The sequence below is a fragment of the Nycticebus coucang genome, chromosome 6 (genome assembly GCF_027406575.1).
Source record: "Nycticebus coucang isolate mNycCou1 chromosome 6, mNycCou1.pri, whole genome shotgun sequence".
In the NCBI taxonomy this organism is placed as follows: domain Eukaryota; kingdom Metazoa; phylum Chordata; class Mammalia; order Primates; family Lorisidae; genus Nycticebus; species Nycticebus coucang.
Window position 1 is genome coordinate 91072940 of NC_069785.1, and position 144179 is coordinate 91217118.

At 43.0% G+C, this 144179-nt stretch overlaps 2 protein-coding genes, 2 non-coding genes and 1 pseudogene across 4 annotated transcripts; 3 read left to right on the forward strand and 2 right to left on the reverse strand.

Moving 5' to 3' along the window:
- Nucleotides 1–13302: 13302 nt before the first annotated feature.
- On the reverse strand, nt 13303–14643 carry LOC128588795 (mitochondrial Rho GTPase 1-like; annotated as a pseudogene).
- Nucleotides 14644–29815: 15172 nt separating this feature from the next.
- On the forward strand, nt 29816–91269 carry LOC128588796 (POTE ankyrin domain family member A-like). Its single transcript, XM_053595596.1, has 4 exons — nt 29816–29987; nt 30159–30332; nt 70062–70168; nt 91131–91269. The coding sequence occupies exons 1-4, from the start codon at nt 29952–29954 to the stop codon at nt 91267–91269; spliced, it is 456 nt and encodes a 151-aa protein (XP_053451571.1). The 5' UTR covers nt 29816–29951.
- A 1942-nt stretch (nt 91270–93211) lies between these two features.
- Nucleotides 93212–93348, reverse strand: LOC128589486 (small nucleolar RNA SNORA2/SNORA34 family). The gene has a single exon (XR_008381053.1). It is a non-coding gene; the product is annotated as a small nucleolar RNA SNORA2/SNORA34 family (small nucleolar RNA).
- An 8956-nt stretch (nt 93349–102304) lies between these two features.
- Nucleotides 102305–103727, forward strand: TRIM60 (tripartite motif containing 60). Its single transcript, XM_053593196.1, has one exon. The coding sequence runs from the start codon at nt 102307–102309 to the stop codon at nt 103720–103722; it is 1416 nt and encodes a 471-aa protein (XP_053449171.1). The 5' UTR covers nt 102305–102306; the 3' UTR covers nt 103723–103727.
- A 16930-nt stretch (nt 103728–120657) lies between these two features.
- On the forward strand, nt 120658–120777 carry LOC128589497 (small nucleolar RNA SNORA32). Its single transcript, XR_008381063.1, has one exon. It is a non-coding gene; the product is annotated as a small nucleolar RNA SNORA32 (small nucleolar RNA).
- The last annotated feature ends 23402 nt before the right edge of the window (nt 120778–144179 follow it).

Here is a 144179-nt window from a genome sequence, read left to right on the forward strand (position 1 = left end):
GCAGGAATAAAAATATGAATTGTGCAATATGAATTTAAAATGCCAATCACAAAAGGAAAAGTAGGTCCATAAGCATAAACGTCATCTTTCATTGTTCTTAAAATTTTTTCTTCTGTAGGAGCATGTTGAGCAGCTCCTAACTGACCATTCTCTCGAATTTCCTAGAAAACAGAATATGCTTGTATAACAGGTTCTTTATTGTTACCCAGTTCTGAAATTTGAACTGAATTCTCATTAGATATAGCCAATTCAGAAACATTTAAAGGAAAGTGATACCATGCAGTGAAGTGAGTATCTGGGGGATTAGGCTACACAGGATAGATTCCTGGTGGAGCATTATGATGTAAGGGACCTTCCCCCAGACCATAGGACCTGTTGGTGCAGAAGGAGTTAAAGGCTTGTAAGGTGGAAGTACATCTTTACAAGAACCTGCTTTAGAGCTTGCTCTACAGGAGAGTATTTCAGCTCCCTTCTTTTCATTTTTTTTTTTTTGTGTGTGTGTGTGTGTGTGTGATTTTTGGCCGGGGCTGGGTTTGAACCCACCACCCCGGCATATGGGACCAGCATCCTACTCCTTGAGCCACAGGCATTGCCCTCAGCTCCCTTCTTTTCTAAGAAGGCAATTCTTTGATTCATTGTTTGAAAATTTTCAGCCATAACATTTTTAAGATGTTCAAACTCAGACTCTTCTTGAGCTGATTCATCAGCCATTTCCACTAATTCCGGACAGCTCTCTGCATCACTCTCTAGACTAATTAAGTCACCCACATATTTCTTTGTAGGCTTACTAGGCTTGGGTTCAGAATAGGACTGTGGCATATCATATTCATGCTCTGATTCTCTGGGACTTTCTGCAGCCTGCTTTGGCTGGTCTAACTGACCCAGCTTGGGAAAAGGAGGCAGGGGTGGCAATAGTCAGCGCCAATATCCTTGGTCTCAGAGGTTTGCTCAGAACATGTTTGAAATGGTTCCAATGCAATATGAACCAGCTGATATGTTGCCCATATTTCTCTGCATATAAAATTGCCTTTTTGGTGGGTACAATGTAGAGCCTGACCCACTTTATTCCAGACTTTCATATTAACCTGGAGTTTCTGGTCAGGCATGAACCAGTGGCAATGCTTAACAACCACATGGAAAAGTTCCCACGGATTACTGGTTTTTACTGGAATTTTAGTGGCAGAAATCAGAGTTTTTAAAATGGCAATATACTGGTCCTCCAAAGAGGAAGAGAGCTGAAGACTCATATTATTTCTTCCCATGTTTCTTGCTATGCTGGAGATGTCCCACATACTCTGCATGGCAATTGCACCATCCCAGTTACAGGGTTCTCAAGCTTACCTCAAGAGGCTTCAGCAAATATCTCTCCGAGGTGTCCTGGTGAAGATGGCCATCCTCCAGCCCAGTGTCCAGAAAGGCTTTCTGCTCCTTTGCAATCCCCTTATCCTGCCAAGTACACCAATATGTTGCATGACGAAGATGTGAACAAACAGCAGCTTTGCTGTGGGTATAAACTCGCTCCTGTAATTATTAAGTCAAGAAAAAGACTGCATAGTATGGGACGGCGTGTAGCAAAGTTCTTTCTTCAGGGTTTTGATTTTATACCTTTCTAGTCATGTACACACTTAATCTATCATCTGTTAGTTTTACCATTACCTCATTTTACCTATCTGAAATTAACTTGTAAGGAAATATCCTGTTACCATATCAACACAATCACTTCTGAAGAATTAAATGAAATGGAAAGCAAAAGACTTATTCAGAAGATCAGTGAAACAAAAAGTTGGTTCTTTGAAAAGATAAATAAAATTGATAAAGCCTTGGCTAGACTAACCAGCAATAGAAAAACAAGATCTTTAATAACTACAATCAGAAATGATGAAGGGGAAATAACAACAGATGCCACAGAAATATAAATAATTCTCAACAATTATTATTAAAAACAAACCCTATTTCCAGCAATATGAAAATGTGGAGGAGATGGAACAAATCTGGAAGCACCATACCTTCCAAAACTCAGCCAGAAAGATTTAGAAATCTTGAATAGACCAATATCGAGGAATGAAATAGCATCAGTTGTACAAAGCCTTCCAAAAAACAAAAACCCCTAGACCAGATGGTTTCACACAAGAATTCTATTAAACCTTCACAAAGGAACTAATTCCTATAATGCATAAACTTTTCCAAAATATAGAGAAAGAAGGAATCCTCCACCAACACATTCTATGAAGCAAATATCACCCTGATCCCAAAATCAGAAAAGGACCCCCCAAAAATTAAAGGTATAGACCAATATCATTAATAAATATCAATGCAAAAATATCCAACAAGACATTAGCAAACAGAATACAATACATTAAAAAGGTTATTTGGGCAGCACCTGTGGCTGAGTGAGTAGGGCGCCGGCCCCATATGCTGAGGGTGGCAGGTTCAAACCCAGCCCCGGCCAAACTACAACAAAAAAATAGCCAGGCGCTGTGGCGGGAGCCTGTAGTCCCAGCTGCTCGGGAGGCTGAAGCAAGAGAATTGCATAAGCCCAAGAGTTAGAGGTTGCTGTGAGCCGTGTGACGCCATGGCACTCTACCCAAGGGTGGTACAGTGAGACTCTGTCTCTACAAAAAAAAAAAAAAAAAAGTTATACACCATGATCAACTGGGTTTTATTCCAGAGACAGAAGGTTTGTTCAACATACACAGATCTATAAATATAATATCATACAGCACATAAATAGAATCAAAAGCAAAGACCATATGATCCTTTCAATGGATGCAGAAAAGGCTTTTGACAATGTCCAACATCTTTTCATGATAAAAATGCTCAAGAAAATAGGCTTAGAAGGAACATTCCTTAAGCTGATGGAGGATATCTACAGCAAACCCACACAGCCAGTATCATAGTGAATGGAGTAAAACTGAATGCATTCCTACTCAAGTCTGGAACCAGACAAAGATGCCCACTGTCTCCATTGCTATTTAACATAGTGTTGGAAGTCCTAGCCATTGCAATTAGGCAAGAGAAGGAGATCAAAGGAATCCAAATAGAGGCAGAAGAGGTCAAACTCTCCCTCTTTGCAGATGACATGATCTTATATCTGGAAAACCCCAGGAACTCAACTACAAAGCTCTTAGAAGTGATCAATGCCAGGGTGCTCCCCTGGGGTAGGGTTTGTCAAGACCTGTGGATCTGGTGGCAACTGACTGAAGAAATATAAAGTTACCAAAAAAAAAAAAGAGAAAGAAAGAAACAAGACACACAGAATAGAATTTTCAGAGGTGGGAACTGAGTGTACCACCACCCTCGTGTGGGGTTCTGATGGTGGTCCAAAATGTCAGTTCCAGCTTTTATTGAAGGCTATTTGCTCATTAGCCTAAAGGGTAAGCTGAAGAAGGGAACAAAGATGTCCGCAGTTTCTTTGAGTGAACACATTAGCTCCTATTGTTTGAATAATCATTAACTTTAAGGGTTTGAGTAGTCTTGAGAAATCTGGAACCTGAGTCTTGTGTGAGAACAGCCTCTTGTCTGAAGTGACACATGCATATTTTAGGGAGGTGTTAATAAAACTAGTTCACTGTGGAGTAAAATGCCACTGGTGTCAATCTCCTCTGAAGAATCGGAAGGAGAGAAGAATTATCCTCTCATCACCACCACAGAGAGTCTTCCTCTGCAATAAGGGATATAAGCCCTCCTACCTATATTTCAGGGCTCGAGATGTTATCTTGATCTCTGCCTCAATCTAATACAAATCTCCACAATGGGTATTTGCTTTGACTGTTTATTGGGTCTAAATGGCCTAGTTAATGTATCTTGCTACAGCATCTTCTGTGGCCATTATTTTCTCCAGTGTTTACAGATCCAGCAAGGGTGTTTGAAAGCTGTATCCTTAATAGGCCAAAGTTGTAGGAAAGGTAGGAAACTAGTTCAGATAAAATGTTTAGGCTCAATGCCTGTGGCTCAAGCGGCTAGGGCACCAGCCACATACACCTCAGCTGGCGGATTTGAACCCAGCCTGCTCAGCACAAACAACAATGCCAGCTGTACCCAAAAAATAGCCCAGTGTTGTGGTGGGCACCTGTAGTCCCAGCTACTTGGCCAGTGGAGGCAGGAGAATTTCTTGAGCTCAGGAGTTGGAGGTTGCTGTGAGCTGTGATGCCACGGCACGCTACCCAGGGTAAAAGCTTGAGGCTCTGTCTCCAAAAAAATAAATAAATAAATAACAATAGCTGGTTTAAAGGCAAATTAACTGACTTTTCTTTGCTCTGATTCACTAATCTTACTTTTTTTTTTTTTTTTAGAGACAGAGTCTCACTTTATCACCCTTGGTAGAGTGCCATAGCATCACAGCTCACAGCAATCTCCAGCTGTTGGGCTTAGGCAATTCCCTTGCCTCAGCCTCCCCAGTAGCTGGGACTACAGGCACCCACCACAACACCTGGCTATTTTTTTGTTGCAGTTTGGCCAGGGCTGGGTTTGAACCCTTCACTCTCAGTATATGGGGCCAGCAACCTACTCACTGAGCCAAAGGCACTGCCCTCACTAAGTTTACTTTTTAATTTTTCCCTTTCTCTGGGGGTGTTTTCTCTTGCCAAGAATGAGGTCTTCAGTCCCCATTCTTCCAACAGATCGAGGAATATAGCAGCATCTCAGGTTGCAAAATCAATACCCACAAATCAGTAGCCTTCATATATGCCAACAATGTCAAGCCAAGAACTAAATCAAAGACTCTATTCCTTTTATAATGGCACCAAAGAAGATGAAATATCTGAGAATATACCTTTAAAAAGACGTGAAAGATCTCTATAAAGAGAATTATTAAACTATGAGGCAGGAAATAGCAGAAAATTTCAACAAATGGAAGAACATACCATGCTCATGGCTGGGAAGAAGTAACATCACTAAAATGTCCATACTACCCTAAATTTAATGTAATCCCCATCAAAGCAACACTGTCATAAAGATCTTGAAAAAAGAGTACTTTTATTTATTTATACAGAACTAGAAAAAAAACTGAATAGAAAATACAGTTCTTAGAAATAAAAACGAATCTGTAGGTATCATGTTGCCAGACTTTAGGCTATATGACAAAGGTATTGTGATCAAAACTGCATAGTACGGGCACAAAAATAAAGATACAGGTCTATGGAATATAGAAACTAGAGATAAATCCAGCCACATATCATCATTTAATCTTTGATAAGCCTAACAGAAATGTGCAATGGGGAAAAGAATCCTTATTTAATAAATGGTGCTGGGACAACAGGTTATCCACATGCAGAAGACTGCAACTGGACCCACACCTCTCACCACTGATAAAAATTGATTTTTGTTGGATAAAAGATTTTTTAAGGGTGACTATTTAAACTAAAAACAATAATATACAAATTGTCTTACTCATTTGATTGAAAGGGCTATAAAATTCAACATACTGACAAAGGAAGCAACATAATCACATAGATAATACCTCTGCTAATTGCTTTTAACCTTACTTCTTCCTTAAAAGACCTGCATATTTAGCTATTCAATTTTCTAGACTGCATGATGGCTTTGAGGCTGGCCTACCATAAGTGACTGAAAGAAAGTCACGTTGGTAAGCTGACACTGGCTTGTGTATTTTTAAAAACGGAGAGAAAGTGGCAAATTGTGCCACATGGAGGAGGGTGGAGACAAGATGGCTGAATGAAGCCAGCTTTCAACAGAGGCTCCCATACAGAAGGAGAGTTAAAGGACAGAAATTTAGCAAGTAACCTGGTGGATTAGAGCTGCAAGAAGAGAGGTTGAAGAACACACCTCAACACCGCTGAGGTGAGCTGCGACCCCAAGGATACAAACGAAAGGTACAAAATCCATCACCAAGTGGATGGGAGTCCCCTCCATGAGAACAGCTGGGAGTGCCCCACAAACAAATGAGCAGAGTTCAAAGGTCGTCTCACTACACTCCACGGGACAGACCCTCTAAAAACAGGACCTACCTCCTCTACTAGGGTGGCACGGCATTCTCCTGCCAGGCATAAAACTGTATAAAACTGTATATATTCTCTACCCGCAATTCTGACCTCCCAGCACTCCCTGAGGTCTGGAGGCCTGTCCCCCAGGAGTCCAGCTTCTTGGTGATTTCTCGAGGGGTGTGGACAGGGCCTAGACTGCAGCTAGTCAGTGCTGATTCTGTGGCATGGGAGTGAGGCGAGGAAAGTCGGCTGAGAGGAAATCACACCGGAAATGCAGTGCCCCGAGGCTCACTCCCAGATATTCTGAAGCCACACCCCCTGTCTCCCTGGGCAACCAGTGTAGGCTGGGCATCTTATCAGGTGGCAACCACCACGGAACAGATCTGGGATGGAAACTCATGTCCATGAGTAAAGGGTTTGTCTGAGGTGGGACCAGCCTGGGTGGATCCCGGGGACAAGAAAACGGACGTGCACAGCCAGGAAATTCCCAGGGCGGGGCTGACTCAGAGGACTGCTTTACTGAGCCTAAGATGCACCTGGCCCTCCAAGGATCGTCAGCCTATAGACAAAGGAAGGCAGGAGGCTAGAACTGACAGCTAACTGAATACAAACCTGCAAGAGCAAAACAGGGCCCTAGGCGCAGGCTCTGGGAACTCATAACACCTTCTCTTCTGCAGTGGAATTTAGCAGCGACAGAAACAAGTTCCCACAAAGTTGTTCTGTTCTGTCAGTAATATCAATCAGGGGTGGGGCTGGAACTGAGTGAACATCCCCCAGCCTCCATCAAGTGCCCAAGGTTGTCGGCCTGACCTCCCCCTGCTGGACAGAGGCAGACTGCAGTGGCCTGGCTGAGCAGATATAGATTTCCTTGTGATTCAGGCAGGTTCAAACCCCTGGAGTATCTGTTCACTAGAGGCAACTGGGTCACAGCCCTCTGGAGCTACAGTGACTGGGTGTGACAGAGGTGCAAGGTGGGGAAGGAGGCATCAACCTTCCCAGACTAATCTATTTGCTGGGTGGATCCTCCTGAATTTGTAGAGCACTGGAGCAAGTCATATCCAAGTTGTCACCAGAACCCTGTGATGCAGTTGCCACAGACCTTTTAAACTCTCCCACCTGAGACAGGTACTGACTGAGACAAATGATTTGGACATTTTGAACTGAGCCAGTCACCTGAGGACTATTCAAGTGGTGCCCTGGGTGTGCGGTTTTAGGACGGTTTGATTTTCCTTTTCCAATTGTTGCCTGTGGGGAGCGGTGTGACTAAATTGCTGGTATTTCTCCATAGCGGAGACTTCAACCCAGAGTAACTCCTTCACTAGGGTTCAACAGAGACCAGCTAAAAACCAGACAGAACCACTTAGGTCCCCAGTTTCTCAGGCCATAGCACTGTACAGGTCATCGACAAAGCTCCAGGGGAAAAATCAAATGGTGTACAATAATCAAAGGGTGGAATCAGCAGAAAAATTCTGGTAGCAAGAATAACCAGAATAGATCAACCATCCCAAGAACAGATATGGCAGATGTAACTGAAGATCCCATTCATAAACAGCTGGCTGAGATATCAGAAATCAAATTCAGAATTTGGATTGAAAACAAGATTAATAGAATGGTGGAAAATTTGGAATTAGAAATTTGAGGAGCAATTCAAAAGTTGGAATTAGAAATTCGAGGAGAAATTCAAAAGTTGTCTCAAAAATTTAACGAATTTAAAGACAAAACCACAAAAGATTTTGACATACTGAAGCAAGAAGTTGCAGCCCTCAACCATCTGAAAAATACAGTAGAATCCCTCAGTAATAGAGTGGAGCAAGGAGAAGAAAGGATTTCTGATATTGAAGACTCCCAAACACTCAAAGAGGAAGAGAAATGGAGAGCAAAAATGGATCATTCTCTCCAAGTGCTCTGGGATAATTCAAAGAAGGCTAATAGCCACCTCATTGGAATCCCTGAAGTGATGAAGTGGCCTCGCAAGAGAATTTTCCAGACACGCCAAGAGATTCTGAAATTCAGATAGCAGAAAGTTTCAGAACCCCAGAATGGCTCAATCTGAATAAACATCCCCCAGGCATATCATAATTAACTTCACTAAAGTTAATATGAAGGAGAAAATTCTCAAAGCAGCCAGACGCAAGAAATCCATCACCTACAAAGGGAAGAATATTAGAATGACTGCAGATCTCTCTGCTGAAACTTTTCAAGCCAGAAGAGGGTGGTCATCGATGTTTAATCTCCTAAAGCAAAATAACTTTCAACCCCAGACCCTGTATCCAGCTAAACTGAGTTTCATTTTTGATGGAGAAATTAAATACTTTAATGACATTCATATGTTGTAGAAATTTGCCATAACCAAACCAGCTCTTCAGAATATTCTCAGACACATCCTTCACAACGACCAGCCCAATCCTCTACCACAAAACAAAACTCACTCAGAAACTTTTGATCAAATTCCAACTTCCACAGTGGCAAAAGGATTAAAAATGTCCACTGGACTTTTGAAAAACTCGATACTCAAAATTTTACCAGACTTATCAGTATTATTCATTAATGTGAACGGCTTAAACTGTCCTCTAAGGAGGCACAGATTAGGTAACTGGATACAAAAACTCAGGAGATATTTGCTGCCTACAAGAGTCACGTCTTACCTTAAAAGATAATATAGACTCAGGGTGAAAGGATGGTCATCCATATTTCAGGCAAATGGTAATCAGAAAAAAAGCAAGTGTTGCAAACTATTTCCAGACAGTAGGCTTTAAACCAACAAAAGTAAGGAAGGATAAGAATGGTCACTTCATATTTGTTAACGGTAATACTCAATTCTGATGAGATTTCAATTATTAATGTTTATGCACTCAACCAGAATGCACCTCAATTTATAAGAGAAATTCTTTTTTTTTTTTTTTTTTTGTAGAGACAGAGTCTCACTTTATGGCCCTCGGTAGTGTGCCGTGGCGTCACACGGCTCACAGCAACCTCCAACTCCTGGGCTTAAGCGATTCTCCTGCCTCAGCCTCCCGAGTACCTGGGACCACAGGCGCCCGCCACAACGCCCGGCTATTTTTTGGTTGCAGTTCAGCCGGGGCCAGGTTTGAACCCGCCACTCTCGGTATATGGGGCCGACGCCTTACCGACTGAGCCACAGGCGCCGCCCTATAAGAGAAATTCTAACAGACATGAGCAACTTTATTTCCTCCAGCTCCATAATAGTCGGAGATTTCGACACTCCTTTGGCAGTGTTGGATAGATCCTCCAATAAGAAGCTGAGCAAAGAAATTTTAGATATATACCTAACCATCCAACGTTTGGATTTAGCAGACATCTACAGAACATTTCATCCCAAGAAAACTGAATACACATACTTCTCATCAGCCCATGGAACATATTCCAAAATTGATCACATCTTAGGTCACAAGTCTAACCTCAGTAAATTAAAAGGAATAGAAATTATTCCTTGCATCTTCTCGGACCACCATGGAATAAAAGTTGAACTCAGTAACAACAGGAATCTGCATATTCATACAAAAACATTGAAGTTAAATAACCTTGTGCTGAATGACAGCTGGGTCAGAGATGAGATTAAGAAGGAAATTGCCAAATTTTTGGAACAAAACCACAATGAAGACACAAATTATAAGAACCTCAGGGATACCGCAAAGGCAGTCCTAAGAGGGAACTTTATAGCACTACAAGCCTTCCTCAAGAGAACAGAAAGAGACAAAGTTAATAACTTAATGGAACATCTAAAGCAACTGGAAAAGGGAAAACATTCCAACCCAAAACCCAGTAGAAGAAAAAAAAAAACAAAATTGGAGCAGAATTAAATGAAATTGAAAACAAAAGAATTATACAGCAGATCAATAAATCAAAAAGTTGGTTTTTTGAAAAGGTCAATAAAATAGGTAAAACTTTGGCTAACCTAACCAGGAAAAAAAAAAGTAAAATCTCTAATCTCATCAATCAGAAATGACAAATATGAAATAACAGACTCCTCAGAAATTCAAAAAATCCTTAATGAATATTACAAGAAACTTTGTTCTCAGAAATATGAAGATCTGAAGGAAATCTACCAATACTTGGAAGCACGTAACCTTCCAAGACTTAGCCAGAATCAAGTGGAAATTTTAATCAGGCCAATATCAAGTTCTAAAATAGCATCAACCATACAAAATCTCCCTAAAAAGAAAAGCCCGGAACCAGATAGCTTCACATCAGAATTCTACCAAACCTTTAAAGAGCAACTAGTACCTATATTACTCAACCTGTTCCAAAATGTAGAAAAAGAAGGAAGACTACCAAAAACGTTCTATGAAGCAAACACCACCCTGATCCCCAAACCACGAAAAGCCCCAACAAATAAAGAAAATTATAGACCAATATCACTAATGAATATAGATGCAAAAATATTCAACAAGATCCTAACAAACAGAATCAGCAACACATCAAACAAATTATACATCATGACCTAGTGGGTTTTATCCCAGGATCTCAAGGCTGGTTCAATATACGTAAATCCAGAAGTATAATTCAGCACATAAACAAATTAAAAACAAAGACCATATGATTCTCTCAATTGATGCAGAAAAAGCTTTTGATAATATCCAGTATTCCTTCATGATCAGAACACTTAAGAAAATTGGTATAGAAGGGACATTTCTTAAAACTGATAGAGGCCATCTACAGTAAACCCACAGCCAATATCATATGGAATAGAGTTAAATTGAAATCATTTCCACTCAGATCAGGAACCAGACAAGGCTGCCCATTGTCTCCACTGCTCTTTCACATTGTAATGGAAGTTTTAGCCACCGCAATGAGGGAAGAAAAGGTGATCAAGGGTATCCATATAGGGTTAGAGATCAAACTTTTGCTCTTCGCAGATGATATGATTGTATATCTGGAAAACACCAGGGATTCTACTACAAAACTCTTAGAAGTGAACAAGGAATACAGAAGCACCTCAGGTGACAAAATCAACATTCATAAATCGGTAGCCTTTATAAATATCAACAATAGTAAGCTGGAAAAACAGTTAAGGACTCTATTCCATTCATAGTAGTGCCAAAGAAGATGAAATATTTGGGAGTTTATCTAACAAAGGATGTGAAAGATCTCTATAAAGAGAACTATGAAACTATAAGACAAAAATAGCTGAAAATGTTAACAAATGGAAAAACATACCTTGCTCGTGGCTGGGAAGAATCAACATTGTTAAAATGTGCATACTACCCAAAGCAATATACAATTTTAATGCAATCCCTATTAAAGCTCCACTGTCATACTTTGAAGATCTTGAAAAAATAATACTTCGCGTTATATGGAATCAGAAAAAACCTCGAATAACAAAGACATTACTCAGAAATAAAAACAAAGCAGGAGAAACCACGCTACCAGACCTCAGACTATACTATAAATCGATAGTGATCAAAACAGCATGGTACTGGCACAAAAACAGAAAAGTAGATATCTGGAACAAAATAGAGAACCAAGAGATGAATCCAGCTACTTACCATTATTTGATCTTTGACAAGCCAAGTAAAAACATTCAGTGTGGAAAAGATTCCCTATTTAACAAATGGTGCTGGGTGAACTGGCTGGCAACCTGTAGAAGACTGAAACTGGACCCACACCTTTCACCATTAACTAAGATAGACTCTCACTGGATAAAAGATTTAAACTTAAGACATGAAACTTTAGTTTCATGAGTGCAGGGAAAAACCTTGAATAAATCCATCTGGGTGAGTATTTTATGAGGAGGACCCCCCAGGCAATTGAAGCAGCTTCCAATATACATCAAACTAAAAAGCTTCTGCACAGCCAAGAACACAGTAAGTAAAGCAAGCAAACAGCCCTCAGAATGGGAGGAGATATTTGCAGGTTATGTCTCCAACAAAGGTTTAATAACCAGAATCCACAGAGAACTCAAACGTACAAGCAAGAAAAGAACAAGTGATCCCATCACAGGCTGGGCAAGGGACTTGAAGAGAAACTTCTCTGAAGAAGACAGGCTCACGGCCTACAGACATATGAAAAAATGCTCATCATCTTTAATCATCCGAGAAATGCAAATCAAAACTACTTTGAGATATCATCTAACTCCAGTAAGATTAGCCCATATCACAAAATCCCAAGACCAGAGATGTTGGCGTGGATGTGGAGAAAAGGGAACACTTCTACACTGCTGATGGGAATGCAAATTAATACATTCCTTTTGGAAAGATGTTTGGAGAACACTTAGAGATCTAAAAATAGATCTGCCATTCAATCCTATAATTCCTCTACTAGGTATATACCCAGAAGACCAAAAATCACATTATAACAAAGATATTTGTACCAGAATGTTTATTGCAGCCCAATTCATAATTGGTAAGCCATGGAAAAAGCCCAAGTCCCCATCGATCCATGAATGGATTAATAAATTGTAGTATATGTACACCATGGAATATTATGCAGTCTTAACAAAAGATGGAGACTTTACCTCTTTCATGTTTACATGGATGGAGCTAGAACATATTCTTCTTTGTAAAGTATCTCAAGAATGGAAGAAAAAGTATCCAATGTACTCAGCCCTATTATGAAACTAATTTATGGCTTTCACATGAAAGCTATAACCCAGATATAACCTAAGAATAGGGGAAAGGAGGAGAGGGCGGGGAGGGAGGAGGGAGAATGGGCAGAGGGAGGGTGATTGGTGGGATTACACCTGTGGTGCATCTTATAAGGGTACATGTGAAACTTTGTAAGTGTGGAGTATAGATGTCTTAACACATAACTAGGAGGGTGCCAGGAGGACTGTGTTGACCAGTGTGATGAAAATGTGTCAAACGGTCTATAGAACCAGTGTATGGTACCGCATGATCTCATTAATGTACACAGCTATGATTTAATAATTAAAAAAAAAGAAAAAAATTGTGCCGCATGTACTTACAGAATCCAAAGGATCATTCTGAGTAAATGTGAAAGAAATAACTGATCCTTGAGTAAATACAATCTCTTGGCTGACTTAAAACTAGGAGAGTGAGTCTGTGAGCACTAACAATGCCACATAGAAATGCCTAGAAACGTCATTTTTTAGTACTCAGTTTAGTAGACCATATCTTCCCTGAATATGTTCATTATTTACAAAATATTCCCTTTTGGCCTCTGAAATTTAGCCATTTTAGTTTGGCTGTTAGCTGTTTCTTTCCATATGCTAGCCAATACTGCAGTTATATCTAATATTAAAATACTCTTACACATGAATTACAAATATTAATAATGTAACTCTGCATGTATAAATATCTCAATATTTCTAGTAGAAATAAAGCATTCAGAATGTACATAAAAGTGGGGGTTTTTTGGTAGGGATGGTATTTTGTTTTAATTAACGTTGTTTCAAAAGTGCTCTGTACATAGCAAAGCCCCAAACTGCAAAAACAGTAGCACCAAAACTTGCTCAAAGCCTAAATGTAGAGCTCTTGAGGTCAGCTTGTGTCAGGTGCAGGTACATGGCCATTGTTGTCAATTTAACAAAGATATCCTTACTGGATGCATCAGCTGTATTGCAAGTGAAGGCTTGTGGTGGAGGCATTTTGTGTTTCCTGCAGAAATCAGTAGGTGAAATACTATATTCTTGCTTAACTTCATGTAGGTCTGACTTTGCAGCTACGATTAAGCAGGGTATTCTGCTGTCCATAAAGTGTTGCTTAAAAAACCTGGCACAGTATTCAAAGGATTTGGGATTACTGACATCATATACCAGGCACACAACATCACAAATGATCTCAGCCTCAGTTAGAAATTCCAATTATGAGATATCATGCAACAACAAGTATTTCTCTTGTCCATATACATAAACAGTGTTAATTGCATAGTAGGATTTATGATCATCATGAATTTTCTTCTGCCTCATTAAGTTTCTTCCAAGAAGAGCCTGAAGAACTCCACTTTTCCCACAGTTTTTCATTCCAATTAAGTTACATCTGAACACACTTCTTTTTTTTTATTAGTATTAGATCATAGCTGTGTACATTAATGCGATCATGGGGCACCATGCACTGGTTTTATAAACAGTTTGGCACATTTTCATCACACTGGTTAACATAGCATTTCTGGCATTTTCTTAGTAACTGTGTTAAGACAATCATATTCTGCATTCACTAAGTTTCACATGTACCCTTGTAAAGAGGAGGGGTCCTGTAGGAAGAAGAACAGCTTTCTGTGCATGATAAAAGAGCTCTGATATGTTCTTCAGGTTTTTTGCTGAACACTCCACACAGGTTTCTATTTCTGTATACTGGATCATAATAGGAAGGATGGTCTCCGTACTACTATATTCCACCAGATCAGATTTGTTCCCAACTAACATTAAAGGCAGCCTGCTGCTATCTTTGTCTATTCTCTCATTTATGAGAGGAATTCATCAACTCGATACCTTATCAATAGAATGCTTATTGTTAACAGCATACACTATGCAAATGACATTAGCCTGTGATATTTCTTGATGAAGTTGTTCATGACTTTGTTCTGCTTCTGAGTAATCTACAATATGTGTTGGAACTCTCTCAGCGGTGACATCAGCTGGAATGGTGATTTCTTCAGCTCAAGGAGGAACCTCTTCTGGGAATTCTTCACTGACCAGAGACATAATCAGTGATGTCTTCCCAACTCTAGGTTCTGGCACCAGCAGGATCCGCAGGTCTTTCTTCATGTCTGCTGCCTGCACGCTTGGAGTGGACTCCTTTCACCGGGTGCACCCACTCCACAGTGCTGGTCTCCCCACACTACTGGCGCCACCTGCCAGCCTCTTCAGCTGCCCAGGCCCACCACACGGCCTCCTCAGTTACTTCAGAGCACCTGAGCCGGGACAGCCCAGCGGGAATGGATAAAAGATTTAAATTTAATACACAAATAAAAATTCTAGAAGAGAGTGTGGGGAAAACACTTGAAGATGTTGGCCTGGGGAAAAACTTTATGAAGAAGACCACCTACCCACCCACCCACCCACCCACCCCCAGCAATTGCAGCAACACCAAAAATAAATAACTGGTGCTTGATCAAGCTAAAGAGCTTTTGCACAGCTAAGAGTACCACAGAGCAAACAGATAGCCCTCAGAATGGGAGAAGATTTTTACATGCTACGAATCTGACTAAGGCCTGATAACTAGAATCTACAGAGAACTCAAAATGAACAATAAGAAAAGTGCAAACAACCAGCTCTATAAGCAGGCAAGAGATGTGAATAGAAACCTCTCTGAGCATAACAGACAAATAACCAACAAACACATGAAAAAATGCTCATTGTCTTTAATCATCAGAGAAATGCTAATCAAAACCACTCTATTATATCACCTAACCCCAGCGAGATTAGCCCACGTCACAAAGTCACAAAACACCAGATGCTGGTGTAGATGTGGAAAGAAGGGAATACTGCTCATGGGACTGCAAACTAATACAGCCCCTTTGGAGAGAGGTATGGAGAATCCTCAAAGATCTAAAAGTAGACCTTCCATTTGACCCTACAATCCCAGTACTAGGTATCTACCCAGAAGAACAAAAATCATTTTACCACAAAGACATTTACACTAGCATGTTTATTGCAGCTCAATTCATAATTGCCGAGTTGTGGAAGCAACCTAAGTGCCCATCAACCCATGAATGATCAACAAACTGTGGTATATGTACACCATGGAATGTTATTGAGCCATGAGAAAATATGGACACTTTACATCTTTTACATTTACCTGGATGGAGTTGAAATACATTCTTCTTAGTACAGTATCGCAAGAATAGAAAAATAAATATCCAATGTATTCCATACTAATATGAAATCAATATATAAACAATTGCATGTTCCTAAGAACAATAAAACACTATTATAGTCCAGTTCAGGGGTAGAGGGAAGTGGGAGGGGGGAGGATGTATGGCGGAAGGAAGGAGGGCATCTGGTGGGATCTCACCTAATGTGCACATTGTGAGGGTACATAACACGTGTACCACCTCGGTGATGGGCTCTTCTACAAATGGAACTTTATCCTGGAAGTGACAACAATGTAACCTAAATATTGTACTCTCATATTAATTTGAATAAAGTTAAAAAAAAATAAAAAAGAAATCTTAACAAAACATCAATACACCAAAGTTAGCAACCCAATAAATGTTGCCATAACCATGCAACATTCATCCTTAGGAGCCAAAGATGGTTCAAAAAATACAAATCATTAGATTTGATATCACCTATTAACAGATGGGAAAAAAATGAGGATTCACCTCAATAGATGTGGGAAAAGCAACAGAAGAAATGCAATTCTTTTCATGATAAAAATGTTCAACAGACTAGGTACAGGAGGAATTTACCTTGACACAGCAATGGCCATAAATGAAAAGCTCAGCACTAATGTCAGTCAGTCTTGAAATACTGAAAGTATTAAATCTAAAATCAGGAGCACGGTGATGTAGTCCACGCTTCCAAATTCTACTCAAGATAGTTACGGAAGTCCTAACCAGAACAATTAAACAAGAAAGAAAAAAGTCACCTAGCTTGGAAAGTAAAAGTTAAGATCAAACTAATTGCAGATTGATAAACATGCAAAACACAAGACTACACTTGAAACTATTTCAAAATTCAGTTGTTCACATACCCAGAACAGGATCTCAGGAGACAGGACCCCCATGGAGGTTTCAGAGCCCACTTAGGCAAACAGGGCCATGGGCCCAGGAGGACCATGGGGCTTGTATCTGATGACCCAGCTCCTTACTTAACTCCCTCTCCGCAGGGACCCGGGCTCACAGGGAGCGAGGCCGGGTCTCCTCTCACCTCCTTCGGGGGCAGCTCTCCCAGTCTCAGTGGCCTCCCTGCTCTTTCCGTTGGACTTCCCTGGGGGGTGTGGCTCCAAGAACCTGCCTCACCTCCTGGCCTCCCAGGACTGCTGTCAGTACAATCCCAGCTGGCACCTGCATCCACTGGGCATCTCTCGGCCCTGGGCAGAGAGAGAAGGGGTGAGCCTTCGCAAGTGAACAACCTGAGCCCGCGGAAACAGGCTCACGCCTGTGGGGGTTGTGAAGCGGTGTCCAGGCACTCGGGGACAGCGGCCCTCACAGGCCTCCCCGTGCCCACTGTAGCTGCACTCGGGCTCCGGACAGGGGCTGAGTGGGCTACCCCAGCGCCTATGCGCCCACCGCCAGCCTCAGCGGAGGCCGTGGGAGGCTCCAGGGCCCATAGCGTGGGAAGACCAGAGCGTAGGGCGGCGTCCTCCGCAGCTGGGAGCTGCCTGGGCCGCCTTGGCCTGGTCCAGGAACCGCCTGGTCTCCACATCCCCTAGGGGCCCCCAGCCCCTAGGACACACACCCTTCTCCACGTGCAGAGGATCGGAGTCAGGACTGCTCCCTGATACCGGCTGACCTTGAGGCAGGACACTGCCTCCCGCAGACTCCTGCAGTCGAGATCATCTCCCCTCTCCCCGCCTCAGCCCACGGCTGACCCGGAGGTCGGCAGAGGCGGCTCTGGGGGGAGCAGAGGGTCTGGGCTGGCGGCTGGGGCAGCACCTCCACCAGTTCTGAGGGGTTGGAGCTAGTGTAAGAGGGAAGGTACCGGGGGCGGTGCAGGCACCACGGGGGGCACAGAGGACACAGGGACTGCCAGGGGAGCAGACCAGGGATGCCCAGCGCCTGGCTCAGAGCTACTGAGGGCTCAGAAGCAGCGGGGCCAGGACCCTGGTGGACAGAAGGTGGCAAAACGGTGCTCACCTCCAAGGCCGTGCACGGAGGGTACACTGAGAGGTGGTCCAGGCGCCTATGCCCCTGTCGCAGAAGGTGTTGGGGGCGAGGGGGGTCGCAGCTAGTATCCTGCATGTGCTGGCGGACTACCTGAGGCTCACAGCATAGGAAGTCGCGCTCCCCACACAGGGCAAGAAAAAGAAGCTCACCAGCACCTGCCGTAGTTGGGTCTCAGGTGGAAGTGACCAGGAACTGCAGGTCAGGGGCTTGAGGGGCAGGGCTGCCCATGGCACTGCGTGCCCAAGACTTCCCGCGCTGGACGTACCCAGCACTGGCTCCAGCCGTCCAGGGATCACCCGGCCTCTGAGCTGGGCTCCTGGGAACAAGACAGCCGCCCAGGTGCATTGGTGGCGGGGGTGCGTATGGGGCAGCTCCAGGAATGCCCTGAAAGAGGGAAGGGGGGGCATGGCAGTGCCTTTGAAGCAGGTGGTGAAATACATGTCAGCATCAGCCAGGAAAAGGTGCAGACCCGGGGCAGGCGATGGCGCATTACTCTCAGTGGGCAGGTCGGGGTAGGGAAGCTTGGTTGGTCTCCAGCCCTGGCCCTGTTTAAATCCAGTCAGTGCACACAGTCTGGAGAGGGGTGCGTGGGAGACAAATGTGAGGCCTCTGTCTGCCAGCGGCCAGCAGCCAAAGAGGAGCCGGCGGGAGAAGCGCTGGCCCCGGGAGAGCCCGACTGCGCCCACCTGCAAGCGCAGCGCCTGGACTGGCTGGGAGAGCAGCGGCCATTATGCGCACGGGCGGAGACGCTGTCTGGGGCGTGTGCACTGGAACCCAACGGGTTTGCTCGGCCTGTACAGTATGGGACCTTGGAGGGCACGGAGTGTAGATGCTGGTGATTGCGATTGCGGATAAAGCGAGCTGGCTGGGCTCTGGGGGTTGGAGGGGAGGTGAAGCCCAGCGGGAGTCGAGGTGTGTGTGAGCACATAGCCCCCTCCATGAAGATCTTCAGCCCCTGGAGTAAGCAGCGGCAGTCGGCCCCAGGCTTTGTCACCAGCCTGCGGAAGATCAGGGGCAGCGTCGCCTGTGACACTGGCAGCATTGATGAGACCTTCACGCAGCCCAGGTACCACATCCGAGCCCAAGATCTGGGCAAGATCCACAAAGCTGCCAGCCGGGGTCAAGGGGGCAAAGTCCAGCAGCTCCTCTTCCTCGGGAAAAGCGACGTGAACGAGAGAGACAAGAAGAGAAGGTGATGGGACAGTGCCCAGAGGTGGGGCGGGCTGGGAGCTGTGGCAGGGGAGCCACCGCCTGGGCAGGCCAGGGGACCCCCAACCCTCCTGTCACTGAGGGCTCCCGGCTTTCTTCCCTCCACAGGCCCCCAGCTCCTGGCAGTGAAAACGTTGGTGAGGAGCCCCCAGGCCACCTCTGAGCAGCCATGCACATCTCTAGCTGGCTTTCCATCCAGGTACAATTCCTCTTACAGAGCACTTTGGTGACAATTTTCAAGTGATTTAAGTAACAAAATTGAATATATACAGCTTTTTTTTTTTATTTCAATAGCTCTAGGGATACAAGTGTTTTCTGGTACGTGGATGAATTGTATAATGCTGAAGACAAAACTTTCACTGTACCTGTGGCCAGAATGTGTACACTGTACCTGTAGGTAGAGGTTTGGCTATCACCCCCACCACATTCTGTGATTGTAGTGTCCATTACACCACTTTATGACCATATGTACCCCCTGTTTAACTCCCTCCTGCAAGATGAGGTGGTGTTTGTTTTTCCCTTCCTGAGATACTTCACCCAGGATAATAGTCTTGAGTTCCATTTAAGATGCTGAAAAAAACATTATTTCCCTTCTGTATAAGGCTGAGTAGATGCCATCATTATACAGAGGATGCAAAAAATGTGTACACATTTTAAGAAAGGAAAAATCTGTATTAAATTGTAATACTCAAGTCACATTAGACTTCTGCAATTACAAGAAGGCCTCAAATGTGATTTTTATTCATCTTTTGTTATCAGTACATATTGGGTATTGCAATTTTAATACAGTTTTTTCCTTTCTTAAAATGCATAAACATTTTTGGGCACCCTTTGTATATAAGATCTGACAACTAATTTCACGAGCTTGCCCTAGAAAAAGTGCTATATACCTCATTGCTGAATATCACTCTGTTCACCTTCAAAGTACTCCTCTTGAGAAGCTATGCAGCGACACCACCACACTTCAAAAGAATTGTGGAGCTCTTCTTCTGGAATCACCATCAGAGATGTCCTCATACAAGAGTCTGACAATTAAGTTCACAAACTTGCCACCATGCACTTACATTGGCAGCACCATCCAAACAACTCATCAAGATTTCATAACTTTGGTATATCAGTGTGTCCCAGCTGTGTTCATGTCTATGTGTGGCAGTGTCTTGCTGAGTGGCATTCATTCTTGTGGGTGCATGTTTTTATATGCCATACAAAAAACAGCTTTAATTTAATGAAGTCTTCTTTATTCGTTTTTGTTGCTGTCATTACTGTCTTTGGGGTGTTGGTCATAAATTATTTCCCTAGACCAACATTTAAAGGAGCCTTTTCCTACATTTGATGTAGTTGATGCTATTTCAGAACTTGATATAGGCCTGTTCAACATTTCCACTTCGTTCTGGCTAAGTCTTGGTAGGTGGGTACTTCCAAGTATTGGTCGATTTCTTTCAGATTTTCATATTTCTGAGAGTAAAGTTTCTTGTAATATTCGTTAAGGATTTTTTGAATTTCTGAGGGGTCTGTTGTTATTTCATCGTTACCATTTCTGATTGATGAAATTAGAGATTTTACTCTTTTGTTCTTATATACCTTAGGTTGACCAAAGGTTTATCTATTTTATTGACCTTTTCAAAAAACCAACTTTTGGATTTATTGATCTGTTGTATAATTCTTTTATTTTCAATTGCATTTAATTGTGCTCTGATTTGGGTTATTTCTTTTCTTCTGCTGGGTTTGGGGTTGGAATGTTCTTCCTTCTCCAGTTCCTTGAGATGTCTCATTAAGTTATTAACTTCCTCTCTTTCTCTTTTCTTGAGGAATGCTTGCAGTGCTATAAATTTCCCTTGTAGGACTGCCTTTGCAGTATCCAAGGGGTTCTGATAATTCGTGTCTTGATTGTTGTTTTGTTCCTAAAATTTGGTGATTTCCTTCTTAATCTTGTCTATAATACATCTATCCTTCAGCATAAGAGATTTAGCCTCCATGTTCTTGTATGGGTATGCAGATTCCTGTTGTCATTGAGTTCAACTTTTATTCCATGGTGGTCCAAGAAGATGCAAGGGATAATTTCTGTTTTTTTTAATTTGCTGAGGTTAAACTTGTGGCCCAGGATGTGGTCGATTTTGGAGTATTTTCTGTGGGCTGATGAGAAGAATGCATATTCAGTTTTGTTGGGATGAAATGTTCTGTACAGAACATTGTCTTTTAAGTCCAGATGTTGAATGGTTAAGTTTAAATCTAAAATTTCTTTGCTTAGCTTCTTTTTGGAGGATCTATCCAGCACTGCTAAAGGGGTGTTAAAATCTCCAACCACTATGGAACTGGAGGAAATCAAGTTGCTCATGTCTGTTAGAATTTCTCTTAGAAATTGAGGTATGTTCTGGTTGGGTGCATAAATATTAATAATTGAAATCTCATCATATTGAGTATTACCTTTAACAAATATGAAGTGTCCATCCTTATCCTTCCTTATTTTAGTTGGTTTAAAGCCTATTGCATCTGCAAATAGGATTGCAACACCTGCTTTTTTCTGCTTTCCATTTGCCTTGAGTATAGATGACCACCCCTTCACCTTGAGTCTATATTTGTCTTTTAATGTAAGATGAGATTGTTGTATGCAGCAGATGTCTGGCTTGAGTTTTTGTATCCAGTCATCCAACCCGTGCCTCTTTAGAGGACAATTTAAACCATTCACATTACTTGAGAATATTGATAAGCCTTTTGAGAGTCCGGTGGACTTTTTTTTTTTTTTTTTTTTTATAGAGACAGAGTCTCACTTTATGGCCCTCGGTAGAGTGCTGTGGCCTCACACAGCTCACAGCAACCTCCAACTCCTGGGCTTAGGCGATTCTCCTGCCTCAGCCTCCCGAGTAGCTGGGACTACAGGCACCCGCCACAACGCCCGGCTATTTTTTGGTTGCAGTTTGGCCGGGGCCGGGTTTGAACCCGTCACCCTCGGTATATGGGGCTGGTGCCTTCCCGACTGAGCCACAGGCGCCGCCCACGGTGGACATTTTTAATACTTTTGCAACTGTGGAAGCTGGAATTTGATCAAAATTTTCTGGGTGGGTTTACTTTTGTGAGGATTGCACTGGTCTTTATGGAGGATAGGTCTGAGAATATCCTCCAGAGCTTGTTTAGTGTGGCAAATTTCTTCAACATGTGAATGTTGTTAAAGTATTTAATTTCTCCATCATAAATGAAACTCATTTTAGCTGGGTGCAGGATCCTGGGTTGAAAGTTATTTTGTTTTAGAAGATTAAAAGTCGATGGCCATCCTTTTCTAGCTTGAAAGGTTGCAGCAGAGAGATCTACAGTTATTCTAATATTCTTCCCCTTGTAGGTGATGGTTTTCTTTCATCTGGCTGCTTTCAAAATTTTCTCCTTCATATTAACTTTAGTGAAATTGATTATGATGTGTCTGGGAGACGTCTTATTTGGGTTGAGTTGTGCTGGATTTCTGAAACTGTCTGCTATCTGAATTTCAGAATCTCTTGGCATGTCTGGAAAGTTCTCATTCATAATCTCATGGAGAAGAGACTCTGTGCCATGTGAAGCCACATCATCACTTTTGTGGATCCCTATAAGACGAATATTATTTTTTTTTTTAATTATCCCAGAGCTCTCTGAGAGAGTGATCTGTTTTTGCCCTCCATTTCTCTAACTCTCTGAGAGTTTGGAAGCATTCGAAAGATTTGTCTTCAATGTCAGGAATCCTTTCTTCTGCTTGCTCCATTCTGTTACTGAGGAATTCGACTGTGTTTCTCAGATCTCTGAGGGCTGCAACTTCTTGTCTCAATGTGTCAAAATCTTTGGTCATTTGGTCTTTGAATTTGTTCAATCCTTGAGACATCTTTTGGGTTACTGCTTGGAATTCTAATTTGATCTTATTTGCTATCCAGATTCTGAATTCGATTTCTGACATCTCAGCTATTTGTTTGTGCGTGGGATCTTGTGCTGTATCTGCCCCATTGATCCTTGGGGGAGTTGATCTACTCTGATTATTCATATTGCCAGAGTATTTCCTTTGATTTCATCTGATGATTGTTTTTCACTGTTGCCTCTGGCCGTGCTCAGAGTTGGGGTGGTGTCTCTCCGACATTAGACGTGGAGATCACTCTATTGTTGCTGGATCTTTGTAGGGAGTGACCCTGTGTAGCTCTTCTGGGGCTGCCCCAGCCAGGGAGTTCTGGTTGTTGGAGCAGCTCCAGAGTGTGACACCCCCGGATCCAGCAACAGGGCAGGAGGTGATGCACACGGTTCTGGGAGTTTCTGGCGCCCAGTGACTTTGGCACAGAGTGCCCAAGGCTCCAGCAGTCTCTGGCCAGGAGAAGGGCTCCATGCAGAGGCAGGGAGGGCTCTGGAGGGCACATGGCTACCAGAGTCCCTGGCCAGATGAGTGGGAGGTGTGGAGGCAGGGAAGGAACAAGAGGGAAGATGGGTTTGTGCGGCTCCTGGACTTCCTGGTCAGGACGTGGGGAGGCCTGGCGGGTAGGGTAGCAAGTCCCTGTGCAGCTCTTACCAGGGTCTGGGAGCGTGCCGGCACAGCTCTTACTGGGGTCCGGGAGGGTGCTGATTGTGGGTCCTGGCACAGCTCTTCCAGAGGTCCAAGAGTGTCTCTTTCCTGGCTTTGACATCAAGATGATATTGGCTTCATAGAATGAGTTAGTGACAAGTCCCTCCTTCTTGATGTTATGGAATAATTTCTGCAGTATGGGTGACAGCTCCTCTTGGTAGGTTGGGTATAGTTTGGCTGTGAATCCATCTTGTCTGTGGTTGTTAGTTTTGTGAGATACTCTCCATGGAGGATGGCACTGTGGGGATTGCTCTCCCTGGCTCTCCCCACAGAGTTGGCAGTCTCACCTAGGAAGGGCTATTTATATTTAGGCAGAGGTCATGAGTTCCCAGAGTGTGGGTATTTGCTCAAACTGGGTCCTGGTGTATTGGTGGCTCAAGTCTAGGGTTCCCTGTGAGGGGCTATACCTTGAAGGATGCACCAGCTGAACAGCAGTGGTGGAGACTCATGGGTGGGTCATGGGCCCAGGTGCAGTACTAGAATCTCAGTGGTGATGTCCTGTGCCCAGAAGGAGCTCTGGAGCCAGAGGGGCAGAGGCTCTGTCTCTGGCATGAAAGCCTCAGAACCAGAATGGGGATAACCATTTTTCTCAAAATGTGAAGTCTTCCTATGTTTATTGATTTTACATAAACCAAATAAACATTAACAATTTTCCAATTTTAAAGTTGTATATACTGTCTCTTACTACTGTGATAATATTAAATTAAGAAAATATTTGTAATGGAGTGAAAAAAGATTTTCCCTTCTAAATATCAACATGTGGTATTAATTTTTACAAATTCATCATTTATTAATAGCTGAAAAAAGATGTATGAATGGAACAGAATAGAAAATCCATACATTCAAATATATGTAAGAATTTTGAATAATGGCAACACTTTGTATTAGTTGGAAAAGATAAACTATTATACTTTGTAGAAAACTACCTCGATTTTTATGTCACAAAACAAGGTCCTAATTGAATATAGATTAAAATTTTTAAGTATACAAAATGAGAAACGTATTAGAAATACACACGTGGACGGCGCCTGTGGCTCAAAGGGGTAGGGCGTCAGTCCCATATGCCGGAGGTGGCGGGTTCAAACCCAGCCCCGGCCAAAAACCACAAAAAAATAAATAAATAAATAAATAAATAAATAAAAAAGGGGGGGCGCCGGCCCCATATACCAAGGGTGGTGGGTTCAAACCCAGCCCCGGCCAAACTGCAACAAAAAAAAATAGCCGGGCATTGTGGCAGGTGCCTGTAGTCCCAGCTGCTCGGGAGGCTGAGGCAAGAGAATCATGTAAGCCCAAGAGCTGGAGGTTGCTGTGAGCCGTGTGACGCCACGGCACTCTACCAAGGACAGTAAAGTGAGACTCTGTCTCTACAAAAAAAAAAAAAAAAGGTAGAAAGTTCAATTTAATTTCTATATACTAACAGTGAACACGCCAGAGGGTGACACAGTGAGACTCTGTCTCAAAAAACAAACAAACAAAAAAAAAAAAAAGAAATACACACAAATGCCTATTTATACAGACACATTTTTATGGTGACAAAGACCTTCCTTAGAATGACCTCACAAGCAAGCATTCTCCTGGTTGATTTAGCAAAATTAAAATTAAAGCCTACTGTAAAAGTGTTCCCTTCTCTCCATATCCACGCCAGCATCTGCAGTTTTGAGATTTTGTGATGTGGGTCGTTCTCACTGGGGTTAGATGATATCTCAAAGTGGTTTTGATTTGCATTTCTCTAAAACTTGTATAACATTTTTGGAAGGAACCCTCAAAGAACTCAAACAAGACCTCTCATTTGATTCTGCAATCCCATTACCCAGAAGAAAAAAAAAATCCTTTTACCATAGGACACTTGCACTAGACTGTTTATCATGGCTCAATTTATAACTGCCAAAATGTGGAAACAGCCTAGATGCTACCAACCTAGGAATGGATTAACAAGCTGTGGTAGGTGTATACTATGGAATACTATTCAGCTGTCGAAAAAGATGGAGATTTTACATCTTTTGTATTAACCTAGATGGAAGTGGAACACATTGTTCTTAGTAAAGCATCACAAGAATCCTATGTACTCAGTTCTGATATGAGGACAATTAATGACCTAGTACACAGTAGAGTGTGGGGAAAGGGGAGAGCAGAGAGAGGGAAGGAGGTAGGTGAATGGGGGTCACAGTGTGTGACACGCCTTTTGGGGGCAGGACACAATTATAAAAGGGGCTTCACTAACAAAGACAATCAATGTAACCTGGTTCTTTGTACCCTCAAAGAATCCCCAACTATGAAAATAAATAAATTAAAATTAAAAAATTAAAATCCACAATTTATTAGAAAAAAATTAACAAAGTAAAAGAGACCATAATTGCAAAATATTTATAAATGTATGTATAGATGAAAAATGTGTCTTCATTCTACAGAGAATTCTTTCAAATAAAAACAAATACTAAATTCTAATTTTAAATTATGCAAAGTACCTTTTTTAACATCCACAAGTGACCTATGCCCATAAGAAAAAGTATTTAGTGTTCTCAGTAAGAGAATTTAAATAAAAAGAGGAATGAAATACTGTTTTTTATCCACAAAACTTGTGAGGATTCACAGTAATGGTCCTTATAGAGCTGCTAAAAATTTATGACTTTAGACATAAAAAGCTTGGTCGTAAGTACCATATTTTAAAAATGTGTTTGCTTTTTACCCATCAATTCCATGACACTAAAGTGTCTTTAGAAAATAATTGGAGATATATGCAATTTATTTTTCTCAGCATTGCTTAAAACAGCAACTTATAAAGAAATACTCACCAGGCACGGTGGCTCACACCAGTAATCCCAGCACTTGGGAGGCTGAGGTGGGTGGATTGGCTGAGCTCACAGGTTAGAGACTAGCCTGAGCAAGAATGAGACTCCATCTCTAAAATATACCCAGGCATTATGGTGGGTGCCTGTACTTCCTGCTACTTGGGAGGCTGAGGCAAGGGAATCACTTGACCTAAGAGTTTGAGGTTCCTGTGAGCTAAGACACCATGGCCTCTACCAAGGGTGACCAAGTGAAACTCTATCTCCAAAAAAAAAAAAGAGATACCCATACAATGGATTTGAGAAAAAAAATTCAGTACATCCATAGGAGAGAATTGTATGTTACTGTTAAAGGTGGTCTTACTTACAGAAGTTTATTAATATGCAAAGAAGTAATTTGGCATCTCAAGTGAGAATAAAAGTCTATATTATTATGCATACACACAAAGACTATGGTCTTGTGTTAGCAAAAAAAAAAAATGCACAAAATGTGATGACATTTGTTATTTCCAAGCATTCATATTTTCTATTATAATAGAAAAATGAAATTTTTTCTATTTCTTATCTGTGATTTTTCCAATGGGTGTATATAAAAACTTGAACGAGGTAAAGTCTCCATCTTTCTTTAAGGCTGCATGATACTCCATGGTGTACATGGATGGAGCTGGAACATATTCTTCTTAGTAAAGTGTCTCAAGAATGGAAGAAAAAGTATCCAATGTACTCACCCTTATTATGAAACTAATGTAGGACCTTCACATGAAAGCTATAACCCAGTTACAACCTAAGAATAGGCAGAAAGGGGAAAGGGAGGGGAGGGGAGGGAGGGGGGAGAGAGGGGGAAGGAGGGGGATTAATGGGATTACACCTGCGGTGCATCTTACAAGGGTATATGTGAATCCTAGTAAATGTGGAATGTAAAGATCTTAGCAAAATAACTAAGAAAATGCTACAAAAGCTATCTTAACTAATGTGATGAAAATGTGTCAAACGATCTATGAACCAAGTGTATGGTGCTCCACGATCATACTAATGTACACAGCTATAGTTTAATAAAAAAATAAATAAAATTAAAAAAATAAAAAAAATAACTTGAACGAAAGGTTTATTACTAATGAAATCATACTTGGGAAGAGGAGGAATGTGAATTCTGTAAAAATTAAAATAAATTTTTACTTTCTTTAAATATTTCTATTACTTTTTTTTTTTTGAGACAATCTCAGTTTGTCATTCTTGGTAGAGTGCTGTAGTGTCATAGCTCACAGCAACCTCAAAATTTTGGGCTCAAGCCATCCTCTTGCCTCAGCCTCTCAAGTAGCTGGTACTATAGGAGCCTGCCACAATACCTGGATATTTTTAGGGACAGGGTTTCACTCTTGTCCAGGCTGGTCTGCATAAGACCAGTTCCATTTTAGTCTTTTAAAAATGGAACTCCTGGGTGGCGGTTGTGGCTCAGTGAGTAGGGCGCCAGTCCCATATGCCAGAGGTGGCAGGTTCAAACCCAGCCCCGGCCAAAAAAAAAAAAATTGGAACTCCTAAGGGCAGGCAATCCACCTTCCTCAATCTCCCAGACTGCTAGGATTACAGGCATGAGTTGCTGTGCCTGCCACTGTTATCTTTAATATGGATGGTACCTTCTTTCAACTTTTAGCCTCTTCAGAAGTAAAGGGAATCTTTTATCTGTGCTTGTATATTTTAATATATATACATTTTACTTTATATGTGTTTTTCTTTTATAGATTTAGTATGATGTGCTTTTATAGATTAATCATTTAATTTTCATTCACTGTGTCCATATTAAAATAAAAATAGGAAATATAAATTATTTTTGCCATTGTAAAAGTATTGCTTTTCTTTATGTGTTTTAAGAATATTGAACTTGCCAACTATATTTGTCCATTCTTTTAATCTGTTTATACATTGAGCTTCCCTGAATACCTATCATATAGCAGACATATTTTATTTTTTTAGTGATCCTTTCATCCTTAAAAAGTTCATGTTTCCTTGACCAGCTAGAGAAAATTCAGAGATTTAAAAGTGGAATATTAGACTCAGCACCTATAGCTCAGAGGCTAGGGCACCAGCCATATACACCAGAGCTGGCGGGTTCAAACCCGGCCCAGGCCTGCCAAACTACAACAACAACAAGGCAAAATAGCCAGGCATTGTGGCGGGTGCCTGTAGTCCCAGCTACTTGGGAGGCTGAGGCAAGAGAATCACTTAAGCCCAAGAGTTTGAGGTTGCTGTGAGCTGTGATGCCATGGCACTCTACTGAGGGCAACATAGTGAAAATGTCTCAAAAAAACGTGGAATAGTAGGAGTTAATCTCAAATGAAACTTTTGCTCCCTCTTGTCAAACTAAAATATGTCTGAAGCTAGAAAATTGTAAAAGATTATCTTGAACTCCCCTTTGAAAGATGTAACAGTCAAATATTAATCATTCAAAATATTTGATTTGTTTACATTTGATAAATCAATATATTGAATAGATGAGCCACACTTCTTCATTTGAATCATGAGTTTCTTTTGACTTAAAGTAAGAATTAGTTTGTTTTAAAACTTTTTTTTTTTTTTTTTTGTAGAGACAGAGTCTCACTTTACTGCCCTTGGTAGAGTGCTGTGGCATCACATGGCTCACAGCAACCTCCAGCTCTTGGGCTTACGTGATTCTCTTGCCTCAGCCTCCTGAGCAGCTGGGACTACAGGCGCCCACCACAACGCCCAGCTATTTTTTTGTTGCAGTTTGGCAGGGGCTGGGTTTGAACCTGCCACCCTCGGTATATGGGGCCGGCGCCCTACTCACTGAGCCACAGGTGCGACCCTGTTTTAAAACTTTTTATTACTTCCTCCCTCTTTCCTCATAGTACTGTTAAGAACTAAAGTTTGTTTAAATGTGAATCATACAGCTAGACTGCCATAGACCTATTTTACATACTGTATTCCACTGAACGGAAGGCACAATGGATTGTGTGATGCTCCATTATATTAAGTATTGATAAGAGATTTTTTAAAATACTGCTTATAGTTGTAATAATTTGTGAATTACAAGTGGAATTCCACTATCAGACATGTTAAAATGTGAGAAAATAAGCATCTCAGAATTATTGATATACAATGCTATCTCTGATTATTCAAACATACCACAGGTAGGTATAATTGTATCATTTTATTTGATTTAAATGTTGTCTTTGTTACATAGTAGTAGCTAATAATTACGATATCTAATATTATCAATATGTTATCTGTGTTAGGAATACTTTGCATAGATTCTCATTGGAGCATCAGAGTGGTGACCTGTGAGACAGCTACTACTTTTATGCCTATTTTACTGATAAGGAAATTGAGGTCTAAGCAATAGCTAATAAGGGATAGAGTTTAAAGTAGGATCTAAACCCAAGTTGAACTGAATCCAAGGCCATACGCACTCTATTCAAATAGGCTGCTCTTTTATTAATGGGAGGGGGTGATACGTGCTAATCAATACTGTACTTTACAGGAAAATGAAATATGCATTCAAAAGCAGAGGAATAACTTACTATGTAATATGTACAATTAAATAAGTGTATGTTTTGAGATAGTGCACCACAATTTCCTCAAAAATCCTCTTCCTTCCACAGGACTGCTCTGCATTTGGCCTGTGCCAATGGCCATATAGAAGTGGTAAAGTTCCTGCTGAGCAGAAAATGTGAAGTTGACATGGGTGATAATGAAGACAGGACACCTTTGATGAAGGTATATAGTAGCCAACTAGTTCAGCATGAGCTGGATCTGACTTAAATGCATAAAATACATAGAATAAAATTGAAGTTATCTCCTTTAAATATAATGACTTGGTGAAACCTGTGGAATACTTACTTTGAATTCTTAAAAGCTACCATCTATTTCTTGATCTAATACTTACAGGCTATACAACACCAGGAAACGGAATGTGCATTTAATCTGCTAGACTATGGAGCAGATCCAAATGTAACGGATGACTACAGCAACACTGCTCTCCACTATGCTGTGTACAGTGGGAATATAGTTTTAATAACAAAACTGCTTTCATGTGGTGCAAATATCGAAACCAAAAACAAGGTATAGCTCAACTGCCTTTATTTTCAAAATCTGTTGATATGTAAAGGCATTTGTTTTAATATTGTCATATGTAACGGTCAGTTTTCCATAATTGGAAGTTCAGGCATTCCCTGAATGAAAATAAAGAAGGTATCCCAAAAATGGATATGTATTTTAAGAAAGGAAAATACTGTATTAAAATTGTAATGCTCAGGTGAGGTAAAATGACTAACTGGAGCCAGCTTTCAACAGAAGCTCCAATCCAGAGGGAGAGATAACAGCCAAAATAAACCTAATAAAGCTGAAGGTCAGGAACTGAGCTGAGAGAGATTTTTGTCTTGTTTTGTTTGTTTTGTTTTGTTTTGTTTTTGTGAAACAGAGTCTCAAGCTGTTGCCCTGGTTAGAGTGTCATGGTATCACAGCTCACAGCAACCTCAAACTCTTGCACCCAAGTGATTCTCCTGCCTCAGCCTCCCAAGTAGCTGGGACTACAGGTGCTCACCACAATGCCCAGCTATTTTTTTAATGCAGTTGTCATTGTTGTTTAGCAGGCCCTGGGCCGGGCTGGAACCTGCCAGCCTCAGTGTATGTGGACGGCACCCTACCCACTGAGGTATGGGCACCACCCATGAGAGAGAAGATTGTTAAGTGCATGTCATCCCTCCTGAGGCAAGCTGCAACCCCAAGGAAGCAAATTTCAGGTACAAAACCATCCCAAAGAGGACAAAAGTCTGTCTCTTCCCCCAAGAGAGTGGCTTGCTGTGTGCTCTGTACAAGCGAGCAGTGAGCAGAAGACCTCGTATTTCATCACAGGGGAGACAGCTGCTGAAGGCCAGGACTCCTTCTCCAGAGACATCTTGTTGTGAGCCGTGGCATTCTCTTGTCGAGCATAATAGTTGAAAAAATATTTTCCCTGCCTTTCTGAACTCCTATTCCACCCTTCCCCCCCTCTCCTGGCAGTTGGAAGTTTACCCCCTGCAGAGCCCAGAGTATCTGGCAGTTCCTTGCTAGGGCTGGGCATTGTATGGGCCACAGGACAGCTGTGCTCAAACTATGACTCAAGTAGAAGCAGAGAGACACAAGGGGAGGGGGACTGGCCTGGAGCTATGAAATTCATAGTGGGGATACATGAGGTAGCACCTCCAACCAGGGAGGAACCCCCAACTATGGAGGCACCCCCATCCATGGAGTCTCTGGTGGCATCTCCAACATGGTGGTGCACTCCTGCTGGGGTCAAATTTGGGACAGACACCTCCCCAATTCTGTGGACCACTGGAGGGAGCCAGACCTTGCCCTGCAGGGGTACCAGAGGATGAGTGCCTCCAGGGCAGAGGAGCAGTCTCTGAGGGAAAGAATCATGAGCAGCAACATTCACCCCCAACTTGGAACAGACTCAGGTGGAACACTCACCAGTTTCCAAAGAGCAGTGGAAGGAGTCAGGCTTCAGCTCCACCTGCCTGCTGGTGGAAGAGTGCAGTGGCCTGGCCAAAGAAGAATTGACTCCCCTTTGACTCTGGCAGGCACAAATTCCTGATGCATTTCATCATTGGAGGGAACTGGGCCACAGCCCCATGGAGTTATCAGTGACTGGGCATGGTGGAGGTGCAAGGTGGGGAAGAAGGTGCCAATCCTCCTGGACTAACTCTTTTGCTGGAGCAAGTCACACTTCAGCTGCCAGTGGACCCCTACTGTCTCATTGCTGGAGACCTTTTGTACTCTTCCACTTGAACAGCAATTATGCTGCCAAGGACAATGGGTTTGGCACTCTTGACCTGGGCTGGCCACCTACAAGGTGGACCCCACAAGGTTGAGCCTTGGTTGTGTTGTAGTGATAGAGACTGATCCTCCTCTTCCAGTTGTTGCCAATGGCGAGCAGGGTGTTTTAGTTGCTTGTATCTCTCCCCAGCTGAGATTTCAGCCCTAAGCCACTGATTCACTAGGATTGGACAGAGGCTGGCTGAATACAAGATGGAATCACCTAGCTCCATCACACCAAACAGGTCGCCAGAGTCTCAGGCTGCAGGATTGAAAGGTATCTTTGTAAAGTGGTAGGAGAAAAGCCACAGTCACCAGTCTCAGCTCTTTGGTAAAGTGCTGATTGACTACAACTCTGGGAGTCCTCAATACAATTTTACCTTACCAGCTTCTCTAGCCAAAGGGTGGAACCAAAGAAAAACTATGGCAACATGAATAATCAGAGTAGATCAACTCCCCAAGGAATGACAAAGAAGACACAACAGAAGATGCTATTCATTAAAAAAATGGCTGAAATGTCAGAAATAGAGTTCAGATATGGATGTCAAATAAGATTAATACAATGGAAATAAAGTTTGAATTAGAAATTCAAGGAGTAGTTCAAAAGTTGTCTCAAAAAAATCAATGAATTCACAGACCTTGCCCTGCAGGGGTACCAGAGGATGAGTGCCTCCAGGGCAGAGGAGCAGTCTCTGAGGGATTTAGACAAATGTGAAAATAAATCTCCAAAGATTTAGACAAATGCGAAAATAAATTGCAGACCTCAAAGAATTGAGAAATAGAGTAGAATCCCTCAGGAATAGAATCAAGCAGGTAGAAGAGAGGATCTCTTGACGTCGAAGACAAAACTTTTTTTTTTTTTTTGAGACAAGAGTCTCACTTTGCACACTTGGTAGAGGGCCATGGCATCATAGCTCACAGCAACCTCAAACTCTTGGGCTCAAGCGATTCTCTTGCCTCAGCCTCCCAAGTAGCAGAGACTACAAACGTCTGCCACAACACCAGCTATATTTTTTTAGAGACAGGGTCTCGCTGTGGCTAAGGCTGATCTCGAACCCGTGATCTCAGGAAATCCATTTGCCTCGGCCTTCCAGAGTGCTAGGATTACAGGCATGAGCCACCTTGCCCAGTATGAAGACAAAACTTTTGGACGCTCCCAAATGCTCAAAGAGGCAGAGAAGTGGAAAGCAAAAATGGATCACTCCCTGTAAGAGTTATGGGGCAACTCCAAAATAGTAAACATTCACCTTTTGGGAATTCATGAAGGACAAGAGGATGGTCCTAATGGCACAATACTCTACTCCAAAATACAATGGAGGAGAATCTCCCAAGCACGGCAAGAGATACAGAAATTCAGATAGAGGACAGTTTCAGAACCACAGCATGACTCAATCCAAATAAAACATTTCCTAGACACATGTAATTAATTTTGCCAAAGTTAATATGAAGGAGAAAATTCTGCGAGCAGCCAGACAGAAGAAAATCATAACCTGCAAGAGGAAGAATATTAGAATGATTGCAGATCTCTCAGCTGAAACTTTTCAAGCCAGAAGAGGATAGTCATCAACCTTCAAGCTCCTATAACAAAAAAACTTCCAGCCCAGGATCCTGTATCCAGCTAAGCTGAGTTTCATTTGTAATGAAGAAATCAAATACTTTATGAATTACGCATGTTGAAGAAATTTGCCATAACTAAACCAGCTTTCCAGAATACTCTCAGACCCATCCTCCATAATGACCAGCTTAATGGTCTACCACCAAAGTAAACTCACCCAGAAACCCGTGAACAAAACCTAACATCTATAATGGTGAAAGGATTAAAAATATCCCCTGGAAACTTGAAAAACATGACAACCAAAACACTACCAGGCTTATCAATACTCTAAATTAATGTGAACGGCTTAAATTGTCCCCTAAAGAGGCACAGGTTGGCTGACTGGATACAAAAACTCAGGCCGGATACTCATTGTTGCATACAAAAATCTCATCTTACCTTAAAGAATAAAAATAGACTGAGGGTGAAGGGATGGACATCTGTAATTCAGGCAAGTAGAAATCAGAAAATAGCAGATATAATAGGCTTTAAACCAATAAAGGTAAGGAACGACAAGGATGGTCACTTCATATCTGTCAAGGGAAACATTCAAAATGAATAGATTTCAATTATAAACATGTGCCCAACCAGAAGGCTCCTCAATTTATAAAAGAAACCGTGATAGACGTGAACAATTCATTTTTTATTTATTTAGTTATTTATTTTATATATAATACATACATTATTTTTTTTTTTTTTAGAGACAGAGTCTCACTTTATCACACTTGATAGGATGCCATGGTGTCACAGCTCACAGCAACCTCCAATTCCTGAGCCTAGGTGATTCTCTTGCCTCAGCCTCCTAAGTAGCTGGGACTACAGGCACTTGCCACAGTGTCTGGCTATTTTTGTTGTTGTTGTTCTTGCAGTTGGCCAGAGCCAAGTTTGAACCTGCTACCCTCAGTATATGGGGCTGGCGCCTTACCAACTGAGCCACAGGCACTGGCCCAGACATAAACAATTTGATATCTTCCTGTACTGTAATAGTTGGAGATTTTATCACCAAGTTGGCAGTGTTGGATAGATCCTACAAGAAGAAACTAAACAAAAAAAATATTGGACTTAAACTTGACCCTACAACAATGGACTTAACAGATATCAACAGAACGTTTCATCCTAATAAAACTGAATGCACATTCTTTGCATCAGCTCATGGAACATCCTCCAGAATTGATCACATCTTAGGTTACAAGTCTAACCTCACCAAATTTAAAAGAATAGAAATTGTTCTTTGTATTTTCTCGAACCACCATGGAATAAAAGTTGAACTCAACAACAACAGGAATCTTCATACTCAAAAAAAGTCATGGAAACTTAATAACCTTATGCTGAATGATAGCTGGGTCATAGATGAGATTAAGAAGGAAATTACCAAATTTTTGGAAGAAAATGATAATGAAGACACAAATTATCAAAACCTGTGGCATACAGCAAAGACAGTCCTAAGAGGAAAATTTATAGCATTGCAAGCCTTCCTCAAAAGAATGCAAAGAGAAGAAGTCAAGAACTTTTTTTTTTTATTGAATCATAACTGTATCCATTGATATGATCGTGGGGCATCATACACTCACTTTATAGAACATTTGACACATTTTTATCACAATGGTTAACATAGCCTTTCCGGCGTTATCTCAGTTACTGTGCCAAAACATTTACATTCTACATTTACCAAGTTTTGACTTAATGGGACATCTCAAGCAACTGGAAAAAGAAGAACATTCCAACCCCAAACCCAGAAGAAGAAAAGAAATAACCAAAATTAGAGCAGAATTAAATGAAATTAAAAACAAAAGAACCATTCAGAAGATTGAAAAATCAAAAACTTGATTTTTTGAAAAGATTAATAAAATTGACAAAACTTTAGCTAACCTAACCAGAAAAAGAAAAGTAAAATCCCTAATTCATCAATCAAAAATGATAAAGGTGAAACAACAACAGACATGTCAGAAAATCAAAAAATCCTTAATGAACACTATCAAAACCTCTATTCTGAGAAATATGAAAATCTGGAGGAAATAGACCAATACCTGCTAGCATGCCACCTTGCTAGACTCAGCCACAAAGAATTAGAAATGTTGAAGAGACCTATATAAAGCACTGAAATAGCATCAACCATAAGAAATCTCCCCAAAAACAAAAGTCCAGGACTTTTGGCTTCACATCAGAATTCTACCAAACCTTTAAAGAGGAACTAGGGGAGGGTGGAGCAAGATGACGGTCGAGTAACATCGTCCCTGCAACTGGGCACGGTTGGGGAGATAAGACTCCAGGCATCTCTGGCTGGTGGGATCTGCCTATAATAATCCCCTGAGGATATAGGAAGTCAGCAAGGGACTTCTGGATCACAAGAGGAGGACAAAAACAATGGAAAACTGGCAAGTGATTGCGTGTGTTCGATCGACCTAATCCCGCCAGCAACCGTAAGTACAGGCAGCATTGAGACTACAAACCAGAAAGGCCTTACCTGTGAACTGTTTTGGTGTTTTGGGGACCTGGCACTCAGTTGAGCTGCCTTGGGGAGAGCTTGAGCAGGAGTGCGGAGAACTTTGGCCATTGTCTAGGGCCCCACACTGAGCCAATGAGCTGGGCCACAGGGAGCCATTGTGAGAGAACTGCCCCAGCAAGCTCCGCCCTCGGGGTCCCAGAGCAAGGATCGGGTGGAAGGTAGTAACCTAGTGACTGAGCAGCCTAATGGAGGGGACTGAGCTGCCTTACAGCCTTAAGCCTTGGGGCAGGCTGAGACTGGTTTTGGCACACTAGAGCCTCGGGCTGCTGCCCTGGGTAGAGTGCCATGGCGTCACAGCTCATAGCACCCTCAAACTCCTGGGCTAGGTGCCGCCTGGACCTCCATAAAAGCTGTACCACGACCCCTGACCTGCAATGCATGCCGCCGGGCTTCCGCATACCTGACCGTGCAACCCCACGTCCTCCCTCCTTTATCCTCCCTGCCACCACACTGGCCCGCTTGTCTGGCCAGGGATACTGGCAGCCACGTACCCTCTGGAGCCCTCCCTGCCTCTGCGCAGAGCCCTTCTCCTGGCCAGAGACTGCTGGAGCCTTGGGCACTCTGTGCCAAAGTCAATGAGTGCCAGGTACTCCCAGAACCATGCTCATCACCTCCCGCTCTGTTGCTGAATCCAGGTGTGTCACGCGCCAGAGGTGCTTCCACAAACAGAACTCCCTAGCAGGGTCAGCCCCAGAGGAACTACACAGGGTCACTCACTACACAGATCCAGCAAAAATAGAGTGATCCCACTGGGGTCTAATCTTGGAGAGACACCTCCCCAACTTAGAAACGCCGGAGGCAACAGTGAAAAACAATCATGAGGCGAAATCAACAGAAAAGCTCTGGCAATATTAATAATAAGAGTAGATCAACTACTCCAAGGATCAATGGGGCAGACACAGCACAAGATCCCATGCACAAACAAATAGCTGAGCTGTCAGAAATCGAATTCAGAATCTGGATAGCAAATAAGATCAAATTAGAATTCCAAGCAGTAACCCAAAAGATATCTCAAGAATTCAACAAATTCAAAGACCAAATGACCAAAGATTTTGACACATTGAGACAAGAAGTTGCAGCCCTCAGAGATCTGAGAAACACAGTAGAATCCCTCAGTAACAGAATGGACCAAGCAGAAGAAAGGATTTTTGATATTAAAGACAAAGCTTTCGAATGCTCCTAAACTCTCAAAGAGGAAGAGAAATGGAGGGCAAAAACAGATCACTCTCTCAGAGAGCTCTGGTATAATTCGAGGAAAATCAATATTTGTCTTATAGGAATCCCCGAAAGTGACAAAGTGGCTTCACAAGGCAGAGTCTCTTCTCCATGAGATTATGAAGGAGAACTTTCAAGACCTGCCAAGAGATTCTGAAATACAGATAGCAGACAGTTTCAGAACTCCAGCACGACTCAACAGAAATAAGACATCCCCCAGACACATCATAATCAATTTCACTAAAATTAATATGAAGGACAAAATTCTGAAAGCTGCCAGACGAAAGAAAACCATTACCTACAAGGGGAAGAATAATAGAATAACTGCAGATCTCTGTGCTGAAACCTTTCAAACTAGAAGAGGATGGTCATTGACTTTTAATCTCCTAAAACAAAATAACTTTCAACTCAAGATCCTGTACCTGGCCAAAATGAGTTTCATTTTTGATGGAGAAATTAAATACTTCAATGACATTAACATGTTGAAGAAATTTGTCATAACTAAACAGGCTCTCCAGGATATTCTCAGACCTATCCTCCATAAAGACCAGTGTAATCCTCCACCACAAAACTAGAACCACCCAAAAATTTTGATCAAATTCCAACTTCCACAGTTGCAAAAGGATTAAAAATGTCCACCGGACTCTCAAAAGGCTTATCAATATTCTCAAGTAATGTGAATGGTGTAAATTGTCCTCTAAAGAGGCACGGGTTGGCTGACTAGATACAAAATCTCAAGCCAGATATCTGCTGCATACAACAATCTCATCTTACATTAAAAGACAAATATAGACTCAAGGTGAAGGGGTGGTCATCTATACTCAAGGCAAATGGAAAGCAGAAAAAAGCAGGTGTTGCAATCCTATTTGCAGATGCAATAGGCTTTAAACCAACTAAAATAAGGAAGGATAAGGATGGACACTTCATATTTGTTAAAGGTAATACTCAATATGATGAGATTTCAATTATTAATATTTATGTACCCAACCAGAATGCACCTCAATTTCTAAGAGAAATTCTAACAGACATGAGCAACTTGATTTCCTCCAGTTCCATAGTGGTTGGAGATTTTAACACCCCTTTAGCAGTGCTGGATAGATCCTCCAAAAAGAAGCTAAGCAAAGAAATTGTAGATTTAAACTTAACCATTCAACATCTGGACTTAAAAGACATCTACAGAACATTTCATCCCAACAAAACTGAATACACATTCTTCTCATCAGCCCACAGAACATACTCCAAAATCAAACACTTCCTGGGCACAAATCTAACCTCAGCAAATTTAAAATATAGAAATTATACCTTGCATCTTCTCAGACCATCATGGAATAAAAGTTGAACTCAATAACAATAGGAACCTGCATACCCATTCAAATACATGGAAGCTAAACAACCTTATGCTGAAGGAGAGATGGGTTACAGACGAGATTAAGAAGGTAATCACCAAATTTTTGGAACAAAACAACAATCAAGACACGAATTACCAGAACCTCTGGGATACTGCAAAGGCAGTCCTAAGAGGGAAATTTATAGCACTGCAAGCCTTCCTCAAGAAAATAGAAAGAGAGGAAGTTAATAACTTAATGGGACATCTCAAGCAACTGGACAAGGAAGAACACTCCAACCCCAAACCCAGTAGAGGAAAAGAAATAACCAAAACCAGAGCAGAACTAAACGAAATTGAAAACAAAAGATTATATAACAGATCAATAAATCCAAAAGTTGGTTTTTTGAAATGATCAATAAAATAGATAAACCTTTGGCCAACCTAACCAGGAAAAATGAATATAGAGGCAAAAATATTCAATAAGATCCTAGCAAACAGAATTCAGCAACACATCAAACAAATTATACACTGTGACAAAGTTCATTTTATTCCAGGGTCTCAAGGTTGGTTCAACATATGTAAATCTATGAATATAATACATCACATAAACAAAATAAAAAAGGCCATATTATTCTCTCAATTTATGCAGAAAAATCTTTTGATAATATCTAACATCCTTTCTTCATCAGAGCAAATAAGAAAATTGGCTTAGGTCATTTCTTGGACTGATAGAGGCAATCTACAGCAAGTCCACAGACAATATCATATTGAATGTAATAAAATAGAAAACATTTCCACTCAGATCTGTACTAGACAAGGATGCCCATCATCTCCACTGCTATTCAACATAGTAATGGAAGTCTTAGCCATCACAATCAGGCAAGAGAAGGTGATCAGGGTATCCAATAGGGTCACAGGCGATCAAAGTCTCACTCTTCACAGATGATATGATTTTATACCTGGAAAACCCCAGGGACTCCACTACAAAACTCTTAGAAGTAATCAAGGAATATAGCAGCATCTCAAGATAAAAAATGAATATTTACATATCAGTAGCTTTTATATATACCAACAATAGTCAAGCTGGAAAAAATAGTCTGGGACTCTATTCTTTTACAATTGCACCAAAGAAGATGAAATGCCTCAGAATATATCTAAAAGGAGACATGAAATATCTCTATAAAGGGAATTACAAAACTTTGAGAAAGGAATTGGCAGAAGATAACATATGGAAGAACATACCATGCTCACAGCTGGGAAGAATCAACATTGTTAAAATGTCCATACTACCCAGAGCAATATACAAAATTAATGCAATCCCTATTGAAGCACCATTGTCATACTTTAAAGATCTGGAAAAAACAGTACTTCATTTTATACGGAATCAGAAAAAAACTCAAATACCCAAGACATTACTCAGAAATAAAAACAAATCAGAAGGAATCATGCTACCAGACTTGAGGCTATAATATAAATCTATAGTGATCAAAATAGCATGGTACTGGCATAATAATATAGAGGTAGATGTATGGAACAGAATTGGGAACGAAGAGATGAACCCAGCCTCTTGTCATTTGATCTTTGATAAGACTATCAAAAACATAAATGGGAGAAAGATTCCCTATGTAACAAAAGGTGCTGTGTGAATTGGCTGGTGACTTGTAGAAGACAAACTGGACCCACACCTTTTACCCTTAACAAAAATTGATTCCCACTGGATAAAAGATTTAAACTTAAGACATGAAACTATAAACATACTTAGAGAGAGTGCAGGAGAAACACTTGAAGAAATTGTCCTCAGAGAATATTTTATGAAGAGGACCACAACCACCCCCGGCAAGTGAAGCATCACCAAAAATATATTACTGGGATCTAATCAAACTAAAAAGCTTCTGTTCAGCCAAGAACACAGTAAGTAAAAAAAGCATACAGCCCTCAGAATGGAAGATTGCTCAGTGCTCATATCTAAGTGGATAGGATGCCAGCCACATACATCAAGGCTGGTGGTTCAAACCCAGCCCAGGCCTGCCAAACAACAATGATAACTACAGAAAAAAAAAGAAAAAAAGATAGCTGGACATTGTGGTGGCACCTGTAGTTCCAGCTACTTGGGAGACTGAGGGAAGAGAATCACTTAAGCCCAAGAATTTGAAGTTGCTGTGAGCTGTGACACCATGGCACTCTACTGAGGGTGACATGCTGAGACTTTGTCTTAAAAAAAAAAAAAGTAGAAGAATAGGAGAAGTTATTTGCAGGGTATGTTTCTGACAAAGGTTTGATAACTAGAAACCACAGAGAACTCAAACTAATTAACAAGAAAAGAACAAGTGATCCCATTTCATTGTGGGCAAGAGACTTGAACAGAAGCTTCTCTGAAGAAGACAATTGCATGGCTTACAGACACATGAAAAAATGCTCATCATCTTTAATCATCAGAGAAATGCAAATCAAAACCACTTTGAGATATCATCTAACTCCAGTAAGTGTAGCCCACATAACAAAATCCCAAAACTACAGATGTTGGTGTGGGTGTGGAGAAAAGGGAACACTTCTGCACTACTGGTGGAAACACAAGTTAACATGTTCCTTTTGGAATGAAGTTTGAAGAATACTTTGGAAACTAAAAGTAGACCTACCATGCGATCCTGCAATTCCTCTACTAGGTATGTGTCCAGAAGACCAAAAATCATTTTACAATGAAGATATCTGCATCAGAATGTTTATTGCAGCCCAATTCATAATTGCCAAGTCATGGAAGAAGCCCAAGTACCCATTGACCCATGAATGGATTAATAAACTGTGGTATGTGTATACCATGGAATATTAGACAGCCTTAAAGAAGATGGAGACTTTACCTCTTTTTTTTTTTTTTTTAATTGTTGGGGATTCATTGGACTTTACCTCTTTTATGTTTTCATGGATGGAGCTGGAACATATTCTTCTTAGTAAAGTGTCTCAAGAATGGAAGAAAAAGTATCCTATGTACTCAGTACTATTACGAAACCAATAACTAATCACCCATACTACCATACGAAAGATAAAACACAACTATAGCCCAGAATGAAGGAGGGAAGAGGAAAGTTGAGGGGAGGGGAGGGGGGATGCCAGGTGGAGGAAGGGCAATCAGGGGACCTCACCTATGGTGCCTATTGCAAAGGTACACGTCTAATCTATTAAGGGTAGAGTATAAATGTCTTAGCACAATAATTAAGTAAATGAAGTAAAGGCTATGTCAACCAGTTTGATGTAAGTATTCCAAATTGTATATAAAATCAGCACATTGTACCCTATAAATGCATTAATGTACACAGTTATGATTTAATTTAAAAAATGTTAAGAGAGATGAGAGATTAAAGATGGCAGCCGAGTAACAGCTTCCCTGCAACTGGGAACAGCGAGTCTGGGGAGACAAGACTCCAGGCATCTCTGGCCGATGGGATCTGCCTATAATCATCCCTTTGAGGATACAAGGAGCCAGCAAGGGACTTCTGGACCCCAAGAGGAGGACAAAAACAGTGGAAAACGGGCAAGTGGTTGCATGTGTTCGATCGACCTAATCACGCCTGCAAACATAAGTACAAGCAGCAGTGAGACTGCAAACCAGAAAGGCCTTACCTGTGAACTGTTTTGGTGTTCTTAGACTTGGCATTCAGTTGAACTGCCTTGGGAAGAACTTGAGCAGGAGTGTGGAGAACTTTGGGCAATGTCTGGGGCCCCAGACTGAGCAACTGAGCTGAGCTCAGGAAACCATTCTGAAAGAACTGCCCCGGCAAGCTCCACCCTCAGGGTCTCAGAGCAAGGATTGGGTGGGTCAAAGTAACCTACTGACTGAGCAGCCTAAAGGCGGGAACTGAGCTGCCTTACAACCTTAATTCTTAGGGGCAGAGTGAGACGGTTTTGACACACTGTAGCCTTGGGCTGTTGCCCTGGGTGGAGTGCCGTGACATCACAGCTCATAGCAACCTCAAACTCCTGGGCCTGGTGCCACCCAGACCTCCATAAGAGCTGTGCAGTGACCCCCCAACTGGTGACCCGCCCCAAATAGGCCTCCACATACCCTGACCAGGAAATGCGGGAGCCACACAACCCTGTGTCCTCCCTCCTGTGTCCTCCCAGCTTCCACACTAGCCCGTTCATCTGGACAGGGACTCTGGTAGCTGCGTGCCCTTTGGAGCCCTCCCTGCCTCTGCTCAGAGCCCTTCTCCTGGCCAGAGACTGCTGGAGCCTTGGGGTCTCTGTGCCAAAGTCACTGGGCACCTGGCACTCCCAGAACCATGTGCACCACCCCCAGCCCTGTTGCTGGATACAGGTGTGTCACAAACTGGAGCTTCTTCCAGAGCCAGAACACCCTAGCTAGAGCAGCCCCAGAGGAACTACACAGGGTCACTCCCTACAAAGATCCAGCAACAATAGAGTGACCCGCTGGGATCTAATCTTGGAGAGACACCTCCCCAACTCTGAGGACAGCCAGAGGCAACAGTGAAAAACAATCATGAGGCGAAATCAACAGAAAAACTCTGGCAATATGAATAATCAGAGTAGATCAACTCCCCCAAGGATCAATTGGACAGAAACAGCACAAGACCCCATGCACAAACAAATAGCTGAGATGTCAGAAATTGAATTCAGGATCTGGATAGCAAATAAGATCGAATTAGAATTCCAAAAGTTATCTCAAGATTTCAACGGATTCAAAGACCAAATGACCAAAGATATTGACACATTGAGAGAAGAAGTTGCATCCCTCAAAGATATGAGAAACACAGTAGAATCCTTCAGTAACAGAATGGAGCAAGCAGAAGAAAGGATTTCTGACATTGAAGACAAAGCTTTCAAACACTCCCAAACCCTCAAAGAAGAAGAAAAATGGAGAGCAAAAACAGACCACTCAGAGAGCTCTCGGATAATTTGAAGAAAACCAATATTCATCTTATAGGGATCCCCAAAAGTGATGAAGTGGCCTCACAATGCACAGAGTCTCTTCTCCATGAGATTATGAAGGAGAACTTTCCAGACATGCCAAGAGGTTCCGAAATTTAGATAGCAGACAGTTTCAGAACTCCAGCATGACTCAACCCAAATAAGACATCCCCCAGACACATCATAATCAATTTCACTAAAGTTAATATGAAGGAGAAAATTCTGAAAGCTGCCAGATGAAAGAAAACCATTACCTACAAGGGGAATAATATCAGAATAACTGCAGATCTCTCTGCTGAAACCTTTCAAGCTAGAAGAGGATGGTCATTGAGTTCTAATCTCCTAAAACAAAATAACTTTCAACCCAGGATGCTGTACCCAGCTAAACTGAGCTTCATTTATGACGGAGAAATTAAATACTTCAACGACGAAGAAATTTGCCACAATTAAACCAGCTCTCCGGGACATTCTTAGACCTATCCTCCATAAAGACCAGCGTAATTCTCCACCACAAAAGTAAACTCACCCAAAAATTTTTTGATCGAATTCCAACTTCCACAGTCGGAAAAGGATTAAAAATGCCCACCGGTCTATCAAAAGGCTTATCAATACTCTCAATTAATGTGAATGGTTTAAATTGTCCTCTAAAGAGGCATAGGTTGGCGGACTGGATACAAAAACTCAAGCCAGATAACTGCTGCATACAAGAATCGCATCTTACATTAAAAGACAGATATAGAATCAAGGTGAAGGGATGGTCATCTATATTCCAGGCAAATGGAAAGCAGAAAAAAGCAGGCATTGCAATCCTGTTCACAGACGCAATAGGCTTTAAACCAACCAAAATAAGGAAGGATAAGGATGGACACTTCATATTTGTTAAAGGTAATACTCAATATGATGAGATCTCAATTATTAATATTTATGCACCCAACCAGAATGCACCTCAATTTATAAGAGAAACTCTAACAGACATGAGCAACTCAATTTCCTCCACTTACATAGTAGTTGGAGATTTCAACACCCCTTTAGCAGTCCTGGATAGATCCTCCAAAAAGAAGCTAAGCAAAGAAATTTTAGATTTAAACTCAACCATTCAACATCTGGACTTAACAGACATCTACAGAACATTTCATTCCCCAAAAAACTGAATACACATTCTTCTCATCAGCCCACGGAACATACTCCAAAATAGACCACATCCAAGGCCACAAATCTAACTTCAGCAAATTTTAAAAAATAGAAATTATTCCTTGCATCTTCTCAGACCATCATGGAATAAAAGTTGAACTAAATAACAACAGGAACCTGCATACCCATACAAAAACATGGAAGCTAAACAACCTTATGCTGAAGGATACATGGGTTATAGATGAGATTAAGAAGGAAATCACCGTATTTCTGGAACAAAACAACAATCAAGACACGAATTACCAGAACCTCTGGGATACTGCAAAGGCAATCCTAAGAGGGAAATTTATAGCACTGTAAGCCTTCCTCAAGAAAACAGAAAGAGAGGACATCAATAACTTAATGGAACATCTCAAGCAACTGGAGAAAGAAGAACACTTCAGCCCCAAATGCAGCAGAAGAAAAGAAATTGCCAATATCAGAGCAGAATTAAATGAAATTGAAAACAAAAGAATTATACAACAGATCAATAAATCCAAAAGCTGGTTTTTTGAAAAGATCAATATAATAGATAAACCTTTGGCCAACCTAACCAGGAAAAAAAGACTAAAATCTCTAATTTCATCAATCAGAATGAAATGGTAATGATGAAATAACAACAGACCCCACAGAAATTCAAAAAATCCTCAATGAATACTACAAGAAACTATACTCTCACAAATATGAAAATCTGAAAGAAATCGACCAATACCTGGAAGCATGACACCTACCAAGACTTAGCCAGAATGAAGTGGAAATGTTGAACAGGCCTATATCAAGTTCGGAAATAGCATCAACTATACAAAATCTCCATAAAAAGAAAAGCCCAGGACCAGATGGCTTTATGTCAGAATTCTAAAAAACATTTAAAGAAGAACTAGTTCCTATACTACTAAACCTCTTCCCAAATATAGAAAAAGAAGGAACATTACCCAGCACATTCTACGAAGCAATCATCACCTTGATCCCCAAACCAGGGAAAGACCCAACAAGAAAAGAAAATTATAGACCAATATCACTAATGAATATAGATGCTAAAATACTCAATAAGATCCTAACAAACAGAATCCAACAACACATCAAAAAAATTATACACCATGACCAAGTCGGATTTATCCCAGGGTCTCAAGGCTGGTTCAATATACGTAAATCTATAAATGTAATTCAACACATAAACAAACTTAAAAATAAAGACCATATGATTCTTTCAATTGATGCAGAAAAAGCTTTTGATAATATCTAGCATCCCTTCATGATCAGAGCACTTAAGAAAATTGGTATAGAAGGGACATTTCTTAAACTAATAGAGGCCATCTACAGCAAACCCGCAGCCAATATCGTATTGAATGGAGTTAAATTGAAACCATTTCCACTTAGATCAGGAACCAGGAAAGGTTGCCCATTGTCCCCATTGCTCTTTAACATTGTAATGGAAGTTTTAACCATTGCAATTAGGGAAGAAAAGGTGATCAAGGGTATCCAATAGGGTCAGAAGAGATCAAACTTTCACTCTTCACAGATGATATGATCGTATATCTGGAAAACACTAGGGATTCTAATACAAAACTTTTAGAAGTGATCAAGGAATATAGCAATGTCTCAAGCTACAAAATCAACACCAATAAATCTGTAACCTTTATATATACCAACAATAACCAAGCCGAACAAACAGTCAAGGACTCTATTCCTTTCACAGTAGTGCCAAATAAGATGAAATATTTGGGAGTATACCTAACAAAGGATGTGAAAGATCTCTACAAAGAGAACTATGAAACTCTAAGAAAAGAAATAGCCGAAGATGTTAACAGATGGAAAAACATACCATGCTCATGGCTGGGTAGAATCAATATTGTTAAAATGTCCATACTGCCCAAAGCAATATATAACTTTAATGCAATTCCTATTAAAGCTCCATTGTCATACTTTAAAGATCTTGAAAAAATAATACTTCATTTTATATGGAATCAGAAAAAACCTCGAATAGCCAAAACATTACTGAGCAATAAAAACACAGCAGGAGGAATCACGCTACCAGACCTGAGACTGTACTATAAATCAATAGTGATCAAAACAGCATGGTACTGGCACAAAAGCAGAGAAGTAGATGTCTGGAACAGAATGGAGAACTAAGAGATGGATCCAGCTACTTACCATTATTTGATGTTTGACAAGCCAAGTAAAAACATTCAGTGGGGAAATGATTCCCTATTTAACAAATGGTGCTGGGTAAACTGGCTGGCAACCTGTAGAAGATTGAAACTGGACCCATACTTTTCACCATTAATTAAGATAGACCCTCACTGGATAAAATATTTAAATTTATGACATGAAACTATAAAAATACTTGAAGAAAGTGCAGGGAAAACTCTTGAAGGAATCGGCCTGGGTGAATATTTTATGAGGAGGACTCCCCAGGCAATTGAAGAAGTATCAAAAATACACTACTGGGACCTGATCAAACTAAAAAGCTTCTGCACAGCCAAGAACATAGTAAGTAAAGCAAGCAGACAGCCCTCAGAATGGGAGAAAATATTTGCAGGTTATATCTCCGATAAAGGTCTAATAACCAGAATCCACAGAGAACTCAAATGTATTAACAAGAAAAGAACATGTGACCCCATCTCAGGGTGGGCAAGGGACTCAAAGAGAAAATTCTCTAAAGAAGACTGATGCAAGATCTACAAACACATGAAAAAAAGCTCATCATCCTTAATCATCAGAGAAATGCAAATCAAAACTACTCTGAGATATCACCTAACCCCAGTAAGAGTAGCCCACATAACAAAATCCCAAAACGAGAAATGTTGGCGTGGATGTGGAGGAAAGTGCACACTTTTACACTGCTGGTGGGAATGCCCACTAATACGTTCCTTCTGGAAGGATGTTTGGAGAATACTTAGAGACCTAAAAATAGACCTGCCATTCGATCCTGTAATTCCTTTACTAGGTTTATACCCAGAAGACCAAAAGTCACAATATAACAAAGACATCTGTACCAGAATGTTTATTGCAGCCCAATTCATAATTGCTAAGTCATGGAAGAAGCCCAAGTGCCCATCGACCCACAAATGGACTAATAAATTGTGTTACATGTATACCATGGAATACTATGCAGCCTTAAAGGAAGATGGAGACTTTACCTCTTTCAAGTTTACAAGGATGGAGCTGGAACATATTCTTCTTAGTAAAGTATCTCAGGAATGGAAGAAAAAGTATCCAGTGTACTCAGCCCTACTATGAAGCTAAATTACAGCTCCCACATGAAGACTATAACCCAACTATAGCACAAGACTATGGGGAAAGTGCCAAGGAAGGGGAAGGGAGTGGGGAGGTTTTGGTGGAGGGAGGGTAATGGGTGGGCCACATCTATGGGGAATCTTAGAATGGGTACAGGCGATTGCACTAATGTACACAGCTATGATTTAACAATAAAAAAATAAAAATAAATAAAAATGTTAAGAGAAAAAATAAAATATACATAGGTAGAAAAGTTTAATACTCGGAGGCTGGAAAATGTAATACTCGGGACCTCCAGCACTCTTGTCACGACGCTCGTGGTGGTGTTGCGCGTCCTGGGGACCTTGTGAGTTAAGAATCTGTGTACAGCTTGGAGGAAGAGGGAGGCGGAGCAAGATGGCAGCAGAGTAACAGCTTCCTTTCATCTGGGCACCGTGAGTCTGGGGAGATAGGACTCCAAGCATCTCTGGCTGGTGGGATCTGACTATCATCACCCCTGAGAGGATACAGGGAGTCAGCAAGAGACTTCTGGACCCCAAGAGGAGGACTAAAACAGTGGAAAACCGACAAGTGGTTGTGTGTGTTCAACCCATCTAAACCCGCCCACAACTGTAAGTTCAGTAGCAGCGAGACTGCAAACCACAAAGGCCTTACCTGTGAACTGTTTTGGTGTCTTTGGACTTGGCACTCAGCTGAACTGCCTTGGGGAGAGCCTGAGCGGGAGTGCGGAGAACATTGGCCTTTGTCTAAGGCCCCAGTCTGAGCCGCTGAGCCAGACGGATCTAATAGTGTTTGGTTCTGGGTCACAGGCAGCCATTGTGAGGGATCTGCCCCGGCAAGCTCCACGCTCAGGGTCGCAGAGCTAGAATTGGGTGGGAGCTGGTAACCCAGCGAACAAGTAGCCTAAGGGCGGGGTCTGAGCTGCCTTGCAGCCCTGACCCTCGGGGGCAGAGGGAGACCAGTTTTGGCACACAGGGTAAGTGGATAGCCACTTCAGCAGTGATTCCAGCGACAAGCACTTCCCTGGGAAATCTTCTGCTCAGCAAATTTACAAGTTCAAAGTGCCTTTTAAGTGGGCTGAAGAGAGATTTAGTGTGTCTACCTGTTGGGGTTTGAGAAACTAGCAGCCTCCAGTCGTATCAGAACTGTGATTAACATCTCATACCCCAGAAGACCACGTGTTGCCCAGACAATATTCAATACCATATACATACTGCTTTGTTTTTGGTTGTGTTTTTTTTTTTTTTTTGGATTGGTTTTTTTTTTGTTTATTTTGATGTTGTTGATTGTGTTTTGTTTTTTAAGTTCAACCTTTTCCATACAGATCCTTTTTCTTTTTCAATTTTTCTAGTTTAATTATAATTTCCCATTGCTGCCTATTTCAATAATTAGAACTTCATTTTTGTTAGTGTTTCTACCGCTATTATTTGGTTTTTCCAGCCAATTTTATCCCGTAAAGTTTTCTGTTTGCTTGTTTTGGTTTGATTTATAGCATTTTTGTCTTTCCTCTCTACTTGGTGGAGGTGGGGTAGTGTGTCTGATCAGGTTAGCAAAGAGCTGCTGACCTCAAGGGAACCACCCAACTGGGCACTCCCAGAAGGTGGTTTTTTTTTTAAGGTTGTATCAAAGTACCCTACTGTACACCTATATTGCTCTGTCTCCCTCTTTCTGTGCCTCTCTTCTTTTTGTCAATATTCCTTTTACCCACCCCCTCTCCTTTCTCTATTTTTCTTTGTTTTTTTTCTTATCACTCGGTCCTCCTTTCTTTCATCCCCTTTTTTCTCTTCAACCTTCTCACCCTTCTGGTCCTGTAACCCTTAGTCCACAGGCACGAGAACTTAAAGAGCAAGAGGAAGTGAAAGGAAAATTAGGGCAAGGAAAGAGATAAAAGAAATCACTCATGAGGAAGAATCAGCAGAAAACTCCAGGCATCATGAAGAACCAGTCCAGAACAACCCTGCCAAGGGACCATGATGCAGCTACTGCAGAGGATTCCACCTATACAGAAATGTTAGTAATGACAGAAAGGGAATTTAGAATACACATGTTGAAAACAATGAAAGAAATGATGGAAACAATGAAGGAAACTGCTAATAAAGTGAAAATTAACCAAAAGGAAATTCAAAAACAGAATCAAATAAGAGATGAACGATATGAAGAATATAAAAAGGATACAGCAGAGCTGAAGGAAATGAAACAGTCAATCAGGGAACTTAAAGATGCAATGGAAAGTATCAGCAACAGGTTAGACCATGCAGAAGAAAGAATTTCAGAGGTAGAAGACAAAGTTTTTGAGATAAATCAGATTGTAAAAGAGGCAGAAAAGAAGAGAGAGAAAGCAGAACGTTCACTGTCAGAATTATGGGACTTTATGAAGCGTTCCAACATACGAGTTATAGGAATTCCAGAAGGGGAAGAAGAATGCCCCAGAGGAATGGAAGCCATACTAGAGAATATTATAAAAGAAAATTTCCCAAATATCACCAAAGATTCTGACACACTGCTTTCAGAGGGCTATCGGACCCCAGGTCGCCTCAACTCTAACCGAGCTTCTCCAAGACACATTGTGATGAACCTGTCCAAAGTCAAGACAAAAGAAAAGATTCTGCAAGCTGCCAGGAGTAAGCCCACTTGACCTACAGGGGCAAATCCATCAGAGCGACCACAGACTTCTCTAATGAAACTTTCCAAGCAAGAAGACAATGGTCATCTACCTTTAATCTACTTAAACAGAACAATTTCCAGCCCAGAATTCTGTACCCTGCTAAGCTTAGCTTCAAAATTGACGGAGAAATAAAATCATTTACGGATGTACAAACATTGAGGAAATTCGCCACAACAAGACCAGCTCTACAGGAAATACTTCAACCTGTTCTGCACACTGACCACCACAATGGATCAGCAGCGAAGTAAGAACTCAGAAATTAAAGGACAGAACCTAACCTCCACACTGATGCAAAAGATAAAACTAAGCAATGGACTCTCACCAAATAAGACGAATAGAATACTACCACACTTATCAATTATCTCCATAAATGTTAATGGCTTGAATTCCCCACTGAAGAGACATAGATTGGTTGACTGGATTAAAAAACACAAGCCATCCATTTGCTGTCTGCAAGAAACACACCTGGCTTCAAAAGACAAATTAAAGCTCTGAGTCAAGGGTTGGAAGACAATTTTTCAGGCAAATGGAATTCAGAAGAAAAGAGGAGTTGCAATCTTATTTTCAGATACATGTGGATTTAAAGCAACTAAAGTCAAAAAAGACAAAGATGGTCACTTTATATTGTCAAGGGAAAAATACAACAAGAAGACATTTCAATTCTAAATATCTATGCACCTAATTTAAATGCTCCCAGATTCTTGAAACAGACCTTACTCAGTCTGAGCAATATGATATCTGATAATACCATAATAACGGGGGACCTTAATACTCCTCTTACAGAGCTGGACAGATCCTCTAAACAGAAATTAAACAAGGATATAAGAGATTTAAATGAGACCCTAGAACAACTGTGCTTGATAGACGCATATAGAACACTCCATCCCAAAGATAAAGAATATACATTCTTCTCATCACCCCATGGAACATTCTCCAAAATTGATCATATCCTGGGACACAAAACAAATATCAACAGAATCAAAAGAATTGAAAATTTTCCTTGTATCTTCTCAGACCATAAGGCACTAAAGGTGGAACTCAACTCTAACAAAAATGCTCGACCCCACCCAAAGGCATGGAAATTAAACAATCTTCTGTTGAATAACAGATGGGTGAAGGAAGAAATAAAACAGGAAATCATTAACTTCCTTGAGTACAACAACAATGAAGACACAAGCTACCAAACCCTGTGGGATACTGCAAAAGCAGTTTTGAGAGGAAGATTTATAGCTTTAGATGCCTACATTCGAAAAACAGAAAGAGAGCACATCAACAATCTCACAAGAGATCTTATGGAATTGGAAAAAGAAGAACAATCTAAGCCTAAACTCAGTAGAAAAAAAGAAATATCCAAAATCAAATCAGAGATCAATGAAATTGAAAACAAAAGAATCATTCAGAAAATTAATGAAACAAGGAGTTGGTTTTTTGAAAAAATAAATAAAATAGATAAACCATTGGCGAGACTAACAAGGAATAGAAAAGTAAAATCTCTAGTAACCTCAATCAGAAATGATAAAGGGGAAATAACAACTGATCCCACAGAGATACAAGAGATCATCTCTGAATACTACCAGAAACTCTATGCCCAGAAATTTGACAATGTGAAAGAAATGGATCAATATTTGGAATCACACCCTCTCCCTAGACTCAGCCAGGAAGAAATAGAGCTCCTGAACAGACCAATTTCAAGCACTGAGATCAAAGAAACAATAAATCTTCCAACCAAAAAATGCCCTGGTCCAGATGGCTTCACTCCAGAATTCTATCAAACCTTTAAGGAAGAGCTTATTCCTGTACTGCAGAAATTATTCCAAAAAATTGAGGAAGAAGGAATCTTCCCCAACACATTCTATGAAGCAAAGATCACCCTGATACCAAAACCAGGAAAAGACCCAACCAAAAAGGAGAATTTCAGACCAATCTCACTCATCAATATAGAAGCAAAAATTCTGAACAAAATCCTAGCCAATAGATTACAGCTTATCATCAAAAAAGTCATTCATCATGATCAAGTAGGCTTCATCCCAGGGATGCAAGGCTGGTTTAACATACGCAACTCTATAAACGTTATCCACCATATTAACAGAGGCAAAAATAAAAATCACATGATCCTCTCAATAGATGCAGAAAAAGCATTTGATAAAATCCAGCATCCTTTTCTAATTAGAACACTGAAGAGTATAGGCATAGGTGGCACATTTCTAAAACTGATTGAAGCTCTATCTATGACAAACCCACAGCCAATATTTTACTGAATGGAGTAAAACTGAAAGCTTTTCCTCTGACAACTGGAACCAGACAAGGTTGTCCTCTGTCACTTTTACTATTCAACATAGTGCTGGATGTTCTAGCCAATACAATTAGGCAAGACAAGGAAATAAAGGGAATCCAAGTGGGAGCATTGGAGGTCAAACACTCCCTCTTTCCTGACGACATGATCTTATACTTAGAGAACCCCAAAGACTCAACCACAAGATTCCTAGAAGTCATCAAAAAATACAGTAATGTTTCAGGATATAAAATCAATGTCCACAAGTCAGTAGCCTTTGTGTACACCAAAAACAGTCAAGATGAGAAGCTAATTAAGGACACAACTCCCTTCACCATAGTTTCAAAGAAAATGAAATACCTAGGAGTATACCTAACGAAGGAGGTGAAGGACCTCTACAAAGAAAACTATGAAATCCTCAGAAAGGAAACAGCAGAGAATATTAACAAATGGAAGAACACACCATGCTCATGGATGGGAAGAATCAACATTGTAAAAATGTCTATACTTCCCAAAGCAATCTACCTATTCAATGCCATTCCTATCAAAATACGAACATCATACTTTCAAGATTTGGAAAAAAATGATTCTGCGTTTTGTATGGAAACAGAAAAAAACCCGTATAGCTAAGGCAGTTCTCTGTAACAAAAATAAAGCTGGGGGCATCAGCATACCAGATTTTAGTCTGTACTACAAAGCCATAGTGCTTAAGACAGCATGGTACTGGCACAAAAACAGAGACATAGACACTTGGAATCAAATTGAAAACCAAGAAATGAAACTAACATCTTACAACCACCTAATCTTTGATAAACCAAACAAGAACATACCTTGGGGGAAAGACTCCCTATTCAATAAATGGTGTTGGGAGAACTGGATGTCTACATGTAAAAGACTGAAACTGGACCCACACCTTTCCCCACTCACAAAAATTGATACAAGATGGATAAAGGACTTAAATTTAAGGCATGAAACAATAAAAATCCACCAAGAAAGCATAGGACAAACACTGGAAGATATTGGCCTGGGGAAAGACTTCATGAAGAAGACTGCCATGGCAATTGCAACAACAACAAAAATAAACAAATGGGACTTCATTAAACTGAAAAGCTTCTGTACAGCTAAGGAGACAATAACCAAAGCAAAGAGACAACCTACACAATGGGAAAGGATATTTGCATATTTTCAATCAGACAAAAGCTTGATAACCAGGATCTATAGAGAACTCAAATTAATCCACATGAAAAAAGCCAACAATCCCTTATATCAATGGGCAAGAGACATGAATAGAACTTTCTCTAAAGATGACAGACGAATGGCTAACAAACACGTGAAAAAATGTTCATCATCTCTATATATTAGAGAAATGCAAATCAAAACAACCCTGAGATATCATCTAACCCCAGTGAGAATGGCCCACATCACAAAATCTCAAAACTGCAGATGCTGGTGTGGATGTGGAGAGAAGGGAACACTTTTACACTGCTGGTGGGACTGCAAACTAGTACAACCTTTCTGGAAGGAAGTATGGAGAAAACCTCAAAGCACTCAAGCTAGACCTCCCATTTGATCCTGCAATCCCATTACTGGGCATCTACACAGAAGGAAAGAAATCCTTTTACCATAAGGACACTTGTACTAGACTGTTTATTGCAGCTCAATTTACAATCGCCAAAATGTGGAAACAGCCTAAATGCCCACCAACCCAGGAATGGATTAACAAGCTGTGGTATATGTATACCATGGAATACTATTCAGCCATTTAAAAAAATGGAGACTTTACATCCTTCGTATTAACCTGGATGGAAGTGGAAGACATTATTCTTAGTAAAGCATCACAAGAATGGAGAAGCATGAATCCTATGTACTCAATTTTGATATGAGGACAATTAATGACAATTATGGTTATGGGGGGGAAACAGAAAGAGGGAAGGAGGGAGGGGAGTGGGGCCTTGGTGTGTGTCACACTTTATGGGGGCAAGACATGAATGCAAGAGGGACATTTGCATACCATTGCATAACAATTGCAATCAGTGTAACCTGGCTTATTGTACCCTCAATGAATCCCCAACAATAAAAAAAAAAAAGTGTAATACTCAAGTCACATTTGACTTCTGGAATTATAAGATACACAAGATACAAAATACAGGGTGTCCATAAAGTTTGTGTACAGCTATTGTAAATTGCACATGAACTTTGTGGTCACCCTGTATAAGATAACAAATATTATCAGTATATGTGTGTACATTGACTATTACAATTTTAATACAGTTTTTCCCTTTCTTTCTTTTTTTTTTGAGACAGCGTCTCAAGCTGTCGTCCTGGGTAGAGTACCATGGCGTCATAGCTCATAGCAACCTCCAACTCTTGGGATTAAGCAATTCTCTTGCTTCATCCTCCCAACTAACTGGGACAACAGGCCCCCACCACAATACCTGGCTATTTTCTGGTTGTAGTTGTCATGGTTGTTTGCAGGCCTGGGCTGGATTCGAACCCGCCAGCTCCGTTGTATGTGGCTGGCCACCTAGCCACTTGAGCAATAAGTACTGAGCCAGTATTTCTTTCTTAAAATGTGTGCATACATTTTGGGGTACATTCTACATTTTTAAATAATTACCTATCATTAAACTTTAACTATTGATACTTTTATTTTTTTTTTTAATTTTTTTATTAAATCATAACTGTATACAATGATATGATTATGGGGCATCATACACTCACTTCATAAACCATTTGACACATTTTTATCACAGTGGTTAACATAGCCTTTCCGGCGTTATCTCAGTTACTGCGCCAAAACATTTATATTCTACATTTACCAAGTTTCGCAAATACCCCTGTAATATGCACCACAGGTGTGAACCCACCGATTCCCCTCCCTCTACCCACCCCCCCCTTTCCCACTTCCCCCTATTGTTAAGTTGTAGCTGGGTTATAGCTTTCATGTGAAAGTCCCAAATTAGTTTCATAGTAGGGCTGTGTACATTGGGTATTTTTTCTTCCATTCTTGGGATACTTTACTAAGAAGAATATGTTCCAGCTCCATCCATGTAAACATGAAAGAGGTAAAGTCTCCATCTTTCTTTAAGGCTGCATAGTATTCCATGGTATACATATACCACAATTTATTAATCCATTCGTGGATCGATGGGCACTTGGGCTTTTTCCATGACTTAGCAATTATGAATTGGGCTGCAATAAACATTCTGGTACAAATATCTTTGTTATGTTGTGATTTTTGGTCTTCTGGGTATATGCCCAGCAGAGGAATTACAGGATTGAATGGCAGATCTATTTTTAGATCTCTGAGTGTTCTCCATATATCTTTCCAAAAGGAATGTATTAATTTGCATTCCCACCAGCAGTGCAGAAGTGTTCCCTTTTCTCCGCATCCACGCCAACATCTCTGGTCTTGAGATTTTGTGATATAGGCTAGTCTCATTGGAGTTAGATGATATCTCAAAGTAGTTTCGATTTGCATTTCTCTGATGATTAAAGATGATGAGCATTTTTTCATATGTCTGAAGGCCGTGCGCCTGTCTTCTTCAGAGAAGTTTCTCTTCAAATCCCTTGCCCAGCCTGCGATGGGATCCCTTGTTTTTTTCTTGCTGATGCGTTTGAGTTCTCTGTGGATTCTGGTTATTAAACCTTTGTCAGAGATATACCCTGCAAATATCTTCTCCCATTCTGAGGGCTGTCTGCTTGCTCTGCTTACTGTGTTCTTAGCTGTGCAGAAGCTTTTTAGTTTGATCAAGTCCCAGTAGTGTATTTTTGAAGCTGCTTCAATTGCCCGGGGGGTTCTCCTCATGAAATACTCACCCAGACCAATTTCTTCAAGGGTTTTCCCTGCATTCTCCTCTAGTATTTTTATAGTTTCATGTCTTAAGTTTAAATCTTTAATCCAATGAGAGTCTATCTTAGTTAATGGTGAAAGGTGTGGGTCCAATTTCAGTCTTCTGCAGGTTGCCAGCCAGTTCACCCAGCACCATTTGTTAAATAGGGAATCTTTTCCCCACTGAATGTTTTTAATTGGCTTGTCAAAAATCAAATAGCGGTAAGTAGCTGGATTCATCTCTTGGTTCTCTATTCTATTCCAGATATCTACTTCTCTGTTTTTGTGCCAATACCATGCTGTTTTGATCACTATCGATTTGTAGTAAAGTCTGAGGTCTGGTAGCGTGATTCCTCCTGTTTTGTTTTTATTTCTGAGTAATGTCTTGGCTATTCGAGGTTTTTTCTGATTCCATATAAAACGAAGTAATGTTTTTTCAAGATCTTTAAAATATGACAGTGGAGCTTTAATAGGGAGTGCGTTGAAATTATATATTGCTTTGGGTAGTATGGACATTTTGATAATGTTGATTCTTCCTAGCCATGAGCATGGTATGTTTTTCCATTTGTTAACATTTTCAGCTATTTCTTTTCTTAGAGTTTCATAGTTCTCTTTATAGAGATCTTTCACGTCTTTTGTTAGGTAAATTCCCAAATATTTCATCTTCTTTGGCACTACTGTGAATGGGATAGAGTCCTTAACTGCTTTTTCAATTTGACTGTTGTTGGTGTATATAAAGGCTACTGATTTATGAATGTTGATTTTGTAACCTGAGACGCTGCTGTATTCCTTGATCACTTCTAGGAGTTTTGTAGTAGAGTCCCTAGTGTTTTCCAGATACACAATCATATCATCTGCGAAGAGCGAGAGTTTGATCTCTTCTGACCCTATATGGATACCCTTGATCGCCTTTTCTTCCCTAATTGCGGTGGCTAAAACTTCCATTACAATGTTGAAAAGCAATGGAGACAATGGGCAGCCTTGTCTGGTTCCTGATCTGAGTGGAAATGATTCCAATTTAACTCCATTCAATATGATATTGGCTGTGGGTTTGCTGTAGATAGCCTCTATCAGTTTAAGAAAAGTCCCTTCTAGACCAATTTTCTTGAGTGTTCTGATCATGAAGGGATGCTGGATATTATCAAAAGCTTTTTCTGCATCAATTGAGAGAATCATATGGTCTTTGTTTTTTAATTTGTTTATGTGCTGAATTACATTTATAGATTTACGTATATTGAACCAGCCTTGAGACCCTGGGATAAAACCAACTTGGTCATGATGTATAATTTGTTCGATGTGTTGTTGGATTCTGTTTGTTAGGATCTTGTTGAATATTTTTGCATCTATATTCATTAGTGATATTGGTCTATAATTTTCTTTTCTTGTTGGGTCTTTTCCTGGTTTGGGGATCAGGGTGATATTTGCTTCATAGAACGTGTTGGGTAGTCTTCCTTCTTTTTCTACATTTTGGAACAGGTTGAGTAATATAGGTACTAATTCCTCTTTAAAGGTTTGGTAGAATTCTGACGTGAAACCATCTGGTCCCGGGCTTTTCTTTTTAGGGAGGTTTTGTATAGTTGATGCTATTTCTGAACTTGATATGGGTCTGTTCAACATTTCCACTTGATTCTGGTTAAGTCTTGGAAGGTGGCGTGCTTCCAAGTATCGGTCTATTTCCTTCAGATTTTCATATTTCTGAGAATAAAGTTTCTTGTAATATTCATTAAGGATTTTTTGGATTTCTGATGAGTCTGTGGTTATTTTGTCTTTGTTGTTTCTGATTGATAATATTAGAGATTTTACTCTTTTTTTCCTGATTAGGTTGGCCAGAGGTTTATCTATTTTATTGACCTTTTCAAAAAACCAGCTTTTTGATTTATTGATCTGTTGTATTATTCTTTTGTTTTCAATTTCATTTAATTCTGCTCTAATTTTGGTTATTTCTTTTCTTCTACTGGGTTTGGGGTTGGAATGTTCTTCCTTTTCCAGTTGCGTGAGATGTCCCATTAAGTTGTTAACTTCCTCTCTTTCCGTTCTCTTGAAGAAGGCTTGCAGTGCTATAAATTTCCCTCTTAGAACTGCCTTTGCAGTGTCCCAGAGGTTCTGATAGCTTGTGTCTTCATTGTCATTTTGTTCCAAAAAATTGGTGATTTCTTTCTTAATCTCATCTCTGACCCAGCTATCATTCAGCATAAGGTTATTTAACTTCCATGTTTTTGTATGGGTATGCAGATTCCTGTTGTTACTCAATTCAAGTTTTATTCCATGATGGTCCGAGAAGATGCATGGAATAATTTCTATTCCTTTAAATTTACTGAGGTTAGACTTGTGACCTAAAATGTGATCAATTTTGGAGTAAGTTCCGTGGGCTGATGAGAAGTATGTGTATTCAGTTTTGTTGGGATGAAATGTTCTGTAGATGTCTGCTAAATCTAAATATTGGATGGTTAGGTTTAAATCTAAGATTTCTTTGCTCAGCTTCTTTCTGGAGGATCGATCCAACACTGCCAAGGGAGTGTTGAAATCTCCAACGATTATGGAGCTAGAGGAAATCAAGTTACTCATGTCTGTTAGAGTTTCTCTTATAAATTGAGGTGCATTCTGGTTGGGTGCATAGATATTAATAATTGAGATCTCGTCATATTGAGTATTACCCTTAACAAATATGAAGTGACCATTCTTGTCCTTCCTTACTTTTGATGGTTTAAAGCCTATTGTATCTGCAAATAAAATTGCAACACCTGCTTTTTTCTGATTACCATTTGCCTGAAATATGGATGACCATCCTTTCACCCTGAGTCTGTATTTGTCTTTTAAGTTGAGATGTGACTCTTGTATGCAACAAATATCTGGCTTAAGTTTTTGTATCCAGTCAGCTAACCTATGCCTCTTTAGAGGACAGTTTAAGCCATTCACATTGATGGAGAGTAAGGATAAGTCTGGTGGAATTTTGGGTATTGAGTTTTTCAAAGGTCCAGTGGACATTTTTAATCCTTTCGCCAGTGTGGAAGTTGGAGTTTGATCCGAAGTTTCTGAGTGAGTTTACTTTTGTGGTATAGGATTGGGTTGGTCATTGTGGAGGATAGGTCTGAGAACATCCTGAAGAGCTGGTTTACTTATGGCAAATTTTTTCAACATATGAATGTCATTGAAGTATTTAATTTCTCCATCATAGATGAAACTCAGTTTAGCTGGATACAAGATCCTGGGTTGAAAGTTTTTTTGCTTTAGGAGATTAAAAGTTGATGACCAGCCTCTTCTTGCTTGAAAAGTTTCAGCAGAGAGATCTGCAGTTATTCTAATATTCTTACCTTTGTACGTTATAGTTTTCTTTCGCCGGGCTGCTTTGAGAATCTTCTCTTTCATGTTAACTTTAGTGAAGCTAATTATGATATGTCTGGGAGATGGCTTATTGGGGTTGAATCGTACTGGGGTTCTGAAGCTGTCTGCTATCTGAATTTCAGATTCTCTAGGCATGTCTGGAAAATTTTCTTTCATAATTTCATGTAGAAGGGCCTCTGTGCCCTTGGCTGCAACTTCATCAGTCTCCGAAATTCCTATAACCCTTATGTTATTTTTTTTCGAATTATCTGAGAGCTCTCTGAGTGAGTGATCCGTTTTTGCTCTCCATTTCTCTTCCTCTTTGAGAGATTGGGAGCATTCGAAGACTTTATCTTCAATGTCAGAAATCCTTTCTTCTGCTTGCTCCATTCTGTTACTGAGGGATTCTACTGTATTTTTCATATCTTTGAGGGCTGTAAGTTCTCGTTTCAGTGTGTCTAAGTCTTTGGTGGTTTTGTCTTTAAATTCGTTAAATTCTTGAGACAGTTTTTGAATTTCTCCTCGAATTCCTAATTCCATTTTATTAATCTTGTCTGCAAACCAAATTCTGAATTCGACTTCTGACATCTCAGCCAGTTGTTTATGAATGGGATCTTCAATCATATCTGCCGTATCTTTTCTTGGGGGGGTTGATCTATTCTGGTTATTCATGTTACCAGAGTTTTTCCGCTGATTCCGCCCCATGGTTTACTCCCTTTGGTTTTTCCCCTGGGGTTTTATCGAGGGCCCGTACCGTGTTGTGGCCTGAGAAACTGGGGCCCTGTCTGGTGTGGTGGAGCAAAGTGGTTCTGTCTTGTTTTCAGCTGGTTTCTGTTCGATCCTATTGCAACTTCTACTCTGGCTTGAAGTCTCAGCTGTGTGGAAAAATCAGCAATTAAGTCACCCCGCCTGCCCACCTCTGGCCCCAGTTGGAAAAGGAGAATCAAACCTTCCTACAATCGCACACCCAGGGCACCACCTGAAAAGTCCTCAGTCTATTAGCCCAGTTCAAAAGGTCCGAATCAACTGTCTCAATCGGCACTTGTCTCAGGTGGAAGGGTTCAAGAGGTCTCTGGGAACTGGATCACAGGGGCCTGGTGACTCCTCTGAGACAGCTCACCCCAGTGCAGCGTGGAGTCAGGAGGAGCCACCCTGCAAACAGAGCAGTCTGGGAAGGTTGACGTCTCCTTCCCCACTTTGCCCCTCCGTCGGACCCAGTCACTGGTATCTCTGCAGATGGCTAACCCAGTTGCCTGCAGTGAACAGACACTCCAGGGGTTTGCACCTGCCTGAATCGCGAGGAAGTCTGCCAGGCCCCCGCAGACTGCCGCTATGTAGCAGGAGGAGATGGGGCCTGACATCTTTGAGTGTTTGATGCAGGTGATGGGAAGGAGGTGTTCACTCAGGCTTAGCCCCGTCCCTGATGGATGCTGCTAACAGAACAGAACAGAACAGACAACTTTGTGAGGTTCTGTCTCTGTTCCTGTCGTCGCCTACAGGAGACGGGCTGTTTTGAGTTCAAACGTCTTTGCTGCTGGAGAATTGCGTCTGAACACCTCTCTGGGTCGGCCCCGCCCTGGAGGCTTCTGGGTTTGTGAGCCGTGTCACCGGTGGCCTCCTCTGGTTGCCCAGGGAGACAGGTAGTGTGGCCTCAGAGTATCCAGAAGTGAGCGTTCTTCCGTTAAAGAAAAAACGGCTGTTGATCTACCTCCAGGGAACTGCTGCTCTGGTGTGGGCACTCAGGCGACCCTTTTCTCCTCTGTCCCGCGCCCCAGAGTCAGCACTGAGCGGCCGCAGTTTGTGCTGGGTCCACACCCCTTAAGAGATCCCCCAAGAATCAGAACTCTTGGGGGATGGGCCCCCAGACCCGGATTGGGAGTGGGGCGGGGGGAAGCTAGAGTTTCATTCAGTTTCACGCAATACTACGGTCCGGGGAGGGCTCCTGCACTGCACCGCAGGGAAGTGCCGCCAAGGCTTGATTTCCCCTCAGCGGAGTGCCCTCTCCTCGCTCACGTGTCCCAGAGTCAGCGCTGACCTGACGCAGCTCAGGCACTGTGCACTCCCCTCGAGAAATCACCCAAGGAGCCGAACTCCTGGGGGATAGGCCCTCAGACCCCGAGTGAGAGTAGGGGCTCTCAGCTCTCAGCGGGGAAGCTAGAGTCTTATTCAGTCTTGGGCCCCGTATGCCCGGGGAGGGTTGGTGCACTGCACCGCAGGGAAGTGTCGCCAAGGCTTGATTTCCCCTCAGCAGAGTGCCCTCTCCTCGCTCACGTGTCCCAGAGTCAGCGCTGACCTGACGCAGCTAAGGCACTGTGCACTCCCCTCGAGAAATCACCCAAGGAGCCGAACTCCTGGGGGATAGGCCCTCAGACCCCGAGTGAGAGTAGGGGTTCTCAGCTCTCAGCGGGGAGGCCCGAGTCTGATTCAGTCTTGGGCCCCCTATGCCCGGGGAGGGTTGGTGCACTGCACCGCAGGGAAGTGCCGCGAGGCGTGACTCCCCCTCAGCCCGGTGCCCTCTCCTCACTCGGCGCCTCAGAGTCAATGCTGACCAGTCGCAACTTGGGGACTGTCCACTCCCCTTGAGAAATCACCCAAGGATCTGAAGTCCTGGGGGACAGGCCTCCAGACCTCAGTGGGCGGGAGGGGAGCGCCGGGGATTCAGGGTTGCCGGCAAAGGATTCCCAAAGTTTTATTCAGCCCTATGTCCGGCAGGAGAACGCCACGGCACCCCAGTAGGGGAGGTAGGTCCAGTTTTTAGAAGGTCTCTCCCGTGGAGTGTAGTGGGAGGGGCTTTAATTTCTGCCCGCTTGTTCAATTGTGGGTCTCCAGAGCCGGTCTCATGGGGGAGGGGGACTCCCGTCCGCTTGGTGGTGGATTTTGTACCTTTTGTTTGCGTCCTTGTGATCACAACTTGCCTCAGCGGTGTTGATGTGCGTTCTTCAGCCTTCTCTCTTGGTGAGGCTCAAGTCCACCAGGATACTTACTAAATTCCTGTCCCTTAACTCTCCTTCTGGACGGGAGCCTTTGTTGAAAGCTGGCTTCAGTCCGCCATCTTGTCTCCCCATCGATACTTTTAAAGAAGCAGTAGGGGATACCCCTTTGTTATAAGGATTTATGGTAAACTAAATTTGTTAAATTTAAAACTTTTTCCTTATCAAATATTTTTCTCACCCAAGGTGTTTTTTTTTTAATTAGTGTAAAACACCACAAGAAAGCAAAATTTACTCTCTAAATAGGCTTTATCATAAAACTTTTCTGAAACAAATTTATTCTATTAATACAATAATTGGAAATCTTACTGTTCACAATTCCTAAAACATAAATCTCTCTGAGAAAGAGACTTATCTCAGTGGCAAGGCTTAAGAGGGAAAAATGGAAAGAAAAAGCAAAGTGATTAGAAATATGCAGGTCGGATGGCGCCTGTTGCTCAGTGGGTAGGGCACCTACCCCATATACTGAGGGTGGCATGTTCAAACTCAGCCCAGCCGAACTGCAACAAAAAAATAGCCAGGCAAAATGCTGGCCCCATATACTGAGGGTGGTGGATTCAAACCCCGCCCTGGCCAAACTGCAACAAAAAAAATAGCCAGGCGTTGTGGCCAGCCCCTGTAGTCCCAGCTACTTGGGAGGCTGAGGCAAGAGAATCGCCTAACCCCAGAAGTTGGAGGTTGCTGTGAGCAGTGTGATGCCCCGGCACTCTACTGAGGGCCATAAAGTGAAACTCTGTCTCTACAAAAAAAAAAAAAGAAGAAGAAGAAGAAAAGAAAAAAGAAATATGCAAGTCATTTGGAAATTAGGTAATTGAGGAAAAATACCAAGATGTCATTTATTGTCTATATTATTTTTTCCTTCTATTGTTTTTCCAGCTTATACGTTTAAACCAGGTTCTCTTCAGTTTGGGGGATGATCATTCTCTAGTTTGGAAAGAGAGTTAATGAGTACTAAACTTGCCTAGAGATCAGTTGTAAGAGGACTCTGATGAACCTAGATTGGCAGCAAGTCAGTGGTGATCAATTAGGAAGCAAGAGAGAAGAAGAAATACTTAAACAACTTCTCTTATCCCGGCAGAAACAGCTACACACATAAGTCTGGACACTGCTTTCAAATCTGAAATGTCTGGGTAGGAAGATGGGAGAAAAGGAGCTTATAAAAAGGAAAATCAGATTGCATTTTGAGTTTGCTAATCACTGCTCTCTGCCTATCTGGAAAATTAAATGTAATTTTCAGTAAATTACTCCACCTCTTATTCTTTCTGGCCAGATTCCCCAATAATAAAGGGAATCGTCTATATGGATGAGAGATGAGACTGAAGTGATGGTCAGCTCCACTAGATTGCTTAAGCATAGGAATCTGAACTCAATCTGGGGCTGAGTGACAAGCAAGACCTGCCTCTAACAACAATAATAAAAAAACTTCCTTGAGATTCTGCTACACCCCGGTTAATAACCAATAAATACATAAATGCACTATATGAATTCCCATATCTCAAAAACTTAAGACTCTAGAAGAGTTGGAGTTTAATAGGTGGCACTTGCTTAAAATCTCTCCTTTCCAATAATATTAGCCTGCCTTTTCTTTTCTTTTTTTTTTTTTTTTTTGTTAGAGACAGAGTCTCACTTTATCACCCTTAGTAGAGTGTCGAGGCAGCACACAGCTCACAGCAACCTCCAACTCCTGGGCTTAGGCGATTCTCTTGCCTCAGCCTCCCAAGAAGCTAGGACTACAGGTGCCCATCACAATGCCCAGCTAATTTTTTTTTTTTTTTGTACTTATCGTTGTTGTTTGGCAGGCCCGGGCTGGATTCAAACCTGCCAGCTCCAGTGTATGTGGTGGCACCGTGGCCACTGAGTTACAGGTGCTGAGCCATTAGCCTGTCTTTTATCTGTCTTTCTCTACCTCTGTGGTTGAGAAGCTAAAAGGAATATTATTGATAATATCTGTCAGTTTACAGATAACACTGTGTTCCTTCCAACTACCAATCATTCACTACCATGAAGTGCTTGATTTGAAATTAGATTATGTTCAGTCTTTCAGTAGTAGAGGTTGCATTTTTAAGGGTCTTCTCTCTGTTATTCAGGTACTTAGGTTAACAAATGTTTATTACAAGTAGGGTTACCTCAACTGGAATAAGTAGCAAATATTGAACAAGTTTGTTAGTCAAAGCTGAATTATGGACTAACTTAGTATGTTACGTTCATACAGCTTTGGCACAATCAGGATGGCAATTTTAAGCATTGAAAACTATGAATTTAGTAAGAATACAGATAGGAATTTCAAGAACAACTTAGTTCCAGCAGTACTATGAACTAACCATCAATTTGGTTAACAACGAGGGAAAATTCAATACCAATAGCTTATAAATGAAAGTTGGAATAATTCTTGAAGTGTTTATTATGAGTTTTAATAGCAATATTTATTACATGTTGGGGCTTGATTTTTTTTTGTTTTAGTAAAACATATGATACCAAAGAAAGGAAAGATTTTACATAGAAATAAATACTTGCTTCACACATAGTGACCAATTGGAAATCATGGTACATCCATAGCAAATAGGAAAACGCAAGGGCTAAGTGTGGCCCATAGGTAGGTTTAGTCTGTGTCCATAAAGTGAGCTAACATGTGACCTTGGGAGACTCATGCAGAAGTCTTGAATTCAGGCTTCTCTTCAGAATGAAACCTGCTATCCCTGAGCCCATAATACTGTTGGGCGTGCTGTGCAGAGATTGCCCCTTTATGTGAAGCACAGGTTCCCCACTTTAATGCTGTGCGTACCTGGGTATGTACCAGATCACCTACTTTGTCTCTGTAAGTATTTTAGTTTACAACTCCTACTTTAGGGTGTATTTTGATAAAGATTTGAAAGTTTCAGGACAGTTTACATTTCTTTACAATGGATTATCTATATTTTATATAAATCCTTTATTAATAGAGTTGTAGAATTTAAAATTTATTTTTTAACAATTCTTTCTTTCTCTCCTTTCTTCCTTTCTTTCTTCCCTTCTTTCTTTCTTTCTCCTTCCTTTCCCACCCTTCTCTCCTCTCCCTCCCTTCTTTCCATTCTTTTCTTTTTTTCTTTTCTCCTTCACTCCCTCCCTTCCTTCCTTCCTTCCTTTCTTTTTTTCTTCTTTTTTTTGGGGGGGGAGAAAGTGTCACTCTGTCACCCCAGCTCTAGAGCATGGTGGCATCATTGTAGCTCACTGTAACCTCAAACTCCTGGGCTCAAGCAATCCTCTTGCCCCAGCTTGCTCAGTAACTGGGACTACAGGCATGTGCCCCCAAGCCTGGGTAAATTTTTTCTAATTTTGGTAAAGATGGGATCTGCCTCTTCTTTGGGCTTGTCTCAAACTCCTGATCTCAAGCAATCCTCTTCTCTCAGCCTCCAGGGTGCTGGGATTACAGGTGTGAGCCACTGCACCTGCCCTCGTTTTCTTTACATATGCCAGAAATAGTTACCTTCACATTAGAATGTCTTTTTAGGTCCCTTATGGTTATAGTTGCATAGGTTATGCATACTGTAGACAACACTAGATCTTTCTCCTTAGAGAAATACCAGTCATATGTAGTGGCTTTCATTATGCTGAAAAGAAATCCCTATGGATCTGTACTAGAATTTTTGTTGATAAGGCATTTTATTTTTATTTCTAATTTTTATTTTACCTAAAATAAAAAGCAGATTGTAAATGAATTTTAAAAAGGAAATATATATATCAGGGTCCCAGGATTATCATTACAATTGCAAATAAAATTTCATCCCAAGCTTTCTAACAGCTAAGATAAACTATCATTTATAACAAGAGAAACCCCATAGACCATTTAATAATTGGCTAGTAATCATTAATGCAAGCGCTACTTTAATTGGCAATTAAAGTTTGTTTCAGCCGGGCGCGGTGGCTCACGCCTGTAATCCCAGCACTGTGGGAGGCTGAGGAGGGAGAATCGCTTGAGCTCAGGAGTTCGAGACTCGCCTGAGCGACAGTGAGACCCCGACTCGTGGAAAAAAAAAAAAAATGGAAAAATCCAGCCGGGCGCCGTTGCGAGCGCCTGTAATCTCAGCGGCTTCCGGAGGCTGAGGCAGCCGGGTGCCCGCAACCCGAGTCTAAGGTTGTGGTGAGCTACCACGCCCACTGCACTCTGCTCAGGGGCATAGGGTGGGACCCTGTCTCAACAAAAAAAAAAAAAAAAAAAAGTAAAGACATAAAAAATAAGCAACGTGGGGCGGCACCTGTGGCTCAGTGAGTAGGGCGCCGGCCCCATATGCCGAGGGTGGTGGGTTCAAACCCAGCCCCGGCCAAACTGCAACAGAAAAATAGCCGGGCGTTGTGGCGGACGCCTGTAGTCCCAGCTGCTCGGGAGGCTGAGGCAGGAGAATCGCGTAAGCCCAAGAGTTAGAGGTTGCTGTGAGCCGTGTGACGCCACGGCACTCTACCCGAGGGCGGTACCGTGAGACTCTGTCTCTACAAAAAAAAAAAAATAAGCAACGAAATAAAATTAAAAAGCCAAAAAAAAAATAATAAAATAAAAAGTTTGTTTCAAGCCCAGCTCTTCTAATTCAGAGCCCATTTCCTTAGTCATCCGTCTGGAGCAGGAGTGCCTGACTTTGGGATCTAGGATCCTGATGCCACTGACAGAAGAAATCCAAGCAAGTTAGTGAAACCAGGAAGAAAGCTCCCCCTTTGTTGGAAAGCTCTCAGAACTTTATTTCTCAAACTTGAATTCCTCACATGCTAATATCTGTTATAAAAAGGTGTTGTAAAACAGGGATCAGGCAAAGTTTAAGAGATTTCTTGATGCTGGATATATATTGCACAGTTTTGTAATCTTTCTCAAACATGGATTATCCAATCTTTCTCATGGGGTATTCGCGGGTACCGGCCCCAACACGCTATGGGTTCCCTTCCGGTGAAGGCTTGGTGGGGCAGAAGGCCATCGCAAAATTGGAAAATAGGAAGAAATAGACAAGCAAGAGATAAATAAATAGTTTTTAAAGCAGCGGGGATTCGGGAGATCGCATACCTATTTTCGTGAGGCTTCCAGTATGCCACCCCGAATACCAGGCTAGTTCTGTACTTACTTCCTACACAAGTGTTTGAAATTATAATGATGTTTCAATCATAAATTTCATGAAAGCAAGACAAACAATCCCGTCATGGTTCTTGCTGCACTTGCATTTCTTTAACTATACTATTTCTTGAACTATGTTAATTGTATGGATTTACTTGTTATTTTTATTGTTTTAAGGTATTTATAATCCTAATACAGAGTTTGGATAGTGAAACAGTCCAGGAGCAGATGTCATAGAAATACCCTAATTATACCAAGCTTGCAAATCACAAAAGTGATTTTTTAATACCCCCAAATCCTTATGTCCAAACAGACAGACTCCTCTAGCCAAACCAAGGTGACAGAAAAAAAGAGATATTTCATATCCATCTCTGCTCCAGAGCAATTCTTGCTGTGTTCAACAAAGTTTAAACATCCTACATTCCCAACTCCCTAAAATCACTCTCCCAGAGTGAGCAGCTCTGCCCTGGCAGAAAACCTCTGCAGCGGCTTGCAGTGCAGTGCTGTAGGGGTAGGGGGAAGTTCCAGCAAGACAGCCTTCAGAATCTTTGGTTGTTGTTTTTGTTTGTTTGTTGGTTTGTTTGTTTGTTTTTGAGACAAGAGTGTCACTTTGTCACCCGTGGCAGATTACTGTGACATCACAGCTCACAGTAACCTCCAACTCTTGTGCTTAGGTGATTCTCTTGCCTCAGCGTCCAGAGTAGCTGGGGCTACAGGCTCCCACCACAACGCCCAGCTATTTTTGTTGTTGTTGCATTTTGGCAGGGGCGGGTTCGAACACACCGCCCTCGATATATGGGGCTGGCGCCCTACTCACTGAGCCACAAGAGCCACCCCAGCCTTCAGAATTTTAAAGGGTCAGGTCTCTACAGTGCTTTGTACTGAAATCAAGGTTCCTCTCCAATCACTTACCTCCTTTTTCTGTTTTCCTTTTGTCCATCCTCTGTAATCATATTCCTAACTTAATTCCTAATCTACTTACATCTAATAACTGAATGTTGGTTTTAAACTTATAAAATCATTATTACTAGTAATGCAAGCACATCAAGATATGACTCTTCCCTTAAGTATTCCCACATGCACCCTGCATCTTATAATCTTCAACTTATGGTGGTGTAAATATTCCTTGGGATAGAGTTTATAAACACTACTCTAGAGAAAATGATTTAGATCATTAATTCAATAAAAATATTTAAAGCATTTACTACTGTGTCTTACTGTTTCAGAATATAGGGATGAAAGAGACAGACCCCGGCTCAGTGCTGGTAGCACAGTGGTTATGGCATTATGGCACCAGCCACATGCACCAAGGCTGCCCCATTTGAACCCTGCCTAGGCCAGCTAAACAACAATGACAATTGCAACAACAATAACAACAACAAATAGCTGGGCATTGTGGCAGGTGCCTGTAGTCCCAGCTACTTGGGAGGCTGAGGCAAGGGAATCGCTTAAGCCCAAGAGTTTGAGGTTGTTGTGAGCTGTGATGCTACAGCACTCTACTGAGGGCAACATAGTGAGAGACTCTGTCTCAAAAAAAGAGAGAGAGACAGCCCTTGCCCTCAAGGAGCTCCTGATTTCAATGGGAGACAATAAAGTAATTATACTACACCATGATAAATTCCATGATAGAAGCAGAGTCTTCAAAGTGGTAAATGTGTTAAGTGAGCTTTAGAGATGGCCAAAGTTAATGTGGTGAGGCAGAGGAGGGGTGATTCAAGGTGAAGGAGCAGTGCCTGGAAAGCACAGAAGGAAGGAAGTGCTTTCTATTACTTTCTACATTACATGTGTACGTTCATGAAATCTTATGTGAGGTTTTCACTTGAGTTGAGGAATATGTGATTTTGTGAATTATAAATTGTTTTTTCTGTTTTACAGAAGCAACTTACACCACTGTTACTTGCCATAAATGGACAAAATCTTAAAATGGTGGAATTTTTGGTAAAGAATAAAGCAGATATAAATGCAGTTGATAAATATGAAAGGTACAGTAGGTTTTTTTATTCCAGAATATAACAAGGGTACATACGATTTGGTTACATAGTTTGCTTTTATACATTTTAAGTCAAAGTTATATGTGTACCCTTCACCCAGAAAATGTGCAATGTACCCCTGGGGTACAATGTACCCACGGGGTGGGAATCTACACATCTCTTTCTCCCCCCCCCACTTAAGTTTGTTGATTTTTGCTTTCATATGAGCACATAGATGTTGATCTAGTTCCAGTTTGGTACTGAGTACATGTGGTATTTGTTTTTCCATTCTTGTGATACTCACTTAGAATAATCTCCAATTCCATCCATGTTGTTACAAAAGATGTTCGACCACCATCATTTTGTGGCTGAATAGTATCCAATGGTGTATATATGTATGTTTAGGTACACACACATGAAATATATATCACATTTTATTAATCCATCCATGTGTTGATGGTCACTGGGTTGTTTCCACGTCTTTGCAATTGTGAATTGTGCTGCTATCAAGACTCAAGTGAAAGTGTCTTTGTTATAAAATGTCTTTTCTTTTCCTTTGGGTAAATTCCTAGTAGAGGGATTGTAAGATCAGATGGCAGGTCTACTTTAAGTTTTCTAAGTAATATCTGTATTTTTCATAGAGGTTGGACTAGTCTGCTGTCCCACCAAGAGTATAGGACTATTCCTTTCTCTCCACATGCATGCCAGCATCTGCTGCTTTGGGATTTTATGATGTCAGCCATTCTCCCTAAGGGCTAGTTGATATTTTCAATATGATTTTGATTTGCATTTCCCTGATGATTAGGGATGTTCAGCATTTTTTCATGTGTTTGTTAGCCATTAGTCTATCTTCATGAGAAAAGTTTCTGTTCATATGTCTTTCCCAACTTTCAATGATATTGTTTGATCTTTTCTTGTTAATGTACTTGAGTTCTTTGTAGATTCTCATTATCAGTGCTTTATTAGATGTGTAGTATGCAAATGTCTTCTTCAAATCTGTGGGTTATCCATTTACTTTGTGGATTATGTCCTTGGCTGTGCAGAAACTGTTAAACTTGATCAGGTTCCATTTACTTATTTTTGCCATAGGGGTCTTATTTCCCTAGGCTGATATCTATAAGAGTTTTTCCAACACTTTCTTATAGATTACTTGTAGTTGAGAAATTAAGTTTAAATATTTTATCTATCGTGAGTTAATTATTTTTTATTTAGGGATCTAAAATAAAATTTAAATCTTTCATCTATCATGAGTTAAATTTTTTATTAAATCATAGCTGTGTACATTAATGTAATTATGGGGTACAATGTGCTGGTTTTATGTACAATTTGAAATACTTTAATCAAACTGGTTAACATAGCCTTCACCACATTTTTTTAGTTATTGTGTTAAGACATTTATATTCTACACTTAGTAGATTTAATGTGTACCCTTGTAAAATGCACCATAGGTGTGGTCCTACCAATTACCTTCCCTCCACTCATCCTCCCCCCTAGCCTTCCCTCCCCATCCTCTTCCCCCTTCATCTTGGGCTGTAGTTGGGTTATAGCTTTCATATGGAAATGTGGGTATTTATAAATTGGTTTCATAGTAGAGCTGAGTACATTGGATACTTTTTCTTCTTTTCTTGAGATACTTTACTAAGAAGAATATGTTCCAGGACCATCCATGTAAACATAAAAGAGGTAAAGACTCTGTCCTTTTTTTTTTTTAAATGCAATTAGGGGGTACAATGTGCTGGTTTTATATACCATTGGAATTATTTTCATTAAACTGGTTAATATAGCTTTCACTGAATTTTCTTAGTTATTGTGTTAAGACATTTATATTCTACAATTAGTAAATTTAACATGTACCCTTGTAAAATGCACTGTAGTTGTGTTCCAACCAATTACCCTCCCTCCACTAGCCTTCCCCCCTCCACTCCCACTCCTCTTTCCCTTTCTTCTTGGGCTATAGTTGGATTATAGCTGGCTATATATAAATTGGTTTCATAGCAGGGCTGACAACATTGGATACTTTTTCTTCCATTCTTGAGATACTTTGCTAAGAAGAATATGTTCCAGCTCCATCCATGTAATCATGAAAGAGGTAAAGTCTCCATCTTTTTTAAGGCTGCATAATATTCCATGGTGTACATATACCACAATTTATTGATCCATTCATGTGTCAGTGGGCACTTGGCCTTCTTCCATGACTTAGCAATTATGAACTGGGCTGCAATAAACATTCTGGTACAAAGGTCTTTCTTATAAAGTTATTTTTGGTCTTCTGGATGTATACCTAATAGAAGAATTGTAGGATAGAATAGCAGGTCTATTTTTAGATCCCTAAGTGATCTCCCAACATCTTTCCAAAAGGAATATAGTTTGCATTCCCACCAGCAGTGCAGAAGTGTTCCCTTTTCTCCACATCCACGCCAACATCTCTGGTCTTGGGATTTTGTGATGTGGGCTAATCTTACTGGGCTTAGATGATATCTCAGAGTACTTTTGATTTGCATTTCTCTGAGGATTAAAGATGATGAGCATTTTTTCATGTGTCTGTAGGCTTTGTGTCTGTCTTCTACAGAGAAGTTTCTCTTCAAGTCCCTTGCTCACCCTGAAATGGGATCACTTGTTCTTTTCTTGCTAATACTTTTGAGTTCTCTATGGATTTTGGTTATTAAACCTTTGTTGGAGACATATCCTGCAAATATCTTCTCCCATTCTGAGAGCTGGCTGCTTGCTTTACTTACTGTGTTTTTGGCTGTGCAGAAGTTTTTAGTTTGATCAGATCCCAGTAATGTATTTTTGGTGTTGCTTCAATTGCCCAGGGGGTCTTCCTCATAAAATATTCACCCAGGCTGATTTATTCTAGTGTTTTCCCTGCACTTACTTCTAGTATTTTTATAGTTTCATGTCTTAAGATTAAATCTCTAATCCAGTGAGAGTCTATCTTACTTAATGGTGAAAGGTGTGGGTCCAGTTTCAGTCTTCTACAGGTTGCCAGCCATTTGCCAGCACCATTTGTTAAATAGGGACTCTTTTCCCCACTGAATGTTTTTAATTTGCTTATCAGAGATCAAATAACATAAGTAGCTGGGTTCATCTCGTGGTTCTGTATTCTGTTCCCCACATCTACCTTTCTGTTTTTGTGCCAGTACCAGGCAGTTTTGATCACTATTGATTTATAGTATAATCTGACGTCAGGTCTGGTAGCGTGACTCCTCCTGCTTTGTTTTTATTTCTGAGTAATGTCTTGTCTATTTGAGGTTTTTTATGATTACATATAAAACGAAGTATTTTTCTTTTCTTGAGATCTTTAAAGTATGACAGTGGAGCTTTAATAGGGATTGCATTAAAATTGTATATTGCTTTGTTAATATGGACATTTTAACAATGTTGATTCTTCCCGGCCATGAGCTTGGTATGTTTTTCCAATTGTTAACATCTTCAGCTATGTCTTTTCTTAGAGTTTTATAGTTCTCTTTATAGAGATCTTTCACATCCTTTGTTAGGTAAACTCCAAAATATTTCATCTTCTTTGGCACTACTGTGAAAGCTGTTTTTTTCAGCTTGACTATTGTTGGTATACATAAAGACTACAGAATTATGACTGTTGATTTTATAACCTGAGATGCTGCTGTATTCCTTGATCACTTCTAAGAGTTTTGTAGTAGAATCCCTGGTGTTTGCAGATACACAAACGTATCAACTGCAAAGAGTGAAAGTTTGATCTCTCTGTCCCTATATGGATACCCTTGATCACCTTTTCTTCCCTAATTGCAATGACTAAGACTTCCATTACAAAGTTGAAAAGCAGTGGAGACAATGGGGAAACTTGCCTGGTTCCTGATCTGAGTGGATGAGTTCAATTTAACGCCATTCAATATGATTTTGGCTGTGGGTTTGCTGTACATGGCCTCTATCAGTTTAAGAAATGTTCCTTCTATGCCAATTTTCTTAAGTGTTCTGATCATGAAAGGATGCTGGATATTATCAAAAGCTTTTTCTGCATCAATTGAGAGAATCATATGGTCTTTGTTTTTTATTTTGTTTATGTAATGAATTATATTTATAGATTTATGTATATTGAACCAGCCTTGAGATCCTGGGATAAAACCCACTTAGTCATGGTGTATAATTTGTTTGATGTGTTGCTGGTTTCTGTTTGCTAGGATCTTGTTGAATATTTTTGCATCAATATTCATTAGTGATATTGGTCTATAATGTTCTTTTCTTGTTGGGTCTTTTCCTGGTTTGGGGATCAAGGTGATGTTTGCTTCATAGAATGTGTTGGGTAGTATTCCTACTTTTTCTATATTTTGGAAAAGATTAAGTAATATAGGTCATAGTACCTCTTTAAAGGTTTGGTAGAATTCTGATGTGAGTCCATCTGGTCCCAGGCTTTTGTTTTTAGGGAGATTTTGTATGGTTGGTGCTATTTCAGAACTTGATATAGGCCTGTTCAACATTTCCACTTCTTTCTGGATAAGTCTAGGAAGATGGCATGCTTCCAAGTATTGGTCTATTTCCTTCAAATTGCCATATTTCTGAGAATAGAGTTTTTTGTAATATTCATTAAGGATTTTTTGAATTTCTGAGGAGTCTGTTGTTATTTCATCTTTGCCATTTCTGATTCATGAAATTAGAGATTTTAATTTTCTTTTTCTGGTTAGGCTAGCCAAACGTTTAACTATTTTATTGACATTTTCAAAAAACAAACTTTTTGATTCATTGATTTGTTGTATGATTCTTTTGTTTTAAATTTCATTTAATTCTGCTCTAATTTTGATTATCTCTTTTCTTCTTCTGGGTTTGGGGTTGGAATGTTCTTCCTTTTCCAGTTGCTTGAGATGTCCCATTAAGTTGTTAACTTCCTCTCTTTCCATTCTCTTGAGGAAGGCTTGCAGTGCTATAAAATTCCCTCATAGGATTGTCTTTGTGATATCCCAGAGGTTCTGGTAATTCATGTCTTCATTATCATTTTTTTCCAAAAATTTTGTAATTTTCTTCTTAATCTTGTCTATGACCCAGCTATTGTTCAGCATAAGGTTATTTAATTTCCATGTTTTTGTATGAGTATGCAGATTCCTGTTGTTACTGAGTTCAACTTTTATTCCATGATGGTCTGAGAAGATGCAAGGAATAGTTTCTATTCTTTTAAATTTGCTGAGGTTAGGCTTGTGACCTAAGATGTGATCAATTTTGGAGGATGTTCCATGGGCTGATGAGAAGAATGTGTATTCAATTTTGTTAAGATGAAATGTTCTATTAATGTCTGTTAAATCCGATTGTTGAATCATTAAGTTTAAATCTAAAATTTCTCTGCTTAGTTTCTTATTGGAGGATCTATTCAACACTGCCAGAGAAGTGTTAAAATCTCCAACTATAATGGTGCTGAAGGAAATCAAGTTGCTCGTGTCTGCTAGAGTCTCTCTTATAAATTGAGGCACATTCTGGTTGGGTGCATAAATGTTAATAATTGAAATGTCATCATGTTGAGTGTTACCCTTAACAAATATGGGTATCTTTCCTTACTTGTGTTGGTTTAAAGCTTGTTGTACCTGAAAAAAGAAAAAAAAAAAAAAAGCTTATTGTACCTGCAAATAAAATTGCAACACCTGCTTTTTCTGATTTCCATTTGCCTGAAATATAGATGACCATCCCTTCACCCTGAGTCTATATTTATCTTTTAAGGTAAGATGAGATTCTTGTATGCAGCAGACATCTGGCCTGAGTTTTTGTATCCAGTCAGCCAACCTCTGCCTCTTTAGAGGACAATTTAAACCATTCACATTAATTGAGAATATTGATAAGCCTGGTAGAATTTTGCAGATTGAGTTTTACAAAAGTCCAGTGGATATTTTTAATCTTTTCACCACTGTGGAAGTTGAAATTTGATCAAAAATCTCTGAGGGAGTTTCCTTTGGTGGTAAAGGATTGCACTGTTCATTATGGGGGATAGGTCTGAGAATATCCTGAAGAGCAAGTTTAGCTATGGCAAATTTCTTCACCGTGTGTATGTCATTAAAGTATTTAATTTCTCCATCATAAATGAAACTCAGTTTAGCTGGATACAGAATCCTGGGTTGAAAATTATTTTGTTTTAGGAGATTAAAGGTTGATGACCACCTTCTTCTAGCTTGAAAGATTTCAGCAGAGAGACCTGTAGTCATTCTAATATTCTTCCCTTTGTAGGTTATGGTTTTCTTACATCTGGCTGCTTGCAGAATTTTCTCCTTCATATTAACTTTAGCGAAGTAATTATAATGTGTCTAGGAGATGTCTTACTCAGATTGAGTTGTGCTGGGGTTCTGAAACTGTCTGCTATCTGAATTTCAGAGTCTCTTGGTGTTTCTGGAAAGTTCTCTTTGATTATTCCATGGAGTAGAGCATCTGAGCCTTTCGAAGCCACCTTGTCTCCTTCAGGAATTGCTCTAAGGCAAATATCAGTTTTCTTCTAATTATCCCAGAGCTCTCTGAGAGAATGATCTGTTTTTGCTCTCCACATCTCTTCCTCTTTGAGCATTTGGGAACCTTCAAAAGCTTTGTCTTCAATGTCAGAAATCCTTTCTTCTGCCTGCTCCATTCTATTACTGAGGGATTCTACTGTATTTCTCAGATATTTGAGGGCTTCAAATTCTTGTCTCAATGTGTCAAAATCTTTGATGATTTTGTCTTTGAATTTATTGAATTCTTGAGACAACTTTTGAATTGTTCCTTGAATTTCTAATTCCAACTTTACCTCCATTCTATTAATCTTATTTGCAATCCAAATTATGAATTCAATCTGACATCTCAGCCATTTTTTTATGAATGGTATCTTCTGTGTATCCACCATGTTGTTCCTTCTGGGAGTTGATCTACTCTGATTATTCATGTTGCCAGAGTTTTTCCGCTGATTCTGCCCCATGATTATTTTACACCATTGGCTAGATGAGTAGAAGGTGAAGTTGTGTTGGGTGCTCTTGGAGTAGGTATTAACCAGCCTTTTGCCCAAGAGCTGGGACTGGTGTCTGTACATTTTCCCCTAGAGCTTTTTAAAGGACCCATATAGTGCTATGGCCTGAGACACTGGGGACCTGCTTGATGTGGTGGGGCTAAGTGGCTCTGTCTTGTTTTCAGCTGGTCTCTATCCACTCCTAGTGAATCAGTAACTCTGGGTTGAATCTCAGCTGTGGAGAAATACCAGCAATTAAGTCCCCGCAGCCCCCATGGGCAACAATTAGAAAAGGAAAATCAAACCTTCCCACAACCACACACCTAGGGTATCACTTTGGATAGTCCTTGGGTGATTGGCCAAGGTCAAGAATTCCAAATCAATTGTCCCAGTCAGCACCCAGTCTCAAGTGGGAGAGTTCAAAAGGTCTCCAGCAATTGGAAAGCAGGAATCTGCTGGCAACTTGAGTATGACTCACTCCAGTGTTCCATGGAGTCAGAAGGACCCACCCATTAAATGAATTAGTCCAGGAAGGTTGATGCCTCCTTTCCCACCTTACATCTCTGTCGCACCCAGTCACTGGTAACCCCTCATGGCTGTAACCCAGTTCCCGCCAATGAGCAGATGCTCGAGGGGTTTGTGCCTGCCTGAGTCACAGGGAAATCTATGTCTCCTCAGCCAGACCACCACACTCTACCACCAGCCAGCAGGCGGAGCTGAAACCTGACAAACTCGGGTGCTTAATTGAAGCTGGGGTGGTTCACTCAGTTCCAGTCTCACCCCAGATTGATGTTGCTGCCACTTATATTCTGCCAGAATTAGCAATTCTGTCCCAGCTATATTCCCCTGTGGGCCAGGCTCTGTTTGAGTTCACAGAAACTGTGGCTCAGCCCCATCTTGTGCTGGTGCCATTGTGCCAATTCTCACGGAGCTGGCATCTCTGTGTTGGCTGCACTCTGTGTTGGGGCAGGTGTGATTAGAGCTCACACTCAACTCTCAATTCTTGCCTCTCCCTGGACTTGTGAAGTTGCCCCACCTACTTTTGTCTCAGCTATATTCCCCTGGGGCTGGGTGCTTTTTAGGGTCACTAAAGCAGCACTTCTGACTCAGCTCCACCCTGGGAGTATGCCATCTCTGCACATGCATATTCTAGTCTCCATCCATGCCATGCCCAACCTGGGCAGGTACCTCCTCAGGCATACCCTTTACTTATGGGGCCTGTGTTCCCATCTTAGATCTGTTCTACCAGTGGCTGCCACTGGTTGCCAAGAAAGGCAGGGAGTGTCTCTCCAAAATGTCCCCAGGGGTACTGTTCCTGCAGCTGCCACTGCTGCTCTGTGCCACAGGGCACCACTTGTCCCTCTCCCTCTCAGTGCATAGTCCTCAATTTACCCCCATGTCACGGAATCAGCACAGACCTGCAACAGCCCATGCCTCGTCCACACCTCTTGAGAAAATGCCCCAGAATCTGGACTCCATGGGGGACAGACTTCCAGACCTTGGGGGTGGTGAGAGTAGAGGGGAATGCTGGGAGTTCAGAACTGCAGATAGAGAATTTATACAGTTTTATGCCTGGTGGGAGAGTGCCACTAGTGTTAGTGGGTCCTCTCTGGGGTAGGAGTTCTGGTTTTTAGAGGGTCTCTCCCATGGGATAAAATAGGAGGATATCAGAACTCTGCTTACTTGTTTGTAGAAAGTATACTGTGAGCCATTTTCATGGGGGAGGGGACCCCCATCTGCTTGGTGATGGATTTTGTACCTATTGTTTGTTTGTTTCCTTGGGGTTGCAGCTCACCTCAGCAGAGTTGATGTGCATTCTTCAACCTTCTCTCTTGGCTCAGCTCCAAACCATCAGCTTACTTGCTAAACTTCTGTCCTTGAACTCTCCTTCTGGATGGGAGCCTCTGTGGAAAGCTGGCTCCAATCAGCCATCTTGCCTCCACCCTCCAAGTCTCCATCTTTCTTAAGGCTGCATAATAGTCCATGGTGTACATATACCACAATTTATTAATCTATTCATGGGTTGATGGGTACTTGGGCTTCTTCCATGACTTAGCAATTATAAATTGGGCTGCAATAAACATTCTGGTGCAAATATCTTTGTTATAAAGTTATTTTTTAGGAGATTGGTGGGATTACACCAGCGGTGCATCTTACAAGGGTATATGTGAAACTTGGTAAACGGTCTGTGAAGCTAGTGAATGATGCCCCATGAATATATCAATGTACACAGCTATGATTTAATAGAAAAAAAATTAAAAAAATAAAATAAAATAAAGTCATTTTTTGTCTTCTAGATATATACCTAGAAGAGGAATTGAAGGGTGGAATGGCAGGTCTATTTTTTAGATCCCTAAGTGATCTCCCAACATTTTTTCCAAAAGGAACGTATTAGTTTGTATTCCTACCAGCAGTGCAGAAGTATTTCCTTTTCTCCACATCCATGCCAACATCTCTGGTTTGGGGATTTTGTGATGTGGGCTAATCTTATTGGGCTTAGATGTTATCTCAAAGTGGTCTTGATTTGCATTTCTCTGATGATTAAGGATGATGAGCAATGTTTCATGTGTCTGTAGGCCTTGCACTTGTCTTCTTCAGAGAAGTTTCTCTTCAAGTCCCTTGTCCACCCTGATGGGATCGCTTGTTCTTTTCTTGCTAATACTTTTTAGTTTTCTATGATTTTGGTTATTAAACCTTTGTTGGAGACATAACCTGCAAATATCTTCTCCCATTCTGAGAGCTGTTTGCTTGCTTTACTTACTGTGTTCCTGGCTGTGCAGAAGCTTTTTTAGTTTTATCAGAGCTAATTTTTGAGGAAGGTGAGAGGTGTGGGTCCTGTTTCCATCTCTTACATGTGTCTATACACTTCTCCCAGTACCATGTATTGAATAGAGATTCTTTTCCCCAGTGTATACTTTTGTTTGCTGTTCAAAGATCAGGTGGAAATATAAGGATGGTTTCACAGCTGGATCCTTTGTTCTGATCCATAGGTCTATATCTTTATATTCTTATGATAATACCATGATGTTTTGATTATTATAACCTTATAATATTGCCTGAGTTCTGATAAAATGATGCTTCCATATTTGCTCTTATTACATAAGATTGCATTGGCTAGTCATATATTTTCTGACTTCCATATGAAGTGTAGAACTATTATTTTAGTACTTCAAAATATGGCATTGGTATTTTTAATGGGAATTGCATTGAGTCCATAAATCACTTTGGGTACTATAGACATTTTAACAATGTTGATTCTGCCAATCCACGAACATAAAGTGCTTTTCTATCTCTTTAAATCCTCTGTGATGGCTTGGTGCCTGTGGCTCAAATGGCTAAGGTGCCAGCCACATACACCTGAGCTGGCGGGTTCAAATCCAGCCCGGCCCACCAAACAACAATGATGGCTGCAACAAAAAAATAGCTGGGCATTGTGGCAGGTGCCTGTAGTCCCAGCTACTTGGGAGGCGGAGGCAGGAGAATTGCTTGAGCCCAGGAGTTTGAGGTTGCTGTGAGCTGTGATGCCATGGCACTCTACTGAGGGTGACAACTTGAGGCTCTGCCTCAAAATAAATAAGTAAATAAATCCTCTGTGATTTCTTTTCTCGGTGTTTCATAGTTCTCACTATAGAGAAACTTCACCTTTTTAAAAAAATATATTCTAAAGTATTTCATTTTATTTGATACTATTGTGTCTTTGATTTGATTCAATGTTTCACTCTCATTGGCATATATGAAAGCAACTGTTTTGTGTACATTGATTTTTTTACCTGAGATAGTGCTGTGTTTATTTAATTCCAGAAGTCTCTTGGTTGAGTCTTTGGGAGGTTCTAGGTATAAGATCATATCATCAGCAAAGAGCAATAGTTTGACTTCTTTTTCTTTTCCATTTGGATACCCTTGATCTTCTGTCTGATTGGTCTGGCCAGGACTTTTAGCACTATGTTGAATAGTAGTGGCAATAGTGGGTATCCATGTCTGGTTCCAGTTCTAAGCAGGAATGCTTCCATTTTGTTTTCCATTTAATATGATGTTAGCAGTGATATTGTCATAGACAGACTCTACTATTTTGAGTAATGTCCCATCTATGCCAATTTTCTTAATGTTCTTATTTTTAAAGGGTGTTGAACTTTGCCAGATATCTTTTCTACATCTATTGCAATGATCATAGGGTCTTTGTTTTTACTTCCATGTGGTAAAATCATTTATATATTTGCATATTTGAACCAACCTTGCATCCCTGGGATGAGGCCTACTGAGTTGTGATGATTTTTGTTTGTTTTGATCTGCAGATGAATTCTGTTTGCTAAAATTTTGAGAGGGCCATGTGCAGTGGCTGATGCCTATAATCCCAGCACTCTGGGAGGCTGAGGTGGGTGAATTGCTTGAGCTCAGGCATTTGAGACTAGCCTGAGCAAGAGGGAGACCCCATCTCAAAAAATAGCTGAACATCATGGCAGATACCTATAGTTCCTACTACAGCTACTTGGGAGGCTGAAGCAAGAGGATTGCTTGAGCCCAAGACTTTGAGGTTTCTATGAGCTATGACACCACAGCACTCTACATAGGATGACAAAGTGAGACTCTGTCTCAAAAATAAATAAATAAATAAAATTTTATTGAGAACTTTTGCCTCTATATTCATTAGAGATAGTAGTGTACAATTTTCTATTTTTGTTATGTCTTTTTCTAGCTTTGGTACCAGGTGTTAGCCTTTATTCATACAATGAGTTGAGGGGGATTCCTTTCTTCTCAATGTTGGAATAATTTCTGCAATATAGGTACTAGTTCTTCCTTGAAGATTTGGTAGAATTCTGATATTAAACCCTATGGTCTGGGACATTTTTTGTTGCTTCAATTTCAGTGCTTGATATTGGTCAGCTGAGAAGTTGTGTTTCTTTCTGGTTAAGTCTAAGAAAGTAGTGTGATTCTAAGAATTTGTCCATTTTCTTCACATTTTCAAATTTATAGGCATAGAGATGTTTATAGTACTCAATGATGATGTTTTGTATTTTTGTAAAAATCTGTTTTTCATCTTTTTCATTTTTGATTGAGATTATTAGACACCTTACTTTTTTGTGCCTGATTAATCTGGCCAAAGCCTTGTCAGATAAAGAACCAACTTTTTGGTTCATTGCACCAACTGTATAGTGGTTCCTTTGTTCTTGTTTTCATTTAGTTCTGGTCTGATCTGGGTTATTTCTTCTGCTGTGTTTGGGATTGGTTTCATCGTAATTTTCACGTTCCTTGAGATGTTCTATTAGATGTTTTAATTTATTATCTTTCTGATTTTTGGATGTGCGTGTTTAATTCAATGAGTTTCCCTCTCAAGACTGTTGCACGAATCAGTGCCGCAGAGGAAAAGTCTGCACTGAAATGTCTGTAAGAGGGGAGACTGCCGCTTGCCCAGGCAGACAGCCCCTAACTTTATTTCTTGCAGGCTTATATACTCTTAACAACACTAAGTTCTGCACGTACACATTCTAATAATAAAACAAATTGGCAGCCAATGGTTTACATTATAAGAGTACAAAGAAACCATACAGAGCAACCACAAAAACTTATTCAGCTGTTTGTCTGAGAAAGCAGGTGCAACATGTAACTGAGATGTACATTAACTTATCTTGTTTTCCACTTCTAAGGTCCCTTCCAGGACATTCCACAGACAGCCAGACTCTGCCTGCAGAGTCTGCCTCCCCATATGACTAGCTTGCTAATCAGTTCTGAGGGTCTTAAAGGAACATCCCTTCATATGGACTCTTAGAAAGCTTCTTCAAACATAAGTCAATGGCACTTGAAGTTACATTGAGGCTACACAAGACTGCTTTTGCAGTATCCCCTGGATTTTGATAGCCTTTGGCCCCATAGCCATTTAGTTCAAAGAATCTTCTGATTTTTCTATATATATATATTCCTTGACCTAATGATCACTCAGCAAATATTGTTTCAGTTTCCATGACGTTTTGTGGGGATGAGTGTTTCTGTTAGAATTGATTTATAATGTTATTCCACAATAGTGTGTGAAGATACATACTACAATTTCTGGATGCAGCCCTGGAGATTTGGGGGTGTTGTCCCAGGTTTGGGGGAGTGTTGGGGAGAGGGCTGAATACCTAGGGGGTGGCACAAGTTCTACAGTGAAAGCTTTGGGGCCTGGGCTGTGAAGGGGACTGAGACACAGTGACTAAACAGAACCTATAATCCAGAATTAGATCCATGTGCATGGGTGGGTGGGCCTCTGATCTGGAGCACTGAGCCGGGAACCAGCTTGGAGGTGGCTGTTAAGGCCTAGAGGGCAGACTTTTAGCTGGCCACATATTGGGATGTACTGTACGATTTTAGGGATGCTGGGAAGCCATGTCGAGTGAGGCTGACCTGGGTACTTGTAGCTCCAGTGTCATGAAGGCATCTGCACAGTCCCACTGAATTGGAGCGGTGGCTTTTTGTCTCTCCAAACATTGGTAGCCCACTAGGCCCCACCCCCATCAGTTCACATGCCCAGATTCTTTTGAGCTCCGTGGGGGAAGCTCTTAATTTTAAGTCATGGTCTATGGCTTGGAGGATCCATGAGACAATTTTCTCCCTCCCCATCCCACTGCAGGCTTGATGTAGTGCATCCAAAACCACCGGATGGCCTCAGCTGCTGCCTGTTCCTCTCTGTGCCCTAGTGAGATAGCTCTGGACAGAATCCAGGTTGGGTTCCAGTAGGAGGCTGGGGGATGGTACTGGCCACCTGGCAGCTCCAATCACACAGTGATGCCTGCACACAATCTTTACTTTTGTAACTGTATCTCCCTGTCACCTGTTTCTTTTTTTACATTTTTTTCTTTGCTGCTTCTGGTGTCCCACGTTGTCTCTCTGTGATTTCACAATTCTGTTTCTGAGCAAAGAGTCAGAATGGTGTCTTCTGCCTGCACTTCTCCCTGCTTTTCCTTGGAGAGGCTGTCAGGAGCCTGCTTCTTGCCTGTCATATTCCCCCTTCTCCTTTTGGTGGGGGAGGGTTTAAACATGAGTGTTATTCAAGAGTGGTAACAGTCATTGAAATAAAAAGTATTACATTAATAAGAAGATTAACTTATAATATTAGGGATATAATGAAAATATCAACACTAAGGATCAGATAGATTTGAAAAAGTCACAAACAGCAGTATAAGTCATCTTTCCTTATAACATTGACCCATGTTTACTTTTTGTAATCTGATGTTTTTGGTCATAGGACCTTGTGTTAGCTAAAGGTTGGGTTCATATTCATTTTGTTAGCTTTGTAATGTGTGGACTTAAACTTTTAGTTGACTTTTGACTCAATATTGCATTTCTTAACCATTCTGTAATAGTGTTTTGTCTAACCTCTGCCTACATTATGGTTTTTCTTTTCTTTTTTTTATTTTTTTGAAACAGAGTCTCACTCTGTAGCCCTGGGTAGTGTCAGAGCATCATAGCTCACAGCAAAATCAAACTCCTGGGCTCAAGTGATCCTCTTCCTCAGCCTCTCAAGCAGCTGGGGCTATAGACGCCCACTACCAAACCCCGCTGCTTTTTCCACTTTTGCTGGAGACAGGGTCTCTCTTGCTCCTGCTGGTCTCGAACTTTTGAACTCAAGTGATCTACCCACTTCAGCCTCTCAGAGTGCTACAATTACAGGCATGATCCACTGCACCCACCCTGGTTTTTCTTTTAAAATAATATATCAAACACACCAAGAGTAGAATATCATTTTGACTTTTGAATGACTCTTTGCTTTCAGCTGCTTTCTTTAAAGAATATTAATATTAGTTTACTTCTGAGTACTTTTTAATTGCTATTACCAGATACCATAGGTTAATCAGGTTATTTTCCTGTTTCATTTCTACTGTATTTTGATATTTTAATTTTTATTTGGTGTGGGCAGAGCAAAGAAAGATAGCTTTAATGATATTAATGTTTCCTTTATTTAAGACAAGCCACAGATGGGTAATAAAGAGAAAAAGGAATAACATTAGATGCTTGCAAGACTGTTGAATTCAGAGCTTCCCCGCTTGGTAGGTGTGTGACTTGGGGAACACTCCTTGCCACCAAGTATGTGTTCTGACATGAAAAGTAGGATAACAATAGGTCCTTTAAGGATCATTTTGTGTAAGTAAGATTATGTTTGTAACATTTAATTTCTTATCACATGATCATCAGCATCATTAACTGAAACTGCTATGACTATTGTTATTACTATTTTTGTTATTATTGTTTTAAGCCTATGGATAGCGCTTACTTATCTGACCTATAGCTGAATTGGAATTTACAACATATATGATATTAGGGAAGAAGTAGAGAATTCCTCACTTAAATCTTTGTGTACTTTAGATAAGTGACCTTAGCATAGTTTCTTGCCAATCAAAGAACTTTAAATTAGCAACTGGTACTTTGTAATACCCCAGTGGGATGGGAGGCTTCCTTCTGAGGCTCCTTCCTTATAGCTGTGGTAGCAATTTGCAAAGATGAACACTTGAGTATACACGAAGCTTATGGTTGTTAGTACAGGATGTGGTTAATTCCACACAGAGAAAATGTTATGTTGGTAAAGTATATCAAATTAATTGTTTAAATAAATTTTTTAAAGTTCATAATACTGAGGTTATCTCTTTGTTATTTTAGAAATTCCCTCATAGTTGCAGTACGTTCTCAGTCAGAGGATATAGTCCAGTTTCTTCTTCAGCAAAGTATTGATGTCTTTTATCAAGATCTCTTTCGATTGACTGCAGAAGACTATGCCATTAATAGTGGTTATAAAGCGTAAGTGCTTACATTAAAAGATTAGTTAATCCTGGGCGGCGCCTGTGGCTCAAGGAGTAGGGAGCCGGTCCCATATGCCACAGGTGGTGGGTTCACACCCAGCCCCGGCCAAAAAAAAAAAAGAAAAGATGTTTTAAAAAAAAAAAAAAGATTAGTTAATCCTATATTGAGGTTTAAAATAAATGTACGTATCTCATCTTTCTTACACATCAGGTGAGATTTCATAGTTTGCTTTATGGTATTTTGGAATGGTTGTGAATTAGTCGATTTCATCAGCCAGAAATCAAGATAAGGCTAGAATTGTTAGAAAGAGCAATGAGTACAGGATTCTTTGTCTCAGGACCTTTAATAGCTTTATCCTTAGAGCTGCCTATGCTGTTCATTTCAATCTGTGTATAACCTTTATGCAGGAGATAAAAGTAGTGTCACATCTCTGATTTTTCTAATTACTTTTTTGGTTCTGAAATGCCCACTTAAGCAGAAAAATCTACAGTGTCCCCTGGGGGCTATCTTTTATAAGCTCCTCTTTGAATTTTTCAAGATGGTAAGGGGTTCCAAAGTGCAAGGCATAGATAGGGTCCTCTTTTACAAGTCAGAAGAGGAGGAAAAAGGACATTCTACTCACTCTGTGGTTTCCACTGGTAAGTGTTGCTGGGTTGTTGCTATTGAAAGTAGTCCTGCAATGTGGTAATGACTGACCTTTGCTACCAGGATGCCCTTGTGCTGAACCAGATCCGCCAGTGGTCATGGGCCCATTCTTAGATTTCAAAGTATTTGTTTGTTTGTTTGTTTTTAGTCCACATGCTTATTTGCTCAGCCATTGTTCCCAAGGTGTCACGAACCAGCACGGCAAAGGGGAGTGAACCAGAGTGGAATTGGTGGGGAATGAGGGAAATACAGCACAAGAGAAGACACGGAAACAAAGGATGGGACCGGGAGGACTGACTGAGCTGATGACTACAGCCGGCCCCAAAGCACAAAATCAGCTTTATTTTATAGTATCTGTACAGGGTTGTCCAGGGGGGAGAGCATACACAAAATGGGGAAACAGCATAAACAAAAGACATAGTTTTGGTCTTAAGGTACAATAGGAAAATGTAAATGACTTTAACAAAGACAAACCATCTTGTTAATGGTTTCTGCTCAACTTCATTAGCACATGACAAGGAGAAAGAAGGGAGAGATCTCAAGGATCTCTACATAGTTAACTAAACAAAGAACGGACCACGTGACTTCTGGCAGAGGGAGAATGAAGAAAGGAAAATAGCTGTTTCAGAATCGAGGAGAAGCAGTTGGGGGGTCATTCTCTACACCAAGGCACCATCACCCTGCTCTGGCAGCTGGGCCTCCTAGGTTCAGCCACACACAGTGTGAGGAAAGTTGCTCTTCTCTACATTGAACACCTCATGAGGACCCTGCTTGGTAGCTTAGACTTTGCCTTGATGTTCATGATAAATTATCCTTTGAGGCCCCTGTTTTTCCTTTCTCAAGTGAATATTAGCTGGAATTGTTCACCATCAGAGAGGGTCAATTAATGTCGCAAGAAGAGATGAGAGTTTCCTTTCTCCTTTGCTAGCAGATCTGTAGCCTGAGGACTCTTTATAAACTGTGTATCACCTTTCTTTACGTGGTGGAAGGTCCTGTATTGTTCTTCCCCAGGGTAGTGGGAAGGAACTTGGGTTTGAGTCCTCAATTGAACTGTGTTGTTAATAATGGAAATCTCCCAAGTTACTTGCATTTCCACCTCAAGTTTTAAAATATTTCCACGTTATACCTCACCAGGAAGCCACTCCACAGAATTCTCTGAATGTAAAGTAGGTTAGTTGGATTTAACAGACCTAAGCCTCATCCATAACATGTCAGTATACACATGTCAATCAAATAGCTGTTGGTTGCAGGGCCAACACTTCTTTTAAGTTCAAGACACTTCCCATTATGTCAAGCCAGGGCTAGTTAATTTACTGAACTATACTGCCCTATATTCATGGCTACTTCACTTTTCTTACTTTTTTAATAAGAAGTTTAATACGTTTGAAGAGCTTACAGTTTTGCAGTGTACATTATAATTAAAGTTGTGATGTTAGCTCTGATATTGTCTAGAATACTCTAAGAATTTCAGATATTTCCTAAGTGTTTCTCATGTCAATATTAAAACATTAATTTTATTTATTACTTTTTTTATACATAGCATTCACCAATTACTTTCTGAATATAAACAAAAAAAGAAAGCTCCTTCTCAAAATATCAATCCAGGTAAGATTGTTGACAGTGAATTACTTGTGGTATTTGTACCAAAGAGAAAAAGGTAAAAATAAGGAAGTTTTTTGTCACAGATGAACATGTAAAAGTCAATGTGCAAATTGTGTATTTTTTCTTAATTTCTTTTTTAGTAGTCCACAACTCAGAAGCCGTTAGTCCATGCTGGTGTGGAGGGAACCACCACAGACATCTCTGAATACCTTCAGAGCCTGGGCCCAAAGAGAGTGTTGGTGTCAGGGGGCCACCTGGGACCACATGTGCAGGTGATCTGGGACCCAGGCAAAGACCGGAGCCTTGGAAAGGATGGGGGTTGAAACTTCACAGGTCCAGGCTGGAAATGGGTTGATCCTGCAACGGTGCCTCACCATAGTCCATGAGGATGAAAATAGGAAGACTGCCCTAACCAGGGTAGTGTGGCATATCAATATTTCATGGCTACATTTCAGAGGTAAAACTATTGGATCTTGGCTCAGCGCCTGTAGCTCAAGTGGCTAAGGCGCCAGCCATATATACCTGAGTTGGCGGGTTTGAATCCAGCCCGGGCCTGCCAAACAACAATGACAACTACAACTAAAAAATAGCCAGGCGTTGTGGCGGGTGCCTGTAGTCCCAGCTACTTTGGAGGCTGAGGCAAGAGAATTGCTTAAGCCCAGAAGTTGGAGGTTGCTGTGAGCTGTGATGCCACAGCACCCTACCCAGGGTGACAGCTTGAGGCTCTGTCTCAAAAAAAAAAAAAAAAAAAAACACTATTGGATCTTTGTTTGCAAGCATAAGTATATATGTGTTTAGGTGTATTTTATGTATATACATGCATTGTGTTATATCTTGTTTCTACATGTTACCAAATGTTCTTATAAATTAAGAAGCACTCTGGGGCGGCACCTGTGGCTCAGCGGGTAGGGCGCCAGCCCCATATGGCGAGGGTGGCGTGTTCAAACCCAGCCCCAGCCAAACTGCAACAAAAAAATAGCCAGGCATTGTGGTGGGCACCTGTAGTCCCAGCTACTTGGGAGGCTGAGTCAAGAGAATCGCCTAAGCCCAAGGATTTGGAGGTTGCTGTGAGCTGTGTGACGCCACGGCACTCTACCGAGGGTGATAAGGTGAGACTCTGTCTCTACAAAAAAAAAAAAAAGAAGCACTCATAAATTAAATAAGTCTAAATGCTTTTCAAGTTCACATGAATTTATCAATCTTTTGTAAATAAGCTGGTTTTGAAAAACATTATTGATAAAATAAAAAATAATACTATCTTCAAAGTTGTCAGCATACATATTTACCTTTTCGCACTGATGGTAATTTTTTTTTTTTTTTTTGCAGTTTTTGGCCGGGGCCGGCGCCCTACTCCTTGAGCCACAGGCACCAGCCTGTAATTTTTTTTTTTTAATACTGCTCCTTGGTTTGAATGCTAGATTATTTAAGGTATCAGAGTTGGTAACATGACATAAAGATATCAATCACTATTTTGATATAAGTATAAAAACAAAATATAGCTATATTACTTAGAAAACTGCCTTTCTTTTTTTTTAGACAGAGCCTGAAGTTGTCACCCTCGGTAGAGTACTGTAGCGTCACAGCTCACAGCAACCTCCAACTCATGGAGGTTGAGCGATCCTCTTGCCTCAGCCTCCCAAGTAGCTGGGACTATAGGTGCCCACTACAATGCCTGGCTATATTTTGGTTGTAGTTGTCATTGTTGTTTGGCTTGCCCAGGCTGGATTCGAAGCAGCCAGCTCTGGTGCATGTGGCTGGCGCCTTAGCCGCTTGAGCTACAAGCACCAAGCCGAAAACTGCTTTTTCTTTTTTTTTTTTTTGGTAGAGACAGAGTTTCTATCGCCCTCGGTTAGGGTTAGGGTTAGGTTAGGCGCCGCCCTGAAAACTGCTTATTTTAATAATAGGAATTGGTGTGGCACAGAATTCAAGATATTCCAAAGATCATTTTGTTTCTCATCCTTCTGTTGTCATAGGTAGATAATCTTTTTTAGGTGTTTCCAATGAATAATTATAGGTATTCTGATTATACAGAACACTTTGAAAAAACAGCAGATGAGCTATAGGCAACTTAGCATGAGGCTCCTTCCAAGAAGTAAAATTCTGTAATTTTCTTTTATTTTTTTTTTTTTGTAGAGACGGAGTCTTACTTTACCACCCTCGTTGAGTGCCATGATGTCACAGGACTCACAGCAACCTACAGCTCTTGGGTTTTCGTGTTCTCCTGCCTCAGCTTCTCGAGTAGCTGGGACTACAGGCGCCCGCCACAACGCCTGGCTAATTTTTGGTTGCAGTTCAGCCAGGGCTGGGTTTGAACCTGCCACCCTCAGTATATGGGGCCGGTGCCCTACTCACTGAGCCACAGGCACCACCCAAAATTCTGTAATTTTCACATGATATAAAAAAGAACTTCCATCAGGATGGCACCTGTGGCTCAGTGGGTACAACACGGGCCCCATTATATTGAAGGTGGCAGGTTCGAACCCAACCCCAGCCAAAGGGCAACAAAAAATAGCAGGGCATTGTAGCGGGTGCCTGTAGTCCCAGCTACTCAGGAGGCTGAGGCAAGGGAATCACCTAAGCCCAGGAGTTGGAGGTTGCTGTAAGCTGTGACACCACAGCACTCTACCAAGGGCAATAAAGTGAGACTCTGTCTCTAAAAAAAAAAAAAAAGGACGGGCGCCTGTGGCTCAGTGAGTAGGGCGCCGGCCCCATATGCCGAGGGTGGCGGGTTCAAACCCAGCCCCGGCCAAACTGCAACAAAAAAATAGCCGGGCATTGTGGCAGGTACCTGTAGTCCCAGCTGCTCGGGAGGCTGAGGCAAGAGAATCGCGTAAGCCCAAGAGTTAGAGGTTGCTGTGAGCCGTGGGACGCCACGGTACTCTACCCGAGGGCGCTACAGTGAGACTCTGTCTCTACAAAAAAAAAAAAAAACTTTCGTCAACAGTGAAGACTTGGGAACAATTCACCAGATGTGGGAAGCACCCTCCAGCCTGCCTCTCTCTTCTTGATTCCCCTCCTACCCTCTTCTACTCCTGCTAGTCTGGCACAGGCCCACATTCCTGTCATGCCATCCTGGGCCTCACGCTGCCTGGAAGGGGGATGCTCACATTTCTACAAGCTCCATAGACTGGTTGGCGCAAGTCCAGGACTCTTGACATCTCACAACCTGTCCCCATAAGGGATGGACAGAGAGTCTGGGGTCCCTGCTTTCAGCAGAAACAGTATGACTAAGTGGGAATGATGGAGTGTCCCCTGTAGCCAGGCTCTTATGAAGTAGTGTGAACAGGCTGATGGGGCTCCTGCTAGCACAGCCTTCCCCACTACCTGTTGTGTGGAGTCCAACCAAGGAAGTTCCAGGGCCTGAACAGAGAGAATTGGAAAGGACCCAGGTAAGCTTTCCACCCTCTTAGAAAGGGATGACAGGTGGTAGAGGTGACAAGTGGTAGAGGAGCTTCAGCCACAGACTTTTCAAGCCTATCTGCCCCTCCACCCCGTCAGCACTTTGGCCAGAAACTTTTCTCTCTGGACCCTTCTAGGACCTAGAAATGGGGTCTGGCAGAAGGGAGAGCTGGATCAAGACATTTTAGAGGATCTGGCCCCAGGGATCTTCAAAGAGCATTCTCCAGGTGCTGTGTGGGAATGGCCCCACTCCCACCACCTGCCACCTGCCAGTGGTGACCCAACAACCCTTCTCAGGAGAAGCCACCTCAGGGATTCTGCTCAGTGACTGTCATGCCATCCTATGACCTGAGAGTAAGTGTGCTTCAGTTGCTGTATGCTCTATATCCCACCCAAGAACCTATGTGTATCAAGAATTGACCCCTGGCTCGGCACCTGTGGTTCAAGCGGCTAAGGCGCCAGCCATATACACCTGAACTGGCGGGTTTGAATCCAGCCCGGGCCTGCCAAACAACAATGACGGCTGCAACCAAAAAATAGCCAGGCATTGTGGCAGGTGCCTGTAGTCCCAGCTACTTGGGAGGTGTAGGCAGGCGACTCACTTGAGCCCAGGAGTTGGAGGTTGCTGTGAGCTATGATGCCATAGCACTCTTGCCTGGGGAGACAGCTTGAGGTTCTGTCTCAAAAAAAAAAAAAAGAACTGACCCCTGGCTTCTAGTGGGCCATGGCTATTGATGTTCTGAATCTGTTACATCAGGCATTGGGAAGTAATAAGAAACATGAACTAAAAAAAAAAAAAAATCCCAATACTAGGTTTAAGAGTCAAAAGTGGGCCAGGCACAGTGGCTCACGCCTGTAATCCTAGCATTCTGGGAGGTTGAGGTAGGTGGAGCTTGAGCTCAGGAGTTCAAAACCAGCCTGAGCAAGAGTGAGACCGAGACCACATCTCTCAAAAATAGCCTGGCATTGTGGCGGGCACTTGTAGTCCCAGCTACTTGGGAGGCTGAGGCAAGAAGATCACTTGAGCCCAAGAGCTTGAGGTTGCTGTGAGCTATAACACCACAACACTCCACCAAGGGCAACAAAATGACTCTGTCCCCCCCAAGAAAAATAAAATTAATTAAGATAAAATAAAAAACCTGAGCTCTGCAAGGTTCCTCCCACATGGATACTGTCCTCAGTTCAAGCCCAGCCAAAGGCTCCAGGCCTCAACGAGTCTTGATCATCTGTGGCCCCTGGTGGGCTCCTGGGTCAGCTATTCTGCCTCTGCAGTGGCTCAGTGTGGGCTGGGCCACTGCCCTGGGTGCACTGGTCAGGGGTAACTGGGAACTCTCAACTCCTTCTGTCCTTGCAGAGCAGAACCTAGTTCTACTTCTTTTTTTTTGGAAGTTCATACTGTAGAATTATCTTTTTATTTTGGGTAAAAACCCACAGTCATTTTGGGGAGCTGTAATTAAGATTTAACAGTATTATAATTCTAACGAGTAACTTAAATATCCTTGTGAGATAAATATGATAATACTTTCTGGGTATTTTGGAACCCCAGTATTAAGACTACAAATCACACTAGCCTACATCTAGCACCAATGACTCATACTGTTTCTTTCTTTGCAAATTTTTTTTTTTTTTTTTTGTGGTTTTTGGCCGGGGCTGGGTTTGAACCCACCACCTCCGACATATGGGACCAACACCCTACTACTTGAGCCACAGGTGTCACCCCATACTGTTTCTTTCTAATAAATTGACCATTACATTTCCAAAGTTCTGAAATGGCCAACAGACCATAGAAAGATAATTCTTTAGGCTCCCGCTTGAAACCAACAGCTTCAGCAAACTGCTGGCCTTGATTCAGGGCCAACGCTAGTTCCACTCCTTGACTCACCAACAGGGTAAAGTCAAGCCCTATTCAGAATTAGAAGTTTTTAGGGAGTCTCCTTTCCTGTGTTTCACTTGACTGACTCCAGATGCAGTCAGCAGGGGAAAACAACAGGCCCCTATGGACAGTACTCACCCTCTTCTCTGCCTCTTCAGTACCAAAGACAGGGAAGCTCTGACTCATTGGTCCTTGTTCCCACTCCCCACTCTTCCATCAGATCCCAAACCTCACCACAATTGGCTATACTTCTGGGAAACTAGCCTCAAGTTGTCAATAGAAAAGTGATAGGTGACCAGCAAGGTAGCTCATACCTGTAGTCACAGCTACTCTGGAGGCCAAGGTAGGAGGATCGCTTGAACCCAGGACTTTGAGGCTGCTGCAAGCTAGGCTGACACCACAGCACTCTAGCCTGGGCAACAAAGTGAAACTCTGTCTTAAAAAAAGAAAAAAAGGGCGGTGCCTGTGGCTCAGTGAGTAGGGTGCCAGCCCCATATACTGAGGGCAGCAGGTTTGAACCCAGCCCTGGCCAAACTGCAACAAAAAATAGCAGGGCGTTGTGGCAGGTGCCTGTAGTCCCAGCTACTTGGGAGGCTGAGGTAAGAGAATTGCTTGAGCCCAAGAGTTGGAGCTGTGCCACAGCACTCTACTGAAGGCAACAAAGTGAGACTCGTTTCAAAAAAAAAGAAAGAAAGAAAATAAGGGAAAGGAAGGAATAAAAAGAAAGGCCGGGCCTGGGGAGGTGGTTCACTCCTGTAATCCTAGCACTCAGGCAGGCCGAGGCGGGCGGATAGCTTGAGCTCATGAGTTCCAGACCAGTCTGAGTAAAAAGAGAGCCTGGCGCTACTAAAAATACTGAAATACTGAGGGAAGAGGATTACTTGAGCCCAAGAGTTGGAGGTCATTGTGAGCTATAATGCCACAGCACTCAACCCTCAACATCTTGAGACACTGTCTCAGAAAAAAAAAAAGGAAGGAAGAAAGGAAAAGTAAAAGAAAAGCAATATGCCAACTGTATGATTTCCTTTGCAAACATTAGCCTCTTTCAGTGCTTCATGTACCAAGCTGGAAAAATTAAGGAGGGCCTACAATAATAATAATAATTATTATTATTATTATTATTATTACAGAGTCTCACTTTGTCACCCTCGGTACAGTGCTGTGGCATCACACTTCACAGCAACCTCAAACTTATGTGCTTAAGCAATTCTATTGCCTCAGCCTCCCAAGTAGCTGAGACTACAGGCACCCACCACAATGCTATTTTTAGCGATGAGGTCTGGCTCTGGCTCAAGTTGGTCTCAAATCTGTGAGCTCAAGCAATCCACCTGCCTCTGTCTCCCAGAGTGCTAGTGGTACAGAACAAATGGCATCCCAGCCAGTTCGTGCAGCTGGGTGCTGTGGACCCGCTGCCTCTGCCTTGGTGATGTTGGCGCGATGGCAGTAAGCAGCAGAACCAACGGGGTGGAAGGTGGGCAGTGGGTCCCTATTTCCTAGGGCTGGGAATGAAAGGGATTGTAGCCATTCATTTGTCACCCAGACATGTTGTTCCAGACATGTCCCAGACACCCTACATGTAACTATCAAGACCCACTAAATGTAACTACAGAGGCCCCCATGCCACTATATATACCCCTAGACAAAGAGCCTACAGACAGAGAGAAAGAGCTTTTCTCTCCTGACTCGACTTTTCTCTCTCTGCCAGGAGCTCTGGCACTTCTGTATGCTTTTCTGTAAATAAATCCTGTCTTACCACTGATCTGCGGTCCGCTTCGAATCACCAAGACCAAAAACCTACTGAAGAGTGAAATTCCGGTATCACTAGGATTATAGGTGTGAGCCACAGCACCCGGCCAAAGGGCGTACAATTGTTAATCAGCCTTAAAGATTGCGAAATCACATTTGTCCAACAAACTCATATTCATCCCCTGACATCCACTCAAAAGCCACATCCTCAGAGGAGACCTTGGTGAGCCCAAGGCCGTGGGCATAATCCACAGGGTGGGACCAACCCAGCAACTCAATATAAATGCAATCTGACCCAAGGAGACCACCCTTCCTCTAGCATTTGAAAACCACTCCCTCTTCTGCTCCACCTGGTGATCCCGGACGAGGGAGGCAGCTCCTTTGCAGAGGTGTCCACTCTCTTACCCATCAGAAGACGTGGTCACAAAGCTTTTAAAACCAGCCTGAGGCTCAGCGCCTGTGGCTCAAGCGGCTAAGGCTCCAGCCACATACACCTGAGCTGGCGGGTTTGAATCCAGCCTGGCCCGCCAAACAACAATGACGGTTGCAACCAAGAAATAGCCGGGCGCTGTGGCGGCTGCCTGTGGTCCCAGCTACTTGGAAGACGGAGGCAGGAGAATCGCTTGAGCCCAGGAGTTGGAGGTTGCTGTGAGCTGTGATGCCAGGGCGACAGCTTGAGGCTCTGTCTCCAAATAAATAAATAAATAAAACCAGTCTGAATCTAGAACCTAAAGAGGACTAAAAAACAAAACCAGCCTGAAATCAGTATGTCCTGGCCTTACTTCGACCCTCAAGTAGTTCATAGGAATAAAAACTGAAAAGCTAGCCATTGGGATTCGTAGCGTCAGTTGAAGCCGCCTTCAGCCCCGGGCAAGGTTTCGCGCCACCACCACCCCGCGCCGCGGGTCACTGAGCATGCGCGGACCGTTCCCGCCCAGTCCAGGGACCCCGCCCATCGCCACGCCTACTCAGTGCGCATCTCAGAACTGCGCAGTGCAGGGACTCCGCGTCTCAGTCCTGCGCCCCGTCTGTTCTGTGAGTCCTGTGCAACCTCGGGCCTGAGCCCCTGACCCACTTGCTCCTGGTAAGCTGCGAAGGCCGCAGGACTGGTCCAGGAGGACCTGACGGGAGGCTTTAAGGGACAGGGGCTTCCTGAACGTTGGCTGTGCCCAAACTTCGTGGTCGCGGCGGCCCCCAGCAGCCTCCTCAGTCTCTGCGGCGGTTCGCCCCTGTGGGTCCCAGCGTTCGGTGTGGAGGCCAGGGCGGGAGGCTCCCTTGAGGCCAGGATTTGGAGACCAGCTTGGGCAACGTACCCAGATCCCGTCTCCACCAAAAATGCTTAAAAGTTAAACGGGGGTGGTGGTGACGGTCCGCGGTCCCGGCTGCTCAGGAGGCCGAGGCGGAAGGGTGGCTGGAGCCCAGGAGCTGGAGTTCTGAAGGCAGAGAGGAGGTGGGACCCAGTGAGGTCACCGCCGACCTCAGCTCCGGTGCAGAGAGCAGCTGCGCAGCCACCGAAGGATCACGGTGAGTGTGTGAGGGAAGGGTCTCCGCCCTACTGCGCCGGCGCCTGCCTGTCGGATTTAATCTCCTTTTGTCCTCAGGAGGATCCTGTGGGTAGGAAATGACTATGTACTTAAGGTTTTCTGATGAGAAAGTCTAAGGCCCAGTTATGTAAAGAATTATCTAAAGTAGGTGGACCGAATGGACCTGAGCCTGCCTAATGAATTATCTAAAGTAATAGAGGGACAAGGCTTGGTAACTCAGGCCTGTAATTGCTGCACTTTGGGAGGCGGAGTGGGGAGGATCACTTAAGACCAGCACCTCTAGAGCAGCCTGGACAACACAGTGAGAGAAATTAGCCAGGTGAGCCTGGTGGTGGCAGCCTGTGTTCCCAGTTACGGAAGAGATTTAGCCTGGAATATCTCCAGCCCATGAGTTCAAGGTCATAATGAGCTGTGATTGTGCCAGTGCCCCTCAACCTGGGCTACAGAAGGAAATGAAAAATAAGTATTTTTGACAGCGAGATGTCTACCACAGATCTCCATTAATAGTAACATTTATAATGCTAAGTACTAATATTTATGGAACTCAACATTAACCTACATAGAACGAGAGTAGGTAATACACAATTTTGAGAAAAATGGGAAAGTATTCACACCATGAGCCTTACACTCTACAGTCTTTAACCAAAGGTTGACAAAAGAAACGTAAAATGGTAGCTATGATCTTCCATGTGATAGAAAAGTGGAGCCAGGAAAAGATGGTTTAGTCAAGATGTTGATTGTTAGCCACATCCAGTGGCTCACGCCTGTAATCCCAGCACTCTGGGAGGCCGAGGTGGGTGGATCCCTTGAACTTAGGAGGCCAGAGCAAGAGCCAGACCCAGCCTCTACTGAAAATAGAAAAACTAGGTATTCTGGCAGGCACCTGTAGTCCCAGATACTCAGGAGGCTGAGGCGGGAGGATCACTTCAACCCAGGAATTTGAGGTTGCTGTGAGCTATGATGCTACAACACTACCCAGGGCAAGGAAAAAAAAAAATTGGTTGGTTGGTCTAGTAATTGTTCAAGTAAGACAAGTTATTGTAGCAAAGTAGGAATTGCAAGGCAGTGGGATTAGGTTTGTGTTTCCAAAGCCATAGAATTATGGAATTGATTGAGGTGATGGGAGTCCGTGAAAGATAAGCAATGCCAGACACTAGGTAAACTGTTAAGGATGGATTTTAACTAGTAATATGTTTTTGAGACACAGCCTCAAGCTGTCGCCCTGCGTAGAGGACCATGGCATCACAGCTCACAGCAACCTCTAACTCCTAGGCTCAAGCAATTCTCCTGCCTCTGCCTCCCAAGTACAGGCACCCACCACAACGCCCGGCTGTTTTTTTTTTTTTTAAAGATATATGTGAGGTGTTTAACACCCGGCTATTTTTTGTTGCAGCCATCCTTGTTTGGTGGGCCCAGGCTGGATGCAAACCCACCAGCTCAGGTGTATGTGGCTGGCGCCTTAGCCACTTGAGCCATAGGTAGGGAGCCAAGAGCTCAGTTTTGATTTATACAGAGGTGACTGAGTGTTTTAAAGGGAGAATGAGGACACAGAGGAGGTGAGCAGAAGCTCAGTAGAGTCAGGAAAGTGGAAAATTAGAAAAAGTGAGAAAGCGAAACCTAGTGTAAAACATCTAGGTTTCCTCACCAGCTTATAAGTTAAACTCCTACCCTCCCACAGAGGCTGGAGACAGAGGCCCCATCTTCAGATGTTAGCTGGAATAAACAATTGTTTTGGCACCTTGAATTTTCTCAGCTAGGCACTTTAAAGGGGGCTGATGTCATCCTAGGAATGTAGGCTTAAGTTGATAGGACTTAATCAATTGTGTTAGTATTTTGTTCAAGACTTTATAGACCAAGGTTGAGGTCTAGTTTAGAAAAGGCTTCAGAAGAGCCTAGCTAGAGTTTAGAGAAATTCTTTGTCAAGAGCAAGAAGGTAGTTACAATAGAAGGGCTGATGTTTGTAGCTTGGACTAGGAAAATGGCCTGAGCTTGGAAGGTGGGTTAGGGAAATTGGAGTCTATGGGGAAAAGGCAAACTACTGGCTGTATTGCTTTGTCCACAATTTTTTTTTTTTTTTTGCAGTTTTTGGCTGGGGCTGGGTTTGAACCCACCACCTCCGGCATATGGGGTTGGCGCCCTACTCCTTTGAGCCACAGGCACCACCCTGTCCACAATTTTTTAAGACTTCCCCATTTACGCAGCCCAAACACCTGCATTAGATAAGGTATTTTAAAACAAGAATTAGAACCTCATGCATAGACATTGCTACCTATGAAAAGTTACATTGAAAGAGTTGAAGGGCACTATCATTTATTTTGTATAATTCCTCACTATTGAAAAATAGAAGCCTGGGCGGCACCTGTGGCTCAAGGAGTAGGGCGCCGGTCCCATATGCCAGAGGTGGCAGGTTCAAAGCCAGCCCCGGCCAATAACCAAAAAAAAAAAAAAAGAAATAAAAAATAAGCAACGAAATAAAATAAAAAAGGCAAAAAAATAAAATAAAAAACCAAAAAAAAAAGAAATATGATTCTCTTTTTAAAAAAAAAAAAAAAGAAAGAAAAATAGAAGCCTGTCAACTTTTTTTTTTGAGACAGTCTCATTTTGTCACCCTCCATAGAGTGCGGTGACGTCAGAGCTCACAGCAATCTCAGACTCTTGGGGTTAATGATTTTTTTTGCCTTAGCCTCCTACTACAGGACTTCAGGTACTCGCCACAATGCCTAGCTATTTTTAGAGATGGGGTTTCACTCTTGCTCAGGCTGGTCTCAAACTCCTGAGCACAAGTGATCCACCCACTTTGTCCTCCCAGAGTGCTACAATTACAGTTGGGAGCCATCTCACTCAGCTTTCTCAAATTTTTATAAATTGAAATTCCACACTTAAAATTGAAGATAATAATTGTCAGGGTTTGAGATTTTACTCTATTTGCAGGCTTGTAAGTTACACTTAAAATTGAAGATAATTGTCAGGGTTTGAGATTTTACTCTTATTTGCAGGCTTATAAGTTAGTCTGTCAATATTTCTTTTTTTTTTTTGAGACAGAGTCTCAAGCTGTCACCCTGGGTAGAGTGCAGTGGCATCAGTTCACAGCAACCTCAATTCTTGGGCTTAAGCGATTCTCTTGCCTTAGCCTCCCAAGTACCTGGGACTACCGACATCCGCCACAACACCCAGCTAGCCTGTTAATATTTCATGGATGCTTCTAGGAGACACAGCACTCTTGGGTCACAGACAAAGAATTTTTTTATTTGTTACTCCTGGCACAGCCAACAGCATGAACATCATATTTGTGTTGGTTCCCTATACCTTCTGCATCCCACAGGTGATATGCAGAGACCAGACCATGTTAGATCCTATGCACAATGAGGGTTTTCATCAAGGCAGTGAACCCAAAGGGTGGGAGTCCATTTATATAGCGAGCCTTGTCTTTGTCCCACAGTGACACCCTTTCTGTTCTCTCAAGGCACTTGCTGCAAACACAAACATGAGAAATGTCCTGTATAGGACTAATGCCTATAATCCTAGTACTCTGAGAGGCCAAGATGGGAGGATCCCTGGAGCTCAGGAGTTCAAGACCAGCCTAAGCAAGAGCAAGATCCCATCCCTACTAAAAAAAAAATTAGCAGGCTCGGTGCCTGTGGCTCAAACGGCTAAGGCGCCAGCCACATACACCTAAGCTGCTGGGTTTGAATCCAGCCCGGGCCTGCCAAACAACAATGATGGCTGCAACTAAAACATAGCCAGACATTGTGGTGGGGGCTTGTAGTTCCAGCTACTTGGGAGACGGAGGCAGGAGAATCGCTTGAGCCCAGGAGTTGGAGGTTACTGTGAGCTATGATAACACGGCTCTCCACCCAGGGCGACAGGTTGAGGCTCTGTCTCACAAAAAAAAAGAAAAAAATTAGCAGGGCCTGGTGATGCATGCCTGTAGTCCTAGCTGTTTGGGAGGGGAGGCAGGAGGATTGCTTAAGCCCAGGAGTTAAGAGGTTGTGGTGAGCTATGATCAGGCCACTGCACTCTAGCATGGGTGACAGAGCAAGACTCTTTAAAAAAAAAAAAAAAGAAAGAAAGAAAGAAAAGAAAAAACAAGGGTGGCACCTGTGGCTCAAGGAGTAGGGTGCCGGCCCCATATACCGGAGGTGGTGGGTTCCAACCCAGCCCCCGCCAAAAACTGAAAACAAAAAAAAAGAAAAGAGGGCGGCACCTGTGGCTCAGTGAGTAGGGTGCTGGCCCCATATGCCAAGGGTGGCGGGTTCAAACCCAGCCCTGGCCAAACTGCAACAAAAAAATAGCCGGGTGCTGTGGCAGGCACCTGTAGTCCCAGCTACTCGGGAGGCTGAGGCAAGAGAATCGCTTAAGCCCAGGAGCTGGAGGTTGCTGTGAGCTGTGTGATGCCACGGCACTCTACCAGGGGCCATAAAGTGAGACTCTTGTCTCTACAAAAAAAAAAAAAAAACGAAAAGAAAAAATGGAAGGCTGGATCCCGTAGCTCATGCCTGTAATCCTAGCACTCTGGGAGGCCAAGGCAGTTGGATTGCTTGAGCTCACAAGTTTAAGACCAGCCTAAGCAAAATTGAGACTGTGTCTTTACTAAAAATAGAAAAACTGAGGCAAAAGGATCACTTGAGCCTGACTTGGAGGTTGCTATGTATGATGCCACAGCACTGTACCCAGGGTAACAGCTTGAGACTGTCTCAAAAAAAAGAAAGAAAAAACCCTGCCTCGGTGCCTGTAGAACGGTGGTTTCAGTGCCAGCCACATACACTGAGGTTGGCGGGTTCGAACCCAGCTCTGGGCCAGCTAAACAACAATGACAACTGCAACAAAAAATAACCGGGCATCGTGGCAGGCACCTGTAGTTCCAGTTAGTTGGGAGGCTGAGGCAAGAGAATCGCTTAAGCCCAGGAGTTCGAGGTTGCTGTGAGCTGTGTGATGCCATAGCACTCAGGGCCATAAAGTGAGACTCTGTCTCTACAAAAAAAAAAAAAAAATTAGCCAGGCATTATGGTGTACACCTATAGTCCCAGTTACTCAAGAGGCTGAGGTAAGAAGATTGCTTGAGGCCAGGAGTTGGAGACCAGCCTGAGGAAAAGTGAGGCCCATCTTTACTAAAAATAGAAAACTTAGGCAGGCATTGTGGTAGGCACCTGTAGTCCCAGCTGCTTGGGAGACTGAGGCAGACAGGAATTTGAGGTTGCTGTGAGCTAAGCTGACACTGTCACTCTAGCCTGGGTGACAGAGTGAGACTCTGTCTCAAAATAAAAAAAAAAAGAAAAATTGTTTCTCACCCTCAGGAATAATTGTTCCATTACACCTGTCGCTTGTTTCTTCAAGAAATTTAGATTCTGATGGGCTAATCTGATAATTTTTGAATTTTTTTTTTTGCAGTTTTTTGGCCGGAGCTGGGTTTGAACAGGGCTGGTACCCTACTCCTTTGAGCCATAGGCGCCACCCAAGTTTGAATTATTATTGTTCTCCAAGTTAAGGATCAGGGGATAATGAAGACAAGTGAGTGAGTGTCCTCAGCATGCCAGGAAAGTGCAACTGAAACCTGGTTGATTTGCAAGGTCCCACTTCTCACTGGGATTGAGCTCTACAGGGGCAGGCCTTGCCAAGGGAGTTTACCTTATCTACTGCCTTTGTTCACAGCTCCATGGAATTTGAGACAGCCCTGGTGGACCTCCAAGAGGAATCTAGCTGTCCCATCTGTCTGGAGTACTTGAAAGACCCAGTGACCATCAACTGTGGGCACAACTTCTGTCGCTCCTGCCTCAGTATATCCTGGAAGGATCTAGACGATGCCTTTCCCTGTCCTGTCTGCCGTTTTTGCTTTCCATATGGGAACTTCAGGAGGAACCCTCAGCTCCGTAATTTGACTGAAATTGCTAAGCAACTGCAGATCAGAAGGAGCAAGAGGAAGAGGCAGAAAGAGCAGGCTGTGTGTGAAAAGCATAACCAGTTTCGGACCCTTTTCTGTGTGAAGGATCTAGAGATCTTATGTACACAGTGCAGTTTTTCCACTAAACATCAGAAGCACTACATTAGCTCCATTAGCAAAGCTGCCTCTTACCACAGAAAAAATCTAGAATGTAGCATTGAGCCTCTGAAGACTAATATAGAACGAATTGAAAAAGTGATTGTTCTGCAAGGCAGCAAGGCAGTGGAGCTGGAAAAGAAGGTAGAATGTAGGAAAGAAGAAATCAATTCTGAGTTTGAGGAAATTAAACTGTTTTTACAGGATGAACAAGAGGCTATTCTTAAACAGATGCAAGATGAAGAGATGGACATTTTAGCAAAACTAAATGAAAACATTGTAACATTTTCAAATGAGGTTTCCTCACTAAAACATCTTCTGAGGGAGATAAATGGCAAATGTGTGCAGTCAGACCTGGAATTACTGACACACATTAAGAGTATCAACCACAGGTATCAAAAGCTAAAATATCCTGAACTCTTTTCATTTAGGTTAACGAAACATGGCCTTAGCCTTCCTCCCCAGTATTCTGGCTTATACAGAATTATCAAGCCATTTCAAGCAGATGTGATTCTAGATGTTGACACTGCACATCCTCAACTTATTGTCTCTGAGGATCGAAAAGTTGTGCGATATGGAAGAATGAAGCAAAAAAGTAGTTGTAGCCCAAGGAGATTTGATCTTTGCCCTGCTGTCCTGGCTTCTCAGAGATTTAGTTCTGGCAGACATTACTGGGAGGTAGATGTGGGAAAGAAGCCTAAATGGATACTGGGCATATGTCAAGACTACGTTGTTAGGAACTGGCAGGAACAGCCATCAGTTCTGGGTGGATTCTGGGCAATTGGGCGATACATGAGGAGTGGCTATGTAGTATCAGGCCCGAAGAGAGCCCACATCCTGCCGGTGGTAAGACCCAGTAGGATTGGAATTTTTCTGGACTATGATTTGGGTGAGGTCTCCTTTTACAACATGAATGACAGGTCTGTTCTCTATACTTTTAATGATTCTTTCACAGAACCTGTTTGGCCTTATTTCTACACTGGAACAGATTCAGAACCTCTTAAAATCTGTTCAGTATCAGATTATGAAAGATAATGAACCTGGTTCAATTTTTATGGATAGCTTGGCTAGTAATTTTAATCTTATTTCTGGAATCTTTTTAAGTTTTACCACTGAAAACCAGAATAGATTTTCTTCTTCACTTTTAGCAACTGTGAACACATGTTCATAATAACACCTTCATAGATCTGAATATCAATTGTCAGGTGTTTTGCATTTTATTTTATTTTTTTTTTTTGTAGAGACAGAGTCTCACTTTATCACCCTCTGTAGAGTGCTATGGCATCACAGCTCACAGCAACCTCCAACTCCTGGGCTGAAGCGATTCTCTTGCCTCAGCCTCCTGAGTAGCTGGGACTACAGGCACCCGCCACAATGCCCAGCTATTTTTTGGTTTGCAGTTCAGCCGGGGCCAGGTTTGAACCCGCCACCCTCGGTATCTGGGGCCGGCGCCTTACCGACTGATCCACAGGCACCGCCCTGTTTTGCATTTTAACACAAAATATTTTTTGAGAATTATATTACTTAACATGTCCAATAAAATATTTTAAAATTAAAAATATATATATTTTAAAATTGCCAATAAGTTGTTTTTTTAGTTAGACCAGTCACCTAAATTTGTATAAATTGTTATTTAAGTGTAATGTTTACCACATATTGGCTCTCTTTTTAGTGGATTCTTCTCTTTACCTCCATATTTCTTATCAAATTTTTCTGTGCTTCATTGTATTATTTGACACCACTGACTTATTTTTGTGGATAATGAGCGTTGTATTTTCCCTACATACACTCAAAAATGCACAACCCGTAGATACTCTCTAACAGTTTTTTCCTTTTATGTCCATCAACCCTGTGTGTCACCTTCCTATCTGGAGTAGCTACTTGGCCTGTATAGCTGTGACCATTCTAAGAACTGAGATCTGCTCTTCAAATATGTTTACTCCTATGTTTTCCTGTTTCTTTAATCTTTTCATTTTGGAGTGTCATTGCCCCAAATATTGCAGTGTTGTAAAAATTAAGGGATTTTTCATGTTTGGAAATGTTTTTATTCTGCCCATATTTAGATGATGATGATGAAACCAAGTAATTTCTATTTTGGAAATCACCTTTGTTTGCAAAACATGTTTTTGATAAGTCTGATTTTTTTTTTTTTTTTTTTTTGCAGTTTTTGCCTGGGGCCAGGTTTGAACCTGCCACTTCCAGTATATGGGGCCAGTGCCCTACTCCTTGAGCCACAGGCGCCAACCATAAGTCTTATTCTTAATGCTTTCATAATACTGTTTTTTATAACCCTTTTAGATTTTGTGTATAGGCTGGGCATGATGGCTTATACCTGTAATCCTAGCACTCTGGGAGGCCGAGGCAGGTGGATTGTTTGATCTCACAAGTTCAAGACCAGCCTGAGCAAAAATCGAGACCTGGTCTCTACTAAAAACAGAAAAACTGGCAAGAGGATCACTTGAGTCCTAGAGTTTGAGGTTGCTGTAAGCTATGATGCCATGGCACTCTACCCAGGGGGATAGCTTGAGACTCTGTCTCAAAACAAAAAAAAAAAGAAAACTCTTATGTGTCTGTAGTGTTTTGAACTTTATTTACTGAGTAATTAGATACAAAGAAGAGGGTATGGCTAATTGCTGATGGGAAGGCTACAGGGGCAGGGCTGCTCACCTAGCAGGTTGTTAGCCAAAGAAAGAGGACCTGCTGGCTCAGAGCCTGTAGCTCAGCCTCTAGATCACTGGCCACATACACTGGGGCTGGCAGATTTTAGCCCGGCCTGGGTCTGCCAGACAACAGTAACAACTACAACAAAAAAATAGCCAGGCGTTGTGGGTGGGCGCATGTAGTCCCACCTACTTGGGAGGCTGAGGCAATAAGCCAGCGGTTCTCAACCTGTGGGTCATGACCCCTTTGGGGATCAAATGATTGTTTCACAGGAGTTGCCCAAGACCATCCTGCATATCAGACATTTACCTTACGATTCATAACAGTAGCAAAATCACAGGAAGTAGCAACGAAAATTATTTTATGGGTGGGGGTCACTACAACATGAGGAACTGTATTAAAGGGTTACAGCATTAGGAAGGTTGAGAACCACTGGCTTAAGCCCAAGAGTTGGAGGTTGCTGTGAGCTGTGATGCCACCTCACTCTACCAAGGGCAACATAGACTGTCAAAAAAAAAAAAAAAAGCTTGGACAGTGTCCAAAGCTTTTATTGGGGTCTAAGATGTCACCCAAGCAGGTTTTCTAAGGGGAGTTCTAATTAATGGGTTTGGGGCAGGCAGGTGCAACTTTCTCGGGTCACATTGTGACTGAGGTGGTCACTGCAGCATATCTGTGGAGTGTGGGGTCACTGGGGTGAGGCAGGTTGTATCTGCATGTTCCATACCAAGGCAGTCACCAGGAGGTGGTTGTATAAGGCCTATGTCTGGATTAACTACGTTAAAGAACAAGGAGGAGGTAGAGAACTGTTAACTGTATTAAGGGAAATTGAGCCCTGCTTCTGGTATGAGAAAGTCAAACCATTAAAAAATAGAAGCTGGCCAGGCATGGTGGCTCACACCTATAGTCCCAGCTACTAGGGAGGCTGAGGTGGGAGGATCACTTGAGCCCAGAAGTTCAAAGTTATAGTGAGCACTTCATTCTAACCTGGGCAACAGAGCGAGACACTGTCTCTAAAAAAAAAAAGGACATGGCAGGCACCTGTTGCTAAGTGGTTACAGTGCTGGGCACGTGCTCCAGGGCTGGTGGGTTCGAACCCAGCCGGAGCCTGCTAAACAAACAAAAAGAAAAATAGTCGGGCATTGTAGTGGGCACCTGTAGTCCCAGCTACTCAGGAGTCTGAGGCAAGAGACTCACTTGAACTCAAGAGTTTGAGGTTGGGCGGCGCCTGTGGCTCAAGGAGTAGGCACTGGTCCCATATGCCGGAGGTGGTGGGTTCAAACCCAGCCCCGGCCAAAAACCAAAAAAAAAGTTTGAGGTTGCTGTGAGCTATGACACCATAGTACTCTACCAAGGGTGACAAAATCAGACTTTCTCAATAAAAAAATAATAATAAAATAAAAAATGGTGGTGCCTGTAGCTCAAGCAGGAAAGGCACCACCCATATACGCCAGAGCTGGTGGGTTCGAATCCAGCCCCAACTACAACCAAAAAATAGCCAGGCATTGTGGCAGGCGCCTGTAGTCCCAGCTACTTGGGAGACTGAAGCAAGAGAATTGCGTAAGCCTAAGAGTTTGAGGTTGCTCTGAACTGTGACACCACGGCACTCTACCCAGGGCTATAGCTTGAGGGGCTGTCTCAAAAATATATATATATTTAAAAAGGTATGCTGAGGCAACAGGAAGTTAAAATACTTCACACAAAAAAATTTACTAGGGTGGCACCAGTGGTTCAGTAGGTTCTGTCGCTACAAAAAAAAAATTTTTTTTACTACACAGGGGTATGGGACAAAGCAGGGAGAAGCCAACAAGCCAGATCTTGTAGGGCCAATAAGGCTGCTGAAGACTAGGCTTTTTTTTTTTTTTATTGTTGAGGATTCATTGAGGGTACAATAAACCAGGTTACACTGATTGCAATTGTTAGGTAAAGTCCCTCTTGCAATCATGTCTTGCCCCCATAAAGTGTGACACACACCAAGGCCCCACCCACCTCCCTCCTTCCCTCTTTCTGTTTCCCCCCCATAACCATAATTGTCATTAATTGTCCTCATATCAAAATTGAGTACATAGGATTCATGCTTCTCCATTCTTGTGATGCTTTACTAAGAATAATGGAAGACTAGGCTTTTTACACTGAAATGGAAGTCCTGAGAACCATTTGAGTGGAAGCACAACTTTATTTTATCACAGTAATTTTTTTTTTTTTTTGGCTGGGGCTGGGTTTGAACCTGCCACCTCTGACATATGGGGCCGGTGCCCTACTCCTTTGAGCCACAGGCACCACCCCACAACTTTGTATTTTAAATCCTGCATTGTAAATGTAGGGAAGAGTAACTATCAGAATTTACTGTTAAAAATCCTTTCCCTGGGCAGCGCCTGTGGCTCAGTGAGTAGGGTGCTGGCCCCATATGCCGAGGGTGGCGGGTTCAAACCCATCCCCGGCCAAACTGCAACAAAAAAAAAAATAGCCGGGCGTTGTGGCGGACACCTGTAGTCCCAGCTGCTCGGGAGACTGAGGCAAGAGAATCATGTAAGCCCAAGAGGTTGGGCTTAGAGGTTGCTGTGAGCCATCTGACACCATGGCACTCTACCCGAGGGTGGTACAGTGAGATTCTGTCTCTACAAAAAAAAAAAATCCTTTCCCTGAGGTCTCAAGTGGCTAGGGCATCAGCCACATACACCTGAGCTGGTGGGATCGCATCCAGCCCAGGCCCACCAAACAACAATGACAGTTGCAACCAAAAAATAGCCAGGCATTGTGGCAGGCGCCTATGGTCCCAGCTACTTGGGAGGCGGAGGCAGGAGAATCACTTGAGCCCAGGAGTTGGAGGTTGCTGTGAGCTGTCATGTCATGGCACTCTACCCAGGGTAACAGCTTGAGGCTCTGTCTCAAAAAAAAAAAGGCTCAGCGCCTGTAGCTCAAGTGGCTAAGGCACCAGCTACATACACCAGAGTTGGCAGGTTCGAATCCAGCCCAGGCCCGCCAAACGACAATGACAACTACAACCAAAAAAAAACAATGGCCAGGCATTGTGGTGGGTGCCTGTAATCCCAGCTACTTGGGAGGTTGAGGCAAGAGAATCACTTAAGCCCTAGAGTTGGAGGTTGCTGTGAGCTGTGACAGCACAGCATTCTACCAAGGGCAATAAAGTGAGACTCTGTCTCTTGGGGGGGAAAAATAGATGGTGGCATCTGTACTGAACATGTGCAGACTTTTTCTTGTCATAATTCACTATTAATGCAGTGTATCAACTCTTTACATAGCATTTACATCATATTAAGCATTGTAAGTAGTCTAGAGGTGATATAAAGTATATGGGAGAGTGTACAAAGTCCAGGAACTTTGATGCATATGTAAAATTACCTCCCCTTCAGAATATTTGTACTTTAATAATATGTATGGATTATTTATGCCAATCTGATAAGTAATATGGTAATTCATCTTGATTTTTCTTCAAGTTTCTGTTTCCTTCAGCGATATCTTTTCATCTTCCTGTCAAATATTCTGTTTATCACTGTTCTTATATTGCAGTCTCCTATGTACTTACTTTATGCACACACATATGCATATGCTACGTGAAATCACACAAACAGGCTGGGCACGGTGTAATCCCAGCACTCTGGGAGGCCGAGGTAGGTGCATTGCTTAAGCTTAGGAGTTTGAGTCCAGCCTGAGCAAGAGTGAGACCCCGTCTCTACTAAAAATAGGAAAACCAGACTCAGCGCCCGTAGCACAGTGGTTACGGCACCAGCCACACGCACCAGGGATGGCGGGTTTGAACCTGGCGCAGGCCAGCAAGGACAATGACAACTGCAACAAAAAACAGCCAGGCCTTGTGGCGGGCACCTGTAATCCCAGCTACTTGAATTGCTTAAGCCCAAGAGTTTGAGGTTGCTGTGAGCTGTGACGCCATTGCATTCTACTGAGGTGAAAACAAACAAAAGTGAAACTCTGTCTCAAAAAAATAAAATAAAAATAGGAAAACCAGCCAGGCATTGTACTGCATTGACTACATGCACCTGCCACAAATCCCAGCTGCTTTTTCTATTTTTTTTTTTTTTTTTTTTTTTAGTAGAGATGGGGGTTTCACTCTTGCTCAGGCTGGTCTCAAACTCCTGAGCTTAAACAATCCTCCTGCCTTGGCCTCCCAGAGTGCTAGGATTATAGGCATGAGGCACCATGCCTGGCCAATTTTTCTGTTTTTAACAGAGACAGGATCTTGTTATTTCTCAGGATCAGTTATTTCTCCAACTCCAGAGCTCAGGCAATCCACCTGCCTTAGCCTCCCAGAGTGCTGGGATTGCAGGTGTGAGCCATGATGCCTGGCCTATAGTTGCTTCTATTAAATATACATCAACCTCAAGTATGTTTAAAATTTTCTCCACATTTTATCAAACTTTTTGGTCAACATTTTTCTTTTCTCTTAAAATAGAATCTCACTCTGTTTCCCAGACTAGAGTGCAGTCTCTGGTCTGAAGTTCCTAAACTCAAGTGATCCTCCCACCTTGGCCTCCTTAGTGCTAGGATGACGGGTATGAATCACTGTGCCCAGCCTTGGTCAACTTTTTTTTTTTTTTTTGAGACAGAGTCTCCCTTTGTTGCCCTTGGTAGAGTCCCACGGCATCACAGCTCACAGCAACCTCAAACTCTTGGGCTCAAGTGATTCTCTTGCCTCAGCCTTCTGAATAGCTGGGACTACAGGCACCCGCCACAGCACCCAGCTTGTTTTGGGGTTGGGGGTGGGGGAGTCTTGCTCCGGCCCAGGCTGGTCTCGAACTTGTAAACTGAGGCAATCCATCTGCCTCAGCCTCCCAGAGTACTAGGATTACAGGCGTGAGCCACCACGCCCGGTCTCCTTGATCAACTTTTAATATTGGAAGACTGAAATATGCTTTCTGTTCCAAGAAATTGAGTATTTTATCAACATATAACAAATTGTAAGTCTCTTATAATTTCTATGTTGTTGACCGACAGTTGAGTTGACAGTTTGTGTAAAATATTCTTTTCAGATTGATTTTCTCTTGTCACACACATAAGATTTGTTTTTATCTTCTTTGAAAACTCTGTTTTGTGCATGTAGTATTCTCATGTTAAGGTAGCTAACTTTATATGTATCATTCTTTTCCTTTATGGTATTTCTTTTTTGGTTGTTTCTTTTTTGAGACAGAGCCTCAAGCTGTCACCCTGGGTAGAGTGCTGTGGCATCACAGCTCACAGCAACCTCCAACTTTTGGGCTCAAGCGATTCTTCTGCCTCTGCCTCCCAAGTAGCTGGGACTACAGGCCCCCGCCACAACGCCCGGCTATTTTTTGGTTGCAGCCATCGTTGTTGTTTGGCGGGCCCGGGCTGGATTTGAACCCACCAGCTTAGGTGTATGTGGCTGGTGCCTTAGCCACTTGAGCCACAGGCGCCGAGCCTCCTTTATGGTATTTCTTTGATGACTTTAGCATCTTCTTTCTTTTTTTTTTTTTTTGTAGAGAGAGTGTCACTGTACCGCCCTCTGGTAGAGTGCCGTGGCGTCACACGGCTCACAGCAACCTCTAACTCTTGGGCTTACGCGATTCTCTTGCCTCAGCCTCCCGAGCAGCTGGGACTACAAGCGTCCGCCACAACGCCCGGCTGTTTTTTTTTTGTTGTTGTTGCAGTTTGGCCAGGGCTGGTTTTGAACCCGCCACCCTCGGCATATGGGGCCGGCACCCTACTCACTGAGCCACAGGCGCCGCCCGACTTTAGCATCTTAAGTAATTCCCACACACAAAGTTGGTTAATAAAGTCTCCTTTGTTGGTGGCGCCCGTAGCTCAGTGGGTAGGGTGCTGGCCATATACAGCAAAGCTGGCAGGTTCTAACCCAGCCCGGGCCAGCTAAAACAACAATGACAATTGCAACAACAACAAAAAATAGCTGGGCATTGTGGCAGGTGCTTTGTAGTCCCAGCTTCTTGGGAGGCTGAGGCAAGAGAATCACTTAAGCCTATGAGTTTGAGGTTGCTGTGAGCTGTGACACCACTGCACTCTACCCAGGGTGACAGTTTGAGACTCTGTCTAAAAAAAAAAAAAAGAAAAGTCTCCTTTGTTGACATCAAAATGTTTATAGCTTAATATCCTATACTTAATTTTTTTTTTTTTTAACTCACAGGGCATAGGAAGGTGTGAGTGACCAGGTGAGGGGGCTCAGGACACAGGCATTCAGTGCTCACCCCAGTAACCCCTCAAGCCCAGGGGAGGCTCTGGCCAGTGGACAGTGGAGTCTGGGAGGAGAGGTGGCTACACTGAAGTACCAACAGTCCCTGCCTGTCAGCCCAGGATTAAGGAAGAAGGTTCACCTCCAGCATTAGTTACTTATCAGCAGTGGGAATCTTGAGTTTGAAAGGATCAGTCCTCCCTAAATTAAGATAAATATTTGATGTGTTTTTCATAAATATTTTCCAGGACTGTGATGATCTGATACTAAAAGTCCTATGCAAGAGTCCTTGGCCTGGAGGTACCAATACCATTGTTAAAAATGGACAACAGATAAAAAAAAAATCTGCCAGTGTTTAGAACTGCCTGGCAACTTTTATTTAAAAAAAAAAAAAATGGACAATGGAGGCTGGGCTCAGTCGCTCGTGCCTGCAATCCTAGCACTCCCAGAGGCTTGAGGCACTCCCGGAGGCTGAGGCGGCTGGATCGCCTGAGCTCACAAGTTTGAGATCAGCCTGAGTCAGAGTGAGACTTCATTTCTAAAAATATAACCAGGCGTCTTGGCAGATGCCGGTCATCCCAGCTACTTGGGAGGCTGAGGCAAGAGAATCACTTGAGCCCAAGAATTTGCGGTTGCTGTTGAGCTGTGATGCCACAGCACTTTACCAAGGGTGAGAAAGTGAGACTCTACCTCAAGAAAAAAAGGGGAGGGACCACATAGAAGATAGAGTTTTCTTATTTGATACCATAATTTCCTATATTTTTTTTCACAATTTTCTTTTCTGTGGCTCAGCACCCGTAGGACAGTGGTCACAGCGCTGGCCACATACACCAAAGCTGGCAGGTTCAAACCAGCCCAGGCCAGCTAAGCAACAATGACAACTGCAACAGAAAAATAGCTGTTGTGGTGGGAGCCTGTAGTCCCAGCTACGTGGGAGGTTGAGGGTAACACAGTCTCACTGTGCTTGCCCTGGGTAGAGTGCCATGGCATCATAATAGCTCACAGCAACCGCCAACTCCTGGGTTCAAGCAATTCTCTTGCCTTAGTTTCCTTAGTAGGTGGGACTACAGTCCTTTGCCACAACGCCCAGCTAGTTTTTTCATTTTTAGGATCTCACTCTTGCTCAGGCTGGTCTCGAACTCCTGAGCAGAAGCAGTCCACTTGCCTCGGCCTCCCAGAGTGCTAGGATAACAGGTGTGAGCTGCTACACTCAGCCTTCCTATGTTCTTATAACTGACGCAGGAACACAGAAATAGATAATTGGAAAACATACAACCAGAGTCCACATCCATGCTTACTGACACTCTGTCTTAACCACCTTCACTTTTCACACTCCCATCCATCCAAGCTATTGTCAAAGTTGATCATAGGAACTGAGAAGTTCTTTTTTTTTTTTTTTTTTTGAGACAGAGTCTCACTATGTCGCCCTTGGTAGAGTGCAGGGGCATCACAGCTCATAGCAATTCTTAAGCGATTCTCTTGCCTCCGCCTCCTAAGTAGCTGGGACTACAGGCAGCTGCCACAACGCCCAGCTATTTTTTGTTGCGGTTGTCATTGTTGTTTAGCTGGCCTGGGCCAGGTTCAAACCCACCAACTTCAATGTATGTGGCTGCATCATTACCACTGTGCTATGGATGCCGAGCTGGAATTGGGACATACTTTTTTTTTTTTGTAGAGATAGAGTCTTACTTTATTGCCCTCAGTAGAATGCCGTGGTGTCACACAGCTCACGGCAACCTCCAACTCCTGGACCAAGGCAATTCTCCTGCCTCAACCTCCCAAGTAGCTGGGACTATAGGCGTCCACCACAATGCCTAACTATTTTTTTTGTTGCAGTTTGGCCGGGGCCAGGTTCGAACCAGCCACCCTCAGAATTGGGACATTCTTGACATATCTTCTCTCAAGAAGCTAGGGAGAAAAGCCCTGGGTCATGTAACATTGCTTCAGAAATGTACTTCTCTGCAAGCTTGGCTGCTGAGACTCCTGCTGTAACTTGAAGAAGCTACTGAAATAACCTGCTACACTCTAAGAATAGTTTCACCCTCCACTGCACCCCATCAGTCCCTCTACAGTGGTCGTGGTCCCTGCTGACCAGCCCCTGGCTGCCCCTTAGGACTCATTGCTTTCTAAAGATCTGTCCTTTATGGGCGGTGCCTGTGGCTCAGTGAGTAGGGCTCCGGCCCCAGATACCAAGAGTGGTGGGTTCAAACCCGGCCCCGGCCAAACTGCAACAAAAAAATAGCCGGGCGTTGTGGCAGACTCCTATAGTCCCAGCGACTCGGGAGGCTGAGGCAAGAGAATTGCCTAAGGCCAAGAGCTGGAGGTTGCTGTGAGCTGTGACGCCATGGCACTCTACTGAGAGTGACAAAGTGAGACTCTGTCTCTAAAAAATAAATAAAAATCTGTCCTTTGACAGTGTCCTCCAGGTGTCTTCTGCAGGTACAGGAGCCACGTGAAGCCAGACCCACTTGCCAAAGTACCATCCCATATGGCAACACTGGCCAAACCCCTTACCGCTTCCTCATCCTCCTGTTCTCCAAAGATGAAGACATCTCCTTCAGTCTGAAAATCAATAAGGAAGAGGTAGAGAAATGCTTTGAGGGGCGGGGCTCACCAAGAATATGTCAGGATTCTGCTTTGTCATGGTCAGCCAGGACATGAAAGTACAGGTGAACTGCAAAAGCACAGTCCCAAGCAACTTCCAAGGGTGCTCTGGGGTGCAGTACATCACCTGTCCCTACAGGTGAGCTCGGAGCTGCCATACCTACCAGAGCAAGGCTTTACAGAGTCTCACTATGTCACCCTAGATGGAGTGCCTTGGTGTCACAGCTCACAGCAACCTCAAACTCATGGATTCTCTTGCCTTAGCTTCCCAAGTAGCTGGGACTACAGGCACCCACCATAACACCCAGCTACTTCTTGGTTGTAGTTGTCGTTTGGCAGGTCTGGGCTGGATTCCAACCCACCAGCTCTGGTGTATGTGGCTGGTGCCCTAGCCGCTGAGCTACAGGTGCCAAGCCCAGAGCAAGGCTTTATCCGTAAGCCACCTAGCACATCCTTCTCCAGGACATCTCCCTTGTTACCTTTGCTCATGGCACCGCCACCCACTCGTTCCTTTCACTTTGAAATTAAGACCAAGCAGGACACTCAATATGCCTGCAGCAGCATAATACCAGCACTTTAGGAGGCTGAGGCAGGAGAATCCCTTGAGCTCAGGAGGAGAAACTGATGACTCAGACAACCCAGGTAAAGAGGAGGAAGAAATGGCAACAGTTCTTCTAACAGCTCCGCTAGTAACGAGGGTGACAATTGGGATGGAAGAAGTGATAGCTCAAAAAGGGCAAGATGGCCTAGGATCTCGAGAGTCACAAGAATCCCGTGGCAGTGAAGAAGGGCAAAGGCCTTGATGCCCCCACGGGGCCTGTGTACATGCTGAGGCAAAACACCAGCCAAGGGATCAAGTCAGACCACCCTGGCGTCAGTATCACAGATCTCTCCAAGAAGGTAGGTGACATCTGAAAGGGAATGTCTGAAGAGAGGAAAGAGGAGCAGAATTGCAAGACTGAGAATATGAAAAGCCATCAAAGCAAATGAAGGGGTGAAGTGTGTCTTCTAAGAGGGACAAGTCACAGAAGAAGAAAAAAGGTAAACATACCGAAGAGGTCAAGGCCCTACTCCAGGGCTCATCATCCAAGCTGTTCAAGGCAGAGATTCGAGAACAGAGTTTGAGGCCTGGCACAGTGCCCACACCTGTAATCCCAGCACTCTGGGAGGCTGAGGCAGGTGGATTGCTTGAGCTCAGGAGTTCAAGACCAGCCTGAGCAAGAGCAAGACTTAGTCTCTCCTAAAAATAGAAAAATCAGCCAGGTGTCATGATGGATCCCTGTAGTCCCACCTACTTGGGAGGCTGAGCAAGAGGAACACTTGAGCCCAAGAGTTTGAGGTTGCTGTGAGCTATGACACCAGTCTATTCAACCCCAGGGCAACTGAATGAGGCTATGTCTCAAAAACAAACAAAAACAGTTTGGGTCTAGTGGTAACAGTTCTTTTGTTTTGTTTTGAGACAGAGCCTCAAGCTGTCACCCTGGGTAGAGTGCCGTTGCATCACAGCTAACAGAAACCTCTAACTCCTGGGCTCAAGTGATTCTCCTGCCTCTGCCTCCCAAGTAAGTGGGACTACAGGCACCTGCCACAACGCCCGGCTATTTTTTGGTTGCAGCCATCATTGTTGTTTGGCGGTCCCAGGCTGGATTTGAACCTGCCAGCTCAGGTGTATGTGGCTGGCGCCTTAGCCACTTGAGCTACGGGCACCGAGCCATGTTCCTTCTTTTTTAAATATAATCTTTCATAATATATGATTATCTTCAAAGGTCTCACTTGCTATCCTCTTTTTTTTTTTTTTTTTTTTTTTGTAGAGACAGAGTTTCACTTTACGGCCCTTGGTAGAGTGCCATGGCATCACACAGCTCACAGCAACCTCCCACTCCTGGGCTTAAGGGATTCTCTTGCCTCAGCCTCCCAAGTAGCTGGGACTACAGGCGACTGCCACAACACCCGGCTATTTCTTGGTTGCAGTTTGGCCGGGGCCAGGTTTGAACCCGCCACCCTCGGTATATGGGGCCGGTGCCTTACGGACTGAGCCACAGGTGCCGCCCTTGTTTTTTATTTTTTTTTTTTTGGTTGCAGTTCAGCCGGGGTCGGGTTTGAACCTGCTACCCTCGGTATATGGGGCCAGCACCTTACCGACTGAGCCACAGGCACCACCCACCCGGCTATTTTTTTGTTGCAGTTCAGCCCGGGCCGGGTTTGAATCCACCACCCTCAGTATATGGGGCCAGCACCTTACCGACTGAACCACAGGTGCCGCCCACTTGCTATCCTCTTAAACAAATTTCTGGGGCAATTTTACAGTTCACTAAAAAATCATGAACATACTCCTAACCTTAGACACTACAAAACAGAGAAAGGAAAAATTGCTTCAAAACTACCATCTTAGAAATTTTACTATAATTAAGAGCAGCTCTATATTAACTCCTTTTATAATTAACCAGTGTGTCTTCGATTGCCACATAGGTCTTGATTGTGACATGCAAATGGATTCTTGCTTTGCAAATTTGCTAATTGGCGTGCAGATTTCTGCAGAGATCTATAATCTCACGAGCAAGAAGCACTGTCTGGCCAGCTTCAACTATGCATACTGGGTGGGGCTTGCAGAAGGAAGTCACAGTGGTGGACTTGTGGAAAGAGGACAAGAAACACAGGTGGCTCAACGTGGTGGCCCTTGCCTGTAGTCCCAGCCACTCAGGAGGCTGAAGCAGGAGGATGGCTTGAGTCCAGCAGTTCTAGGCTGTGGTTCACTATGCTGATCAGGTGTCCACACTAAGTCCAGCATCCATGTGGTGACCACCTGGAGGTGGGGGAAACCAGATTGCCTAAGGTGGGGTGCACTGGCTCCGGTCAGAGATTGAACAGGTCAGGACCACTTGCTGATCAGTAGTAGGATTGCTCCTGTGAATAGTCACTGCACTCCAGCCTGGGCAGCAAAGCAAGATGCCATTTCTATTTTATTTTATTTATTTATTTATTTATTTTGGAGACAGAGTCTCACCATATCACCCTCGATAGTATTGTGGTGTCACAGCTCACAGCAATCTCCAATTCTTGGGCTTATGGAATTCTCTTGCCTCAGCTTCCCAAGTAGCTGGGACTACAGGTGCCCGCCACAACGCGCAGCTATTTTTCTGTTGTAGTTGTCATTGTTTAGCTGGCCTGGGCTGAGTTCAAACCCGCCAGCCTCATTGTATGTAGTATGTGGCTGGTGTGTTACCCCCTGAACTATAGGTGCCACCAAGACTTTTTATTTATTCATTTATTTATTATTTTTTTATTAATATTTTTTGGGACAGAGTCTCACTATGTTGCCCTTGGTAGAGTGCCGTGGCCTCACAGCTCACAGCAACCTCAAACTCTTGGGCTTAAGCGATTCTCTTGCCTGTGCCTCCCAAGTAGTTGAGACTACAGGTGCCTGCTACAATGCCCAGCTAGTTTTTGGTTACAGTCGTCATTATTCTTTAGCAGATCTGGGCTAGGCTTGAAGCCGCCAGCCATGGTGTGTGTGGCCGGCGCCCTACTCACTGAGCTACGGGTGCCAAGCCAAGACCCCATTTCTAAAAAATAAAAAAGAAAGAGGGGCAGCACCTGTGGTCAAAGGAGTAGGGTGCCGGCCCCATATGCCGGACATGGCGGGTTCAAACCCAGCCCCGGCCAAAAAATAAAAACTAAATGAACACCAAAAAAGAAAGAAAGAAATCAAGATGCTCAGACCCCTCACAGTCACCACCTTCCATACATGACAAGACACGTTTTCAAAGCATGAAAATTATTAGAGATTGATTCAGACCAGAGTCTGTTACCACCAGAGTCTGTTACCACCAAACTCTACATCAGTGGTTCTCAACCTGTGGGTTGCAACCCCTCTGGGGTTGAACAAGCCTTTTCACAGGAGTCTCCTAAAATCATCACATACACCCCGTACAAATTCAGGTGTATGAAAATAATTTTATGGTTGGGGGTCACCACAACATGAGGAACTATATTAAAGGGTCACGTGAAGGAGCACAATCCACTGCACCCTTGTAGGTGAATCAGTCTCATTTGTGCCCCTTGAAGTTACGAGACCCTGAGAAGGGACATTTCCAGTACTTGGGCTAGATGTGAGTTTTGGGGGATATTCTCCCCCAGCTCACATAAGCAGCTTTGCTGAAAAATGCAGGCAGTCATGCCTTAAAGGAAATAATATCCTGGAGGGCTCTTGCCAAGTTGTATCTGGAGACAGAGCATCTGCCTCAGGGAATGGACCGTTGCACTTAATCCCCTACCTCTATTTACACAAAAACTTTCAGTTAATCATATAGAGAAGTAGGCATACAGAACAGACAACCTGGCCCTTTGTGGTTCATCTCCATTGTTGTTTATCTCTAAACAAGGTATTCTTGGTTTAGAAAGGTGTGTACGTACTTTGCTGGATTAACTCTGATAAAGCATCTTTACCTTTTGTCTTCCTTGTTCTTGAATCATTTCTATCTGATGATTTGGGGTATATGAGAATGTGAATGAGAACGGCCATTTGCTGCTGTGCCTGAGTGAGCACCAGCCATCCCTTAATAAATCATTCATTTCGTCTGCAGTGTCTACCTCCGTGTCTCTGACTAGGCCAGTGGACAGCAACAGTCGTGGCACTAGGACGGTTGAGAACCACTGCTCTACATGGTTTTAGCATAATTCAACTTAATCTCCTTTAGCCATTTAAAATTTTTGACTAAATTCTAAGGTAGTAGCTTATTTCAAAGCCATTTTAATGATCACACACACATGCACTGATTGTGTGTCTGTGTTCTCCACTTGTCTTTTTAAACTTTAATGTTTTTATTTTTTTGAGACAGTCTCAAGCTGTCCCCCTGGGTAGAGTGCTATGGCATCACAGCTCACAGCAATCTCAAACTGGAGCTCAAGCAATCCTCTTGCCTCAGTTTTTCTATTTTTACTAGAGACGAGGGTCTCACCTTTGCTCAGGTTGATCTAGAACTCTGAGCTCCAACAATCCACCCACCATGGCCTCTCAAGGTGCTAGGATTACAGGCATGAAATTTTGATTTTTTTAAGAGATAAGTCTTTTTCTGTCACCCAGCTGGTACCAGTGGAAGGGAGGTGAACACAACTAGCCCCATTTTGCTTCTGACCCCCTGCAGTAATATCCTCCAGGTTAACCAATGTACATTGGCTTCGAGCAAGGAGACAACCACCTCTTTTCCAAAATTAACTCCCAGGAAGATAAGATAAGCTTTCATAAAGTAACAGTGCTGGTTAAAGATTCGTAGGATACCCTGATCTGGTCCTCCTCCAAAATTAACTGATCAGGATCAGAGAAGTTTTACAACCTCCTTAGACCCTTGCTGACGCCCAGACGTCTGAAATCCTCAATTACCTCTTGCAACCCAACCCCCTTTTTCCTTTCCCTTAACAAAAAAGGAGCTGAACGTTTATGCTAACTTAAGATGGTTCTTTGAGATATTAGTCCGCCTTCTTCTCTGTTTGCTGGCTCTCTGAATAAGTCACTATGCTTGCCCTAATGCCTTACCTCTCCACTGACAGGCTGTCCTGTGCCTGGTACAAGCTTGAACTCAGTTCTAAGGCTAAAGTGCAGTGGCACAATCATAGCTCACTGTAACTTCAAATGCCTAGGCTCAAGTGATCCTCCTGGCTCAGCCTTCAGAGAAGCTGTGACTATAGGCAGATGCCATCACACCTAGCTAATTTTTTACATTTTATAGAGATGGGGCCTCACTATGTTGCCCCAGGCTGGTCTCCTGCTCTTGGACTCAAGCAATTTCCTGCTTTGTCCTCTCAAAGTACAGAGGTTACAGGTTTGAGCCACTGAAGGAAAGTACTACCAAATCCAAAAAGGGTGGGGGGGGACCAGATATGTAGCAGCACCCCTCGCCCCCTACCATAAGAATGTGACCTTTTGTAACTGTCCTAGGAAATAGCCCCGAGCTGAAGCAGATAACCGGTAACTGGTTCTGAAAGAAAAAAGCTAAGCAAATGTTTAACTGCTGATCTTGTCTTAAGACAGATGAGTAATGAACCAGAGTTCTTCTTATCTGGAAAAAGACCCTATGTCTGCTACCCCTCCCTAAAGCCCCTGCTATGTCTGCTACCCCTCCCTACTTTGTGGTTTTTGCCTTTATAAGCTTGTAAAACCTGCTGTTCAGGGCTTGACTCCTCGGCTCCTAAAAGAGTTGCGAGTCAAGCCCCAGCATGCTGGAATAAAATCCTCTTGCTGTTTGCATCAAGCGCCGTCTCTTGCGGTTGATTGGGGTCGTCATCGCTCAGGGCAGAGTGGGGGGTCCTGCCCCAAGTCTTTCACCACCATACCCAGCAATTTTAACTATCTTTGATAATTAAAATAGAGTAGCCATGTTGAAATTAATAAATTTAGCTGGGCGCAGTGGCTCACACCTGTAATCTTAGCACTCTAGGAGGCCAAGCCTCGTGGATTGCCTAAGCTCACAGGTTTCAGACCCAGCATAAATAAGAGTAAGGCACCATCTCTTAAAAAAAAAAAAAAAATTTGGTCATTACCAAGGCTTTTAGAATGCAGTTTCTCAATTGCTGTGGACATGACCATAAAAAAACTTCCACTAGGTTTTCTATCTGCTACTTTGGTAGCACTCAACCTACTGGGGACATTGTATTAACCCTTTATTAGACTGGTTTTCCCTCCGTTGCCTGCATGTGACACTGTCCAAGTGGAAATACAAAGCAAGCAACTGTGATTGTTCCTGACAAACAGTGCATGCCTGGATCTCTTGCTAACTGTTCAGGACAGCTAATAAATAGGTGGTTTGTGGAGCTAAGGGAGTCTTGTTTTATATGATCATCTTTGGAGATATAAACTTTTGTTATTATGTAGGGCTAACAGGACAAATGTGGATTGAGGATCTGTTCATTAAAAAGGGCTGTCTTGAAGGTAAATCTTCAGTGACTCCAGCCATTGAGATGGACAGCAGAAGGAGAATCACATGTGAAATTCCTCGAATAAAAATTTATTAATTTCTCCTACTGCCATAATAAAAAAAACAACTTTTACACCAAAAAAAAAAAAAAAATTGCTCTATGTTGTGGTGGGTGCCTGTAGTTCCAGCTACTCAGGAGGCTGACATAAGAAACTCACTGGAGTCCAAGAGTCTGAGGTTGCTGTGAGCTATGACACCGCAGCATTCTACTGAGGGTAACAAAATAAGACTGTCTCAAAAAAAAGATTAATTGATTAATTTAGATAATCTGTCACTGACTTTAGTATACTAATGACTAAGAAAAAGTAGATGAAAGCTTTAACTTTGAATGAGCTCGATTAAAAACATTTCAGGGTTTCAGGGCATGCTTGAAAAATTTGTTATATTATAAAAGTAACTAAAACAGGGCGGCGCCTGTGGCTCAGTGAGTAGGGCACCGGCCCCATATGCCGAGGGTGGCAGGTTCAAACCCAGCCCCGGCCAAACTGCAACAAAAAAAATAGCCGGGCGTTGTGGCGGGCGCCTGTAGTCCCAGATGCTTGGGAGGCTGAGGCAAGAGAATTGCTTAAGCCCAAGAGTTAGAGGTTGCTGTGAGCCGTGTGACGCCACGGCACTCTACCGGAGGGCGGCACAGTGAGACTCTGTCTCTACAAAAAAAAAAAAAAGTAACTAAAACATTGTTTCTTTCCTTTTTTTAGTTTTTATTTTTTTGAGACAGAGTCTCACTATGGCACCCTCAGTAGAGTGCTGTTACATTACAGCTCATAGCAACCCCAAACTCTTTTGGCTTAAGCGATTCTCTTGCCTCAGCTTCCCAAGTAGCTGGGACTACAGGCGCCGGCCATAATGCCCAGCTATTTTTTTTTGTTTGTTTGTTTACAGCCATCGTTGTTTGGCAGGCCCAGGCTGGATTTGAACCCGCCAGCTCAGGTGTATGTGGCTGGTGCCTTAGCCGCTTGAGCTACAGGCGCTAAGCTGGCATTGAGCAACTTATTCCAATTTAGGATGCAGTGCAAGTGGTGATTTTTGTTTTGTTTTGTTTTTTTGTAGAGATAGAGCCTCACTTTACCACCCTCTGTAGAGTGCCATGACGTCACAGGACTCACAGCAATCTCCAGCTCTTGGGCTTCTGCTATTCTCCTGCCTCAGCCTCCCGAGCAGCTGGAACTACAGGCGCCCACCACAACGCCCAGCTATTTTTGGTTGCAGTTCAGCCGGGGCTGGGTTTGAACCCACCACCCTCAGTATATGGGGCTGGTGCCCTACTCACTGAGCCACAGGTGCCACCCGCAAGTGGTGTTTGTTTCTCCATTCTTACAATACTTCTCTTAGGAGAGTAGTCTCCAATTCCATTCAGGTTGTTATGAAAGATACTAAGTCATGTTTTTATGGCTGGGTAGTACTCCATGGTGTACGTATATACGGCATTGTATTTATCTACTCATGTATTGATGAGTGCGTAGGTTGTTTCTATGTCCCTGCAATTGTGAATCGTGCTGCTGTGAACATTTGAGTGCAAGTGTCTTTTTTTTTTTGCAGTTTTTGGCCGGGGCTGGGTTTGAACCTGCCACCCCCGGCATATGGGACTGGCGCCCTACTCCTTTGAGCCACAGGCACCGCCCAAAGTGCAAGTGTCTTTTTAATAAAATGTCTTTTTTTCAGGTTGGGCAAGGTGGCTGATGCCTGTAATCCTAGCACTCTGGGAGGCCAAGGCAGGTGGATTGCCTGAGCTCACAGGTTTGAGACCACCCTGAGCAAAAGCAAGACCCCCATCTCTACTAAGAATATAAAAGCTGAGGCAAGAGTATCACTTGAGCCCAAGAGTTGGAGGTTGGAGCCAAGAATTGGAGGTTGCTCTGTTTCAAAAATAAATAAATAAATAAATAAATGTGTGATCACTTTTTTTTTTTTTTGAGACAGCCTCAAGCTGTCAACCTGGGTAGAGTGCCGTGGCATCACAGCTCACAGCAACCTCCCACTCCTGGGCTTAAGCGATTCTCTTGCCTCAGCCTCCCAAGTAGCTGGAACTACAGGCGCCCGCCACAATGCCCGGCTATTTTTTTGGTTGCAGCCCTCATTGTTGTTTGGCGGGCCCAGGCTGGATTCGAACCCGCCAGCTCAGGTGTATGTGGCTGGTGCCTTAGCCGCTTGAGCGACAGGGGCTGAACCTGTAAACACTTTTAATTTATTTTCTAAGTCAATTACTCAACATAGCCTGATACTGGTAAATTAGCAGTGGATTTTGTGTGCCCAGGGGCCATGATGAATAAAGCAACACAAGGTTATATCAGCTCCATCCAGTGCTAGGATTACAGGCATGAGCCACCTCACCCAACCTGAAGAAAAGACATTTTATTAAAAAGACACTTGCACTCAGATGTTCACAGCAGCACGATTCACAATTGCAGGGACATAGAAACAACCTACGCACCCATCAATACGTGAGTAGATAAATATAATGCCATATACGTATGGAGCTGATGTGTACATGTATGGAGCTCTAATGAGGCCATGTCCTAATGTGCTGCATGACTGTATTCTCCAAGCTAAATTTATTACCCCTGGTGGGACTGGTAAATCCCACTGTCTATAATATTGGTTACAGTAAGAATGTGTATGAATCTAATAGAAAAACAGCGACATGCCCATACTAGAGAATAACTCAAGGAGAGGGAGGAGAGAGGAGGAAAAAGGGAAAGGAGAGAAGGGAGAGTGATTGTTAAACTCTCACCTGAAGGACACAGTGTGAGTGTGTACAGCACACCTGCAGGATTAAGGGCTCACCTGCCTCAACCACAACTTCAACTTTACCTTAGAAACACAAACAACATAACCTGTCGGGAGGAGTATGATGGTGGATGGGAAAGATGTTTAGCTGAGCTCTCCTGGAACAACAGGTAAGAGCGAGTGGGCTAGATCATACCCGGTGTGGAATATTGGCATGGAGTGACAGTTTGGGGTGTGCAGCGGAGGTGGCGGATTACTGGACTTAGAGTATAACCTGGAGCTTTGGAGTCTGCCAGGCAAGTTTCTATGAACCCGCCCTGGCCGTAGCCATGGCGGTGGCAGCTGCAGCCAGCCCCTCAACAGAGGTCCCAGAAGAAGCCTATTGCAGTTTTTGGTTTTGGGGGGAAGCTAGGCATTGAGTGGAGAGATTGGTGAAGTGTGGACTCCTGAGCAGAATTTGGTGGGCAGAGTGGGGTGCGGCTGGAGTGGTTCTGCTGTGGTTTGGCGGCACGTGAGATACCCATGTGGGGAAAGTTCCCATATAGGAGGCAGCCACTGTTACAAAATTCGTCAGATGGTTGTGTGGGCAGGCCTCTTGCTGCAGGCCTAAGGCACGGGGGTCTGCGTACCACCTCCTGGGTGCCATCCTACACTCGGGACAGGCCCAGGTTTTCCCGCACTCCAGGGGAACTGTTGGAGGGGGGAATCTGTGAGATCTGCCTCTGAAGATTTTTTGAGAACTGTGAAATCACAGATCAGCAGGGACTGAATGCCAAGCAGGTAAACAGGAGATCACCAAGAACAATCAACCTGGGAAACAGGTATAAGCCTGGAACCATTCACAGCCACCTAGTGTCCAAAAAGTATATTGCAACATAAATATATTCCTACTAAAGTCGGATACCTTTGGCATATATATACTGTATGTGTATGCTTTCATATTTGTTGTTGTTGCTTTTTATTTTCTTAATTGTAGGACTTGTAGTTAATTTTTTTCTCTCTTCTTCCCTTCCTCTTTTAGTTGCTGAGATTGCTTATATCAGGCTGCTTGAGCTTTTTTTTTTTTTTTTTGTAGAGACAGAGTCTCACTTTATGGCCCTTGGTAGAGTGCCGTGGCCTCACATAGCTCACAGCAACCTCCAACTCCTGGGCTGAAGCAATTCTCTTGCCTCAGCCTCCCGAGTAGCTGGGACTACAGGCGCCTGCCACAACGCCCGGCTATTTTTTTTTTTTTCTTGGTTGCAGTTTGGCTGGGGCCGGGTTTGAACCCGTCACCCTCAGTATATGGGGCCGGCGTCTCACCGACTGAGCCACAGTGTGTCTTGTTTTCTGCTAAGTCATCCGGTTGGCTCTTTTCCTAAATCCCATTTTTACATTCAACAAGAGCAAGGGTTCCTGTATTTTTTTCTTTTGTTGATTGAAGAACTTTGGCTTGAAATAATCTCTCTCCCTACTTCACTCCTCAACATTCTCTCAGATGATAGAGACTCTTCTCTTCTGATCTTTCCCACATAAAGTGCTTCTGCATCAGCGAAGATACTCCCTTCCCCCCTTCTGTTTCTCTTTCTTTTTTTTTTTTTTTTGTAGAGACTGAGTCTTACTGTACCGCCCTCAGTAGAGTGCCATGACGTCACCCGTCTCACAGCAACCTCTAACTCTTGGGCTTAAGCGATTCTTTTGCCTCAGCCTCCCAAGCAGCTGGGACTACAGGCGCCCGCCACAACAACCAGCTATTTTTTGTTGCAGTTTGGCGGGGGCTGGGTTTGAACCCGCCATCCTCGGCATATGGGGCCGGCACCCTACTCACTGAGCCACAGGCGCCGCCCTTGTTTCTCTTTCTTATTGGACTGTTGTCTCTCTTTTCTTTCTTTATTCTTTTTCCCTTCCCCTCCTTTATTTGATTGAATGATACGTGTAATTTCCTTTGACTATTCTTGTTGTTGATATTTTTTCTTTCAACCCCCCTTTTTATTTTTATTTTATTTTTTGATTTCTTCTTGTTTTGCCACCCTTTATTTGCTGAGGGCGGGTGTGACACAGTAGTGGTCTGGCAGGTAGAAGGCAGCAGTAATCTGGCTCAAGTACACCAGGAGAACTCCATACCATTGGCTGCAGGAAGGAAATATTAGGAACACCATGCTGCAGAACTTTTCTGTTTTTCCTCCCCTCCCCCCACTTTTTTTTCTTTATCTGTTCTCAAGTTTCCTTTCTTCTCTTTTGTGTTTCCTCTTTTTCTTCTCTTCCTAATTTTGGGCAGAGGAAGAGACTGAATGTCTTCAGGGTGGTAGGAGGGCCTGATTTAGAGGAACCCACCTAGCCCAGCTCCTCAAAACCCTTGAGCTTGGCGGCGCCTGTGGCTCAGTCGGTAAGGCGCCGGCCCCATATACCGAGGGTGGCGGGTTCAAGCCTAGCCCCAGTCAAACTGCAACCAAAAAATAGCCGGGCGTTGTGGCGGGCGCCTGTAGTCCCAGCTACTTGGGAGGCTGAGGCAAGAGAATCTCTTAAGCCCGGGAGTTGGAGGTTGCTGTGAGCTGTGTGAGGCCACGGCACTCTACCGAGGGCCATAAAGTGAGACTCTGTCTCTACAAAAAAAAAAAAAAACAATAGCCGGGCGTTGTGGCGGGCGCCTGTAGTCCCAGCTACTCGGGAGGCTGAGGCAAGAGAATCGCGTAAGCCCAAGAGTTAGAGGTTGCTGTGAGCCGTGTGACGCCACGGCACTCTACCCGAGGGCGGTACAGTGAGACTCTGTCTCTAAAAAAAAAAAAAAAAAAAAAAACCTTTGAGCTATAGATGTGGCCTTAGCACTGGGCTGAACAGTAACATTTCTTGTATCACTCTCATCTTTCCTTTCCATCCTCTTTCTCTCCTGTTCTTCAATCTTCTTCTGTCAGTCCCCCTTCCCCCTTTTTCTTTACTTTTGCTTCTTTTTCTTTCTTTTTCATTTCACTTATGCGTTCCTTCTTTTTTTCCCCTCCCTTTTTTCCCTTTCCTCTTGCTTCTCCTTGCTTGCTCCAACCCTTCTCCACCTTCTGACCCCATACCAAGAAGGCTCTTTTGTTTTGTTTTGTTCTCTTTTAAACAAGACCAGGGCTTCCTAGGGGTCATTTCTTTCTTTCTTCTTTTTTTTTTAATTGTTGATTCATTGAGGGTACAGGAAACCAGGTTACATTGATTGCATTTGTTAGGCAAAGTCCCTTTTACCATTGTGTCTTGCCCCCAAAAGGTGTGGCACACATCAAGACCCCACCTCCTCCCTCCTTCCCTCTCTCTGCTCTTCCTTTCCCCCACCCCTCCCTCCTTCCCTCTCTTTGCTCTCCCCTTACCCCACCCCCACCATGACATTGTCATTAATTGTCCTCATATCAAAATCGAGTACATAAGATTCATGCTTCTCCTCCACTCTTGTGATGCTTTACTAAGAATAATGTCTTCCACTTCCATCCAGGTTAATATAAAAGATGTAAAGTCTCCATTTTTTTTTAATGGCTGAATAGTTTTCCATGGTGTACATATACCACAGCTTGTTAATCCATTCCTAGGTTAGTGGGCATTTAGGCTGTTTCCACATTTTGGCGATTGTAAATTGAGCTACAATAAACAGACTAGTGCAAGTGTCTATATGATAAAAGGATTTTTTTTTTTCCTTCTGGGAAGATACCCAGTAATGGGATTGCAGGATCAAATGGGAGATCTAACTTGAGTTCTTTGAGGCTTCTCCATACTTCCTTCCAAAAAGGTTGTATTACTTTGCAGTCCCACCAGCAGGGTGAAAGTGTTCCCTTCTCTCCACATCCACGCCAGCATTTGCAGTTTTGAGATTTTGTGATGTGGGCCTTTCTCACTGGGGTTATCAGGGAGATATCAGGGTGGTTTTGGTTTGCATTTCTCTAATAATTAGGGATGACGAGGATCTTTCATATGTTTAGCCATTCGTCTGTCTTCTTTAGAGAAGGTTCTATTCATGTCTCTTGTCCATTGATATATGAGACTGTTGGCTTTTTTCATGTGCATTAATTTGAGTTCCCTATAGATCCTAGTTATCAAGCTTTTGTCTGATTCAAAATATGCAAATATCCTTTCTCATTGTGTGGATTGTCTATTTGCTTTAGTTGTTGTCTCCTTAGCTATACAGAAGCTTTTCAGTTTAATTAAGACCCATTTGTTTATTTTTGTTGTTGTTGCAATTGCCATGACAGTCCTCTTCATGAAGTCTTTCCCCAGGCCGATATCTTCCAGTGTTTTTCCTATGCTTTCTTTGAGGATTTTTTATTGATTCATGCCTTAAATTTAAGTCTTTTATCCATCTTGAATCAATTTTTGTGAGTGGAGAAAGGTGTGGGTCCAGTTTCAGTCTGGTTTTTTTTTTTTTTTTTTTTTGTAGAGGCAGAGTCTCACTTTATTGCCCTTGGTAACGTGTCATGGCATCACAGCTCACAGCAACCTCAAACTCTTGGGCTAAAGTAATTCTCTTGCCTCAGTCTCCCAAGTAGCTGGGATACAGTGCCCACCACAATACCTGGCTATATTTTGGTTGTAGTTGCCGGGCTGGATTTGAACCCACCTGCTCCGTTGTATGTGGCTGGTGCCCTAGCCACTGAGCTATAGGCACTGAACCCCAAGAGGCTTCTTTATCACCTAAACTCTGAGACGAGGTAACTTGAAGCAAAGGAGGAAGTGAGAAGGAAAAAGGTGCACAAGAAAGCGAATAAGAAGAAAGCACACATGAGGAAGAAACAAAAGAATAATTCAGGCAACATACAGAACCAACATAGACCAACTCCTTCAAGGGACCATGAAATGATTTCTTAAAAAGCCTCCTCCTATAAAGGATGAATGGATCTGGGGCGGCACCTGTGGCTCAGTGAGTAGGGCACCAGCCCCATATAGCAAGGGTGGTGGGTTCAAACCTGGCCCTGGCCAAACTGCAACAAAAAATAGTTGGGTGTTATGGTGGGAGCCTGTGGTCCCAACTACTCTGGAGTCTGAGGCAAGAGAATCGCCTAAGCCCAAGAGCTGGAGGTTGCTATGAGCTGTGACACCATGGTACTCTACTGTGGGTGACAGAGTGAAACTCTGTCTCAAAAAATAAAATAAAATATGGATGATTAAGACTGTCAGAAGAGGGGTGGCGCCTGTAGCTCAGTGAGTAGGGCACCGGCCCCATATACCGAGGGTGGTAGGTTCAAACCTGGCCCCGGCCAAACTGCAACAAAAAAATAGCTGGGTGTTGTGGTGGGCACCTGTAGTCCCAGCCACTCAGGAGGCTGAGGCAAGGGGATTGCTTAAACGCAAGAGTTAGAGGTTGCTGTGAGCTGTGATGTCACGGCACTCTACCAAGGGTGACAAAGTAAGACTCTGTCTCAAAAAAAAAAAAAAGACTATCAGAAGAGAGATATGTAGAGTATAGAAAAGATATTGATGAGCTTAACAAAAGGAAGGAGACAATCAGGGAATGTAAAAAAGCTGTAGAAAGTATCAAAAATAGATTAGACCATGGAGAAGAAAGAACATCAGAGTTAGAGGATAAAGTCTTTTTTTTTGGCCGGGGCTGGGTTTGAACCCACCACCTCTGGCGTATGGCACCAGCGCCCTACTCCTTGAGCCACAGGCGCCACCCAAGGATAAAGTCTTTGAGTTAACACAGGTAGTTACCCAGTCAGAAAAGAAGAGAGAGAAAGCAGAACAGATGCCTAGAGAACTGCGAGATGCCGTGAAGTATTCAAACATACGGAAAATAGGAATCCCTGAAGGGGAAGAAAATTGTCCCAAAGGTATGGAAGGCCTACTGGAGACTGTCATAAATGAAAATTTCCCAAGTTTTACTAAGGATCCTGACACACTCCTTTCAAACTCTGGGCCATCTCATCTCTAACAAAGCCTCTCCAAGGCACATTGTAATAAGCCTGTCTAAAGTCAGATAGAGAAAATCCTACAAGCAGCTAGACATAACCACCAATTAACTGACAAGGGCAGAGCCATTAGGATGACAGCAGACTTTTTTTTTTTTTTTTGAGACAGAGTCTCACCATGTCACCCTTGTGCCATGACGTAACAGCTCACATCAACCTCTAACTCTTGGGCTTAAGTGATGCTTTTGCCTTAGCCTCCCAGGTAGCTGGGACTACAGGCACCCACCACAATGCTTGGCTATTTTTTTGTTGCAGTTTGGCTGGGGCTGGGTTCAAACCTGCCACTCTCGGTATATGGGGCCGGTGCCCTACTCACTGAGCTACAGGCGCCGCCCCAGATAGGAGACTTTTCAACCAAAACTTGCCAAGCCAGAAGAGCATGATCATCCACCTTCAACGCCCTTAAACAAAATAATTTTCAACTCAGAATCCTGTATGCTGCTAAACTTAACTTCAAAATTGATGGAGAAATCAAATCTTTTGCAGATATGCAAGCACTGAGGAAATTCATCATAACAAGACCAGATCTACAAGAAATACTTAGACCAACTCTCAATTCTGAACACCACAATGGACCACCATGAAATTAAACACCTAGAAGCCAAATGCCAGAGCTTAGCTTTCACAATGGCACAAAGGACAAAATCACACAACAAACTATCTCATACTAAGATGAACAGAATCCCACCATACTTATCGATATCTCAAAAAATGTCAATAGACTGAATTCTCCAGTGAAGAGGCACAGGCTGGCCAATTGGATAAAAAAGCACATGCCATTCATATTTTGTCTCCAGGAGACACACCTTGCCCTGAAATAAAAATCAAGACTCAGGGTGAGAGGATGGAAAAGTGTTTCAAGCAAATAGAAATCAGAAGAAAGGAGGGTTTGCACTCTTATTCTCAAATACAAGCAAATACAAAGCAACTTTAGTTAAGAAAGACAATGATGATGGCTTGGCGCCTATACCTCAGTGAGTACGATGCTGACCATATACACCCAGGATGTCAGGTTCAAACCCAGCATGGAGCCTGCTAAACAACAATGACAACTGCAACAACAACAACAAAAAAAAATAGCCAGTCATTGTGATGGGTACCTGTAGTCCCAGCTACTTGAGAGGCTGAGGCAAGAGAATCGCTTCAGCCCAACAGTTTGAGGTTTCTGTGAGCTGTGACGCCATGGCACTCTACTGAGGGTGATATAGTGAGACTCTGTCTCAAAAAGAAAGAAAGAAAGAAGGAAGGAAGGAAGGAAGGAAGGAAGGAAGGAAGGAAGGAAGGAAGGAAGGAAGGAAGGAAGGAAGGAAGGAAGGAAGGAAGGAAGGAAGGAAGGAAGGAAGGAAGGAAAACAATCATGGACACTTCATACTGGTCAAAGGAACAATACAACAAGAAGACATCTCAATTTTATTTATTATTTTATTTTTATTTATTTATTTTTGAGACAGATCCTCAAGCTGCTGCCCTGGGTAGAGTGCCATGGCATCATAGTTCACAGCAACCTCCAACTCCTGGGCTTAAGCGATTCTCCTGCCTCAGCCTCCCAAGTAGCTGGGACTACAGGCGCCCGCCACAACGCCCAGCTATTTTTTGGTTGCAGCTGTCACTGTTGTTTGGCGGGCCCGGGCTGGATTCCAACCCACCAGCTCAGGTGTATGTGGCTGGCGCCTTAGCCACTTAAGCCACAGGCGCAGGGCCAACATCTCAATTTTAAACCTAACTTAAATGCTCCCAGATTTATGAAACAGACCTTGAGGAGTCTCAGCAATATGATATCCTATAACACCTTAATAGCTGGGGATTTCAACATCCCTCTGACAAAACTGGACAGATACTCTAAACAGAAACTAAACAAGGATGCAAAGGACTTAAATGTACCATAGAACAAATGAGATTAATAGACAATATACAAAATACAGCATCCCAACGCAAAAGAATATACTTTTTTCTCATCAGCTCATGGCATATACTCCAAAATACATCACATCCTAGCATACAAATCAAACCTCAGCAAAATTAAAGGAACAGAAATTATTCCATGTTTCATAAAAAAAAATTATTCCATGTTTCTTCTCAGACCACAAGGCTATAATGGTGAAGCTCAACTCCAACAATAATGTTCATCCCAGCTCAGTGCCTGTAGCACAGTGGTTACAGCACCAGCCACATACACTGAGGCTGGCAGATTTGAACCTGGCCTGGGCCAGCTAAACAACAATGACAACTGCAACAAAAAGTAGGCAGGCAGGTGGCACCTGTGGCTCAGTGAGTAGGGCGCCAGCCCCATATATGGAGGGTGGCGCCTTCAAACCTGGCCCCAGCCAAACTGCAACAAAAAATAGCTGGGCATTGTGGGGGGGCACCTGTAGTTCCAGCTACTTAGGAGGCTGAGGCAAAAGAATCAGCTAAGCCCAAGAGCTGGAGGTTGCTGTGAGCTATGATGTCACAGTACTCTACAGAGGGCAACAGAGTGAAACTCTGTCTCAAAAAAAAAAAGATTTTATTTTAGGGCCAGGCACTGAGGCAAGAGAATCGCTTATGCCCTAGAGTTGGAGGTTGCTGTGAGCTGTGATGCCATAGCACTCTACCGAGAGTGACATAGTAAGACTCTGTCTCAAAAATAAATAAATAGGGTGGTGCCTGTGGCTCAAGGAGTAGGGCACCAGTCCCATATGCCGGAGGTGGCAGGTTCAAACCCAGCCCCGGCCAAAAAAACCACAAAAAATAAAATAAAAAATAAAAACTGTAAAAAAAAATAAATAAATAAATAAATAAATAAATAAATAAAATAATGTTCATCCCCACACAAAGTCTTGGAAACTAAACAACATTATGCTGAATGATAGTTTGGTTCAAGAAGAAATAGAAAAAGAATTTGTTAATTTCCTCAAACATAACAACAATGAAGATACATGTTACCAAAACCTCTGGGATACAGCAAAAGCAGTCCTGAGAGAAAAATTTAGAGTGCTAGATGCCTACCTTCAAAAAACAGAAAGAGAGTGCATCAGCGCCCTCACAAACTATCTTAGGTTGGAAAACGAACATCAACCTCACCCTAAACCCAGCATAAGAAAGGAAATACCCAAAATTAAATCAGAGATTAATGAAATTGAAAAAAAAATCATTCAAAAAATTAATGAAACAAAAGTTGAGTTTTGGGCCATGCCTGTGGCTCAGTGGGTAGGGCGCCAGCCCCATATACCAAGGGTGGTGGGTTCAAACCCGGCACCAGCCCCAGCCCCGGCCAAACTGCAACAAAAAATAGCCAGGCGTTGTGGCGGGCACCTGTAATCCCAGCTACTCAGGAGGCTGAGGGAAGAGAATCGCCTGGACCCAGGAGTTGGAGGTTGCAGTGGACTGTGTGATGCCATGGCACTCTACCCAGGGCAATAGAATGAGACTCTGTCTCTACAAAAACAATTTTTAAAAAAAAGTTAGATGGGTGGCGCCTGTGGCTCAGTGAGTAGGGCGCCGGCCCCATATGCCGAGGGTGGCGGGTTCAGGCCCAGCCCCGGCCAAACTGCAACCAAAAGATGGCCAGGCGTTGTGGTGGGCGCCTGTAGTCCCAGCTGCTCGGGAGGCTGAGGCAGGAGAATCGCTTGAGCCCAGGAGTTGGAGGTTGCTGTGAGCTATGTGAGGCCACAGCACTCTACCAAGGGCCATAAAGTGAGACTCTGTCTCTACAAAAAAAAAAAAAAAAAAAGTTAGATGGGTGGCGCCTGTGGCTCAGTGATATGCCGAGGGTGGCGGGTTCAAACCCAGCCCCGGCCAAACCGCAACAACAAAAAAAATAGCCGGGCGTTGTGGTGGGCGCCTGTAGTCCCAGCTGCTCTGGAGGCTGAGGCAAGAGAATCATGTAAGCCCAAGAGCTGGAGGTTGCTGTGAGCCGTGTGACGCCATGGCACTCTACCGACAGCAGTAAAGTGAGACTCTGTCTCTACAAAAAAAAAAAGAAAGAAAGAAAGAAAAGAGGGCGGCTCTTGTGGCTCAGTGAGTAGGGCGCCGGCCCCATATACGGAGGGTGGCAGGCTCAAACCCAGCCCCGGCCAAACTGCAACAGTAACAACAACAAAAAAAAAAATAGTTGGGCGTTGTGGCGGGCGCCTGTAGTTCCAGCTGCTCGGGAGGCTGAGGCAAGAGAATCGGTAAGCCCAAGAGCTGGAGGTTGCTGTGAGCCCTGTGACGCCACGGCACTCTACCGAGGGCGGTACAGTGAGACTCTGTCTCTACAAAAAAAAAAAAAAGAAAGAAAGAAAGAAAAGAAACAGCAAAAAAAAAAAAAAAAAAAGTTAGATTTTTTGAAAAAGTAAATAAAATAGGTAACCTCTTGGCCAGATTAACTAGAAACAGAAAAGTAAAAGCTCTAGTAACCTCAACTTGGTGCCTGTAGCTTAAGCAGAGAGGGCACCAGCCACATGCACCAAGACTGGTGGGCTCAGACCTGGCCTGGGCCAGCTAACCAACAATGACAACTGCAACAAAAAAAATAACCAGGTATTGTGGCAGGCACCTGCAGTCCCACCTAGTTGGGAAGCTGAGGCAAGATAATCACTTAAGCCCAAGAGTTTGGGGTTGCTGTGAGCTGTGACGCCATGGCACTTTACTCAGGATGACAGCTTGAGACTGTGTCTAAAAAAAAAAAAAAAAATCTCTTGGCTTGGCGCCTGTGGCTCAAGCAGCTAAGGCACAAGCCACATACACCTGAGCTGGCGGGTTTGAATCCAACTCGGATTGGATTGATGCCAAATCATTGATGCCAAACAACAATGATGGCTGCAACCAAAAAATAGCCAGGCGTTGTGGCGGGTGCCTGTTGTCCCAGCTACTTGGGAGGCGAAGGCAAGAGAATCGCTTGAGCCTAGGAGTTGGAAGTTGTTGTGAGCGGTGATGCCACAGCACTCTACCCAGGGCGACAGCTTGAGGCTCTGTCTGAAAAAAAAAAAAAAGTCTGGGCAGGGCCTGTGGCTTAGTGGGTAGGGTACGAGCCCCATACACCGAGTGTCGCGGGTTCAAACCCAGCCCCGGCCAAACTGCAACAATAAAATAAAATAGCCAGACCTGGGCGGCGCCTGTGGCTCAGTTGGTAAGGCGCCGGCCCCATATACTGAGGGTGGCAGGTTCAAACCCGGCCCCGGCCAAACTGCAACCAAAAAATAGCCGGGCGTTGTAGAGGGCGCCTGTAGTCCCAGCTACTCGGGAGGCTGAGGCAAGAGAATCGCTTAAGCCCAGGAGTTGGAGGTTGCTGTGAGCTGTGTGACGCCACGGCACTCTACCGAGGGCCATAAAGTGAGACTCTGTCTCTACAAAAAAAAAAAAAAAGGGCGGCGCCTGTGGCTCAGTGAGTAGGGCGCCGGCCCCATGTGCCGAGGGTGGTGGGTTCAAACCCAGCCCCAGCCAAACTGCAACAAAAAAAAAAAAATAGCTGGGCGTTGTGGCGGGCGCCTGTAGTCCCAGCTACTCGGGAGGCTGAGGCAAGAGAATCGCTTAAGCCCAGGAGCTGGAGGTTGCTGTGAGCTGTGTGATGCCACGCACTCTTCTGAGGGCCATAAAGTGAGACTCTGTCTCTACAAAAAAAAAAAAAAATAGCCAGACCTTGTGGTGGGCTGAGGCAAGAGAATCTCCTGAGCCCAGGAGTTGGAGGTTGCTGTGTGCTGTGTGATGCCATAGCATTCTACTGAGGGTGATAAAGTGAGATTCTGTCTCTACAAAAAAAAAAAAAAAAAATGTCGTACACCATGATTAAGTAGGTTTCATCCTAGGGATGCAAGTCTGGTTTAACATACACAAATTCACAAACATAATTCACCATATCAACAGAAGCAAAAACAAAGACCATACGATCCTCTCAATGGATTCAGAAAAAACATTTGATAAAATTCAACATCCCTTTCTAATTAGAACTCTGAAGAATATAGGCAATAGTGGCACATTTCTTTTTCTATCTCTCTCTTTTTTTTTTTTAGAGACAGAGTCTCATATGTCACCCTCAGTAGAGTACTGTCGCATCACAGCTCACAGCAACCTCCAGCTCTTGGGCTTAGGCGATTCTCTTGCCTCAGCCTCCCGAGTAGCTGGGACTACAGACACCTGCCACAACGTCTGGCTATTTTTTGTTACAGTTTGGCTGGGCCAGGTTTGAACCCATCACCCTCAGTATATGGGGCCTGCGCCCTACTCACTGAGTCACAGGCACTGCCTGGTAGCACATTTCTTAAACTGATCAAAGCCATTTATGATAAACCCACAGCTAATATTTTACTGAATGGAGTAAAACTGAAAGCTTTTCCACTTAGAACTGGAACCAGACAAGGTTGCCCTCTATCCCCACTACTATTCAACATAGTGCTGGAACTTCTAGCCAATACAATCAGGCAAGAGAAGGAAATAAAGGGTATCCATATGGGAGCAGAGGAGATCAAATCCTTACTCTTTGCTGACAATATGATCTTATACTTACAGAACCCCAAAGATTCCACCACAAGACTCATGGAAGTGATCAAAAAATACAGTAATGTTGGCTCAGTGCCTGTAGCACAGTGCTTATGGCTCCAGCCACATACACTGAAGGTGGCAGGTTCAAACCTGGGGCCAGCTAAACAACGACAACGGCAACAAAAAATAACCGGGTGTTGTGGCAGGCTCCTGTAGTCCAGCTACTTGGGAGGCTGAGGCAAAGGAATCACTTAAGCCCAAGAGTTTGAGGTTGCTGTGAGCTGTGACACCACAGCACTCTACCAAGGGTGACGTAGTGATACTCTGTGTCAAAAAAAAAAATACAGTAATGTCTCAGAATATAAAATCAGTTTCCACTGGCTCGGCGCCTGTGGCTCAAGCAGCTAAGGCGCCTGCCACATACACCTGAGCTGGCTGGTTGGAATCCAGCCCGGGCCTGCCGAACAACAATGATGGCTGCAACCAAAGAAAATTATGGGGCAGCGCCTGTGGCTCAATGAGTAGGGCGCTGGCCCCAAATACCTATGGTGGCAGGCATTATGGCCAGCACCTGTAGTCCCAGCTACCCGGGAGGCTGAGGCAAGAGAATCACCTAAGCACAAGACCTGGAGGTTGCTGTGAGCTGTGACTCTATAGCACTCTACTGAGGGCGACAAAGTGAGACTCTGTCTCAGAAAAAAAAAAATTACTCAATAGGGAAAAACAGAATACTGATAAAATTAATTTAAAAGTACCATTGTTCGATACTGATTGAATTTCCTAAAATTTCAAGAATAGATATCTTTGTCTCTTCACTTCCACTGAAAGCAATACTCAAGCCTGAGCTTAACACTTCACTGAGAGTGGTCAAGGGGGCTCATGCCTGTAATCCTAGCACTCTGGGAGGCCAAGGTAGGTGGATTGTCTGAGCTCACTGGTTCAAGACCAGCCTGAGTAAGAGTGAAACGCTGTCTTTAAAAGTAGCCAGGCGTAGTGGCGGGTGCCTGTAGTCCCAGTTGAGGCAAGAGGATTGCTTAAGCCCAAGAGCTTGAGGTTATTGGCTCAGCGCCTATAGCACAATGGTAACAGTGCCATCCACATACACTCAGGCTGGTGGGTTTGAACCCTGGGCCAGATAAACAACAATGACAACTGCAACAAAAAATAGCCAGACGTTGTGGCTGGCGCCTGTAGTCCCAGCTACTTGGGAGGCTGAGGCAAGAGAATTGCTTCAGCCTAAGTGTTTGAGTTTGCTGTGAGCTATGATTTCACAGCACTCTAGCCAGGGTGACAGCTTGAGACTCTGTCTCAAAAAAAAAAAGAAAAGAAAAAAAAAAGGAGCTTGAGGTTGCTGTGAGCTGTGATGTCAAAGCACTCTACCAAGGGCAACCAAGTGAGACTCTGTCTCAAAAAAAAAAAAAAAATAGTGCAATGTGCCTTAGGTACCATTAACAATCACAAGAAGGGAAACAAAGGAAGGGAAAATCATGCAGGCACACCACATGATTACAACTTAAACTTTACAAATTGGGGATAAACTTTCCTAACTCGCTTCAGTGATTCTTATCTATGCCTGGTCAGGACTCAGGCAATAGTAACGTTTGGTTGCTAGGTATTCTGTTCTCAGCCACCAGGTAACAATAGGGCTATCTGCAGCCCAGGACAAAGGTGGGCATTGGATCTTAGACTGTGGTCAACAAGACCCCCAGAATCCTAGCCCTTAGCCTGCCCAGTGCCGAATATCCTGTGTAGACCACCAGGCCGTTGATAGCCTTGAGGGCTTTGAGGAACTTGGACTTTGGTCAACAAGCCCTCCAGAAATGCCTAGCTAAACTGCACTACAAGCCTGATTCCCAGAGATTTGTTCTGTAAAATTTGGATCCAGTCAAAAGGCCACACTCAAGGATCCAACATGTGTCCTCAAGCTCCCCAGCTCTTAGTGCCTTTATAAGGCACTAAGGCTCCCCACAGCCTCCCCAGCAATTAGTGCCTTTATAAGAAGAAACATGTAGCTGGACGTTGTGGCAGGCGCCTGTAGTCCCAGCTACTCAGGAAGCGGAGACAAGACAACCACCTAAGCCCAGAGTTGGAGTTGCTGTGAGCTGTCACACCGAGGGTGATAAAGTGAGACTCTGTCTCAAAAAAAAAAAAAAAAGAAGGGAAGGAAGAAATATACATTCACACTTAGACACCCAGAGATGAGGCAGATGTGGATAAAATAGTGGATTAAGTGTAGTGGAATAGTGTTAATTTCAACTTTTCCCTATGCATTAATATTTTCAAAAGAAAAAGTTGGGAAAAGGAATTTAATCTTTATGCTTCCAGCCCTGTGGTTTACTTAGTTCCTGGCATAGAACAGGCACCCAGGAAACCTTTGTTAATGAATGAAGCTCAAGTCAGAGCCTAGCTCTCTTCCTCCTCTGTTTTCCTTTCTTTCTTTTTTCTTTTTTGTTTTTTTGAGACAGAGTCTCACTATACCACCCTTGCTAGAGTGCCATGGCTTCACGGCCCACAGCAACCTCAAATCTTGGGCTTAAGTGATTTTCTTGCCTCAGCCTCCCAAGTTAGTGGGACTACAGGCACCTGCCACAACACCCAGCTATTTTTGTTGTTGCAGTTGTCATTGTTGTTTAGCTGACCCAGCCGGGTTCCAACACGCCAGCTGGGTGCATTTGGTCAGTGCTGTAACCACTGTGCTACGGGTGCTGAGCCTTATTTTATTTTTTTGAGACAGAGTCTCACTTTGTTTCCCTGAGTAGACTACCATGGTGTCATAGCTCACAGCAACCTCAAACTCTCAGGCTCAAGCGATTCTTTTGCCTCAGCCTCCAGAGTAGCTGGTACTACAGGTACCTGCCACAACACCTGCTATTTTGTATTTAATTTTTATTTATTTATTTTTATTTATTTGCTGGCTATTTTTTAGAAACAGGGTCTTGCTCTTGCTCAGGCTGGTCTTCAGCCAGTAAGCTTAGGCAATCTACCTGCCTTGGCCTCCCAGAGTGCTAGGAACACTGGCATGAACCACCACGCCTGGCCAGCCTGAAATTGTATTTATTTATTTATTTAGACAGAGTCTTACTATGTTGCCCTCAGTAGAGTGCTGTGGCGTCACAGCTCACAGCAACCTCAAACTCTTGGGCTTAAGCAATTCTCTTCTTTCAGCTTCCCAAGTAGCTGAGACTACAGGCACCTGCCGCAATGCCCAGCTATATTTTGGCTCAAACCTGTCACTTCCGTGTATGTGGCCAGCACTCTACTCACTGAGCTATGGGCACCGAGCCAAGCCTAAAATTTTATTTTATTTTTTATTTATTTATTTATTTTTCTTGAACAGAGCCTCAAGCTGTCTCCCTGGGTAGAGTGCCATGGCATCACAGGTCACAGCAACTCTAATTCCTGGGCTTAAGGGATTCTCTTGCCTCAGCCTCACAAGTAGCTGGGTCTACAGGTGCCCATCACAACACCCGGCTATTTTTTTTTTTTTTTGGTTGTAGTTGTCATTGTTGTTTGACAGGCCTGGGCTGGATTCCAACCCACCAGCTCTGGTGCATGTGGCTGGCGCCTTAGCCGCTTGAGCTACAGGCGCCAAGCCAAGCCTAAAACTTTAAATAGAGAAAATTGAAAACAGAAGCCTCACCCAGTTTGGCATTAAAACCATTTCAGGGGAAAGAATTACTGTAGCTTTATTTCTTTTTAACCTTAGGGTGGGGACAAAAACTAAATGGAATCCGCCTTGATAGGGAGGGGACAGAATTGAGAAAAGATTACGTACCCTCAGAGATGCAAATTAACCCAATCTATCCTTGAACTTTGATTTCTTGTTCTGGGTTAACGAACTTTAGGAATTATAATTAGTGTTTCTCTTCCATATCTCCCACCACAGCCCTTCCTGGCTCTGCCCTGACCACGCCACTGAAACTGCCCCCTCCCCCCAGCCAGTCCCTCTACACTCGTCCTGGTTCCTCAGGGAGGGCCCCTGCCCTCCAGCTCCTGCCAGCTGCCTCTCGATTTCTGAGGCAGATGGCTCCTTCCCAGGCTTCCCCTTAGGACTCATTGCTTCCTAAGAGTCACTGGCCAGTGTCTCCCATGTGTGTTCTGCCCTCTCCGGAGCCATGTGAAGCCAAACACACTTCTCAAAATAATATCCCACGTGATAACACTGATCTTGAGGGTGAGGAATGAGAGAGGATGGCCAATCACAGGTAACCCAGGGCCCAGACCTCTCCACCCCCGTGTCCCAGGGACACAGTGTGGGAAGAGGGCACCAGGACTGTTGGTGACAAAGGAAGGAGGGAAATTGAGGTGGAAGGTGGGAGGATCATTTGAGGCCAGCCTGGGCAATACAGAAAGACCCCTTTCTACAAAAAGGTTGAAAATTAGCCAGGCATGGTGACACCTGCATGTGATCCCAACTACTTGGGAGACAGAGGCAAAGAGGATCTCTTGAGCTCCAGAGTTGGAGTTGTAGTGACCTCTGATGACATTGCTGCTTCCTAGCCCTGGTGACAAATTAAAACTCTATCTCAAAAAAAACAAAAAACAAACAAACCAAGGAGGCCTCCTAGGTTTGTGGCTTCAATACAAAGGAATGGAAGGTCCATTGACTGACATGGTGAAGACTGGGGGCAGGGCACATTCCTGGCAGAGAGCTGAAGCAAAATCAAGATTCTTGTCTGAGATCTGACAGTGTGGAGATGCCAGCTACAAAAGCAAGTGAAGTAGTAACCGTCTACTACTATCAAGTGATCCACCCGCCTCAGCCTCCTGGAGTGCTAGGATTATAGGCGTGAGCCCCACCTAATTTTTCTATTTTTAGTAGAGACAGGGGTCTTGCTTTGCTCAAGCTAGTCTCCAACTCCTGAGCTCAAGGGATCCTCAGTTTCTCAGAGTGCTGGGATTATAGGCATGAGCCACCACACCTGGTCTCAAATGATACTATGGAAATTTTTTTTGAAGAAATATCATGGAAATTTTAAAACTTACACAAAGAAGTTCAGGCTCGGTGGCTCACGCCTATAATCCAGCACTCTGGGAGGCCGAGATGGGTGGATTGCCTGAGCTCACAGGTTCAGATCAGCCTGAGTAAGGGAGAGACCCTGTCTCTAAAATTAGCTGGGCGTGGTGGTGGTGCCTGTAGTCAGAGATACTTGGGAGGCTGAGGCAAGACTTTGAGGTTTCTGTGAGCTATGATGCCACAGTACTCTACCCAGGGCAACAGCTTGAGGCTCTGTCACAAAAAATAAAAATAAAATAAATAAAAAATACACTCTCTCTTTACACAAAGTAGAGAGAAAAAGGTAATCACTCTCCATGCAACCAACACCCAGCATTATCAATATTCTGATTTAAAAGTCACTTTAGGGTGGCACCTGTGGCTCAATGAGTAGGGCGCCACCCCATATGCCAAGGGTGGTGCGGGTTCAAACCTGGCCCAGGCCAAACTGCAACAAAAAAATAGCCGAGCTTTGTGGCAGGTGCCTGTAGTCCCAGCTGTTGGGAGGCTGAGGCAAGAGAATTGCCCAAGCCCAAGAGCTGGAGATTGCTGTGAGCTGTGATGTCACAGCACTCTACCGGGGCAACAAAGTAAGACTCTACCTCTAAAAATAAATAAATACATGTCACTTTAATCTTGTTCACCAATCAGCATTATTTTTCTTTTTCTTTCTTTCTTTTTTTTGGAGACAGAATTTCACTTTGTCATCCTAGGTAGGGCGCTGTGGCATCGCAGCTCACAGCAACCTCCAGCTCTTGGGCTTAGGCAATTACCTTGCTTCCGCCTCCCAAGTAGCTGGGACTACAGGCCCCCGCCACAACACCTGGCTATTTTTTGTTGTTATAGTTTGGCTGGGAATGGGTTTGAACCCGCCACCCTTGGATATGGGGCCGGCACCCTACTCACTGAGCCACAGGTGCCACCCCAGCATTATATTTCGTTGTAAAATTTATTCGTTGAGAACAATAAAAGTCACTTTAAGCCTAGGTGTTGGCACACGCCCGTAATCTCAGAGCCTAAGGTGGGACCAGGACTTCAAGATTACAGTGGGTGACTGAGGGACACCCTGTCTTTTTTTTTCTTTTTTTTTGGGACAGAGCCTCAAGCTATCTACTTGGGTAGAGTGCTGTGCCATCACAGCTCACAGCAATCTCCAATTCCTGGGCTTAAACGATTCTCTTGACTCAGCCTCCCAAGTAGCTGGTACTATAGGCACCCTCCACAATGCCCAGCTATTATTTGGTGGTAGTTGTCATTGTTTGGCAGGCCCAGGCTGGATTCAAACCCCACCCTGGCTGTGGTGTATGTGGCTGGCACCTTAGCCGCTTGAGCTACAGGCCTCGAGCCCTGTGTCTTAAAAAAAAAAAAAGAGAGAGAGAGAGGTAGATAAGAAAGAATGAAATTCATTTTAGTATTACTTGTTTTATACAGCAGACAAAAATGGCAGATAATTTTTGAACATTTCCTTACTTTTTTAGGATATAAAAGTATACGTTTATTTTATATTAGAGAGAGGGGAAAGAATGAGGGGAAGAGATGAGAAGACGCAGGAAGCCAGGAGTGAGGGGGGGAGAGGAAAAAGGAGGGGAACAATCGTGTGGCATCCCAGAGAAAGGAAGAGCAGAAAACTCCCTTCTGAAGCGGGCGCGGGTGTGGCTTGTGGGCTGGCTCGCTCTTTTTAACTCTTCTACAAGAAGCACCTGCAGCAGGTAGCCAGGTGCAGGCTTTGGGCGGAAATCTCCCCTCATCTTTCTCAACTTTTCTGTTCCTCAGTTGGCTCATCTAAAAAATGCAACTGTAGAACATGCCCTACTCCGTTTTTACAAAAAAAAAAAAAAAACTCTCCTTGGGCGGCGCCTGTGGCTCAGCGGGTAGGGCGCCGGTCCCTTATGCCGTAGGTGGCGGGTTCAAACCCAGCCCCGGCCAAATTAAAAAAAAAAAAAAACTCTCCAAAGTTCCTAGACCAAGGCCAAGGCCCCTGAGCACTTACAGGGAGAGGCCCCCGCCCAGCCTCCCTGCCCCTCCCCCTCCCAGTTGCAGGTGGGAGCTCCACGCTGTTGGGTCTCAGCTGCCCAGCGTGCAGGACCAGCGCGGCTGCCTGTCTGATCGCGGACCAGAGACCGCCTGCCCAGGTAAGCTGGGAGGCCAAGCGCAGGGACACCAGGGCCTGTGTCCCCAGTCTGCGCACCTCGCAAGGGAACCTCCACTCCGGATCAGGTTATTTTTAAGCATGCTGTTTATTCATTGCGGTTCCCAGTTTCTCTAGTAGTCTTGTCCTGAGTCACCTCCATGCTTGCTAAAAATATATAAAATCAGATCCCACCCTGTTCTAAGAAGTCAGAAAAGGAGGTGATGACTAGTAGCTGTGTTTGGTATGGTGCCCCCCTGGAGATGCTGGGCTGCTGCGGCTGTGGAGTCGCCTTTGGGAAAGTCCCAGTGAGGGACAGTTTGGTACACAGGTGGGCAGTCTGGAGGGATTAGAGCCCTGGTGTCCCTGGCACTCTGCCCTTTGTGGACTTGTCCTCCTTAGTCTAGCCAGTGTGCTTGCTTACTGGAAACAGGCCAAGGCCCAGAGATGTTAAGTAGCTCACCCAAGGCTGCACCAGGAATTGAACTCAACAGGTATTAAGGTTAGGCAGCAGGCACTGAGTGGGGTGCTTAGGGACCCAGTTGTAAGAAAGGACATTTCCGTGGATTGGCGCCCGTGGCACAGTGGTTATGGCGCCAGCCACATAAACACCAAGCCTGGAGGGTTCAAAACCCGCCCGGCCTGCTAAACAACACAACTACAATAAAAAAATAGCTGGGCATTGCGGTGGGTGCCTGTAGTCCCAGCTACTTGGGAGGCTGAGGCAAGAGAATCGCTTCAGCCTAAGAGTTTGAGGTTGCTGTGAGCTGTGATGCTAGGGCAATCTACTTAGGGCAACATAGTGGGACTCTGTCTCAAACAAAAAAAAGGACATTTCCCTTCTGTTTTGGTAGTTAACAAGGAAGACCACTGTAGACCT

Bases quoted from the DNA above. Each gene is read 5' to 3' on its own strand.
- LOC128588796 (XM_053595596.1), top strand. From the start codon at position 29,952: ATGGGTGATAATGAAGACAGGACACCTTTGATGAAG. The intron at 29,988-30,158 runs GTATATAGTAGC...TAATACTTACAG, and splicing joins ACAGGACACCTTTGATGAAG to GCTATACAACACCAGGAAAC. The intron at 30,333-70,061 runs GTATAGCTCAAC...TCTGTTTTACAG, and splicing joins ATATCGAAACCAAAAACAAG to AAGCAACTTACACCACTGTT.
- TRIM60 (XM_053593196.1), top strand. From the start codon at position 102,307: ATGGAATTTGAGACAGCCCTGGTGGACCTCCAAGAGGAATCTAGCTGT.